General features: G+C 41.8%; 3 protein-coding genes and 1 non-coding gene across 10 annotated transcripts; 2 read left to right on the plus strand and 2 right to left on the minus strand.

Annotated features, from left to right (window-relative positions):
- The first annotated feature begins 343 nt into the window (after positions 1-343).
- On the plus strand, positions 344-88028 carry TPD52L1 (TPD52 like 1). Of its 7 annotated transcripts, none has more exons than XM_066248157.1 (8): positions 344-542; positions 30561-30754; positions 53192-53307; positions 61883-62031; positions 74903-75004; positions 79750-79788; positions 83097-83157; positions 87418-88028. In XM_066248157.1, the coding sequence occupies exons 3-8, from the start codon at positions 53260-53262 to the stop codon at positions 87541-87543; spliced, it is 525 nt and encodes a 174-aa protein (XP_066104254.1). In that variant the 5' UTR covers positions 344-542; positions 30561-30754; positions 53192-53259; the 3' UTR covers positions 87544-88028. The 7 variants fall into 7 exon arrangements, with proteins under 7 accessions (XP_066104254.1, XP_066104253.1, XP_066104250.1 ...); XM_066248156.1 differs by lacking the exon at positions 30561-30754 and adding an exon at positions 84674-84755 and having other exon boundaries at positions 87418-87531; XM_066248153.1 differs by lacking the exon at positions 30561-30754.
- On the minus strand, positions 15151-15226 carry TRNAI-GAU (transfer RNA isoleucine (anticodon GAU)). The gene has a single exon. It is a non-coding gene; the product is annotated as a tRNA-Ile (tRNA).
- Positions 42519-47480, plus strand: LOC136316412 (large ribosomal subunit protein eL15). The gene is made up of 2 exons (XM_066248457.1): positions 42519-42577; positions 46974-47480. Exons 1-2 carry the CDS (start codon positions 42519-42521, stop codon positions 47437-47439), a joined length of 525 nt encoding a protein of 174 aa, XP_066104554.1. The 3' UTR covers positions 47440-47480.
- A 5353-nt stretch (positions 88029-93381) lies between the features above and the next one.
- Positions 93382-115555, minus strand: HDDC2 (HD domain containing 2). Its single transcript, XM_066248152.1, has 6 exons — positions 115397-115555; positions 114148-114269; positions 111679-111781; positions 106228-106296; positions 95874-96012; positions 93382-93745 (listed from the first exon to the last, which is right to left on the minus strand). Exons 1-6 carry the CDS (start codon positions 115478-115480, stop codon positions 93648-93650), a joined length of 615 nt encoding a protein of 204 aa, XP_066104249.1. The 5' UTR covers positions 115481-115555; the 3' UTR covers positions 93382-93647.
- Between the last annotated feature and the right edge of the window lie 28624 nt (positions 115556-144179).

Genomic DNA, 144179 nt, shown 5'->3' on the forward strand with positions numbered 1-144179 from the left:
AGTTAGTGCATTAACCAACAATATATGTTAAGTAAGGTATCTTTAAACAGAAACCCACATAACACCGGCTATACATTGCTCAATTGACAAAAATGTTGGATCCAGAGGGTAACAGAAACCAAACCATTTCCACCAGGTGCAATAACCGTTCAAGCTTTGTAAACCCCTCCCTCCTTCCTCTCTCCCGAGGTAAATTTGCTCTGGTACAACCGAGTTCAGCCCCCGCCCTGAGCCAGAAGGGGGCGCCCTCCGGCCAATGCGCAGAGTAGCCGGCAGGTGGCGCCCAGCGCTGGGCTTTTCCCCCCGCTGTGTGGTCTAGGCCAGGTGGACTGGAAGGGGCGGAGGTAATCAGAAGCGGCCAGTGGTGGCTGCAGGAGGCGCTTCATCTCCTGCACGCAGAGCTCGCGACCCGCGTGCAGAGAGAGGGCGCCGGCGGCTGGGCCACCTGCGTGGGGCATTCGGACAGCGCTGTCCCAACCTCTGCGAGCACGCCCCCGCCACGCTCAGCCCGAAGTCGGCCACCATGGAGGCGCAGGCACAAGGTGAGTGGTCGCCGATCGCCCCGAGGGTCAGCTCCCCCGCGCGCATAAGGGCGCTTTTCCTGCATCATGTAACTTCTCGGACAGAGCAGACCCTTGCCATCGTTACAGGTCCGCAACTGGGCTCCTACGCGCGCCCGCGGGGTAATTCCTGCTCCCCAAACTCAGGGCTTGCTGTGGGGCTGGGGGCAGTGAACGCTACGTTATGGGGAGAGGTGCCTCGGTGAGAAACACGCCCACGGAATCCTCCTCTCGCCCCTTTCCCCAGATAGTCGTCCCCCGCTTCCCGAACGTGGGAATGCCCAGAGGACCTGTTGTGCAGGGTCGGGAATCAGCGTTTCGTTCCCTTTCCCGCGGAGGGTGGGCAGGGAGCGCGACTTCTCGCCCGGAGCGGTGGGCTCGCGTCGCGCAGCTCCCAAGTTCGGGGCTGAGCGCGGGGCGCGGAGGTGCTGGCTCCGCGGAGACCGGTTCCCCGGGTACGCAAGAGGTTGGCCGCGCGGGGACCCGCCTTCCCAGGCGAGAGAGCGGCGCCCGCCCGCGGATGTGCAGCGGCGCGACGTGCGTCCCTGCTTCCCGCGGTCCGGGAGAATCCTCTGGCTCCCCAGGCGCGCGGTCTGGTCGTCCAGATCCCCGTTCTGATCTGAGGATGCCAGCTGGGAGAGCCCGCGGCGGCTTCACGAAGGGCTTCCTTATTTCTGGGCTCACACTCGGATCAGGGTTGGGGAAGCCCGATGGACGCATGTAAAAACGGGAATAAAAGGACAGTGGACAGAAGCGGAGATGGGAGGATGTGGAGCACGGGGCTGGGAGGAAGAAGGCTGATCTGGGGTCTACCCTAGGAGCAGCGCCAGGAAGGGATGCGTTGTGTTCAGCTTTCTTCAGCCTTTAAAACAACCATGGCCCCTTTCCCCGACAGTGTAGGGATGCCAGTGAAAGCGTTCAAGATAAAAAAGAGAGGAGGTCCATGAGCCTATGCACTCGCTCTCTAGGGTCAGAAGCGACCTGAACGAGAGCGGTTTGGCGGGTGCTGAGGCCTGGAGCCATCCAACAGGTTTGCTGCCAGGATGACAGTTGTCTGAACTGCGCGAACCGGCCGTGTTTGTTCCATCAGCCAAGATCCTGCCAATAAAGCTGTCCATTATCTAAATAACAAAGGAGAATTCAACCCTCCTGAGGTTGGTCAATTTCAAAAGCAGAGGTCGGCTAGGAGGACATCCCTCCTGAATTGAAGCAGGTGGGAACAACTCTGGAGCTTTCCAGTTTGACTTGCAAATTAGAATTCTTTGGAGAGTTTTAAATACTGGCTCTGGCTAATCCCAGACCAATCAAACTGGCATCTCTGGGGTCTGGGCATGGGTATATTTGAAAGCTTTCCAGGTCATTCTGTTCCTCAGTGAGTTGAAGAAAAACTAATTCTGAAGACATCGGAAATTGCAGATTGGAACCATGGTGTCATTGGTTTGCTTTACTTGAGGGATTTACTTAGCAAACATTCTAGTGCTTTTCTTTGCTAAACACTGTGCTAGGAAAAGCAAATACAGATTTGATTTCTGCTTTTTGATCTTTACAGTAGAGGAAGATACAGGCATTAATGCGAGAGTTATTTGATAAATATGAAATTGCAGCTGTATTTATAATATTGCCATATAGTGCAGGGAGAGCCTAAAAAATTTGAGGCGTAAGAAGACTGAGGTGATAATCCAAACAGTGACATTTGTTCACTGTGCCCTTGTTTCTGTTCTTTGTGCTTTACATATGTTGACTCATTGGTCCTTCACAACAGTCATAGGAAGGCAGTGTTCTCACTCCCATTCCACAGAACAGGAAGTAAATACACTCCTTGTAGATTAAGCAGGTAATGAGTACCCACCCGGGTTGATGCTTGAGAGCCTCCTGGCTGCTCAAAGCCTATCACTTTGAGGGAGGATAAGCCTAAATCCCCACCTACCCTCCCCCACCCTCCCCACCATTCTTCCCCTTCCCCTCCCCCTCATGCAGGGATGGAACCTGGGTGGGGGGCGGGAGAGGACAAATTAAAAGGCAAATGAAATATTCCTATGGAGACTTGGATTAGGATGATGGTCAGCCAGGAGAAGAAAAGTGAACAGATTTAAAAAAACAGGAAGAAAATCAAAATAACTTTGATTAGCTATGAAGGAGGGTGGTGTCGAGGCTGACCCTGACTTTATACTTTTACAACCTGATGAATGATATTTGCCTCTTAAATCCTTATTTTCCCAGTACTTCAATTTTTTTCTTTTTAAAACGTTTTTTGTCAAGTTTTTGTAAGTTCATTTTTTTAAAAAAGAATGATTTATTGGTTTTAGAGAGAAAGGAAGGAAGAGAGAGAGAGAGAAACATTGATTTGTTGTTCACTCGTTCATGCATTCATTGGTTGATTCTAATATGCACCCTGACTGGGGGTGTAGCCAGTGGGCCGGAGTGTATTGGGACCAAGCTCTAATCCACTGAGCTACCCCAACCAGGGCCTGTCATTTAAGTTCTTTAAGAATAAAGCTGCTCACAAAATGTTCATAGTTTATATTAAAGAGAGAATCTTCTTTCCACCTGGCAATTTTTTCTGGTGAAATGAAGTTGACTCTTAGATTCTAAGAGAGTCCTTAGTGCAAGTTTGTTTCATCAGCACAATTTACTTTAGAATTACCTGGAGTGGGGCGGGTTTATCTTTCTGCCTCCAGATGAGTGAGATTAAGTAGGCAGCTGCTGATTTCATGTTTCCTGTACTTTCCAGGAGACCAGCTGGGTGCTGTGGACATTGTTTGCACATATAATTCAATTAATGTGGGATCAATCCTAGAAACTTTTCCATAAGTGACACTCTGCAAATATGTCCTTTGACTTCGTAAAGGGAAAGATTACTTTCAACAAACCAAGGACACAATCTGAGAAATTTGTAGAACAAAAACTTCAGAAGTAGGATTATGAGCAAAGCGATTCAATGAGGGGGTCTGGGGGACAGTGTAGAATGGGAGCCCACACAATGCCACCATTCCCAGTTGCTTGCCTGGTACTAGAGAATTTTGTTTTAATATAATGGTATATTAGAGGGGAAATTTGGTTAGGAAAGTAGCATTCTCCTGAAACATATTGTAGTCCTTTAAAATACAAAGTTCCTGATCTTTTAAAACTATCTTACAGTATTTCATTTTTCTAGGAAATAACTTGGCTCTTATCTTTCCCAATGTCTTTAATGTTGAAAGAAAATTTTTTTTCCCCACTTAACCCTTGTATGTATTCAGATTAAAAGCTGTCTTAGATTTCTATGACCGCAATAACAAATTACTACACATTTGGTGGTTTAACACAGCAGAGATTTCTTCTCTCTCAGTTCTGAGGCTCGAAGTCCAAAATCTCTATCAGATTAGGGTATCAGCAGGGCTTCCCTTCCTCTGGATGCTGTAAAAGACGATTTATTTCTTGTCTCTTGCAATTTCTGATGGCTGTCAGCCGCATTCATTGGCTGTGCTACTCCATATCTGCCTCTGTGGTTGCATCGCCTTCTCTGCTGTTTCAGATTTCCCTGTGCCTCCAGTTTCTGAGAACACTTATGATTTCATGTAGAGCCCACCTGGATAATCCAAGATCATCTCCCCATTTTAAGATCCTCAACTTAATTACATGTGCAAAGGCCCTTTTCCTATATAAGGTGGCATTTACGGGTCCCAGAGTTTAGGATCTGATAACCTTGGGCGCTGTTATCCAGCCTACTACAGTAACTATATTTTATACTCAGACATTCTAGACAGAGGGTTCTCAGAAGTCTGGGAATGACATAAAGTAATACAAATCAGATTAATCCTGCCTGATTGCAAATTTCATTAAAGTGAAAATGTCGTGGGTACCCTACACTATACTTGGCTCAAAGAACACTTATTTACCCTCATCTTGTTCCAGGAAGAATTTAGGGCAGTTCATAGAGATATATGAAACACAGCAAGATCATGTAAAATAGAAACAGAAGAAATAAAGTAAACAAGGATAAGAACAGAAAATGAAGAAAGAAATAAAGCTCTAGAAAAATAAATAAAATTACATTCTTTTTATTAATATTTCATGGAAAACAAATTCTTGCTTTGCTAACAATGTCATTTTGTTTCAAAACAATAAAATAATCCCCCCCTTCCCTGCCAAATAGCAACAGGCCAGATCTCTTATATTGTAGGGATCGTATTACCCAAAGAAAAAAATTCTTTTGCAAATTTAAGTCAACATAATGATAAACCTCAAACAATGAGAGCTAGGTGTTATACATTTTGATTTATAATTTTTTAAAGTAGGAACTTTTTTTCTGTCTTCAGATCTACCTCCTATTGCTTTATTTGGCCTCTAAATAGATGTTTGAAAGTAAGTAGTGATGTATATGTAAGATGAACTCAGTCATTTAGAACACAACATCTACTATTGTTGCAATGAAAATTCTTATAAAATCAAACCATACCGATGATAGATATTATAGTATATGGGAGTGCCTATTTTGAATTGCCTCCCTAATATACACCTTGTTTTCTTGATATTCTTGGTGCAGAATCTGAGAACTTGCTTTATGAAACTTATGACCAAGAAGGTCTATTTTTATGGCCTATGATAAGATTTGCTACTCAGTGAGCTATAATTGATAATAAGTACTTAAGCAAGTATTGATTTGTCAGTTTGTCAAATATTGCAACAAGTATTTACTGATTACTATAGTAATAGCAAACATTCAACAAGCACTTACTATTGAGAGACAACAGGGGATAGTGGTTAAGATTCCAGAATCAAGGCATACCGCCTGGATTTTAATCCTGTCAGTGTCACCATTAATATGACCCTGAACAAATTCATTTCTCTGGGCCTTGGTTTTTCCGTATGTAAAGTGAGGGTAGTAATAGCACCTAGATCAGGGGTCCCCACACTTTTTACACAGGGCGCCAGTTCACTGTTCCTCAGACCGTTGGAGGGCTGGACTATAAAAAAAAAAACTATGAACAAATCCCTATGCACACTGCATGTATCTTATTTTAAAGTAAAAAAACAAAACAAAAACAGGAACAAATACAATATTTAAAATAAAGAACAAGTAAAAATTTAAATCAATAAACTGACCAGTATTTCAATGGGAACTATGGGCCTGCTTTTGGCTAATGAGATGGTCAATGTGCTCCTCTCACTGACCACCAATGAAAGAGGTGCCCCTTCTGGAAGTGCGGGGGGGGGGGCGGATAAATGGCCTCAGGGGGCCGCATGCGGCCCGCAGACGGTAGTTTGGGGACCCCTGACCTAGATCATAGGGTTGTAATGAAGATTTAATAAGTGGTACAAGCAATTTTCTTTAAACAGTGCCCAGCATGTAGTAAGTACTATATAAATGTTTGCTGTTGCTTTTAGTAGCATATGTCAAGAACTTTAAATGCATTACCTTATTGAATCCTTTTATTAACATCATGGGATAAATACTTTTAACTCATTTATAGACAGGGAAATGGAAAGTCAGAAAAATTAAGTGAGGAAGGCAGCATTCAACTCTAGATCGGTCTGAATCCAGAGTATAACCTCCAGCACTGTTCTCCACTGCCCCTCAGCATGCACAGCACAACATATGCCAACGGAAACAGATGAATTTGACATGATCATCTTCTCAGGGAGGGTAGCAAAGAGAAGTCATCCCGGTGGGTAATGAATGGCACATAGAACTGATAAGATGACTTATTTCCATCCCAGTGGAATCTTTAGATTTCTGAAGTGCTGATTAAAACTAATTCACATTGAAAGTGATAATAATTTAATGTTTAGCATTTCTTTTAAACGGCAGATACTGTACTGTGCACTTAAAAATCACATTACTTAGTAAATACAACAAAGTCAGGAGGAAGGTAATGTTATTCTCATCTAACAGATGAGGATACTGAACGATAGAGTAGTTACACAACTTTCTCCAACTCGAACAGCTGAGACGCGTTGGACCAGGTTTGAAGTCAGCAAACAGATTTTACTCCTGGTTTCTCGTGACTGGGATGTAGAGGAACCCCGCCGAAGGAGGCAGAGCGCAAGAAAGGTGTGTGCTCTGGGTGGCGGAACTTTGAAGATCCTGGTGTCAGTTGCTTAGCAGCGTGCTTAAGATTTCTGAGTATTCTGAAAAACTTCTTATGACAAATGTAGATTTCTGCTCTTGCTATTTTAGATTTTTTTTTTAAAGACACAAACGCTTTTAGTATGATGCATATACGTACATATGTACACTACATATATAAGTGACCCCCATTATTGTCTATTCCGTTTACTCTGCTTTATTTTCCTCCACAGAACTATGTCATTTTACATTATGTATAATTACTTTTTTTTCTTTTTCTCCTAATGAGCATTTGAGCTCCTTGAGCTCAGGGACTTTGACCATTTTCTTTATTGCCATATTGCCAGTGTGTAGAAATGACTCGTTCATGGGGAGCAATCTGTAGATACTTGTGGGGAAAACGATGAATGGCAGAATGAATGGTATTGAGTAGATAGTATCACATATGATCATGGAGTAGGAATATGTCGACATAAAGACAGAACTAAGTTGCTCTTAAGAAAATGAGAGTGAAGAGGATAAGGGAAGTGGAGAGGAAAGCCACGAAGACGGAGTCCTGGAGAGACAAAAAATAGAGCAGGAAAGCTGAGGAGAGAAACTGAGACAAGAGATGCTTCTAATAATGTTTTCCCTAAAAATACTATAGATCTTGGTTTCCCCTATAACATCTTTTATAAACTCTGCAATGCATATTCAAAATTTTTGTGCAAATGTTGTTAATGCAGGACAACTCAAAGGAAAAGTGGTGATGGTATAGTTGACGTATATTTTACAAACAAAGAAATGGGTATTCAATTACTTCCGATCTCCATTCAGCAAATATTGAGCAAATACTTATACTATCAATGTGAGATGGGCGAAGAATCATGGGCTTTGGGTGCCGTGGTTTCCTCGCTGCCCTGGTGCAGAGGTTCCTGCAGGGTGTAGGCGGGCAGAGCAGGAGAGCTGCCGTCCACTGCTGTGACGAAGGGTTTCCCCGGGCAGCTGGCGAGCAGGCAGTTGAAAACCTTGGGTGGGCCTGACCTGTGGTGGCGCAGTGGATAGAGTGTCGACCTGGAAATGCTGAGGTCGCCGGTTCGAAACCCTGGGCTTGCCTGGTCAAGGTACATATGGGAGTTGATGCTTCCAGCTCCTCCCCCTTTCTCTTTCTGTCTGTCTCTCCTGTCTCTCTCTCTCCTCTCTAAAAATGAATAAATAAAATAAAGTTTAAAAAAAAAGAAAAGAAGCAAATTAAAAAGCACAAATTAAAAAAAAAAAAAAGAAAACCTTGGGTGGGTACCACCTGTTTAAATTATTTTAACTGGACAGATGAAAGTCTCATTTATAGAAATAGAAGCTACAATCATTTGATGGAATTTTCTTCTGTAATACACATGTGGCCTGCTCTAATTAACTAGTGCATTGACCTTTATCAGAAAATACATCCATATTTGGGTGTAGCTTAAAAAATGTTACCCTGTATGCTGCAAATGGTTATTGAACTAAACCTGAGAAAAACCCAAGTATTTCCTTCCCTGTGCTGCCTCCCCCAAGTTCTCACTGATCGCCTACTAAGGTTTGCAATATTGATGAAGATGAATGCATTCATCCCCACATTTCACTGACGTTTCAGTGGAGAGTATTTTTAGCTTTATTGACAATTTAGGGCAGAGGAAGTCTTTTGCAGAAATATCAGATTATGTGGGTATTTGTTCAGTTTCAGTGGAACTGAAGGTAGATTCTGTAACGTATCTGAGTCATCATGTAGCCTTATACCAATGACGTAGGATAAGCTTATTAAGTAAACTTTCAAGAGATCACTGTGTAATTTAAAAGGCACCTTCTTCCTGTAAAGTCTAATCTTAGTCTGCATAGGTATGATATTTTTGATAACTAATTGCTTGTTTAGGTCCTAAGTAAATACTGTCATTGGGCTATGAAACGATCTCCAACATCCTAGCAGATAGGGTGAAGGCTGTTACTAATACATTAGTTTTTTGAGCTATGTCATATCATCATGAACACGTTGGTGAAGTGCTCTGTTGTTCACTTCACTTGATGTCTGGCCCACCATTGGACATTTTCTCCAACTCCCCGTTTTCCAAACCCACTTTCTACTTCCCCACGTTTGCTCAGGTGCTTTCGTTCAACTCAAATGCTGTCACCCCTTCTTTCAACTTGTCAGATCACACTGATGAGTTCCCGGTGTTCCCACTGGTGGTAACCCTCCTCTCCTCTCGGCTCCCACAGCATTTCCAATCTGTCTTATGTTCTGAAGAAGTAGCATCATAACTTAGAGTTGAGAGGGACTTAATGAGTGCTCTCACACAGTCTCCGCATTTTGAACATGAAAGCACTCGGATTTGCCCAGGCTAGTTTCTTATCTGTGGGGGCTCTAGGATGTGAGCTTGGTTTTCACTCAGCCTTGCAGCCTTTCGTCTCTATGACACATGGGGGTGATTTGGACGTCTGTCCTGTTGCAAAGACTATTTGGAGGTTTTATTTGCAATTTAAAAATTAACATTTTATTCATTGAAGTCAGATTCAGAAAACCTGCACTTTTAAGTTCAGCTTGCAAATCTTATTCTATTTATAAAATTAACAAACATTAATAATTACTTTCAAAGGAACTCGGAACAGTATGATATTTAAATAGTAGGATATGTAGCTGATATACTCAATTTTATATTTAAGTACTTCAATTTTCTAATTGGTTAATTTCTCCAAATATTTAAATCTAAAAATTCAACGTATTAATAGAGTAAATGTAAAATTCTCTGAAGTGCTGTAATATTACTTGCAAATTTAGTGAGATCTTTTCCTTAAAAATGGCATTTAAATCAGTTACCAAATTAAACATTTAAAATTGTAATTATAAGCCTGATAGTCTCTCAATAGACCAAATTCTTTCAAATATAACATAAAATACCAAATATTCAGATGCCTTCCCACAGATATGCCAGTTCTATAACTTTTGCTTTATTAATTTCTTCATTCAATTCTTTATTCAATAATTATCTAAAATATCTACGTGCCAGACATGGTTCTAAGTTCCAGAAAAACACAAGCAACCAAAATGAAAATTTCTGCCCTCAGGGAAGTGTGTATTTTAGGAAAACCGGCAAATAGTAAATAACATAACTTTAATAAAAGACATAGAATACTAGATGTTGGTAAATGCTAAGGAGAACAATAAACTAATAAAGGAGAACAATAAGCTGTGAAAGGCGGGCGGGTGGAAGGGTTGTGGATGATTGCCCATCTCTCAGGCACCGGGACTGTCCAGAGACTGAGTCAGTTAACTAAGCTCAGCTTCCGGCACGGGTGGCTTTCTGAGCACGCTCGAGGCTACACAAGTACCAGAGCTTTGGATGGGGACGAGATTTCTCTTGGTGACTCAGGTGACTACTTGGAACTTACAATTGCTATGTCTACCATTCTGTGACTTATAAAGGAAAACCTGCAACCGCCCCCCCCCCCACGTCACTTAATTGGAGTTTGTATTTCTTTTGCTCTGACAAAATGAGAACAGACTTTCCACCCAAGTGTAAAGACCTTTGAGGGAAGCCTGAGTTTCTACATATTCTTCAGGTTGCTGCATTTGCACAGACGGAGCTGACTGAAATGCAGGCATCCCTCTAGCTTTCGTCCTGCAGTTTGGTCATGACTTCCCCGGTCACTTTCCTGATCAATGTTAGCTCTCCAGGAGACGGTGAAATTCAAGAGGAAAAACATTGTGCCTTAGCTCGGTTTTGTTTCTCACTTATCAGTGAGTAGTACAGAGCTCAGAGGGTTACCCAGATAGGCCCGCAGTCCGTGCCGGCTAAGGTGGGCCAGTGCAGCCCAAAGACATAGGGTCATCCCACCCGGGCTCCTGATGGCCAGCAGCTGCTCAGAGACTGATCTCTCCAGTGTGAACAAGAGTTGTAAAAGTCCTCATGTGTCTCGGAGCACTGTGTCAACTAAGAACCACTAGACGAATACTAGCTTTCCTTGGTACTAGTAGTTGAATGCTTACTTGAAAAATGTCTTAAAGCGTTTCACAAGCAGATTATTCTTTTCCTTTTCTCTGTAGGGTTCACGGTAATATGAGTTGCACTGCTGTTTTGCTTCTACAATGCCGATAATTTTATTGTACCCGGTATATGCTTAACACACAAATTCCGTTTCCCAGGAGAGCTTCAGGGCAGCAGGACGAGCTTCCGTTTCTCTCCTTTCACTCTGTGGTACTAACTCATGTTCTTTCCCCGTTCCATCAGTGTACTTACTCTGAATACCAGTGACCTTTTCATGGGCCGAAATGCCGAGAAGGCAGCTCTCCTTTAACTGAGTCTCTTCTGTGCTCATGTTTGAGCATTCTGAGAAGAAAGCAGAGATGGCTTTAAGAGGGCCCTGTTGCTCTGAGGAGTCACATCATATGACAGTCTGGCTAAGAGAGGGTGTTTGAATGCCATCAACGAGAAAGTCATTCTCTCCCTCGAGTCAGAGCCCACCTGAACCTGCCACTGGACAGAACTCGGATACCACCCTGACACCAGGGGTTTGTCTCCTTTGCCCGGAGCTCTGTAGTTGCTGTTTCTCAGTTTGTGCTCTGTTGTGCGGGTAACTGGTAACTTATACTCGAGTCTTTGGGAATCGACACGTCTCAGTTTCCCTCTGTCCTTTAAAATAACTGCTACATAAGCGCTACTTTTGTGTAATTATTAGTTCATCATAGTTGCTGTTGTAAGCCAATTCGGCTTTATGGAGAGAAGGCAGGAGGGAGGGAAGGAAGGGAAAGAAAGGCAGGCTTGTGCTATTGCATTTTCAAAGGTAAATTTATTGAAAAGTGAATATTTTTCCAGAATTACAAACCACCTGCTGTGGTTAATTGGCTACAGTTAGTGCCAAACATGGTTTATGATATTTTTTTAATTGAGCAAAATTTTACTTTGAAGGTCCAGTAATTACTGAATTACTGACACATTAATTACAGTTTGCAAATTAAATATGGTACACACACTGTAAATATATAAGTACATATATGTATATGTTGGTGTGTGTATATATTCAGCTGTTTCTTGATCAAAGAACATAGAAAAGAGTGTTAATTACTACCTCATTCTGAAGAATTTAACTTACAGTTGAAAACATGAAGTGGGACTGTTTAACATCAGGATAAAACACTGTTTGCTGGTCCTTCTAATGATACATTCAGGTATCAAGAATGTTTTCTATTTACTTTCTCAGTGTTCTTTTAAATAATCAGAATCACACCAGTTTCCTTCTCTGAGGCCCGAAGAATCACAACCACGTGACGAGCTATTACCATAGCCCTTCATATTTGGTGGAAGCTTTGCAATACATCCAGTTGCGGCTACTCACAGTGCTTTCCGGTGGTGTGAAGGAGGCTGGTGTTCCCCTTGTGCAGATCACAAAGCTAGAACCAGAAGTAGGGGAACATGATGGTTTCAAATAGTCTTAGCCATTGGGTTCAAGACTACAGTTTGCTTTTTTTTCTTTTTGAGATCTAGAAAAGTGAAGACTCAGGTGGCAGCGAACCAAGTGGTGAATATGGTGTCATAATTAATTAATTTATTTATATTTTGTAGTAGTTGATTTGTATCGATTCATTAGCAAACCTGATAATATGTGATTCATGTGATTAGCACACATAACAATGCCAAAAACAGAATTCAAGAGGAGTAAGAGGACAAAATATATTTATAGTAAGATACCTCTTCAGGAAGACTTAGGGTTAAACAAGAGAATTAAATAGCAGATCTATCTGGGAGACTCGAGAAGCATTTCGGCCATGGTACAGCAAAGAACTAATGTAGTTGGGAGTTTAGCAATAGTGTCGAGGCAAACCATTTTATGTACATGCTGTCTGTTTTCTAGAGGAAACCCAACTAAGGCTTAATCAGCATCATGGGATTTAAATATCAGATGGTGACTAGCTAAAAAAGAATTTGGGTGTTTCATACTAGCACTGTGGACAGACCTAGTTAGAAGCATATGTTATTTTTGATAATGTTTATTTCCTGACAGACATTTGGCGAACTACTCTGTATTCTAGGCAGCGTATAGATCCTGGGGATCCGGTGATGAACTGGGACAGATGCTAACATGTGTCAGCACAGGTAACTACGCACATCCAGGCCTTCCCAGTGCGTCTCGGATGGTGTGCGCCAGAGGCTTCCGGGCAGTTTCTCTCTTCTCTCAGGTTGTCAAAGGCAGGGTTTTCCAGGAGAACTGCAGTGAGTCAGTACTGGAGAGTGCACTGAGCTCAGGGTCTTAGGAGTCTCTGGGACTTTAGGGAAATTTTGGGGTGGTTGAGTTTCATTTGAAAAGTTGGCTTTGGACCACTTCTGTCCTGGTGGCTCCTGTCTAAATCACCCCTTTCGGATAACCCTTATTAGAAAGGCATAGCCATGCTCCTTTGCAGCTCTGCTCTGAAGAAACCAGTTAAGCATAATGACCAAGGGTCCCTGGGAAGGCAAGTAAGCTAAAAGCTGAGTCACTGCTAAGTGCCTTTATTAGGTCTATATTTGTCAAAAGTGTCTTAGTTGACTGAGCATTTTACAAACCACTGTGAACAGCACTGTGACTTCTCTAAGGCAGATGTACGAACATCAAGAACACACAGAGGCACAAGGGGAGGTATGTAAACCCTGACCAGCTGCGCCAGGCTGTATCACTTCTGACCACGTGTAAGTACAAGCTACCTTTTTCAGGAGTCATGAGCTGAAGTTGTGAGCAAAGTGTCGTAGGAGTGGCATTTCTGGAGAGAATAGGGTTGAGAGAAGTGTCTCCCTCTGTAACAGTCAGGAGACGATTGCTGAGGGGGTGGTTTTTGAGAACTGGTTGAAAGTAGAAAGGGAGGGAACCTGCGTCTGGATGTGTGATGACAGTCCTCGGGTACAGCGTCCTGAGGTACTCTTGCTTTGGGAGTACCTTGAGAGAAGAGAACATTAAATTACTTTGGCTGAGAGCAGCTGAGGGAGTCGGGATGTTAAGAGCACTGGCTTGGCTGTCAGACATCATCATCCCAACAGTTTCCTTCCTCGGGATCCTGGACAACTGCCGAGTAAACACTGCCATACAGGGTCCCAGTGACTCTTCTCCAAAACACAGCTGTGTCGTAGGTGACAGTGTCTGCATTTCACAGATCAGTACGTGGAGGCTTAGATAATTTAAGTAATCTGTGCACCAAGTACTCAAAGATTACTCTCTGCACTTGTGTGTGTGTTTATATACCATGTATGAAACATACATACATAATGTGGGGATTAAGAATACAGGGAATGTTTTTTTTTAATTGTTTCTTTTGTTTGGTTACTAGAGCAAAAGGCAGAATGTGAGAGAGAGGGAGGAGAGAGATGAGAAGCATCAACTTGTAATTGCTTCACTTTAGTTGTTCATTGATTGCTTCCTCATATGTGCCTTGACCAGGGGTCTCCAGCTGAGCCAATGACTCCTTGCTCAAGCCAGTGACCCTGGGGTCAGGCTGACAAGTCCATACTCAAACCGGTGACCTCAGGGCTTCTGAACTGGGGACCTCTGTGTTCCCAGTTGATGCTCTATCCACTGTGCCACCGGTCGGGCAAAGAATGTTATTTTTGAGATTTTTATGCCAATCACTGTAAGGATAGCCAAAAAGACAAATTCCTCTTTGTTGAGGAGTTTCCAATAGAATCAGTCCCTATACAATAAGTAGGAGTGAAAAATAAAAAAAAGAAGAAAGAGAGAAATGACGGGCATATTCGGAAAGCAGCACTGAAGGTGCATGTTGAGCACTGAAGCACAAGAAGGTGCAGGGCAGCCAGACTGGGGCAGAGCTGGGTGGTGGCACCGCGGGCAGGGGGGGGGGGCTTAGAGCCAGATTTTGTAATTAGAAATGATAAGATATAAATATTTGAAAGAAACATAGGTAGATGAAGAGTGCCTAGAAGGGTGTTGATTTGAAGCACATATTGACGTCACTGATATTTCTCTATATGACCTCAATGGAATTTCTTAAGGGAAGTACTTTTAAACAAAACAACGAACAAAGCATCACTGGTTTGTATGAGAATAAAATTGCAAAACATTTATGAAATCTGTGAGAGGTGACTATAGAACAATAGGTCAGGGATCAAGTTTTAACCGCCCTCTTTCCTGCAAAGCCCATCTCTGGCAACGTGGTTGACACTCAGATGTTATTTTAATGGAAAAAATGATGATAGCAATTAGGAATATGTAATATAAGAGCTACATAAAGATTCTTGATGTAGAAAAGACAGATTAAAAGGGAAACTTTTTTTTTTTGTATTTTTCTGAAGTTGGAAATGGGGAGGCAGTCAGACAGACTCCTGCATGCCCCCGACCGGGATCCACCCGGCACGGGATACTCTGCCCATCTGGGGTGTTGTGCTCTGTTGCAACCAGAGCCATTCTAGCGCCTGAGGCAGAGGCCACAGAGCCATCCTCAGCGCCTGGGCCAACTTTGCTCCAGTGGAGCCTCAGCTGCAGGAGGGGAAGAGAGAGACAGAGAGGAAGGAGAGGGAGAAGGGTGGAGAAGCAGATGGTGCTTCTCCTATGTGCCCTGGCCGGGAATTGAACCCGGGACTCCTGCACATCAGGCTGACGCTCTACCACTGAGCCAACTAGCCAGGGCCTAAAAAGGAAACTTTGTCTAAAACTAAAAGTACTAAACTATTATTATCTCAGTAAAACCTGTGAGTTCTCTACGGAGAAAGGGAGAGTATGAGTCAGGGTCTAATTGCAGAATCCACCCACCTATAATATTTTAAACAGGAAGGAATCTGTTACAGAGCCGTGTTAAATGGCCACAGAGTCATTGTATCACTGAGGCAGTAGACTCTAGACCAGGGGTCTCAAACTCAACTCAGCCTGTGGGCCGCAGAGCAAGATCACAGCCGTTCGGTGGGCCGCACTAGGTCTACAAAAGGCAACTGTTATGCAACACTTTTCTCACTGCAGTTGAAAACAAAAAAAATCAGTACAACAAGCACAATCGTACATGCATTTTACTCAGTGTCACAAAATGACCAGAAACTGTAGTTCGCATCACAACTGCTGTTAACTAAGCTAATATCTAGCTAGGATGCTAGAGAAATGAAAAATACAAGTAGGCCCCTAGGCTTACTTAATTTTATCCAAAATATTTTGAACTTCGTGGATTAGTCTGCAGGCCGCACAGAATTGTTCGGCGGGCCGTGAGTTTGAGACCCCTGCTCTAGACTAAGCTTTCAGGAACAATTTGACAGCTACTCCCCAGAACTGGGGCCCCGTGTTGCTGCTGCCACGGCTACCATTAAGAAGCATTTGGGATCAAGAAGCCACTGCCATTGGGACCTGCCTTGTCACCAAGCTGCTGCTCCTGACATTGGCTGCAGGATTGTGCTACACCTGCTTTTATTTGCAGCAGCTACATGAATGGGTCACACCATGAAGTTGGGTGAGGGGACATAGGGACCTCCACCACAGAAGGCTGATACCTTCAAGACTTAACTTGGCTGCGGGAACCACAGAGGTAACAGAATTGCAGCCTTTAGCTCTGGCAAATCTCCTGCGAAGACTTTGGACTGAGCAAACCAAAGTCATGCGGGGGCCTCTGGCTTCAAGGAGACCAGCTTCTAGGGGTTTGCACTAGGTGCAGGTCTATCCACACAGACAGGGAATGTGGGCGCTCCTCTTGCAGGAGCAAAAGTGGAGGCCGTGTAGGAATAACAGATCTAGAAGGAAGAAATACTTGCTATTTTGTTTGTATAAGATAGGAAACATTTTATTTTTGTCTGAAGACTAGCATTAGGCATTTTGTTTCCAGAAGATTTTAATGCAGGTATTTATGAAGGGAAGGCAACAATTTACAGAATTGAAAAGAGTGGTGAAACTTTAAAATTAACAAGAGGAAAAAAAGGAACGAATCGAAACTCTACCAAGCCAGCAAAACAAGAAAGAGAAAAGGAAGAGGAAACAACAAAGTCCACTACATTGCAAATACGAAATTAAAAAATCAAATATACCATTGTGACATTATAATATGAAAAGTGTATAATACTAAAGGTGTAAATTATAAAAGTCAAAGGAGAAACTGCTGGTATAAAAATAAAAACATCGATGAGCGTTGCTATAAGAAATACACTTATAATCAAGTATTTTTTTAAATGTTGAAGGAAGAGAGAGATAGGCAAAAATATTCAAATCAAAGAGCAAACAAAATAAAACATGAGGAACAGTAATTAAATTATCAAGAAAGCATAAAACAGTAGAAAGAAACCCAGTTTGTGAAGTCATAAAAGTCTTTGTCCAGTTGGCCTGTCAGCCAGAACTCCATACTCAAAATCTATCATCACAATTGTAGGGAGAACTGTCTAATAATTCAGCTTTATACTGGTTCATTCTAGTGAGTAAATAGTAGATAACTGGTAAGTACAGAGTGTTTTGAATGATCCAATTAAATAGAATTAATAGAATATATTATAAAACTTTGTATAGAACGTCATGTTCTTCTCCTAACTTGCTTGATGCTGTGAAACACTTAGAAAAATTAGTGAATTTCTTGGCCCAAAGAATACTTTAAACCATTCAAAAGTGTTTTTATAGACCACATTCTTTAATTATTTTGCCACAATATTAGAAGTAAATATAAAAATATAACCCCCAAATAGTTAAAAACTTGGAAATTAAGAAACATTCTTGGGCCAAAGGTAAAATAAAAATGAAATTCTGAAATATCTAGAAAATTATGGAAGAGAGAACACTTCAAAATCTGAGACACAGAGTAGCTACAAACAATACATTAATATTAAGAAACTAGAAAAAAAGTACACTAAAAGAAGAGAGACTGGAAGCAGAAATTAATAAAATCAGAAATAGCAACAACCAAAGTAGCAAGAAGAATTCAAGAATTAATTTTTGGAAAGATCAAACCCTTTATGAACCTATTTCCACAATAAAAAAAAAAGAAAAGTTAGAAATGAAAAATAAAGTTAACTAAAATGTTGAAGAAATTTTCAAAGCTGGAGAATACCATGTATAACTTTTTAGAAAATAAATTATAAATGTAGAACAGGGACCTGTGTACTTTTTCTATAAAGGGCCATACAGTGAATATGTCAGTCTCTGTCACACTTTATTCTGTTTGTCACTGTGGCACGAAGAACCCAGAGACATGATAAAAACAAATGGGTGGACCTGGCTGGGCAGCTCAGTTGGTTAGAGCGTCCTCCTGAAATAACAGGTTGCAGGTTCAATCCCTGGTTGGGGCACACACGGGAAGCAACCAGTGAATGCACAACCAAATGGAACAAATGCTTCCCTTACCCCACCCCTCTCTCACCTTTCCTCTCTCTGTCTCTCTAAAATTCAATCAATATAAAAAGAAATAATAAAATAAATTAATGCCCTCGCCAGATGCTCGGTTGGAGCGTCATCTCAGAGCATGGAGGTTGCTGGTTCAATTCCCTGGTCAGGGCACATACAGGAGCAGGTCAGTGTTCCTGTCTCTCTCCTCTCTCTCTCTCTCTCTCTCTCTCCCTGCTTCTCTACACACACAAATAAGCATGGCTATGACCCAGTAAAACTTTATTTACAAAAGTAGATGGGACCACATTTGGCCTGTAGGTTGGTTTTCTAACCCCTGAAACCAGAGAAAGTATAGCAAAATATAAACTGTCAGAATTACCCAAGGAGAATGATGAGTTCAATAGATGAGTTAATAACTGTATATAATGTAATTTCCTTTAAAGTCACAAAAAGATATTTTGAAATGTGACAAAACACGTTTAGAGCACCTAAGAGGAATAAGTATGAGACTAGACAAGGCATTATGATAAAGACAGCGGGGTGGGGCAGGCGTTGCCTTACGGACTATTAATATATACTGTACATTCACTTCATCAAAACAGCTTGGCCTTGGCACCATAGATAAGTACCATAAAATGGAGTCCAGAATAGATCTTAGAATATTCTGAAATTTAACATAGGTAATTCAATGAGAAACATGTTTAGTAACAAATGTTAATATCAGAAAAAGTAAAGTTTGATTATTATTTTGTGCCTTATAAAATTAATTTTCTATAAATTAAAACTTTTACAATAATAAATGCAAATATTAAAAGAAAAATGAGATGGCAATGTGCAATGTAATAACTGGGGACTGTTTCAGCTAAGAGGCCAGAAGGTACCAAAGAAACACAACGGACATTTTATTCTATATAAAATTTTCAAATATTTGCATGGCAAAATATGGAATTGATTTCTATAGACAAACAATAGAGGGGAGAAAATTTTATCACATATAGCAGCTAATGGCTTAAAGCAATAAAATATGAAAAAAATCTAATAATTTGGTATATCAAGAAAAATAGGCAAATATTTTGAATAGACAATTTGCAGAAGACAAATTTAGTTGTCCAACAACATATGAAAAGATGTTTAAATTAATTATCTTGGAAAAAAAACAAATTTAAGCAACAATAATATATTGTGTTCTATACCTTGGACAGACAAAAAGTTAAAAGTATGATAACTTCAAATGCTAGGAAGGAAGAAGAAAGCGGAAATTTCCACATGTTGCTGGTAGAAGTGTGAATTATTCCAGTCCTTCTGGAAAACAACTGAGCGACATTGATTAAACTTGAAATTTTTTGGAACCAAAACTACCCTGAGTAATGATATGTGCACAAAGACATTCATTGCAACATTAATTATAGTAGGTACCAGTCCTCCCAGAAGAAAAAGTGAAATAAAATAAATGTCCATCAAAATGGCAATGTTTGAATACTTGCCGTGTTTACTTACCATGAAATATTTAGCCATTATTTAAAAATAAAATGACTTAAAACTGCTGTACCATTTGGCACATATATTTAGTATGAATTCTGAAGTAAGAGTAGCAAGATACAGAGGAGTATTTAAATACGATGGCATTTTTGTCAAACAGTGGCGAAAAGGGCATGTGTTTATATAATTATATATGTACGAGCACACACACACATTGCCAAAAAATAAGCAAAGTCTTATATTATCTTAAATCCAGAAACTGCCGAATGCACTTTCATTTTTATGGTGTTGAAGAACAAAGGGTTGTAGCTGGGGGATAGAGGGAGAAGTAAGGGAAACATTTCACATTTAAGAATAAGTATTGAGGCCCTGGCCGGTTGGCTCAGTGGTAGAGCGTCGGCCTGGCGTGTAGAAGTCCCGGGTTCGATTCCCGGCCAAGGCACACAGGAGAAGCGCCCATTTGCTTCTCCACCCCTTCCCCTCTCCTTCATAGCTGTCTCTCTCTTCCCCTCTGCAGCGGAGACTCCATTGGAGCAAAGATGGTCCAGGCGCTGGGGATGGCTCCTTGGCCTCTGCCCCAGGCGCTAGAGTGGCTCTGGTTGCGGCAGAGCGACGCCCGGGAGGGGCAGAGCATCGCCCCCTGGTGGGCAGAGCATCGCCCCTGGTGGGCGTGCCGGGTGGATCCCGGTCGGGTGCATGCGGGAGTCTGTCTGACTGTCTCTCCCCGTTTCCAGCTTCAGAAAAATATAAACAAACAAACAAACAAAAAAAGAATTGAAGCTTTTGTTTTGTAGGTTTTTATTGAGGTGTCCAGGTTTATGGCATCAGCTATTGAATAAATATCCCACAATTATCCAAACATATTGCACATTTCATCAAGGCCTTCACAGCTCTTTAAGTTTCAAAACAAATTGCCAGAGTTGAGAAAACCAGTGACCCCAGTAGAAAGTTTACCCCCCCAACCCCCGTTAAAATAGTTGCATCATCAACTTGTTATCCAAGTGGAAAGGCACATTTGTATTCCTCTGTGAACCTGTCTCCTTGTGCTGCTGATTCTTCCTCCTACAGCTGTGTTCCGAGGATAGCTGAAAGGGGTTTCATCCTGCTTATATATTGATATATAAAATAATGATGATATCTGAAACAAAAATTCATGGAGCCTTGCTTGCCCTTACTATATGCATTTCTAATCATTCATTTCTACTGTATTCTAGTCTCCTTTTACTTCATTTAAAAAGTGCTGGTCATCGCCCATTAAGTTGACTTAATGACCCATTAAATGGGGTAGTGACCTGTAATTTGAAAAAGTCACTGCATCAAAGGACTCCTATCAAAACTGTACACATGCATTCCCCAGTCTGAAGACTTCCACCGGGCTGGAGAGGCAGTTCCTCGGAGGTCAAACCCAGACCTTGGCATGTTGTTTCTTTTAGTCCATGCCAGTGAGGCCAGCTTATATGGAAGACATACTGACAGCAGGTTCTGTTTTATGTCTACCTTAAGCACTGTGGTACTTTTAGAAAATTAGCTTAAACTGGGAGCAAATACATTTTGACTGCTGGGGTTGATGCCTTAAGTAATGATTTTTCTCCAGCAGTTGGGACTGTCATAAGAAGGCTGATCATGTTGGTATAAACAGAAGACCTCAGTTGATTTCACCTCTTCCCTAAGCATTCTTACATTGTCTTTTCCACTTAGACTTAAAAATGTATACTCAAGTTGGAAAAAGAAGAATTCCCATACCAAACTAAAGAATAATTAATTACTTTATCTATAATACTCTAATTACCCCAGTTGGGCAAACTGCTAAATTAATTTTCCTTAAGACCAGGAAGACCAGTTGGGCGTTTTGTTCTAAATGCAGGATTTGTGGGGGTGGTAAGCAGAGCGGCTGCTGATGTGTAGGCTTTTAAAGTGGAAGTGTTTGAAAACCTACCTTATAGTTTGACCACAAAGAAAAATAATGTGTGCTATGTCTAACTGGATTTGGGAGCAAAGAATTTCAAAGAGAAGGCAGAAAATGGACTCTGCCTATGGCATCCTTTGTAGTTTACCTAATTTAAGATGTGTATGAAAAAACATTTTATATTCTTCCTTAGGGAAGAAAGGCTATTACATCCTGCCATTAACTTTATTTTTTTAATCTAACTTCCCCCCCTGGTGATTAACACTGATGCCTTTGATGTGGGCGTTGTCAAAGATAGTTCATCACATGGGGAAGGAGCCAAGCGGGAGGACTGGCAAGCTCTCTCTTCTTGGTACTTTTCCATAAGACTCTTTGCCAACCTCATGGTTATTTCCGTTTTACTCTGAAGTAGTTCCAAATCTGATCATGTAGGAATTTGATTTTTTTTCCTTACTACATGAGTATTTGAAATAAAGGGAGACTTTTTTTTCTTCCAGGTATTTAATAAGCAGCACAGAGAAAAGAATGTAAAGTAAAAGCAACAGTAACAATAACTTAGAGTCGAAAAAACACCTAACAAGAAGGGCAGGCTGAGATGTAGAAAATCGCATTATAAGTACTCTTAAAATTCACCTTTTTGTTTTCCTTCCCAAACCAAAACTCTCTGCCATCATTCATTACAGTATTGGGAGTTAGGATGGAAAGGAAGTATAGGTAGAGCTTTCTGCTCTGAAGACTTTTGCCCCTTCTTTCTGTGGCTGAAAACAACCTCAAAGTGATCAGGAATGCCAGGGTGGAAGTAGTTCCCGTAAACCACAGTGACCATGATGTGAACTATTTCCATCCGCTGTGACTTTGTGACTGTCAAGAATTGAAATGTCTTTCTTAGTTTGTAAGACTGTCAAAAAATAAAGACAGCAAAGTTGTAACGAGTCCCACATGAAGCCAACTCCGACCTCCGGTGCTCCATTTTCAGAATAAGTCCTAGGCTGTTCTTTCTGAAAACAGTAGTTAGGTAGAAGGCCTGTTGCCGGTGACAGGAAATCAGTGAGATGAAGGACCATCAATGTTACATCATCACGCTTTAGAATTTTTAAGAAGTACTCAATGTATTTCCTTTTGCTATACCAAGGAAATAAGGTGGAATCCTCCACCCTTTTTGTCTCATCTCCACTCTTCCATTTGACTACAGGCATTTGTAGTATAGCGTATAACTCTTTCTTTTATTTTTTAAACTTATTTATTTATTTTAGTGCACATGTGCACGCACAAGACGGGTTGGGGGGGAAAAGACAGGGACAGGCAGACAGGAAGGTAGAGAGATGAGAAGAATCAGCTCATAGTTGTGGCACCTTAGTTGTTCATTGATTGCTTTCTCATATGTGCCTTGACTGGGGGGCTCCAGCCGAGCTAGTGACCCCTTTCTCAAGCCAGTGACCTTGGGCTCAAGCCAGCAACTGTGGAGTCATGTCTATGATCCCACACTCAAGTCTACTCAACGTGGTGGTCCTGCACTCAAGCTGCTGAGCCCGTGCTCAAGCTGGATGAGCTCATGCTCAAGCTGGATGAGCTATGCTCAAGCTAGATGAGCTCATGCTCAAGCCGGATGAGCCCATGCTCAAGCTGGATGAGCTCATGCTCAAGCTGGATGAGCCCATGCTCAAGCTGGATGAGCCCATGCTCAAGCTGGATGAGCCATGCTCAAGCTGGATGAGCTCATGCTCAAGCTGGATGAGCCCATGCTCAAGCTGGATGAGCCCATGCTCAAGCCGGATGAGCTCATGCTCAAGCTGGATGAGCCCATGCTCAAGCTGGATGAGCTCATGCTCAAGCCGGTGACCTCAAGGTTTTGAACCTGGGTCCTCAACATCCCAGGCTGGCACTCTATCCCCTGTGCCATTGCCTAATAGGGCTACTAACATTTTTTTAAAATTAAATAATTTTTCACTGAACTTGGGGTTTTATTTTGTTCTTGGTGTGTGTATGTATTTGGTTATTTTGTTCAAATGATATTTTCTTTTTAAATTAACTGAGAGGCAGGGAGGCAGAAACAGACTGCAGCATGTGCCCTGACTGGGAACCACCAGGCAAGCCCTCTACCAGGCAATGCTCTGCCCATCTGAGCCACTGCTCCATTGCTCAGCAAACTGAGCTATTCTAGCACCTGAAGCAAGGTCATGGAGCCATCCTCAGTGCCCGGGGCCAAATTGCTCAAACCATTTGAACCATGGCTGTGGGAGGGGAAGAAAGAGAGAAAGAGAGATGGGGGAGTGGGGTAAAGAAGCAGATAGTCACTACTCTTGTGTGCCCTGACCAGGAATCGAACCCAGGTCTTCTACACGCCAGGCCGATGCTCTACCGCTGAGCCAACCAGCCAGGGCTGATGATATTTTCTTCATTTCTTTATTTCAATAATATTTCTAGCCTTACTTCCTAGTGGACGACTTTGCAGAGGAACACATTGTCCTTGGACACTTGCTTCTCACCCATTGTCCACTTGCTTGATGTGTTTCTGTAAACACGGGCGGCAGCTTTTCCACACTTCTCTTCTAAATGAAGAAGAGAGACCAAATGTCCTTTGCTAGATTCAGTGAAAATACAGATTTAATTCTTTTTCCTTAATTTCAAAAGGAAAGGGGATAATGATGTATTCAGAATTGGGTGAATGATATTAGTTCCTATAACTGAAACAGTGTAGAGGAGCCTACCCACTGTTAGATATCACCATTGCCGCAGCATAGGTGCCTGACAGCGGCAGTGTTCTCCATTTGTTTGGCTAGTCTCACATGTTGTTTTTCAAAATAGAGAAACAGAGTGCAGCCACTCTGAATATTCAGCTATTCTGACTAAAGACCAAATGTACTCTGAGTGTGTCTCTCTCCCTGTCACCTGAGGAGAGAGAGAGCTCTGGGAAAAAGAAGAAATTAACAACACGGGACATTTCATAGTCCTTGGTGGTCTTCAGATATCTCTGATTTTACTCTTATTCTGTTCACTGGACAACAACATACCTTGTCATGATGAACTGTTATTTTTTTTAAGTAAATTCAAGAAAAATCTAAAAAAGAACCACCCTATGCACAGTGTAATAGCATGTGGACCTGCAATTCTAAGGCAGACTCAAAGTAAAATCATAAAAGATTTGAAAAAAAGTTATCAATAAAGGACCCGACATAGCTACGACATAGCTACAACTTTCCCGATGGCTTCTGTAATGTACTGACGGAGGAGAAATCTGTGTCCCGTCAACCTTGTTCCCCCAGGGCCTCCGTTGTATGAGAATATTGGGGGCAACTGAGGATGGCTTTGATCCAAGTGGAACTTTTTGTTTTTCTGATGAACCTTTCTAGCACTCAGGACACCAACCATTTAGCTCTGGGCATATGACTGTCACCCAATCATATTGACACACCCTTGCTCCCTAAAGTTCTTTGGCTTCATTTATAGAAGTCAAACTATGTTTCTGCATCCAAAAATGGACTTGGCTGGTAACTTGAATAGTAGTCTGATAAGAGGAAGAGAGATGGACATGTAGATGTGATGTGACCCCATTCAAATTTGGTCCCTTTAAGGGAAAAAAACCCTGCTGTGACATCACCCAGTCACCAGGGGACGTGCTGTTGCCAGAGAGCTCTTGTTTCGTCTGCTGGTCTGCTGGGGGGGGGGGGGCGGTGGAGTGAGGACGACAACAAAGAAAGGCCTAGGTTAGTGCGGCAGCACCTGACAGTGAGTTCTCCTGCCACCCCGCTTCATTTCTAAGGAAATAGCATTGATTTCACCCCCGCATCCACCACTGCTTTGTTAGCTTGCTGAGTCCACTTCTCTGAGCATTAATTAAGGGCCCAGAGAGAAAAGAAAATATCAGCTGTGATTGCAAACACCATCCAAGCACTTTGTCACACAGTTTGCTTCCCTGAGGGATCCTGCATCCGCACTGACCCCTGAGCCCGGCAGGGCTGGCCTCCCTCATGCTGTGTACCTGACTCCGACACACACCTGGCTGATGAAGCCAGGCCCACCTGTGGCCACTACAGTGGAACTGGGTCCTTACCAAGAGCCCCAAGGTTTCTTGAAAGACTTTATTAGCCTCTATGCCCTCCTTGGTAAGGATTTAGTTACAAGAGCTCTGACAGTACAGTTCACCTCTGCCCGGCTGGTTGTTTTGAGTAATCATCACTGCCATCTCTGCATTATCCCGATGTGTGAGACATTGTCCCCAAGAGTTTACATAATTTAATCTCAATCCTTCAAACAACTGTTGGAAATAGTTACTATTACTTTTTCTATTGACAGATGGAGAAAGGTGAAACTTAGAGGAGCTAAGTGAGATGGCCAAGATGATTTAGATAATAATTGTGTTGCTGGGACTAGACTCAGGCCGCTCTTACCCCAAAGGCCATATTCTCAGACGATTCTGTGGTTCTCAGTGGACGGGGTGGAGCGTGGCAGAGGACTTAGGGAATTTTTTTTTGACTGCTGTGTTTTTATTCCCCTTTTTCATTTTCCTCCTCCCCTCCTTTTCGCTTTCTGGCTGATTTGATTTCTTAGCTGGGCGGGGTTGGGGGGTAGCCTGTCCTCACCACTGAAGGTCATCGCTACACAGAGTCACTGTTTCTGAGGGGGTGTGCCGGAGCCCTCAGGAGTGCTTTGATAGAAAAGTAGCTGAGGAGCAGTGGGCTGAAGGAAACATAGCTGAGGAGCAGTGGGCTGCAGGAGGGCTGAAAAACCGCCAAGCGATTTTTCTGTGACTTCCTGCGTATGGAGTTTTCTCTTTGGTGGCATGGTGTCATTAGTTGGTATACACAATTGCTAACTGCTGAGGAAGGCTGCAAAATAGCTTCTATTATATATAGAAGTTATATATATTATATACATGTGCGGATATATATACATATATATACATATATATCCGTACATGTATATAAAGACAAGAAATGTACATAAAATGTATGTATATATATTTATATATGGAAAACAGGCATATGCAAAACACATGTACATGAGCAATACACACGTATGTGAGAATAGACCGTAGGCATGTTCATGGTGCAATAGCCTTCCTGAGCCTCACAGAGAACGTGGGGTTTGCTGGAGATAAAGGCTGTGCCAGGTCTTCAAGGTGCTCACAACCCAAAGGGCTTTTGTTTTTCTGGACGATAACACGGAGAGTTCAATGTGTATAGATCAGTTTTTTTTAGATTGTCATGATTTAGATAGCCAGAGAATTCTGTGACAACGTTTTCTGAAAAGTGAAACAAGAAACAAACAAACAGCTAGCACAAGGCCTCAAGCCCTTCAGTCCCTGCGAGCTGACCGGGTCCACCTTTGGATGTCAAGCTGATTTACTCAATGACATTCTAGGATTAAGTGTGACTTGTTAGTTTCCCTTGGCAACTTCTAGTTTAAAATCAATTAGAAACGGCAGTTGACTGCCTGGAAAGATCTGGCAGAAACACCAGCTCTACATTCTCAGCATTTCTGACCTTTTTGTTCAAAGCTGTTTAAAGCCCCTGCAGTCGTCCCTGAAGCACACTATAGCATCAGAGAAGGAGTGTTTGCTTCCTTAAGAACGTCTCTTAGCCTGTCAGTCCTCTGCTCCCAACCCACGCTTCCCCACTGCCTCCATTCTCCTTCCCACCTCCTTTCCAGTTCAAGGCTGGCCCCCAAAGCCTCACCCCACAGAATTGGGCAACTCTTTGTTCTTTTTGCTGTACCTGAACTTCCCTGGTTCTGATACTTTGCCAATGATCTTTCCTACAAGATCTCCACCCCTCTGTCAAACATCTCTTATTTTATAAGTCCAAAATCAAACAACATTTATCTCTATGAAGATCTTCAAGATTTGCTATTGCCATTAAACTTTTCTAATTTGTACTAATAGTACCTGGTTTAGACCTTGAATACAGCGTTTAATATGATACATTCTTTCTTGATTTGTGGTTAGGACCTCTACTCTGATCTTTGAGGGTAAGAAATATGTCCTGCATTTTTGTATCACCCTTCAACTAGAGAAAGATTTTGTATGAAATGTGTAATTTTGAAACAATTTAAGTAAACGTTAGTGTCTATGGGAAAGGCACTAGCATAGAATTCTTTGATAATACTGGGCAAACAGCATTGTCACCTGGAGTGGCTCTTGTTAACACCCAAAGCATCTTTTGATCCTTTGATGTAGGAGACAGGTTTTAGCCTAGAGCTTTTGAACTAGCTATTGTTACCTTTCCTTGGAAATCTCTTTTCTTTTGGAGCTTGACATGGCAACTCCTTCTTGAGGCTAGCACACCTGACCCATCTTAGAGAGTCTTTCTCTCAACCCTCGAACTATTGGAGCCGCGTGTCCGGTCCCTCTGTCTTGTGTCCTGCTGTGCCGGGGCATCACCACAGCCAGATAGTGTTGGCTTGTCTGCTCAGCTCGTCACTTAAGCTTCATGAGAGCAGAGGCCCTGACTGTTCTAAGAATCATTGTATTCCCAGACCTGCAACAAATCCTCCAATAGCTGGGTCCCAACAGAAAGTATTGTTGATATCTGCTGATATTGTGACAAGAATGGCTGTGACACTGGAAGCTGTCCCTCCTAGCAAGATAGTGGCACAAGTCTGCTAATGGCGAGTGCAGGCATGGGGCAGAAGAAGCAGATGCCACTATCACTATGGGGTTGCTGATCTTTCTTGGGCAGGCTGGTGACAGTGGTATGGAAGGGTCGACCTCTTTTTGTTTCTGTGAGGCAATGGGCTTAGGCCTGGTCACACTGGTATCCCTGACTCAGGCTATTATTGTCTTGGGTGTTGCCAGGAAACACTGGACGGCTTCCCACCCTGCGATGGACCCTGTGTCTGCTTCCCAATCTAATAAATGAAAGTGAAATAGATATAATTTTATATCTGTATATAAATTTTATATATGTATATAAATAGATATAAGTTTTATATATGTATATAAATATTATATATGTATATAAATAGATATAATTATATATATATGATATAAATGGCTCACAGTGGTGTCAGTTACACCATATTATATTATTTAAAATCAGTGGTTTTCAATATTAGCTGCCATTCAGTGTCACCTGGTCACCTGTGAGGATTAAAAAAACACAAACATGTGAGGTTGACCTCAAAGCCTCCAACTCAGCTAGCCTGGAACAATGCTCTTAAACTTAACTCTGTGACTCATCAAAGGGTCCGGGAAACAAGGAAAGAAGCTTCCAGAGCTCCCAGAATTGTGGTTGTTTATAAGACTTCTTATATTCTATTTTAAATCCTCATCTGATAGCCTTAATCCTTGTGACTGTCACAGAGAGGTAATAATAAGATTAGACATGAGCTTAGATTAGCCACAAAACCTCTGGGGATATTCCAGAGTTTTAATTAGCGTTTCTGTCATGTGAGAACTTAATTGCAGTTTTAATGTATAAACAAGTTCTAGTGTGTTGCCCTACATAGAAAGGAAGCATAAATAATTATGGACCCGCCTTCTGTCTCAGTGCATGACCAACAATCACCAAATTATTTTTAAGAAACCTACTACATACTAAATGGCTAGCTTATATAAAGTACATGATAGTAAATAAATTGGAATAAATACTTATTTTATCCATAATATATATATATATATATATCTTTGGTGATTATCCAATTTCACTTAAATCGTACCACAGATTTCCATGAAAATTGCACTTTCTTTTTTCCCTCATATTTGTGTATTTGATCAGCTTTTTTTCTTAAAGTCTCACCTCCCTCATCACCATGATATCTAAACAGATTTCTAAGTATGACATGCTGTCCCCCTCACTAGGTATGAGGCACAGAGGTGAGAATGAATGAGAACCCTACTCAGAGCCACTTACCCAGGTACTGGCAGACCCAGCATTAGAATTCATCCCACTGGATATCAAAGCTATAGTCCTATTTCGAAATCATTAGACAGGAAAACAAAAAACAACAACCTTTAAACTATACTGCTCACAAAAATTAGGGGATATTTTATAGCTTCATATTCATTTTGAAATATCTCCTAATATTTGTGAGCAGTATTCCTCAGAGATATCTGGTTGAGCCTGTGCTTTTCATCAGCATAATCATGTGGTGAGCCTCCCCACGGAGAGGATCTCCAGAAAGGATTTCTCAACCTTTTTCTAGACCATGAGGGGCTCATTTAAATTTAGCATATGAAAATATTTCCTAACACGAACTCCAGATCAGGCTTGCTGCAGTGTCTCATCCTTCTTACTGCTGCTGAGGGAGGGGCTGGTGCCCTTCCTAACGACACACCCTCCCGATGTGAAGTCCTTCGATATGTCCCTTTCCAGAACCAGTCTGTTTTTAACGTATTACCTCTTTGACCTTCCAAACCCTGGAATCATTTCCGTTTTTCATCTAGGTAGATCTGTAGATCTGTTCCCTTTATAATCTCTAATCAAATTGATCTAAACCATAGGTGTCCACCAATCAATCTCGTTCCGGCTGGAGCTGGTACAAATCAAGTTCACAGGCTCAGAAATGCAAGAAATGTAACTTTCCCTCTTTTCTTTTCTTTTCTTTTCTTTTCTTTTCTTTTTTTTTTTTTTGTTTTGTTTTTTTCTGAAGCTGGAAATGGGGAGAGACAGTCAGACAGACTCCCGCATGCCCCCGACCGGGATCCACCCGGCACGCCCACCAGGGGCGATGCTCTGCCCACCAGGGACGATGCTCTGCCCCTCCAGGGCGTCGCTCTGCCCCTCCAGGGCATCGCTCTGCCGCGACCAGAGCCACTCTAGCGCCTGGGGCAGAGGCCAAGGAGCCATCCCCAGCGCCCGGGCCATCTTTGCTCCAATGGAGCCTCGGCTGGGGGAGGGGAAGAGAGAGACAGAGAGGAAGGAGGGATGGGGGATGGAGAAACAAATGGGCGCCTCTCCTATGTGCCCTGGCCGGGAATCGAACCCGGGTCCTCCGCACGCCAGGCAGACGCTGTACCGCTGAGCCAACCGGCCAGGGCCACTTTCCCTCTTTTCTGACAGCTCATTTTCATGTCCATTTTGAGTTCTTTTCTACCAGGGAGGATTTTAGAGAAACACTAGTCCCTGGGAGCAGGAGACACTCCCCTCTTTCTCCCTATGAGGCCCCAAGTCAAGACTTTTTCAAGTGGAAAAGTATAAGGTTCAGAATTCTCAAGAGGCGGAGTAGTTGAAAGGATTCTTTTTAAAAAGCGAAGTAGAATATAATTAAATTACTAATCAAGTGAAATAAAGTACAAGCAAGTGAAAACTTGCTATTTTTTAAAATAACATCTAATTTCATATTTTCTTGACGTTAGGTCACACTTCAGGGACAAGAGTGCCTCTCACATAAGATGGACCCCAAAAGATCAAAGCCACTCGCCAAGTTGCTTGCTCTTCCTTTCATTTAAGTGCTTAAGATTCAGATGAGCGACAAGAACTAAGCAAGCACAAGTGTACCTATTAGAAGTGGAAGAATCCAAAGGGAGTTGAAGCTCACTAAACCTCAGAGGCGAGGGGTTGCATCATCTATTTTCAAAGGGTTTTTAAAAAGACATTGGAATGTCCAGTACCTAAAACAGCAGAGTCACTAGTGACTCCAGAGAAAGGGAAATGAAAGGAGGTAGGGACGTGGCAACAGGGTGTGGTGAACAGCAGCTCACTTTTGGAGTCCACATATGGACGGCTGGGCCAGCGCCTCTGGTCAAGGTGATTAGTTAACCTGGGGGACTCTGAGTGAGGCTGAGGCTCCAATGAAAGAGGCAGAGGCTAGAAGGTCAGCACTGTCAGAGCCCTCCCAGGAACTAGAACTATATACCCTGGGCTTCGAGTTAAGACCCTGGCTCTCGGACTACTTGAGTGTAATCTTGAACTCTGGCTCTCTGAGCGGAGGAGCCCAAGGTCTCTCTGCCTTCAGGGATAGATCTGTGGGTCATTTCCAGGGGATCCTGGTTAGAGCAGGGGCAACTCAGAAGGCTCTCAGCCACCATGAGGCTCTTCCAGTGCTTTAAAGCCTGTAGGCAATTTGAGTCTTCTGTACCTGCTGTGTTGCCAGCTGCCTTGGGGAGTATTGAACACCTATACTGGCAGGGTGAAATGATTCTTCACCTATTCATGGGAGATGGGAAAATTACCAAGTTCCCCTCCTTTACTTTCTGTCTCTATGTTCTTGCAGTGGCTGCTCCAATTGTATCCTTAACACCCGTGCTTCCATGCATGGGGAAAGGAGAATCTGTTTACAAACACATGACCAGGTTCCAAACTGGGAGGTCCAGGGACACACTGAGGTGACAGATCACCTGAATATAGAAAAGCAAGGGAACCCCGATTGCCACTTTCTCTTCGTGAACACCAACTTTCTCATCTATAAAGTAGGAAGAATGATACCTTTCTGTAGGAATTAATGCACATAAAACTCCTGGCCTAGTGCCTCACGCATTGTGAACACAGGTGTCAGCTTGTACCAGAGCCGTAATTGTGGCTGTGGCGCTGTTTCTACCAGAGCAGAGCTTTATCAATGGTTCTCAACTGGGCATCGTTTTTGTCCTATAGGTAACATTGGACAATGTTTGGAAACATTTTTAATAGTCACACTGGAAGTTAGGGTACAAATGGCATGTTGCCTTTAGAGGCCATGTGTACTACTAAACATCCTGCAATGCAAGAACATAACAGAGAATCCTCAAAATGTCAATGGGCTGCGAGACCCATGCAGCTAAAGAGTCATATCATAAAGGACAAGGCTGGTTTTCCTTCAGGCTGAGGAAGAAGAATGTGTTAAACCTTGTTAACATTCTAATATTGCTGACCTCACATGGCACCAAAGGAGACAAAGAGCCCCTAGAATCTGGACACGGCTATGAAACTAACTCCAGTTCTGGTGAAAGAGGACTTTTCCTTGATTATAAAGAGAAACTAAAGGATTTAAAAATTTTAAATAAGCAGTTCTCACTATTGCACTGTGGATTATAGGATCTAAGACTGGATTTTGCTGATTTTTAATCTTTACCAATAATGCTGCCTAAAATTTTTTAATAGATTTGTATGACTTATTAAATAATTGCTGATATTTGCGTGACACCAAGAAAAGGTCACTTGTTAAATTCTGCATATAGAGTATTATTTCAAGTCAAATGAAACTCGAAAGGAATAAAAGGATATTTAAGTTTATCTTGTCTTAAATATAGTTGAGTACTGATATTACAAAATATTGGAAGTCAGATGTTGATAACGTTTTTTAAATGACAATGCATACAAACACTTTGGAGTCACTGGGCAGTTTTTAAAGCTCAGATTCTACTACATTTCCACATTGTTCCATTGTTAAGTGAAGTCTCCCTGTAGGTGGGTCACCAGAAAGCTGGCTGGGCAGGGTTCCCTGGGACAAATGAGAGAGCCAGCAGTCACTGCTGTGTTCTACTGTTGCTAGTCTGTGTTCAACTTCTGACACTTTTTAAAAAGGAAAATACAATTTTATTTTATTTATTTATCTACTTATTTTTTTCAGTGAGAGGAGGGAATGCAGAGGCAGACTCCTGCATGCACCCCGACTGAGATCCACCCAGAAAGCCCACTAGGGGGTGATGCTCTGCCCATCTGGGGTGTTGCTCCATTGCTCAGCAAATGAGCTCTTCTTTGTGCCTGAGGTGAAGGCCATGGAGCCATCTTCAGGGCCCAAGGCCAAGTCATTCCAATTGAGCCATGACTGCAGGAGAGGAAGAAAGAGAGAGAGAAAGAGAGAGAGAGAGAGAGAGAGAGAGAGAAAAGTGAGAGGGGGAGGGGTGGAGAAGCAAATGGGCACTTCTCTTGTCTTGTGTGCCCTGACCGGGAATTGAACCTGGGACTTCCACACGCTACGCTGAGGCTCTACAACTGAACCAACTGGCCAGGTTCAGAACATACATTTTTAAAACCTATGATTACTGTCTACGACCATACCACCCTGAACGCGCCCAATCTCGTCTGATCTTGGAAGCTAAGCAGGGTCGGGCCTGGTTAGTACTTAGATGGGAAACCTATGTTTACTATTAAACCCCTTCTTTCCGTCATCTCATTTGCAGATTTGGATTTTTTTAGTTTTATTTACTAACAAGGAAGGATTTTAAAAGAGAACTTGGGCCTCTTCCTGCTTCTATGTTTAGCATGCCATAAATTTTATCAATAAATTCTCAAGGTAGTTTGATCTTTTATTTAAAAACAAATGATTCTTTATTTCAGTCATTAGTTAAAAAGGTTTTGAAAATTGACTAGCAACAGATTTAAGTATATATTTTCTTGGAAAAAAAATTTTCATCCAAAATATTATATTAGGAATATTTTTAGAATATAGAGACAAATTTGTACACAATTTCTCAATAATTTGACTTAATTTTTAAATGTGGTTCTGCAAATGTGGGATACTCCATTAGCTGCTGGTGACTTCTTATTACAGGTTCATAGACGGCCATCTTTGTGCTGTGTCTTCCAATGTTGGAAGGGGTACAAGTGCTCTCTGGGGCTTCTTTTAATAAATTTTTTCTTTATTTTTTATTTATTCATTTTAGAGAGGAGAGGGAGAGACAGAGAGAGAGGAGAGACAGAAAGAAAGAAGGGGGGAGGAGCTGGAAGCATCAACTCCCATATGTGCCTTGACCAGGCAAGCCCAGGGTTTCGAACCGGCGACCTCAGCATTTCCAGGTCGACACTTTATCCACTGCGCCACCACAGGTCAGGCTGGGGCTTCTTTTATAAGGGCACTAATCCCATTCATGACAGCTACAGCCTCATGACCTAATCACCTCCCAAAGACCCCACCTCCTAATAGCATCACATTGAAGATTATGATTGTAACATAGGAATGTGGGGGTGGAGTCACAAAGATTCAGTCCTTTGCACATGTTTATTGTAACCAGCAAGTATTACGGAAGTATGCCAAATAGAATTAACCTTCTTTTCTTTATCCGGTCTCACCCTTTTTCAGTAACCAGCGTTTACAATTGGGTATGTATCTTTCCTCACTTTTCTCAGTGCTCGTACAAACACATGGACATTCCCATTCACATATTAGATATTTTTGTTAGGCAGAGCACTGTGTATTGGTCATCAACCCCAAGAGAGCAGAACACTGTGTATCAGTCCCAGGGGAGGAATCCAAACACTGCTGTCTGTTGCATCTTGGTATTAGAGTCACAAAGGAAAACACAGTCAAATCCTGGATGGCACAGCCCTTTACTTACATAGAGAAAGAACAGAGCAAGATCGACTTCAATAGTGTGCATCAGTCTCTGGTGGCAAGTCTCCCCTACTTTACTTGCAGCTGATGGGGCAGTTGGCCAGTGTACACCCCTCTCCTTTCTACCACTATCAACAGTTAAGGGAAGGACTTCAGCCCTTCTCCAAGTCTATCTGGGGATGTGCCTGAGGGTATTGGAACCCCATACTTATGCAGAACAAAAGAGCCCATACTGAGCCTGAGACAGGGAAATTCCCTCAGAAGGTGGTAAGCTGGGCACAGGCTGTAAGGCTCTGTATCTCTGTAGGAAAGGTTACATTCCAAAGAGCCATTCTCATTTGGTGAAGTGGGGGTCCAAAGGCTGCATGCACGAGGCTTCCTTTCCCAACAATTTCTATAACTCTCCCTAAATGGATTATGTGCAAACACTAGTCAGCAACTTGTTTTTCACATTTGACATATATACAATGACCATACCCTCTGGTCATTTTTTTTTTTTTTCTGAAGCTGGAAATGGGGAGGCAGTCAGACAGACTCCCACATGCCCCTGACTGGGATCCACCCGGCACACCCACCAGGGGGCGATGCTCTGCCCATCCGGTGCGTTGCTCTGTTGCGACCAGAGCCACTTTAGCGCCTGGGGCAGAGGCCAAGGAGCCATCCCCAGCGCCCAGGCCATCTTTTGCTCCAATGGAGCCTCTGCTGTGGGAGGGGAAGAAAGAGACAGAGAGGAAGGAGAGGGGGAGGGGTGAGGAAGCAGATGGGCGCCTCTCCTGTGTGCCCTGGCCGGGAATTGAACCCGGGACTTCCGCACGCCAGGCCGACGCTCTACCACTGAGCCAACCGGTCAGGGCCTGGTCATTATTTTTAATAACTCAAATATAGTACAGTGGGTACTGAACAAGCACTGAACTTGTTTCATTTGCTCCCCTACTGATGGACATCCAGGTTTTGATAGTTTTCTACCACTGTCAAAAATCCTACAGTAATATATACAACTTATCTCCTTAGGTTGTATTCTTTTATTCTATATGATTGATTCTCAAGCGTGGGATGACCAGCTCAGTCTCTAGATTGACTCATTGTCCAGAAGCCAGCAATACTTTAAAGAACCTATTTCTCTACAATATTGCTAACACAGGCTATCATCCAACTTCTACATTTTTGTTTCTTTCTTAGATGAAAAAATGGTATATATCTTTGTGATTTTAATTTGTATTTCCTTTATTACTAGTAGGTTGTCTTTTCAAGTTTTGTTTATTGCATTTTCTTGTGTATGATTTATCTTAAACTTCTCTAATTCTCGCATATTTTATTTTTGCTGAACATATAACAATTCAGAAACACACATTTTCTCCTGGACATTGTCAATACCAGTTATGTGAAATACTAAAGATCTGATAAGCGGAACTGGAGAATACGAATGTGACTGAACTGATTCCTTAAAGTAAAGGGAAGATTGTTTATACCTCTCCTCAACGCTCTTTAAAGGATCAGGCCTCTGAGTCTGGCGGCAGTATCAAAAAGATGTTATGTAAGGACTTGAAAACTTTAAAGAGTTCAGGCCTGCCTGAAGAAGTCTTTTGTACTATCTACCCTGTTCTTTAAATATGCCTTGGAGGTATTTTGTCCTGCTTCAAGTTCATAGTGGATGGCTTCTATTGCAAAAAGAATGGCTTTATGATTTTCCTGAACTTGCCCTAAGGGATGGGCCAGCATTTTATAAAGCCCAAGAAATGACTGAGGATGGGAACATAGTCTGTCCAGTAGAGCTGACTGCAGACACAGCTGTGTCTATCTCACTCCCTCGGGGTGATGGAGGAGGTAGAAACTGGTCCGAGTTCTGGGCTGTAGCTTGGGTATCTCAGGACAGCTCACCAAATGAACGAATGCAAAATCTAGTTCTCAAATCTATTTCTGTGTTTAAGAAAGAGAAGGGGGGAGGAGAGAAACAGAAGGGATTACTTTTGGCTTAAAACAGTGTTACCTTTTGTTAATAAATTTGAATTTATTAATTTGGAGTTTTCTTAGTAATATAAATGAGACTGTCTCCCTTCTTGCTAAACACAAAAAAATCTAAGGCTAGATGTTAAATTCTGTGGTTTATCTTTTATCATATTTGGCTTCCTTTTCCAAGTTCCAGGAGAGCTAAATTTGAATATATGTGGGGGTGTGTGACATGAGGGGGGGGATGCAGGAAAAGCAATGCGTTAAGGGTTAAAATAGTCTACCTATTTTTGGTTTGTCTGTACACATTCCTGTAATAGTTTTATTTTTTCTCATGCTATGTGGGTGTTTATTCAGAAAAGGAAATTCCTAGAGTCCATCCACCAGGAACATGAACTATTTTTGGTTTTTCATAACTATTTGTTTGGGGGGGGGGGTTATTCACAAATTTGTGGCCGCCATGTTTTTATGTCTTTGTTCTTACGTTGTTTTGATCTGAGTGGCTGTTTTATCCAGTGTGCATCTATTTTGTATGTGTGTCAAACTGTACCTTTTAAGAGTTGCAGATAGTGATTTGAAATGGAAAGAATATGCCAGATACCTAAAATCTTCTATTTCAAGTTGAGGAGATTTGTGGTAAATATTTTACATCTTTCCATTCAAAATTGACCTCTGTGGTTTTGAGTGTAGTCACTGAAATGCTCATAATTAGCAGAAGCCATTGGTGAAGATCAAGTCATGTGACCTCCTGTACAGAATAAAAGCTCAGGTCTGAGCAGCTAATTGTTTGGTTGTGATTGAAGTGGGTCCCACTGCCGTGAAGCTCGGAAGCAGCCCCTGGAGGAACACGTTTATCTGTAAGGAACTTAAGCTTCTCTATTTCTGGCTTTCATTCCAAAAAACCTACGTCTTCTATACTTGTTCCCTTGCCCTACTTTTAAAACAATTAAAAAAATTTTTCTGCAGTATTAACAGTTAACTAAAGTTTTCCTTTATCGATGATACATTCTAAACAACATGATTTAACATGGAGGTTGGACAGTGTAGTACAGCTCTGTCCTGGTGACATGAAGAGACACCTTTCTATCACAGAGAGCCCCAGGTGTACATTAGTTTTCAACTTATCAGGATGTGGCATGAGATCCTGCTGTAGGTGTCTTTTATTATCAAAAGCAATTAACATTCTAGGGCCACCCTTCATGTCGTGAAGATCCTAATTCATCTTAACCTTTCTCACTTTACTTACTTGTAGCCTTTCCAAGAAAATAGAGGCTTAGTATTTGTTTTATCTGAGAATGTAAAGATTGAATGAAAGTAGCTCCTGGCTTACTATAGTCCTTGAAGGGACCAGAAGCAGCAACACTAAAGAAGTGCTGTGACCAGTATAGCTGATATACTGATGTGTGCTGATTTTCTCTTCTCTGTCACATATTACTTGCTGTTTCTTTCAATGGCCATTGCATGGGTTTAAGTCTTAGTTATTTTATCTTCAATACTTCAGAATGGAGATGCTCCATTGACTGAGTATATAATATTTATAAGCATTTAAATATTACATATGTAAGGTCATGATAACTAATTAAATTATTCCCAACTTATTTATTGAGCAACTAGTATTAAAATTGAATAAAACACCTTATAATCTAAAGCAGTGGTTCCCAACCTTTTTTGGGCCACAGACCGGTTTAATGTCAGAAAATATTTTCTCGGACCGGCCTTTAGGGTGGGACGAATAAATGTATCATGTGACCTAGACAAGCATCAAGAGTGAGTCTTAGACAGATGTAACAGAGGGAATCTGGTCATTTAAAAAAAATAAAACATTGTTCAGACTTAAATATAAATAAAACGGAAATAATGTAAGTTATTTATTCTTTTCTCTGTGGACTGGTACCAAATGGCCCATGGACTGGTACTGGTCCGTGGCTTGGGGTTTGGGGACCACTGATCTAAAGGATAAAGACAATGGATCATGCAGTTAAAATGCAATATAAGGTCTATAGTAATCTTGAAGTCATCTGACACCCTTTAGTCTTCCCAGTACTTACCAATAATCTTTTTGCTCTTCATTTGGTTGCTCAGGTAGATTTTATTCTGAGGATGCAAAAAGCATAGAATATGTTATAATATATTTGGTCTCCTTGGCAAGTCAGTCTCCCAGGAGATTTGTTAGTGGAAACTGTCATCTAAGAACAAATCACTGCAGTATGAACAGGTGAAATAACATTTCTGGACCTAACAAACCGCAGAAAATGATATGAACTGAAGTTTCATGTATGATAGTTTAGAATATAATCTCTCACCAATATGCAACCAATCTGGGGAAGCCAGCCTGAATGGCCAGCTGGTCTCACACAGTAATCAAAGCCGTATATTAATGCAATGGTAGTGTCTATAGTTAGCCCTGTAAATTGATGTCATGAAGCAAGCCACTCCCATAGCCCTGAGCAGTGCCACCCTAGCGTTCAGACAAGCAGGTCTTAGCCATCACCCTAAATTCCTACAGCTGTCAAAGCCTTCAGGAGCACCCTAGAGCCATGGGTTGGGCATGAAACCAGGTAAGTCTTGGGTACTTGGGGCCTGTTCAGGCTCTCTAGGATTATTATTTCTGGGGCTGAATAAGAGTTCTGGTCAGACCTTAGCCACAGAAATGGTAATTTAGGGTTTTGTGCATCCCTAATTGATTTGATCTTTCTAATGGCCACATGGTACAGGTTTTAACTATTGGGTACCATATATTTTCTGCTATCTATAGTATTCTAGTGAATATTGGTGACTTCAGCAATGCACAATGAACTTAAGAATTTATCAAATCTAAATTCTTATCTTGGAGTCAGAAGACAGTCACTTTGATCATATATGTGAATGAGATATATTTGTTGATCTCTATCTCATAGCATGTCACTTCCTTCATTAGCCAAAAGTTGGGTTTGAGCCACTCACAAATTTTTCAGTAGACATTAAAGTAAATTTTAATTGGCATATATTTGGATTGTCACCTAAACAGCATAACTTTTTTTAAAAAGCTGAAATGTGGATTATAAGATTTTAGTTATTTAATTATAAAAAATTAATCTAACCTACTACAACCTCAGAAGCAGCTTCTGATGAAATACTTAGTAAAAAGTGTAAAGTTTTTCTTTATTCACCTGATTAGTACACACTCAAGTTGAGTATTACAGATATGAGTTCTTTTTTTAGCTGCATATTTAAATGAAACCAAAGCTTTAGAAAACAATGCTATTAATAGTGGTGACTGGTGACTCATGTATTCATGTTTTAAGAAGGACAAGAAACTTCTACAGGAGAGTGTCTGAAATTTTTTTTAATAAAATTATTTAACTATAATTGCAATAGTTTATAGTATTTGCCTTAATGCAATATATAATGCAAGTCATCATGTAGCTCATACTATATATAGTATTTAGGAATAATATATAGTAATATGGATAGAAAGCAAAAAAGTCAACACTTTAGATCAATTTAAGGCACACAACATGTTATTTATTATTCTAGTATTGTTGGCAACCTGGTAGGATTCTTAGAAGGGAGACTGGGGAGAAAGAGGTGAGAGGCTTTGGGGCGTGATGAAAGGGTACAAAAGCATGGGATTGAATAGACCGTGACTGAGGGACACTGCATATGGCAACCTGGCTGGTTTCAAGGCTCGGTGGGAAAATCCTAGGCAGGCTAACTGGAATCATCGCTTGTATGCTTATATAATGATTTAGGCTGGGCCTGACCAGGTGGTGGCGCAGTGGAAAGAGTGTCGGACTGGGATGCAGAGGACCCAGGTTCAAGACCCTGAGGTCGCCAGCTTGAGCGTGGGTTCATCTGGTTTGAGCAAAGCTCACCAGTTTGAACCCAAGGTCGCTGGCTTGAGTAAGAGGTTACTCGGTCAGCTGTAGCCCTACAGTCAAGGCACATATGAGAAAGCAATCAATGATCAACTAAGGTGTCACAACGAAAAACTGATGATTGATGCTTCTTATCTCTCTCTCTGTTCCTACCTGTCTGTTCCTGTCTATCCCTCTCTCTGACTCTCTCTCTCTGTCTCTGAAAAAAAAAAAAAAAAAAAAAAGGCTGGAAGCAATTCCATCCATTGAATGTTTTTGAACTGAGTTTTGACATGATGAAAGTAATGTGTTCAAAATATTGATTTGAGTGTTGTGTAGGCTGGGTGGTGGGGAGATTGCAATCAACGAGACAAAATTTAGCTAAGATTTCAGTATGAGTGTGTAATGATAAAATCTATACTATTGGCACACCAATGAAAATTAAAAGGGGTATAAAGGTTAGACAAATATAACAGATAATGAAAAAATTGATAGTTTGATTTTCTATCCTAAGGGATTAACTCATCAAACATTAGTTGAGCAATTCCTATTTGAGAGGGTTTAGGGATGTGAGCCGATCCTGAACTCTTTAGGATGCTCAACAGTGGAGAGGCTACAGATCTTAAAGTTACAGATCTTGACCCTCAGTAAGCCTCAGCCTTGCTGAGGAGAGGGTTTTCTGGGGTGGGATAAAGAGACATTTTAGTTCCTGTTCAATCTCCGCAGGAGAATTGTGGTCACGTTGAAAAAACATGATCTCTGAAATGTAATAGACTTAACATTCAGCGCTTAAGTCCATCACTTACTAACCATGTGAGGTTGGGTAAGTTATTTTACATTTTGAGCTATTGTTTCTTCATTTGCAAAATGAGAAACCACCTATAGAAGATGACTCTTAAAAAAAAAAAGATGATCTCTTGCATTTTTTCCCCATTTTGCATGCAGAGACACTGACAGCCTTTTTTCTGGAAGATCCTTTCAAAGATGTTTATAGGGAACAGCCTTGGAAAATAGTGTCAATCTCTGGAGAAGAAGTTAGGTTTGCTTACTGTCCAGTACAATAATGATGATGTCTCCCCCCAGGATAAAGGTCAGGCAGGTGTGCTTCCTACCTATTAAAAGCAATCAGAGGCCCTGGCCGGTTGGCTCAGCGGTAGAGCGTCGGCCTAGCGTGCGGAGGACCCGGGTTCGATTCCTGGCCAGGGCACACAGGAGAAGCGCCCATTTGCTTCTCCACCCCTCCGCCGCGCTTTCCTCTCTGTCTCTCTCTTCCCCTCCCGCAGCCAAGGCTCCATTGGAGCAGAGATGGCCCGGGCGCTGGGCATGGCTCTGTGGCCTCTGCCTCAGGCGCTAGAGTGGCTCTGGTCGCAATATGGCGACGCCCAGGATGCGCAGAGCATCGCGTTTTGGGGGGCAGAGCACCGCCCCTGGTGGGCGTGCCGGGTGGATCCCGGTCGGGCGCATGCGGGAGTCTGTCTGACTGTCTCTCCCTGTTTCCAGCTTCAGAAAAATGAAAAAAAAAAAAAAAAAAAAAAAAAAAAAGCAATCAGATGCCCTGAGCGTGGGTTTCTTCAGCTGTGATGAATCCCACTGTGTGAGCATATCCCATCTAGATCCCTCCATATTACCCTTCCGCGGAGCTTAGTGGCAAAGGGAACCTGAATGTGATGTGATGTGATGTGATGTGATGTGCATGCTGCTAGCTGTGCCAAGAGTCTTGGGTCTTCTGGCAGCAAGCACGAAACTGTGGCAGACTAACTTGTTGCTCGCAAGCTGGGTAACATCTGAAATCCTTTATCGTGATGCCACCTGCCTAATGTGTTTCTGGGAAGAAACATTATGAAATCAGTTGGAGACCTTCGGTATCGTCTGGCTTCAGATGAGGTGAAAAAAAGATGAATGGAGAAATTTGAAAAGAAAAGATCAAGTTACAGTGTGATGTGATCTTATTTATATAGATATATCTAAATATATACATATGTTATATATATATTAATTTTTAAATATATTTATATAATAGATATTTTAAAGCTACAGTGCCAAAGATTTTAAGATAGCCATTGTTTTATACACTACTATAAGAAAGAAAAATGCTGTCAATTCATTGTAAGACACTATCGGTTGCAAGAGGCATCCCAATTTCAGAGACGTGAAGTGAAAACAAATATGTGTGCAATACACAGGAAAAGATCTGGAGAGACGTACATGAAGGTTTTATAATGGTGACCTCTGGGAGCTGGGATTACGATTCGTCTTTAATTATTTCTTATCTGAATATGCAAATGTCTTCCATTGCTCTTTCTACCTACTTCACTCTTTACCCCACTCTCAAAGGCTGGAGGTAGGTGACCCTCAGCCCTGTCAGAACCCATTTTCAAATCTTCCAGTGTGTCATGCATTAGGGTTCAAGCCTTGGCTCAAGGATACACGAGCGGTAAGCTCCTACCATTTGTTCTTAGCACTTGAAGCTTCTGCAAAAACACCAGGACAACAGGGAAAAACACATTAAAGCCCTATCAATTTGCATGTATCCAATAATAGACTAGATATAAGTTACTGATAAACAAATGAAAAGCAGTTCAATAATAGAGGTCCATGAGAAATAATATTTAAGTTTTTGTGGTAGGTTTAGTAAATGTGTAGAAAGGATTTTAATAAAGAAATTTGTTTTATATCTTTAATTTCCACCTTCCTGGAATTAACATGTATAAAATATTTGTGCACTTAAAGATAAATCCAGCGTTAATGAGATTAGCTCAATAGTTTTCCCTTTGAGGAATAAATGGAGATTGTCTGAAATTTTCTGTTTGCGTGAGGTTATTTTTACGAAGCATCATGAAGAAAATATAATTAGGTAATAAATATTACAACCTTACATTTATTATTTAAAACATGATAAATTTTCATTGAAGCTACTTTATTGCATCCTCTCTTTTATGAAGTCCTGGGATAATTTTGTACTCTTTTTAAAAATGTATGCTTTTCTTTGTTTGGTTATACAGATGGATTTATTTGTTAATTTTTAAATATAGTTCTTTTACACATACATGGAAGATTATTTTGCTATTTAAAAGAAATTCTGTAACTTTCATATATTGTCCCACCGTGAAGAATGTGGCATTCATCTGAAAGCACAGTTTGGAACCACTGTAACTCACAGGTGCCCGCCCGCACTGTTTCAACCGTGTGCATGAGGCCATGGCCTAAGCCGCTGGAGTGCTTGACAGGATGCACTAAAAGTGTGTGTGCCAATGGGTGATTTTGTTTCAAAGCGGAAGGAGGCACTTTGATCCAAAAGTCACTTTTTGATTTGTACTTCCCAACCATTTTTTGTTTGCCATTCTTCAAATAGTTATAAGACAGGGAAGGGTATAAGCTTTGAAGTCAGACTGGTCTAAGTCAGAGCCCAACAACTTTTGACTGAGCCAGACCCTGAACCCGGGTCCCACGAGAGAAGGTCCTTGGCTGCGAAGCTGGGACCAGCCCCAGTGACTTCTCAGTTGACTCTGGTTCAGTTGGTTGTGTCATCTAGCTCCGCAGAGAGGACTTAACTGAGTCGTCACTGGCCAATTGTAGGCCTAGCGAAAGCAGGAAAATGGTAGCATGACAAGTACTCTAAGACAGACCTGCCTCCAAAAACGGTGACAAAAGATGTCACCTGGTCGGTGAAGAAGCACAATTCCTGCATTAGAGTCAGACCTGCGGATATTTGTCACCTTATCAAAACAGAGCTATATGTTGCATTGCTTATATATGAAAGCAAAATGGCTGTCTTCAAGCGCGATTTGCTCCTATTGCGGGACTGCAGAGCTTGTTTACACGAACATCTTTGTGTACGCACATGCGCTCCGTTTTCTTAAAACATGTACCCGATCTGGCTATGGGCCCTTGGGCTTTGCTTAGTGGGGAAAATATAGGTTTAGTCCATTCCAATGCAATAATTTTTAAAACTCCTTCAAATAAGATCTATTTTCTCAGTAAAAGTACCCCCGAGCTCAGACGTCTCCTTTGCCAGCTTCTGCTTCCCCTCGCCCTGGCCAAGGCCAGATCTGGCAGATGGAAGCAGGAAGGGCCCCCGTAGCCTTGTATTCTCCGCTGGCTCTTGGGGCAGCTGGGACTGTGAGATCTTTGGATGCTGACATTTCTGTGGACTGGACTCCTGATCTTGTCTTCTTCTGCTGAGTTTGGGCCCAACAGCCCTTCCAAGCTGATTCAGCCTCACTTTGGCTCTCTTTGGTGGGAGAGTTTCTCCACCAGCTCTAATCAGACCTCTGGCCAGAGCCCGTAGCCCCCACGTCTGCTGCAGGGTCACCAACCTCCTGAGCACTGTGGGAAGTCCTGGGTCCCATGCAAGTGCACTGGCTACAGAGGTGTCAGGTGGGGAGCTAACATCAGGGACCGGTCTTTGCAACCACTCAGCACCTGCCCGGTTTACAGGCACGTGGCCGTGCTCCGGTTGGGTGGAGAATAGCCTGAAAAAATATTTTTTTCTAGAATTCAACAAGAAAATTGGGGCAGCCTTCCTGTAGCAGTCAGAGACCAGGGCAGAAACAGATGGATGGCATTCTCCAAAGGGGTGCCTGGCCCTGGCCGGTTGGCTCAGCGGTAGAGCGTTGGCCTGGCGTGTGGGGGAACCCGGGTTCGATTCCCGGCCAGGGCACATAGGAGAAGCGCCCATTTGCTTCTCCACCCCCCCCCCTCCTTCCTCTCTGTCTCTCTGTCTCTCTCTTCCCCTCCCGCAGCCAAGGCTCCATTGGAGCAAAGATGGCCCGGGCGCTGGGGATGGCTCTTTGGCCTCTGCCCCAGGCACTAGAGTGGCTCTGGTCGCGGCAGAGCGACACCCTGGAGGGGCAGAGCATCGCCCCCTGGTAGGCAGAGCGTCGCCCCTGGTGGGCGTGCCGGGTGGATCCCGGTCGGGCGCATGCGGGAGTCTGACTGTCTCTCCCCGTTTCCAGCTTCAGAAAAATACAAAATTACAAAAAAAAAAAAAAAAAGGGTGCCTGATTCAAGAGAGCTCAATGAAGGGCCTATTAGAAAGATGGGAGAGTTAAGAGAAACCAGGAGGGGATGTGGAAGCGCCTCAGAACCATAGCAGCAGGAAGTCAGTACAGACCCCGGCCAGAGGTGAGAGGGTCGCGTTCTTGAACTTGACAGGAGCTGAGCTATAGAAGAGGGCTTCCTAATAGTTGCTGTGGCCTTTGGAAGTGGAAGACTGATGTGCACAGTGCAGCCTGGCAGGGAGGGAGGCCGCATGAGGTGAACATGGCCCGCCCCTCTGTTCTGCCCCTTGTGTCCCCCTGGGGCCCATCACTGGCCAGTGCAGAAAGGCAGCAGAAGGGTCAGGGAATCGTACCATAATCCTTACATCAGTCTCCCAGGGCACAAAGCAGAGTGGAGGCAGGTAGATGGCCGGTCTGCCGAGGTGGACAGAATCTCACAGATTCCTCTTTTAGGGTCCAGGCCAAAGGGAAGGATTGGACACACATCTCCCAGCTTCTCTCTCCTGTCTCCCTTCTCTCGTCCCACTGTCCCCTGGTGATAGGACAGCAGGCACGTCCATCCTGGGTCAGTGCTGGTGCACTGTGTACCTAAGAAGAACTTCCATAACTGGGTGTGCTAGGGTTGGCTTTTGGTACACAAAGAGGGAAATCAAGTTCGGACGACATTCCCTTCTAAGAAAACTGCTTATTTTGCAAGGCTGTCTCTCTTCCTGGCAAGTCCAATTTCAAATGCCAAAAAATCTGAATATTAATTTCTTCTTTGTGTTTCTTTCGCTTCTCTGCCCTCCTCAACAGATGGATGTCTCACACCAGCTAGGAAAATACGACATTCTTGGGGAGGCAAAAGAGAGTATAGCTAATTAATATTCTTGAAAACTAATACCCTCAGTTTCGGCAATATGCTGCTATAGCTTGTATGGAAATTAAACTGTTCACGTATCTGCTTCAATGTCATTGAAGCAGGACCTCCTCATACCCACCGTAGTGGCCTTTGTTCTGTACCAGCCAAACGGGGCAGGGCTTGAGCATTTGGAAAAGAGAACCAAATTCATGAGTGTGTTGCACCTGCTTGTAATGTACGGCGCCGGCTAAAAATTGTGCTTCCTGAGCAGTTTCGCCTGTTATTTTTATTAAAAACATGTTTTTAATCTCGTCTAATATCCGCTTCCCTGGTAACTAGGTCATTTCATATTCATTTTGCTGCCATTCTCCTATTATCATCCGCCACTTGGCTTCTCTTACAACTTGCTTTTTTATTTTCCTGGTTCTCATTTACTTTTGCTGGTTAATCACGTTTTGAACCAACTCCTCTTTTCACCTGCTCTGATTCTGGAATTAGCCTTCGACCTCCTGATTTGGTTTCTGCTTCCCTAGCGCAGTGAGTGGAGCCCATTCCGGTGAGAGCAGCGGGCCTTGGTTTCACCCTGTTTGTGTGTACACGGCCCCTGTGCTGAACTACTTCACTCAGAGAACTCCCCCTGGAAGGGGGTGTCGCAGGGAAGTAGATATGTAAGCAAAAAAGGAAATGGGGAACTGTCATTTAATTTTAAGGATGGGAATGCAGAAGGTAACTGGTCTAATTAGATGTGAACTAGCTAGCAACCAGACCTCCTGACAGATATCCCGAGTGGCTGGTGTCTGGGAGTGGGACTTTGAAAGATTCATAACATCTGAAGAGCAGGACATGTGACAGATCAGAGCTGAAGGCCAGTGCAGAATATCTCACTTTATATGCAGGCTGGGCTACAAGGCCAAGCAAGGTTATATCATATATCGGATTCGTGTGCGCCGTGATGGCCGCAAACGCCCTGTTCCTAAGGGCGCCACCTATGGCAAGCCTGTCCACCATGGTGTCAGCCAGCTCAAGTTCGCTCAGAGCTTTCAGTCTGTTGCCGAGGAGCGAGCTGGACGCCACTGTGGGGCTCTGAGAGTCCTGAATTCTTACTGGGTTGGTGAAGATTCCACATACAGATTCTTTGAGGTTATCCTCATTGATCCATTCCCTAAGGCTATCAGAAGGAATCCTGACACCCAGTGGATCGCCAGACCTGTCCACAAGCACAGGGAGACGCGAGGGCTGACTTCTGCAGGCCGCAGGAGCCATGGCCTGGGGAAGGGCCACAAGTTCCACCACACTATTGGTGGCTCTTGCCGTGCAGCCTGGAGAAGGCGCAATACTCTCCAGCTCCACCGTGACCGCTAATATAAGCCATGTTTGTAAAAATCTTGCCTAATAAACAATTTAGGACAAAAAAAATAATATCTCACTTTATAAAGTTTATGTAATCTTCCCCCTGAAAAGCAGAAGCTTCCCCCTGGCTGGTTGGCTCAGTGGTAGAGCGTCGGCCTGGCGTGCAGAAGTCCTGGGTTCAATTCCCGGCCAGGGCACACAGGAGAAGCGCCCATCTGCTTCTCCACCCCTCCCCCTCCCTTCCTCTCTGTCTCTCTCTTCCCCTCCCGCAGCCAAGGCTCCATTGGAGCAAAGATGGCCCGGGCGCTGGGGATGGCTCCTTGGCCTCTGCTCCAGGCGCTAGAGTGGCTCTGGTCGCGATAGAGTGAGGCCCGGAGGGGCAGAGCATCGCCCCCTGGTGGGCGTGCCGGGTGGATCCCGGTCGGGCACATGCGGGAGTCTGTCTGACTGTCTCTCCCCGTTTCCAGCTTCAGAAAAAAAAAAAAGCAGAAGCTTCCTGCTGCATGTGGGGGGCTATCTTATCCTAAATTCACTAGAAGTTTCCCAATTCCTGTATGATCATTTAAGATGGATTTCAAATTTTCTTCCTAGAATGTATGAAGATACAAAAGACGTTCGATGTCTTGAAAAACCTAAGTACCTGGAACTATTATTGTCTTTTCTCTCCTGGCACATGTCTGCTCACACAGTCAAGAGAGGGGACGTTTGCGAATTTGAACACCAGCTAAATTTGAGCAATATCTCTTAAGTCCTGGGGGCAGGCTGAGTTGGGGAGAAGACCAGAGTGTCAAAAAGGTTCCTACCATACTGTTTCCTACCCCCAGTGCCGGGCAGCTTACCTTCTGGGCCCTTGGGTGCTTGGAATTGCTGCTGATTCCTGATTTAGATGTTTCTCCTAGAACACTGACTAAAAATACTTTGGCCACATGTAAACATAAATATTTACTAGCAGAAATAAGTGACCACCATGTTTTTCCCTCTTTAAGTAACTTATTTACATTGTTGTACTGAGAGTCTAGAGATGTTCTCCTGGGTTGCTCTTGTTTACATGAAACTGGCCCAGCCTCTCTGGTGAATAATTAGGCAGTGGATTTCAAAACCATGCCTTTTCTTAGTTAGTACAATGTACAAGAGATCATCAAGATTTTGTCTAATGACTTGGCGAAGAGATGTTCCCAATAATCAAGATAAATTACCATATGAGACCAAGTTGGGCAGCTGTGTTAGGCTTGCTCACTGGTGTACCAGCTGCGAACACTTGGCTTGATTAGTGTGTGAGCACGTAGCAGAGGCACGTGTGTGTAGCCTATATAAGGCTATGGGTGCTTGCGCTCAGGAGGGATTAGAGATAGGGGATTGCAGATGCATGGATGGCCTGCCCGCCACTGTGAGGGGCAGTTTCCCCTACCTGTGTGCTTGTCCACAGTTGTGAGACTTTATTAAACAAAATGGCCCAATGCTTTTCTGACTCTGCAATTTTTCTACCGTCTGCCCAAATCCAGTGTGGACCTGCTGGGCTTTGGCCAGCAGCATTATTACAACAACCATCAGAAATATATACATGTAAATATATAGTTTTAGACATAAAGGATTTTCATGCTACCCTATTGAATGAATAAATAAATCAAGTTCACAACAGTAAATGCATATATAAAAATATGCATATATGCATAGAAGAAGTATCAGCATGGACGGACCGAAAGGATCATTATTTCTGGGTGGTATGAATAATTGTGATTTTTAATTAAAAATAGATAATTCTTTTTTCCTGTCTTCTACAAGAAACAGGTGTTATTCATGATAAAGAACATTACTGAGCACGGACACTGGCCTCTGGAGTACACAGAGGGGACAGGGATATGATGAAGTTGGGTCAGCAAGATGCCGTGTTCACTGACGTGTGTTAGGGTTCAGCAGTAATAATACAAGTGCTGATGGTCCACTGTTGATTCAGACAAGAAGATATGGGTTCCATAGCCTCAAGAGTGAGGCTACCTTCACAAGAATTTTGCAAATTGGAGCCCTGGCTGGTTGGCTCAGCGGTAGAGCGTCGGCCTGGCGTGCGGGGGACCCGGGTTCGATTCCCGGCCAGGGCACATAGGAGAAGCGCCCATTTGCTTCTCCACCTCCCCCCCCCCTCCTTCCTCTCTGTCTCTCTCTTCCCCTCCCGCAGCCAAGGCTCCATTGGAGCAAAGATGGCCCGGGCGCTGGGGATGGCTCCTTGGCCTCTGCCCCAGGCGCTAGAGTGGCTCTGGTCGCGGCACAGCGACGCCCCGGAGGGGCAGAGCATCGCCCCTGGTGGGCGTGCCGGGTGGATCCCGGTCGGGCGCATGCGGGAGTCTGTCTGACTGTCTCTCCCCGTTTCCAGCTTCAGAAAAATACAAAAAAAAAAAAAAAAAAAAATTAAAAAAAAAAGAATTTTGCAAATTGGGCCGTCTTTAACTAGAATGCTCTGATTTTGTAGGATAATCCTGCTCTTTTGACTTTTGGAAAAAAAATATTTTTAATTATTGTATTGAATAGTAATACTGAATATACAAAAGAATATTTACAAAATATATTTAAAATGCTGAAGATACTCTTGCGCAGGAATTCAGTGTCCCAGAAATGGAGCGCTACCATTAACCCTACAGGGATATCCTGTAGGTCCCCCCTCCCCCGTTCCCATCTCCCTCATCCCCACCCCCAGCTCAGCACCAACCATTGTTTTATCATTGCTTTGCTTTGCTTTAAAATCTATTATTAAACAATATTTTATTGAGTTTTACAGGTTTCGGGACTTCATATAAGTGGAAACATACTTTGTGTGCGTCTACAACTTGTGTTTTTCCCTCAGTATCTTGTTCCGAGTTTATCCATGCAGTGTGTGTGGTTGTAGTTCACTCGTTTCACTGTTGCCCAACCTTCCTTGTGTAAATATACCACAGCATTCTCTCTTTTTTTATAAGCATTTTTTTTTATTCAGTGAGAGGAGGGGAGGCAGAGACAGACTCCCATATGTGCCCAGACCAGGATCCACCCAGCAAGCCCACTAGGGGGCAATGCTCTGCCCATCTGGGGTGATGCTTTGTTTCTCAGCAACTAAGCTCTTTTTAACACCTGAGGTGGAGGCCATGGAGCCATTCTCAGAGCCTGGGGCCACCCGCTCCAAATGAGCCATGGCTGTGGGAGGAGAAGAGAGAGAGTAAGAGAAGTGAGAGGGGGAAGGGGTGGAGAAGCAGATGGGTACTTCTCCTGTGTGCCCTCACCAGAATTTGAATCCAGGACTTTCGTATACCGGGCCGACACCCTATCACTGAGCCAACTGGCCAGGGCACCACAGTATTCTCATGGGTTGTCCTGTTTATGGACTTGTGCAAGACTTACAATTTTTTGCTACCATGAAAGTTCTTATTAATGACCTCTGATGTTCATGCATAAATGTCTCAGGTACATACATGGGTATAGGATTGCTGGATTGTAGGGTGTTTTAATGTTCAACTTTATTAGATAATGTTCATTGTTTTTCATGTTATTTGTATCTAGCTATTTCTATTCTTGCCATCAGTGTTGAGGCTTTCCAACCTCTGCACAGCGACCACCTTTCAATAATGTCAGACTATTAACTTCTTGTTAATCGAGTGCATATGAAATGATTTAATGTTTAGTTTAATGAACATCAGTGAGGTTGATCTTGTTTTTTTGTGATTTCTCCTTACAAAGAATCTGTTGGGTCTTTTAGGCTATATTTCTAACAGGTTATTGACATTTTAAAAATTGTTTTGTAGAGATCCAGTATAATCTGGGAGCTAATTTTTTTATAGTTCCCAGATTATTGGGAGTTATTTTCTACATAATGTATTTGATGAAGAGACATTTTTAATCTTATTCATCTTTTATTTTGTAGTTACCCTTTTTTTGTATTATTTAAGAAATCCCTTCCCACCTGACCCGGTGGTGGTGCAGTGGATAGAGCATCGGACTGGGACGCGGACTACTCAGGTTCAAAACCCCGAAGTTGCCGGCTTGAGTGTGGGCTCATCTGGTTTGAGCAAGGTTCACCAGCTTGAGCCCCAGGTTGCTGGCTTAAGCAAGGGGTCACTTGGTCTACTGTAGCCCCCTGGTCAAGGCACATATGAGAAAGCAATCAATGAGCAACTAAGGTGCCACAACAAAGAAATGATGCTTCTCATCTCTCTCCCTTCCTATCTGTCTGTCCCTATCTGTCCTTCTCTCTGTGTCTCTCTGTCTCTGTCACACACACACACAAAAAAATCCCTTTCTACCTAGAGGTTCATAAATATAAATTACTATATTGTCTCCTATAATGTTTATAGTTTGATTTTTTTTGAATAGGAAACGTGTTTAATTTTATTTTTCTACTTGGATAGCTATTTGGTCCAAGACCACTTATTACCAAACCTTTCTGTCCACACAGATGTATCAATGCCAGCTCTATCATAACTCATGTCACAAATGAAGCTTCCATGTATGAGTGGGCTGTTTCCTGGGCATTTGAGTTGGCCAGATGCCAAAAGACTCCACTAGGAAACTTATTTATTTATTTATTTTAATAATAAGGCATGGCTCTCAAATGTCATGTTAGGAGTTGAACTATGCCGGATTGGTCTGTGGCACAGTGATGTCGTAAAGGACTCAGGCACTACTCGTTTCCCTCTGCCAGGATTAATATGTCTGCAGTGTTTCCTCACAGCTGCAGCTGCTCCAGATTCCATAGCTGCATATCACCACATCCAAACTGCATAAAGGGATAATAGTTTGAATTCTTATCGTGGGGTTACTTTGGACCACACCAACGGGCATTCACGTTGCAAGCGCACATGCAGTCCCACTCAGGGCTATGAGTTCTCAGGGGAGGATCTTTCAGTCTGTCCATTCAGTGCTGAGTGTCTAGGCAGGGAGTCTGCCTTGCGGGTCCCTGTGGGCACCAGAGGTATTTATTTCCAGTTCACCTCACTCTCACCTTAAACTCCTCTCCTTGGGTGGCCCTGGAGTTTATGCTCTGTCCCCTGGACCCCAGGAGACAGTGCAAACTGAAGCTGGACTTCATCTTGGTTGCAGATGGAAAACTAAGGAAAGCGTGTTTTGTTTACATCTCTGCCTTCCCCCTGTCACTTAGATTTTTTTTGCCTTCTTAGTATTGTTTCCTTTCTTGGAAGCTCATGACACATTTAGAAAGATTTTTTTTCCTGAAATTTTTAGGGTTTTTGCTTTTTTAGTTTTTTTTTTTTAGTAGGAGTGTCAATGTATCTAGTCCTTCAAACCGACAATACAAGTTGGCTAAATCCATTTACAATATTTTTTAAATTTTTTAATCTTTTTCAATTACAGTTGACATATTAGTTTCAGGTGTACAGCATAGTGGTTAGACAATTACATAATTTACAAAGTGACCCCCTAATATATAATTCTAGCACCCACCTGGCACCGTACCAAGTTATTATAATATTCTTGACTATATATTTCCTATATTGTACTTTAAACTTTTTTTATTCAAGTATAGTTGGCATATAATGTTATATTATTTTTTCTTAGTTTCAGGTATGCAATATAGTGATTGGGCATTTTTATTCCTCACAATGGGATCGCACCAGCAAACTTATCACAACATTACTGAATCTATTCCCCTTTCCTTTTTCCACCCACCCCTTTTTCCCTCCCCTCAGGCAACCATCTCTTTGGTCTCCTTTCTCTGAGTTGGTTTTTGTTTTATTTGTTCATTCAGCTTAAAAACTGCATTACGCTGTCTTGCTCTTGCCTGAAGGTTTGCTGGAGACGGAGCCATTGCAAGGGAGGGATGACGACGCAGTAGCCAGTGCTGACTACGCTAGCATGCTCTCCGAGGAGGAGAAAGAAGAGTTAAAGGCAGAATTAGTTCAGGTATGTTTAGGAATCTGACTATTGTTATGTCTCTCTCTGGGTCTTGAGAGTTACTATTACTTTAATATAAATCTCAAGCTGTAATATTTGTATTTCATTCAATAAAATTTAATAAGTGATATATATATATATTGCGTGACAATTTTTTTCAGGGTATTTTGTCATGCTCATTGTCCCTTATTTGTTGCTTACAGCATGAAAATGGATGGTTATGTTGCTTAAGCAGCAGTGATAAGTAGCTTTAAACATGCATCTCTTATTCTTTTTAGTATCACAATACTTTGGGAATGGTAATCACTTACAAACCTGGTGGGATTCCTTCGAGACCTTGGTGCAAGTACAAGCTGCTTTTTAAGAGCCGTTCTTGTTTTAGGTCAGCAACTTAGATCAACAAATACTTTGAAATTATTTAGTTTCAAAATGAAAAAGTCAGTTGTGTGCTCTTTTGCAAAAGAATAAAGCTCTGGGGATAGAGAGGAAAGCTGGGATGAATGCAGGCTTCATTCGGTCTTAGGTAGTTGTTGGGGCATCTGGACTGAGAGACGAGGAGGATGCCTGGCTCATTGTGAATACAGCTCTTTGTTAAAGCCTTTTGTTTGTAGCATCTACTAACCCTAAAACGCTTTTCTAAGGAGTGGTTTTTTGGACACACGGAGCTTCTCAAGTAGAATAAGCAGCAGGGCAAACGAGGTGAAGTCAGCATCCCCTCCGCATTCTGAATCCCTGGCTCAGAGAACAGGAAGCTCCTGGTCCATCTGGAAACACCGTACTTCACAGGCCTGCCTATTAGATTTGCCTCCTCTGCAGGCTGGGGACAGAGCTGTGCGTCCCGCCTTACCCTCCCCCTCTGTCCACTCCAGACTCCTCAAGCTCTAATCTTCTGATTGTGTGTGCTCCTGACAGTTCATAATAATATTGAAGATTTTTCAAGTGCTTTCACAAGGCACACCCTAAAATAACCTCATTATAAAATAAAAGAGCAGCTTGTTCCTCTGGTACAGGAGAAATTATTTTAGCAAGCACAATACCTCAAATCAAATCGCCTGCTTCTTTAGCTGGATTTGTCTGGGGCCACTCATCCAGAACCACTCAGATCACTTCAGATTGGCCACACATTCCAGAGTGCACTGACCAAAGTCAGCCTTACCTGGGAATGTACCAGCTCTGCATTTACTTAAAGCCTGGAATTCTGGTTCATGACCTGTGCATGTCAATTGTCGTGTCCAAAAGTTACATTTGGTAGTAAGCTAACTGGTGTAAGCTAATTGAATCTATGGTAAAATTTAACTCCTTCGTATAAGGAGTACAAGTTTAAGTTCAAATACAACCTCCATAACAGACCAACTTTTATCAAATGACTTGACTTTTCTGGGTTTTGGGATTACTGCATTACACATACATACATACATACATACATATATCAATGTATTTTTTGTACATTCTATATTTTCTAAATGTTCAACAGTGAGCATGTATTACTTTTTTAAAAAATTTTATTTTGACAGTTAATTTTAACAGGGTGACATTGATCAACTAGAGTACATAGATTCAGAGAACACATCTCCAGATCATTTTGACATTTGATTATGTTGTATACCTATCACCCAAAGTCAAATTGCCCTCCGTCACCTACTATTTGGTTTTCTCTATCATGTATTACTTTTATAACCAAGAGCGAGTAAGCCTGGGTTCTAAGTGGAGACCCCATGAATATAAATATCCAGCATTGTTTTCAGAAATTCCTCTTATTTTGCCCCATTAACAGCCTTCCAGAGCGTCTCGTTCCTAACACTTTTTGAGCCTGACTTCTGAAAATAACAGCAGACTCCTGTCACTGTGGTCAGGTCACCAGGATTCATGTTTTCATCCCTCAGAAAGCGTTAGCCTCTATTCTTGCTGTCTCTTTCTCCTGGATTCCTCAGAGAGGAGGAAAGATTGCATCCTGGCCAAGTTAGCATCGTGAATAGCAAAGCAAGCGTCTCTTTGCTGCTTTTCCTCTTCACATTTCCATTCCTGCTCCTTTCACCTCAGGCCCCCTCTGCTTTGCTCACTCTTTTCTTAAATATGTTTCCCCTGCCCATCTCCAAGTACTGGTTAGCACACACGTCCATGCACGCATGCACGTGCGCTCATTCAGATGCTAGGATTTAATTATAACAAGGACACAGAGAACCCCTCAACAGTCCCACACGGGCCCTGTGAGGGAAACCGAGATCTCTTTTACACAGCTCTGCTTCTCTGCCTCAACTCTCTAGACCTGGTTTCTGGGCCTCTGATTGCAAGCGACCCCTCTCTGTGTCTGAAGGAAGACCCTGCTGGGTCTGTTAGCCACTTGGGTAGCAGAACTCCTCACCGGTCTGCCTATTAGATTGCCTTTGAGTCAGGCCATCAGCTGTGGCTGTGGTCTAAAGCTAGGCCTGTGTGTACAAGACTTCTTATCTCTGGCTGCTTTGCTTAAAAGGGGTCTTGCGATGAGCCATGAGTCCACTCTGCTCTTCCATCCACTCCTCACCCTGTCTTCCTGTCTCCTGCTGTCTCTGGCTCTGCTGCATCTCCCCCCACTGCTTCGTCCTGCACTGTTCTCTGTTTAGATTGCTAGGAGGATCCCCATAGACTTCTGGGAAACTCCTGGTTTCGTTCACCCACACCGCCAGCATATTGTTGTATGCTTACCAAGTGCAGGCAATAGGAAGACCTTGGGCTGGGAGACATTAAAGAAAGCCGATTTGTCCAAAAGGCTACAGCTTAGACAAAGTCAGCATTTTAAAAGACAAATCTGTTGTTAACACAATTTAGTCTTTAGTTTATGATTGTAGCTATGCGATATGTGTGTTTTTAAAAGTTCCTTCAGTGTGGGGCCAGCATCACCTGTGACCTGGTGCAGTGGCTTGTGCAGAGCAAGTGTGCAGGAAAGACAGATTAACCTGAATTATTTTATAGCTTCAACGAGTATTTATGTTTGGAAACACCACAGGTAGTCCATGCCTTTTTATAAGCTTATCAATATATTAAAACTATTATATTATGTCAGAGATTTGTTCTCGTTTGTCATATTACCTGTTGCTCCTGACACCTCTGAGGTCTTTGCACATCTATTCCATGAGGTTTTTCCTTTTGTCACCATTTTTAAATAAACTGCTCAGTATTTCTGTGCTTCCAACAGCCTCCTTCCACTCTCATTTCTAAGCTGCATTTTATGCCGAGTGTTCCATAATGCAACTTGGCTTTTGATAAGGATGAAGTGTTGGCATTAGTCCCATACGTTTGTGTTATATAACAATCAAAAACTGCCAATGTCCCCTCAATAAAATGACTCAAGAGAAATGGGCATTAATAGGACTGGGAAAAACACCAGACAGCATTATCAAGTAGGCAGGGCCTGCCTCAGGCTCCCTCCATCCCCTCGCGGCTCTCCTCCCTTCCTTGGGTGTGGGGTTCCCCAGGAAGAACAGGCAGTGCCCTTGATCTCCCATCTCTTAGACTTAGACTCAGTTCCTTCCTTCAAAACCTTTAGTCTTTTTGGACTGGGCTAGTGAGCAACTAAGCGTCCACAAGCAATAGTGTCTTATTGTAACATTTTCTTGTATTAGCCAGGGTTCTCCAGAGAAACAGAGCCAATAAATTGTGTCTGTATATGGAAAGAGATTTATTATAAGGAATTGGCTGATGTGATTAGGGAGGCCGACAGGTTCTAAGATCTCTAGTCAGCAAGCAACCCCGGGGGAACCTGTGGTGTGGCCCCAGCCTGAAAGCCAGCAGGCTCAAGGCCCAGGAAGAGCTGATGTTGCCATTTGAATCCAAAGGCAGAAAAAAACCCCCATGATATCCCAGCTCAAACACAGTCAGGCAGGAAGAGTTCCCTTTTACTTGAGGAAGGGTCAGTTTTTGGTTTCTATTATGTAGGCCTTCAACTGATTGAATGAGGCCCACCAGCTTTAGAAGGGTGATCTGTTCAACTCATTCTGCCAATTCAAACGTTAATCTCATGCAGAAACACCCCCACGGACATACCTGGAATAATGTTTGGCCAAATGTCTGGACAACCCACGTGCTTCAGTTAGGTTGACACATAAAATTAAGCATTGAACCTTCCCTGATAGTATCTGCATTTTAATTTTAGTTTTTCTGGACTCTTAGCTCACGGGCAGAAGTAGTCAGGAGAAGAAGCAGGCCTTGAAGCACTGTGTGTAAGAGAACAATTACTCAATTAATAGTTTACTAAAGTACTTTTTTTGGATTTAAGTTAGATATTTTATGTAATCTAGAAAACATTATAGAAAAATAAGTTTTCACTCTTCTCATAAATTTCATATTGAAGCCAATTATTAATTACGATTAGTTAATTTATGTTTTATTGAGGTAAATTGCTATAATATAAAAATAACTATTTTAAAGTGAACACTTTAATGGCATTTAGGACACTTACAATGCTGTGTAACCACCCCTCTATCTAGTTCCAAACATTTCTATTACCCTAAAAGAAAACACCATACTTGTTAAGCAGTTGCTCATTTCCCTTCTTCCCTGAAACCACCAATCTACATTGTGTCTCTATGGGTTTACCTATTCTGGATAAATTCATGTATATTGAGTCATTTTGTGTTGGCTTTTTTCTTTAATGTTTTTTGAGATTCATAGTATGTTGTAGTATGTCCCAATATTTTATTTCTCTATATGAATGAATAATATTCTACTATATATTGTATATATATTATATATACTGCCATTTGTTTATCTATTCTTCCTTTGGTGAGTATTTAGGCTGTTTTCACCTTTTGGCTAATGCAAATAATTTTGTTACGAGCATGCATATACAGGTATTTGTGAGTACCTGCTCTCAATTCTTCGGGATATGCCTACAAATGTGTACTTGCTGGGTAATATGGTAATTCTGTGTTTAACTTTTTCAGATGCTGCCAGATATTTTACAATCCCACCAACAATGTACAAGAGTTCCGATTTTTGCACATCTTCACCAATACTTATGTTCCTGTTAATTCATATTTAAATAATCAAGTTTAAATATCTAATCATGAGCATATATGTTTATCCTACAAGGAGATATTCTATGGAGTTAAAAAACCAAATAAGTTTTTTAAGGAAGACATGACTAATTTAAAATTAAAGGGAAAAGGATATATTAAATACTTTAATTTACGATTTACCTGCCCTCCACCTCAGTTCAAAAAGAATTTGATATATTTTACAGGGTACTTATAATATAGTGTTTCCATTCTACCTGCATCAGAAAGACTATCTGGGGATACCTGTTAAACAATGTATAGCATCCAGCCCTACCAAATATAACACATCAGAATCTCAGGGCATTAAAAAGGGCATACATCTGTAACCTGCTTTTAAAATGTGCTCTCTGAGTGACTTTTATGTAAACTGAAGTTGAGAACCACTGGTGTAATTAGGCCAAAAAGTCTCCTTAGTCCAATGAGGGATTAATTCTCCTCATGATCTCCATTTGAAGCAGTTGTGATGAACTGTTATGGCATGACTCTTTGCTTTCTAGAAAGAGAAGTGGTTGGCTAGTTTTAATCTTATAAATTAATATATTTTAAAGTTATATGTTTTTTCACTTCTGGGATCTGCTTAATAGATTGTTGGCATTTATTGAGATAACCGATGAATATACTAAAAGCCTTATGAAGTATGAGTCTTACATTTTATTGAAATTGAGAGAATTTTATTATAGAACCTTAGAATAGACTCAGCAGAATAACTGAGTTAAGGTCTCCATCATTAGAAGTTTCTTTCCTACAAATGCCTTTGAACTATGCTTTGATTTTTTTAAAAAAATTATTAGTTGTGGGACTTTATTTTTTTTCTTTAGGGTGATTTTTGGAAAATTTGTCACTGCAATGTTTCTCACTATTTTAGGATCAGTGAATTCATTAGAAAATCATGAATCCTTTACTCACTCCCTTCCAAATAACTAATAAATATTCTACTATCCCCCCCCCCCATTTAGAATAAATTTCTGGGATTCCATAGATATGAGATTAAGAATATCAAGATGGTTAAACCTCTTTCTTCTTCTCTACATTTATAATTTCTTTCAAGTTAAATGTTCCCATTATTTTTATTACACAGTGGAAATTTGTAGTAATCCTTGATTTATCAAAAAACAAACAAACAAACAAAAAAACTCCCAGTATTATCAGTCACTCAAAACATACTATTCATCCAAAAGAAAGCAGGAAAGTCTTTCTAATACAGAATAAATAAAAGGTTGACTGTAGCCGAAGCTTTTTTCTTTAGTAAGAGCTGGAGAATCAATGTGGAGAATTATTAGGCAGATTAAATGCAAGAAGACACACTGACAAAGATGAAATGGGGAATACAGCATGCTAGCAAAAGAATAAAAGGGTTTAAATTTTACAATAACAGTATGTTCTCATTCAGTGGAAATACTGAAAGCATTATCTCCTTTGGTGATCTCTGAGCATAACCTTTTCTCAGTAATAAGTACAGTGGTACCTTGAGATACAAACAGACCAACATGAATTTTTAAGATACTAGCTGCAACTCGGTCCATATTTTTGTTCGAGATCCAAGTGAAATTCCGAGATATAAGTCGTGATTCAAGAAGCTGCCGCTAGTTGGCGCATTGGTGCGCGGGTCCAGTATTGGCAGTTTGATAATACAAGTTTACTTAGGAGCTCAGTTATAGAACGAATTAAATTCGTATCTCAAGGTACCACTGTATACGTTTGCATACTAAAGACTCTTGTTCGTCGAGAAAAGACAGGGTTCCATTGCATAACGTATTTATGGAAAATATAATTCATTTTAGTATGTTTTGTGAGCATAAAAATCAGTGTTCTAGGTAAAAAAATGAATAATGTTAAATTATCATGACATTTTGCTGATATTAAAAACCTAAGATATTGTTCTTTTCTACTGTAGTATTTAGGATGCTTCGGATTCAATATTATTGCCTGTTTCGCTTAAGTTATTATTTGTGTGAATGAATGTTCACAACACTATTCTTGCCTGTTCAGCACCGGGGCAAACATTTTTTTGCACTAGTAAAAAGATAAAGTTTTGCAAAGTTAGATATCTTTCTTGAGGTGCTTTTCTAGCAGCTATGTCTCTGGTGACCCAAGGAACACATTTGCAAGATGACTGACAGGGTTAGTGATGCACTTTGTGGTCAGATGTAGGGTGATACTTTGAATATAAATGAGACACAGCTGCTCCAGTTTTTTAAAATAAGAAAAATAGTGAAGTGGTAGGCTTTTATTACCTCCATGCATGTCAGATACTAAGGATTTCTAATGATTCCTTTTTGGCTTTGCAAAGAAAGTCACAAGTATTTATACTTTTCAAAAAACAAATATGTAAAATATCAGCAATACTATCAAGGCAATGCATTATAACATACGACAGCCAATTAGAATTAAAGACTTTGTGAAGGTTGAAATTTATTTTCATGGGATATAGCAACACTCTCTAAAATTTGGGTGTTTTACAAAACTATCTCTTAGAAATTACATTTGCAAGAGCAATTTTATAATGCTGAAAGAGAAAATGCGTCTATACAAAACTTTGTACATGAATGTCCATAACAGCTTTATTTGCATTAGCCAAACCCAAATGTCCTTCAGAAGTGAATAGACAAAAAGCTGGAATATCCAGACAAATGAACACTGCTCTGCCATTAAAAGGGAAGAACCATTGATAACATAGCAACACGGATGAATCTCAAATAATCCCAATTAGGTTGCGTGAAAAAAGCCAGGCAGGCATGAGTCTGTCCTGTAAGATTCAATGTATATAAAATTCTAAAAAACGCAAAATAAACTCGAGTGAAAGAGAGAGCGGTGGCTGCCTGGGGGCGAAGGAAGAAGGAGGAAGAAATTACAGAGAGGACCTAGAAAGCTTTTGAAGATGATGAACTGGTATGTTCACTATAATCAATGGTGGTGATGACTTCACAGGAGTATCCATATGTCGAAACCTACATTTTCTACACTTTAAATGTGTGCAGTGTATTGTATGATAATTCCATGTTAATAAAATTGTTAAAAAGAAAAAGCGGCACAAAGCTCCCCCTTGCATACATTTTATCCTCCCTTCTTAACAAAACAGTCTGGCAAAATCGCAGTGTCTGCTAGATCCGTGCCTGCACTACCCCAGCTGCGTGTCGTGAGCCAAAACATTGGACACTTGAAAAAAAGGTGGTTTATAGATTAAGTTTACAGCACACAAAAAAAAAACACCAAGTTTTTTGTTATTTAAAAATTATATCGCTGTACAATTATAGAAAAATCTGAGGAAGATTAGAAACCAAAAAAAATTAAGTGATGACTGTTTCCCAGTAGATGACAAGTGAAAAGTTTTATTTTCTTGTTTATATTTTGCTATACAAATAAATTTCTCACAGAGAGCAGTGATTCCTTTTATAATCGTTAAAACTAAAAAACCTATTTTTATTTCTAAATATTAAACGATCACCTCCACAGGATGTGTCTGCTATAGCCTACTGTGGGCTGGGTAAACTAGAGGTGGGCATTGCAGCTGATCTGACATCTTTCCCCACTATTTTCCCTCCTGCCTGTAGCTGGAAGATGAAATTACAACATTAAGACAAGTTTTATCAGCGAAAGAAAGGCATCTGGTTGAGATAAAACAAAAGCTCGGCATGAACCTGATGAACGAACTGAAACAGAACTTCAGCAGAAGCTGGCATGACATGCAGACCACTACCGCGTGAGTATAGTAACAGAAGACGAGCAAGTTACTTAGCCTGCTGTCGCGCCACTCTTTTTCTTTTTTTCTACAAGGCTGATTTGGTACTGTGACTAGAAAAAAAATATTTATTTTCTCTAAAAGTAGAAAGAGAAAACCTCCACAAGTAATCATTAACTGTGTGGCATGCAAAGCAGACTCCATAAAGTAGCTTTATAAAATTTAGACTTTGCTGCCTGAGCAGGCAGTGGTACAGTGGATAGAGCGTAGGACTAGGACGCGGAGGACCCAAGTTCGAGACCCCAAGGTCATCAGCTTGAGCGCGGGCTTATCTGGTTTGAGCAAGAGCTTGAGCCCAAGGTCACTGGCTTGAGCAAGGGGTCACTCGGTCTGCTGTAGTCCTCCCCCCCACCCCCGCCCCGGTCAGGGCACATATGAGAAAGAAATCAGTGAACTACTAAGGAGCCGCAACGAAGAATTGATGTTTCTCATCTCTCTCCCTTCCTGTCTGTTTGTCCCTCTCTGCCCCTCTCTCTGTCTCTGCCACAAAAAAGAAAAAAAAGAAAGAAAGGAGACTTTGCTCTGTAAAATTCTGTTTTCACTAAGACCACTCTTATGGGGTTGTATATTTACATTTTTTTCTCTTTATTATCTATTTTTAAGCATTTGTTAAATGTGTATTTTTTTCTCTATGTTTTTTCATAAAATTGTGGATGGCATTAAGAAGCCGTGGTAGTAGGAAGAAGTGTACCCGTGATGAATGGCAGTTACTGTAGCTTTGCTGCGGGCCACCTTTGCCTGCTGTCTCCTGAGACTCAGGTCTGAGACCCTGATCCTGTGTAAAGGTGCCCTTTTTTGAGGAATTGGGTCTAAATGGCATCCGCTATTTCCCCTCTGCAGTTCCTTTAGTTTCCGTGGGAAAGAAAAATGTCTTCTGCTGCACTGTAACTGCCTAGCAACCCTATAGGTCTCTATGCTGTGCATGCCGACTGGGTCAGGGCACAGCCCAGGGTGGAGCAGGATGGGGCCAGCAGCCTGGCAGTTCATCCGCAGAGGCTAACCAACCTTCCCCAACCTGCTGAGGACAAGAATAGAAGAGATACGACACCACACATTGATGTTCACACATATAAAACACATATGAATAATATCATGAACGATCTCCTGAAAAGCCTAGCTGGATTTTAGGCATTAAATTAAATGAGCTGATCTGTCAGTAGTTTGGTCTATGTCTTTGCACTTGGGTGGCCTATCCTTATTAACGGTCTGACAGCATGAGGCAGGACAATCTCCAGTTCCTTGGGTCTGGTCACCTCTGTATCCAATCCAGGTCTGGAGGCTTCCTGTCACCCCGATCTGAACTTCCTTCTGGTGTAAGAACCAGGCTGGATCGTTCTGCTTGGCCTTTCTAACCACAGGGCAGGGAAACGCTACCCAAATGGAGGGCCCGGGGGATTCTGGCTATTCTGTTTCTGAAGGGGGGGTAGGGAGATGGGCAGAGAGCGCCTCAAGTTCGCCCGAGGTGTAATGGGGCAGGCCTCTGAGATGGGACCTGGAGCAGGCGAGCTCTAGGAAGGCTTTCAGCTTCTTCATACAGGGGGAGAGTACGAAGTTTGTATTTTTCCCATGTTTGAAAAATGAATTGGTTTTATAGTCAGGCATCCTACTTATTATCAAGTATGTGTTGAATGAATAGAATAGATTTATTTTCTGGGGAATAGAGTTTATAGCAGGGGTCCCCAAACTACGGCCCGCAGGCCACATGCGGCCCCCTGAGGCCATTTATCCAGCCCCCGCTGCACTTCCGGAAGGGGCACCTCTTTCATTGGTGGTCAATGAAAGGAGCACATTGACCATCTCATTAGCCAAAAGCAGGCCCATAGTTCCCATTGAAATACTGGTCAGTTTCTTGATTTAAATTTACTTGTTTTTTATTTTAAATATTGTATTTGTTCCCATTTTGTTTTTTACTTTAAAATAAGATATGTGCAGTGTGCATAGGGATTTGTTCATGGTTTTTTTTATAGTCCGGCCCTCCAACAGTCTGAGGGACAGTGAACTGGCCCCCTATGTATAAAGTTTGGGGACCCCTGGTTTATAGTCTGGTTAGGATTTTTGTTTATCTTATGTTATTACAAATCACCAGTTAAAAGATAAGTGTGAAATACAGGGTGTTGTCTGGTTGGAAAGCAGATCAAACCTTGCTGGGGTCTCAGGGGAGGCTTCCCAAGAGACGTTTCAGCAGCTCTCCAAAGGGTGAGTGGGAGCTTTCAGGCCACACAGGCAGCAGGAGCCGCTTGGGGCTGGCACAGCCTGGGGAGTGAGGCGCCTTCCTAGGGGAAGTGGTCCAGTTCCTTCGTGTTGGGATGCAGCAGGGAGAAGTGGCCTTGTGGCATCTGTTAGTAAAGTTATTCTTTATCCACAGGTAATAGAAAATCATTAAAGGAGTCATGACAGTACATTTATTCACTCCTTTAACGAGTGCCTACTCTTAGGCATTATTACCCAGAAACTAATCTAATCCCACAAGATTAAGGTTCAAAAAGATGGACAAAGTTTCTTCTCTCTTTGTAAATTGGAGAGGAAAAGAGCAAGAAGCAAGTGACATAGTAAACAAATAAGGAGCTATCAGGAAGTGCTGTGATGAAAATAGCAGGGGGTGCTGTTCTAGCGGGTGACTTGCAGGAGAAGGGAGAACCTGCACTGTTTGGGTCCCAGTCAGAGAGATCCTGTCCTGGGAGGTTTCTGAGCTCAGACCTGAAGGATGAGGTAGATCCTCGTGATGATCTGAGGGAGAGCTCTCAGGCAGAGGCAAAACTTTCTGCAGAGACCCTGCGGCCAGCACTAGTTTTATAGGTGTCGGGAGCCCAGAGAAAGTGCTGTGTCCGGAGAGTGGTGAAAGGAGAGGAGGTCAGTGCCCCTGGGGCCTCCCAGGCCACGGGATGAATGGGGATTTTCCTCCAAGGGCTCTGGATCCAGATGGAGAGTTTGAAGCAGGAAGTGAAACCTGTTCTGATTCAGCTCCCAGAAAGATCATTCCGGTCACTTTGTGCAATGTAGGTTGTGGAGAGACAGGAGTGAAAACTAGAAAATCATTTATGAGACGATTGCAGAAGTCCAAGTGGTGATGGTGGTGAGAGGGAGTAGTGGACTGGGAGGGGACAGGATTTGCCAGTGAGACTTGCCAGTGGTTGGGAGGTTGGGGGTAAGAGAAATAGAAGGATCAAATGTGACTCTTAGGTCTTTGCCATGGGCTGCTGGCTGAGTATGGGCACTCTTTACTGCAATGGGAGAATAGCACTGTGGTAGCCCATGGGCTGTGCACTCCAAAGGCTTGAATTCACATCTAGCCTCCCTGCATCTGTGAAATGAGATCCTATTACTACCAATTTCATAGGCAGTAAGGATTCAGTGAGTTGATATTTGTACAGCATGTAGGACTATGTCTGACGCTTTGTAGGCATATTCACTGCTCTAGGAAAGACTGAGACAGACCTGGTAGGGAGACCCAAGAATTGTGTTGACTCTGTGAAGTCTGAAATGCCCAGGAGACAAATAAGTTTTAATACCAAGAGGGCAATTTGGAGAAAATGTCAAGGACAGAGGTGGACATTCAGGAGCCACTTGCATCTGCATACTGATGTCTTGAAAGCTGTAGAACTAGATAACATTTTCTCAGAGGTTATTTAATAATCACAGATGAGTGTGGATTCACTAACCTTTAGAAGGTGATGTGAACTTTCTTTTGTAGGAAAGAATCAATCTTTTTCTTCAGAGGAAGGCATGTGCCTATCAACAACATAATTTTGGGACAGCATCTTTCTCCCACACATTTTTCTTGGCTGCTGAAGGAAGGAAAAAAGTCTTAATCACATGTTGGTGTGTGTGGGGGGGTGACAGAATCTATTTTCTATATTAATTAGTTAATTAAATCCCTGCTGTTAGTGTCCATGATACCCACTGCAAGACAAGTGCTATACCTCATACAATGAAAATTTTGATGTGAGGGAATTGGGGTGAGGTTAGGTTTGGTAGAATTAAATTTTTGAGCACTAAAAGGAATTTTAGCTGTCAGAGAATTTCTGGTGATGCCCAGAAGCAACACTTTGCATACTGATTAGGCAACCATGACCTATTTAGTTTGATTTATAATGAAAAGAAAAGCTGTGGTATGGTAATGAAAGATCTTGGCATATTGTAGTGTGTGGTAGGATTCAACTTGGAATGGAACTGGGTGAGTAGGAATAATTACACAGCAGACTGAAATGATCTTCTTTTTGGAAAGATAACCATACAATAGCAGGTCAAGAGGTTTGTGGTTGCTGTTGTTTTTGTTACAGTTTTTTACATGCCTGGATTTAAGAGAGTCTAAGCAGATATAAAATATCCCCTTCCCCCATCCTTTATTTTAATGATCTCTGCTGCTTTTTTTGTGTTGTCTTTTGGCTTCAGAGATGCACAGGGGATGTGAGTGGCTTTGGGGTCTAGCTGTGGGGAGACACTGGGGAAAATATTGAGTCTCCTCTGTAGGTAGAAGGAGTAGGGATACAGAAATGCAGCATGTGGTGGGCCACTTCACCTGATACACTTCACTGTAGTATGTATTCGGGCTTGCTACCCCGTGAGATTCTCCTGCTTATAAACCCGTCTGTGGCCCTGGCCGGTTGGCTCAGCGGTAGAGCGTCGGCCTAGCGTGCGGAGGACCCGGGCTCGATTCCCGGCCAGGGCACATAGGAGAAGCGCCCATTTGCTTCTCCACCCTCCGCCGCGCCTTCCTCTCTGTCTTTCTCTTCCCCTCCCGCAGCCAAGGCTCCATTGGAGCAAAGATGGCCCGGGCGCTGGGGATGGCTCTATGGCCTCTGCCTCAGGCGCTAGAGTGGCTCTGGTCGCAACATGGCGACGCCCAGGATGGGCAGAGCATCGCCCCCTGGTGGGCAGAGCGTCGCCCCTGGTGGGCGTGCCGGGTGGATCCTGGTCGGGAGCATGCGGGAGTCTGTCTGACTGTCTCTCCCTGTTTCCAGCTTCAGAAAAAAAAAAAAAATGCAAAAAAAAAAAAAAAAAAAAAAAAAGCAATAAAACAAACAAACAAACAAAAAATCCGTCTGTGTTGTACCACAGACCAAATGATAGGTCTACCAAAGGGAGAGGTTTTGGAAAGGAATTCCAACCATATAATCTCTTTGGAAAGCTGCCTGTATAGTTTATGCAGAAGAGCAAAACTCTAACATTCAGCATTAAAAAAAAACTGCGCAGTCTGAAAATTGCAGTATATAGCTTATGATTTATTTACTCTTTGATTTTGTACTTCTAAGACTTTCAGGCTATTATGGTCAGTAATGATTATTATCTCTTCCTACGAGGAGCCTGCGGGAGCCCTGCTGAGTTCAGGAGTGCCAGTGAAGATTAAAGGCCTAATTTTAAAAGATGCACATAGCCAGTCTCTCACAGTTCATTCTTCTTACCTTTCAGCTTTCATTTCATCACGAAAGGCAGAAAGCAGATTCTGTTTTTCTAGATTCAAGAGGTAAATCTATGTTTTGGTAACATATTTAGAGAACCTTCAGACAAAATAAAATAAGCCTAAATGCTTTTTGTATCTATTAAAGTAATGCTCTCTTTTAAATCTCATAATTAAAAATATATTTTATGCTGTAAAGTAATTTCTTGCAAAAAGATTGTTGAATTTTTCTATTTGTGTGTAAAAAAATGCTTCAAGGAAAAACATTTTAGAAGACGACATGCTTTTCCCTTTTGATTATGCTTTGAACTCTGACTTTTAAGTTAATAAGATGTGACAAGAGGAGTCTACATGAAAAGTCAATAGAACGCCTTTTTTTTGGCCTGCCAAGAACCTTACCCACATGCTAAAGATTCGCTTTAATGTGTGCAGGCCACCTTCCCTGGCCCCTAGATGCTGTTCATCCTTAAAGCGGAGGCAGTGCATGTATACAGTGGAATAGTCTTCAGCCAGGAGAAGGAAGGAAATCCTGCCATCGTGACAACGTGGTTGAACCTTGAGGGCATTATGCTCAGTGATATAAGTCAGATAGAAAGACAGAAACTGCATGGTATAATTTTTATGTGGAATCTAAAAAAAGGCAGACCCTGGAAACAGAGTGGAAGGGTGGTTGCTAGGGAGTGCAGGGGGAGAGATTGGTAAAAGAGTACAAACTCTCAGTGATAAGGAGAATATAGTCTGAGGATTTAATGTATAATATGGTGACTATAATTGATAACACTGTATTGTATAATTGAAATTTGCTGAGAGAACCTAAATTTTGTATTATATATATACATTTTGTGTGTGTGTGTGTGTGTGTGTAGAATCAGGTAATAAGATGGGAGGAATCCTTTCACAGTATATTTATGTATATAAAATCATCACATGTACACTTTAAATATCTTACAATATCATTTTCCTCAGTAAAGCAGAAAAAATGCTATCCTTTCCAACCCAACTGAATCTTTTAAGCCTGTTGACTTAACTTAAGTCTATTTTCCTGTTGACTTTTATTGATGCTTAGAAAGTTTCTTGTACTCAAAACAAAAAATATCTCCCAGTAAGCCTTTTTCTGGGAGTTAACGCATATAAAGTGCTCAGTAAATGTGAGCTGCTGTTCTGACAGTTAAATCTTCGCCCGAGAAAGGCTCAGTGCTAGGCGAGGTTCAAGCCTTGCTGGGCGCGGGGCCCTGCAAAGCTGGTGTCTGCCGGAACTGCTTCTGAGCCCGCCAGGACGAATTTCCCTTCACTCTCCCCGCGGCTCCCCTTGCCCTCCTCCAGAGGTGGACACTTCCACTGGAAAGCCCTTACTCTGCACCCCTGGCTGACATCTGGGACTCAAACTGGACTCAACTTTCTTCCTTTGGCCTCACGTGGCTCTTGCTCTGGTTTATTCCAGCACTGGGGATACAGTGATGAGAAACAAGATGTGGGCCCTGCCCTCAGGAAGTTCACACAGGGCATTAAGACAGATTTGAGCCCTGGCCGGTTGGCTCAGCGGTAGAGCGTTGGCCTAGCGTGCGGAGGACCCGGGTTCGATTCCCGGCCAGGGCATACAGGAGAAGCGCCCATTTGCTTCTCCACCCCTCCGCCGCGCTTTCCTCTCTGTCTCTCCCTTCCCCTCCCGCAGCCAAGGCTCCATTGGAGCAAAGATGGCCCGGGCGCTGGGGATGGCTCTGTGGCCTCTGCCTCAGGCGCTAGAGTGGCTCTGGTCGCAACATGGCCACGCCCAGGATGGGCAGAGCATCGCCCCCTGGTGGACAGAGCGTCGCCCCATGGTGGGCGTGCCGGGTGGATCCCGGTCGGGCGCATGCGGGAGTCTGTCTGACTGTCTCTCCCTGTTTCCAGCTTCAGAAAAATGAAAAAAAAAAAAAGACAGATTTGAAACCGTAATTGCAACACAATGGGAAGATTTGGAAAGAGCTGTGCAAAGGGGGTGATGGGAACACGGAGGAGAGGCACGTAACACAGTCTTGTTGCAACCCATACTCCCAAGTTTTCTGCCTCTCAACGCACAATTGGTAGCAGACTGTGGATATTTTAACATTTTGAGTTTTACTTAAAGAAAATCTTTTAGTCCCACCCTGGCCAGATGGCTCAGTTTGTTAGAGCATCTTTTCAAAGCACAAAGGTTGCTGGTTCGATCCCCGGTCAGGGCACATGAAAGAGCAGATCAGAGTTCCTGTCTCTTGTCTCTCTCTCTCTCCCTCTTCCTCTTCCTCTTTCTCTTTCTCTTTCTCTCTCTAAAATCAATAAAATAAACATTTAAGAAAAAAAAGATAAGAAAAATCTATGAGTCCCCTACTTTATCAGTTATGTAAGTTAACAATGGTGTAACTTATATTTAGCTTAAAATAAAAGACACTAGTAATCTAAAATGGTAAATATCTTTTTCATTTAAATTACATTATCAATCAGAAGGTTGGTATTTATTTTTCATTATTTGACTATTATTGAACATAAGTGTATATGATAGAGTTGAAAACAGTTTTAACTATTAGGGGTACAAACTATGTATCAAATTTCATGGGAATAAAATGCAAATTCACCAACATCCTTGGGAGTTATCAGTGGCTTGACAGGAGGGTCTTTAATCAAGGTCAGGCTCCTAGCCTCTAGATGGCGGTATGCATTACTTACTCAACACTAAGATCAAGCCATTTAGGATGCAACATGAGGTTATAGGTTCTGGTACACAACTCCACAAGGACTCTTCACTTAGACTGTGATGTAAGTGTGCTTTAGAGTTTTTAAGCTATCTGGGTCCAATGGCCTCTTTCTCATGGGGTCCCTGGTTATTTGGAAACGATGTCCTCATATATAATCCTCTCTCGTTACCTAGCCCCTTGAAATCGCCTTCCATTATTGGTCTCTAAGTAACGTATGTAAAATGACTACTAATCGTTATCAAGAATAGTAATGGTTAGCCTAGAGAAGAGGTGTAAACATGTGGGGGGAATGTACATCTTCGAATTCTTGAAATGCAATATTCTTTTTCTCCACAAACACTGGGGCTAAAGAAAGCTAACCTCACTCACCTTCAAAGGTCTGTTGTGTCCAAGGCAACAAGACACTCTGATGGAAGGCAAGGACACTGGACTTGGTCTTCACCCTACCTGTCATTAAAGAGTCACAGAACTCTTCTGGGCCTCAGTCTCATCATCTGTAGTCGGAAGGGATTGGGCTCTAGTGCTTTTCAAATTTAATATCATATAGTCCTCTGAAGTTAATATTTAGCAGTCTTAAAAATCTCTTTTAACACTCCACTGAATTCTATATGCTTGACATGTAGCTTTAAAATTTCACATGGATATAGAGCTGCATTTTTCATGACGAGGACATAAATGTCACTGATACTTCACAGATGCTCGTGTACACCCACCTCACGTTGTTATATAAAAGTATTTAAAACACAATTTAGCCTATACTTATTACTTACTATATGCATTTGCTTACTGCATGTACTTCTCTCTAGCTAGCTATTTTTTAATTAAGCCACAAATTCAGAATATTATACAAAAGTCACTTCTTACCTCGAAGTGCAAAACAGTCTCAAATATATAAAATTCGGCTACATGGAACAGTTTGCAAGAAAATTAAATATTTGCTCTAACCACAAGAAGTTCCTGAAGAAACAGAGGACCAATTCTCTAACTAGTATCCACGTCCGACCTCATGCAAAGACAACAGATACTGCAAAATATTCCTCTGCTCTTTAAGTCACCTTTCAGGCCTTACAGAGTCCATACTAGGTGGATGCCCAGAAGACTTTCTTCCCTTGGCGTTCCTCAATTCCCTTTTCTACTCCATGTTCCCTTTCCCTCCAGATCTCAGCTCTATGCTGTGGACACCCTGTTGGCCAAAGTTTCAGGGACCTTTGGCCCTGATTGGACAGAAAGAGGTGGCTTTCACAGTATTTCTAAAGGTACATGTTTAGGTCTTTTTAATCCTTCAAAGTGGGGCATTTGCAATACAACAAAATACTTTCCTTGCCAGATTTAATGGCATTGCATAGCAGAACAGCTAGAGCAGAGGTCTGAGGCAGGGTGGGGCCTGGGATGTTTGGGGCATGATGAGGAGGCCATGGCACCAGCAGAGTGAAGAAGTAGGAAGAGGAGATGCGAGAAGTGCTAGGGACCCACTGTTTAGGCTCCTCGTCAGGCCTGTTGTATGGACTTTGGGTTTCACTCTGAGTGAAATAAGGAGCCAGTGTGAGGTTGTGTCAGAGAAGCAAAGTGCTCTGACAGTGTTTTAATGGGTCCCTCTGGCTGTTGTGTCGAGAGGGGACTATACGGAGTGAAGGAGAGAAGTAGGGAGACTAGTTAAGAGGCTACTGTAATAGCCCAGGAGAGTGATGATGGCAGGTTGAACTAAGGGGGAGAACAGTGGAAGTGGTGAGACAGTAGGCAGATTCTAGATCTGTTTTGAAGGCCTAACAGGGTCTTTTGATAAATTGGACATAAAGCATAGAAGTAATAGAAAGGGAAAAGATGACACTGCCTCCTATATAGGGTATTAAATAGAATTACTCTATTTCCCCACCAATATATGTGAAAGACCGTTACATGGAAAAAAAGAGTTTTTCTTGCTATTTTTCAGAATGCTAATGTGAGTAGAGAGGCCTGGGTTGAGCCTAATTCTAAATCCCAGTCCCTGGTGCAAGAACAGTTTATTTCCATATAATATTGTGCTTCCAATATGTGTAGATTCCATTTTTAACTGCATCTTCCATAGCCTGGTTTCATAACCCAATTACAACTTTGTGAAAACTTTGTTGCCTCCTGAATAGAATGAGGAGGAATTCCAATTTTTTCTTTCTTTGTAAATAAATGCTTTTGTTTTAGAGGTTGAAACCACTATCTTTAAGTCTTCCGCTTAAAGACTACTTTTATGCCCACTGAATCCACTGGTTCAGAACCCCTCTTTGGGAACCTAGTCAGTAACCTGTTTCTCCTGGAGAATTCTCAGCTGTGTCATTTCAAGGTGGCACGTCACCAAAGGCTTGTAGTAGTGACTGATGTTTTTATTTCTAATCATTAACATTTGGCACTATTTTAACTGCCTTATCCCTAATAACAAGTTGAATGTTAATATTTTTTTTCAGATGTAAACTGCCTGAAATTCTATGGTTTTATATAACCAAAAAAAAAACCAAAAACACCTCATAATTAAACCCCAAAGTCATGTAGTAAAATGTAAAAATATAGTTGTAATTTGAATAAGCTGATATCTTAGTACCCTTACCGAAAACAAACTAGAGAAACATCCCCCAAAATACTTCTTTCTTCCATTGTCTCACCTCTCATTTGCATCTCATAGCACACATGAACTAATTACTAAAATTTTATTTTTGCCAATCTGACCAAAAAATAAGTATAATTTTAATTCATTCACTCTGGACGGCTTTGTTGTGTTGGCTGTTGTCATTTTTTATTTGACAGTCTCAGGGAAAAGAGGTCCGCGCCCCCAACTAAGTAGTCAGGTACTGCAGGTTTTAAACATTCTTGCAGCACACCAGTGTGCCAGGACATAGCAGTTGAAAATTGCTGATCTAGATAATATGATTTTTACACTTCCTGAAAAAAAGGCATTGTGTAAATAAATAACATATGGTGCTGTAATGTTGTAAACTCATTCCTCCTTGCTAACAAAAAGACAGTAATAGAATATCATATTAATAAAGTGATTTTAGTCCTGAGGAAGATTGAGGGGCATGTTTCAAAACATTTCCTTAAAGTCTGATGGCACATTTAGGATGCATGACTTATGGGAGACGGAAGGGGTAAAGGGGTAAGGGTAAAGTTCTACACAACTGATTTTATATAATCTAAAGTCTTCTCAGAGGTACCAAATAATGCAAGTGTTCTAGACTAAGCCGGAAGCTTTGGGGATACTTACCTGGGAGCAGCATATGTTGGAAGAAGATGTTACAGGCATTGTAAGAATTCGTTTTTTAAAAATCTACATAAAACATTTCTGTTTTGCTTTATTTTAATTTTCACTGAGATATAATTGGCATACCGCACTGTGTAAGTTTAAAGTATATGGCATAATGACCTGGCTTATCTGGTGAAGTGATGTACAACACTTTGTTGATTTCTTTTTATTCCCTCAGGTTAGGTGTCCTTTGTTTCTCAGACCTATGGCTACAGCACTGCTCTGCCTGTCGCTATGCTCAAAACCCCAGGCCTATCTCTTCATCTTGTTCTATTTATCATTTATAACCTCTTGTCACAGCTGTGCATTCTGTCTCTGGGATCCACCACACTCCTCTCTGTTCTTACTGCCACGACTCCCCGTTCAGAGCCACGGAGGAGTCTCCTCTTTCATCATCCATTCATTCATTGAGTATTTACTGAGTTTCTCCTGTAACCCTCTGCCAGATACTGGGCACACAAAGAAGAATGGCTTCCTTCACCTAAAGGAGTCCGTCTAGTGAGGATGTAGACTAAGAACAGATAGATCATTGTAATACTGTATTCCTAAAACTGTTTTTGAAAAAGTCACTGTTATCTTAAATTATGTGCCTTTCTTATTCTCAGATGTAAGTATTATAAAAGAAAGTTAAATACTAGTTATATGTTTTTCTTTTTATGGTGACAGTAAAAGCTTAAATTTCCCTTTAAAATTTTTGTGTTGCCCTGGCCGGTTGGCTCAGCGGTAGAGCATCAGGCCTGGCGTGCGGGGGACCCGGGTTCGATTCCCTGCCAGGGCACATAGGAGAAGCGCCCATTTGCTTCTCCACCCCTCCCCTCCTTCCTCTCTGTCTCTCTCTTCCCCTCCCGCAGCCAAGGCTCCATTGGAGCAAAGATGGCCCGGGCGCTGGGGATAGCTCCTTGGCCTCTGCCCCAGGCGCTAGAGTGGCTCTGGTCTCGGCAGAGCGACGCCCTGGAGGGGCAGAGCATCGCCCCCTGGTGGGCAGAGCGTTGCCCCTGGTGGGCGTGCCGGGTGGATCCCGGTCGGGCGCATGCGGGAGTCTGTCTGTCTCTCCCCGTTCGTTTCCAGCTTCAGAAAAATACAAAATTTTTGTGTTACTTTTGATGGCTAGAGCTTTCATTGACAAGTGTCCCTTCAAAGGGTTAATGACCTCTACTTTTAAGAATGACTCTACTCTCAGAACAGTTCCACTCTTGTGATTGAGATCTGCACATTCAGATCTGTACCTGGCTAGATCTATTTTTCCTGAATTCAGATTTAATGGTCTGACTTTCCCTCTGATGAGTGTCAGCAACCCATCATTTCCAAACAGTGACTAGAAACAATCACTTCTGTGGCTCCTCTTCTTCCTAAATCTGTTTAGGAAAGGGAATTTGCAAAGTAAGGAGAGAGATGGACAATGAATGTTTCATAGGCGATCATGATATATAACCTATCGCTCTATCTTACTTCTAGGTACAAGAAGACACATGAAACCCTGAGTCACGCAGGGCAGAAGGCAACTGCTGCTTTCAGCAATGTTGGGACGGCCATCAGCAAGAAGTTTGGCGACATGAGGTACTGTGGGAGAACTGTGGGAATGGTGCAAAGCCCTTGGGTTTCTGAGAGAGGGGGAGCATGGCCTATTGGCTGGTCTTCCTAACATATCCTTTTTTAATTGGATTAAAATATTATATAGCAGACAGTGATTGGTAACTGATAAGTTTTTTATGTTAGGACATTTTCTGACTGAAGGTCAGCTTAGTGGCAAGGCTGGTTCCAAAGATGCCCTTTCTACTAGTACCCAACCTAGTAAAAACAGAAGATAGAGGTTGCCTTTAATTACTAGTCATGAGGGGAGATTTCAGAAGGATGCACACACACCCAATTTTAACTATTGTAATTAAAATAAGTTAGAATATGCACACATACATCTAGTATTTTTTTCTATGCTAAATACTTAACATATGTATTATTTTATTCCAAAAAAGTAAAAGTACCATATGGTATATATTTCTGGTAGTTTTCTTTCTTCACTTTAGCAATATTGTAAATATGTCAATAAATGTCTACTACACCTTCATTTTTAATGGCTGTAGTAACTTCCGTCGCATAGCTGTAGCAAAACTTCTGAACACATCACCTTGCACATTTTGGTTACTTTCAGTATTTCACTAAAATATAAAATTAGAGTGAACATCAGGATTTTGAACTAAGAACCAAATGCCCTCACTGTAGTCATCAGAAAACATCGTAGTAGTAACCATTATTTTTATATTATGGGCTAAAAATTATCTTATCTAGAATTGTTATTTTTATGTTTTTTACTTGTTTACATACCTATCATAGTGTATTTTAAATTTAGTTGATATGCTTATAAAATTTTTCTTTATAAATAAATTTCATTTTTCTCTAGAAATCAAATTCATTCTTTAAGAACTTTAATGTATGTTTTTAATTTTTGCTTTTCAAAAGACCTGTGTATATTATTTCACTGGATTCTTAAACTATTAATTTTTTATTACCCTGCAGCTTTGTCTAATATTTATTTATTTATTTATTTTGTGTGTGTGTGTGTGTGAGAGAGACACAGAGAGGGACAGATAGGGACAGACAGATAAGAAGGGAAAGAGATGAGAAGCATCAATTCTTCGTTGCAGCACCTTAGTTGTTCACTGATTGCTTTCTCATATGTGCCTTGACCGGGAGGCTACAGCAGATCAAGTGACCCCTTGGTCACGCCAGTGACCTTGACCTCAAGCTGGTGAGTCATGCTCAAACCAGATGTGCCCATGCTCAAGCTGGCGACTTCGGGGTTTTGAACCTGGGTCTTCCGCATCCCAGTTTGATGCTCTATCAACTGCGCCACCACCTGGTCAGGCTAGAGACAAATATTTATATTTTTGTGTTTGAGTTACTTTTGGCTTCAAATATTGCTAGACTGTACCTAATATTAATATAACATCTTAACAACTTGCCATTCATGAGGTTAGAGTTAAGTATGCACATGTATATTAATCTGAGTAATTTTACTAATAATGCAGTAAGGAAAGCCATTAAAATATTTTCACAGGCAGCATGTGATTAACAGGAAGCCATTCTGGATTATTAATTAACCTTAATATTACTAGAAATAAAATTTGCAATTATTTCAATGGCTTTAAAACAGTCATCTAAACTAATTAAATAATGAATTGTTTAGGAAAGACCTTATTACCTTATATCCAAGAAAATAGATTTTTCCATGTGTATAAAATTTATTCTCCACATATTTAATTGAAACCTTCCACTTGAACACTGGGATCTCAGTGTTTCTCCATCTCCAGGGGACCTTATAAACACCTGTGACCCTTGTTTAAAATACATACTGTGTCTCAGTAGGTCTTGGCTGGAGTCGGGGAATCTGCATTAGTAACAAGTTTCCAGGTGATCTGACTTCAAGTAGTCAGGTTATGAGGAAGCCAGGTGTAACAGGGTTTTGCCTGAACCCGGGTTTTGTCGGTTATGAAATGGGAATAAGAGTAGCAACATCCCTGAGTTCTTTCAAAAGTAGTAGAAGAGAGCCTGTCATGCATTTAGCACTCAATAAATGCTAGTTTTCATCTTTACTAAGTGACCATCTCAGTTACCAGAGGGCCCTATATGATAGAAATTAGAAAGAATCCGTTAACAGGAACACACGGTATTTCATAAAGGCTCTGCTCATTTTTCTAAGTAGTAAGGAACAAACACTGTATTTTATATATGCAGTATGTTGACATATTAATGCTTGTACACTAATTGGGCACAATAGCAAGGTCGTGTTGACTGCCTTTTCTCCTCTTTCTGTGTGGCTTTGTTTTAGTGTATGGATAACCTATTTCCCAGAAGTCCTTAGCTTTTTATTAAGTATTGTCCCATATAGAAGATACATTTTCATTATGAACTGTGGCTGAACATATTGGGGAATGTAGCCTATGTTACTGGAGATGCCAATAATGGTCCTATAAATTTTGTAGACCTACATTTTCATAGCTATATTTCTCTCTAACTATAATATATAACACTTTATTTAATGAGGATAAGTCCATATGAGAGCAGCAAGTTTTGCATAGAATTTTTAGTTTTAAATTATGCTAAAAGAAGTAATATAAGTAAAAGTCACATTTGAAAATTGCTTGTTTAATAAATATTCTTACATGACAAAAAATTAGTAAGTTTTTATATTTTGTTCAAATTAATTTGTCAGTTTATAACATGATAGTGAGGAAAATTTTAACTTTAATCACAAACATATTGCTTTGCATCCCTTTTTGGTTTAAAACTATGTTATTCTATATTTCTATCACTTACATAACAAAATTCATTTGTATATTCTGAGATCAAATTCCTGAACTTGTTCAAAAAGATTGACAACAAAATTCAGAGACCTAGAAAGATAAACAGTACCTCTAGTTTTTCTTTAAAATTATTCCAAGTTAATTTGTACAGATCTTGAAAACATAGAATTTGTGCATTTTAAATACTGAATGAAAAGCCCTATGTCAGAATTTAATATATATGTTTTGTAAAAATAAATAGTATTTCCCAAGCTAAGATTCTCATTCTAACCCGATTGCCATTTAATAAGGTCTCCTAGCCCAGTCACGGAATCGCTCAGTCTCCTTCTCCATCCGTAAAATAACATTGGTAAAAGCTACCAAACCAAAATACTTCCTGTGAAATTAAAGTGAGGTCACATGTATGAAAGTACTCTGAAGAAATGCAAACTGTTGAGACAATTTGTATAATATTGGCATCTTCCTGGAACTGCTCAGTAAATTCGTTGAAACAGTGTGTGATCTAGTGCAGGCAAAATCTTTGGAAGGGACACATAATTTTCTTAGAGAGTTTGACCATCGTTATATATCCATGAGAGTAAGAGAAGTACAACTTATAACACATTGGTAAAATAGGACATTAAAAAGTCAGGAGACTCAGAAAGTGTCGTGAATGGAATTATTGTTTGCTTTGAGGCTCTTGAAAGAGGGGCCAGTGGCCAGTGTGGTGTTTCTCGGCCTCCTGTTGTGCTAACCCTGCTCCTGCTCTTCTCTCCCATGCTGCCCGGCTGCAGGTCGCACTCCATTGGGTAAGCGCTGCCGCTGGGGCCCCGCCGGCTCCCTTCCAGCCCCCTCCTTCCCAGAGCTCAGGGTTCTTTTCACTGTGGGTGTACCTTAGCCAAAAACCATGTCTCTTCAGAAAATGAAGTCTTTCTTTTCTGACCAGGAAGATACAGAGCGTAGAGCACCTAATCTATTTGGATTTATTGAAGCGCAGATTAATCTCATTTATGCCGAAGTTGAGGAGGAGAAAAGTTACTGGAGAACCACATATGACCAGGAAGTGTGCAGACGTCAGTCCAGGCCTCTGAGTTAACTTTATTTTTAAGCTCGAATCTCATATACTTTTTTTTGGAATTTATTTTTCTAAGAAAACTGTTTATAGTTAAGACTAATAGATTAATAATGCTATTGAGTTTATTTTAGTCATTCTTTTTTACTGTAATGTCTGAGGAAGTATTTTGCCTATAGTTTCCAAATGGTGCTGGGGAGGGTGATGCTTCGATGCCTTTCCTCTGAGGTTCCTGGGAGGCGGGGAGGCAGGAGAGCTGTAGGAACGTGTGGCGGGGAGCACCAGCCCAGGAAAATGGGCCTCGTTTGGCTTCCTTCCTCCCCCCAGCCTGATGTCTGTGTGGAACTCACGTAGACTTGGCAGGCAATCTACCAGAAGGAAAATGAGTTCGCTGTTGTTAGATTAATAGGGTAGGAAGGCCGAAAGTCCTAGAGTTCTCAGAAATGTTGATATTTGTACCATGTAGAATGGATGCAGAAGTCCCTGCTCCCATGTTTGACTGTTTGAATTGTGTTTGGTGTGTTTCCTTGAATGTCTCCTGTTAACTACGTATACTCCTCTGGGAAGTTCCCTTACAAGCTCTACTTCCTGGATAAGCCCTTCCTGTCCTCTTGACCAGGATAAGGGAGTGGAGGCAGAGCTGGATGGACCTTGAGAGGATGCCCAGGGGCTACTGAGCTAACCTGGAGCAAAGCAGACATTCCCCTCAGATTTCCTGGCCTGCAGGGAACCTAATGGAAGTAAAATAATATGCAACTAGGAACCGCCTACTCTTCTTTTATACTCATGCTACCCAATGAAAATAAATGTCATCTTGGTGGAGTGGGCAGAAAATAAATCAGCAGTTGAGATTGCTGCTTTAGAACTATCAATAGGGAGTTTCTCATATACTTACCTTATGCTATCTTCTTTTGTCTTTCTTTTCTTCCCTTTAACCTGCTTTTGCCCTGAAGCTACTCCATTCGCCATTCCATAAGTATGCCTGCCATGAGGTAAATGTGTGTAAATTATCTTACATATGTTAATGCAGAATATGTATGATGTGTTCCTTTATTGTTATTTACTGTGTGGGGTTTTCTTCTCCTCCTTCTTTAGATGAAAGGAAGTGCCATGACCTACTTTATTCTCTTTTCTGATTGCCCTTGGGAGAGAAGGCTGACAGTTCCGTGAAAGTATTGTAGGTGCATGAACTTGAGCTTTTGACCAGACACATCAGCTTAAAATATCCTCTCCTGATTTGTGAGACCTGAGACAAATTACTTAACTTACTTCAATCTTCACTCTCTTAACTGTACACTGGGAGAAGTAAAACCTGCTTCATATAGTTGTAGTGAGATGCAAACAAAGTAACCCGTGGAAAGCACTTAGTACCTAGAACATTCTGAGCACTTGCAAAGGTGGAACTATGTTTCTTGTTTCCCCAGGTTTCAGTGTAAGCTGGAAGAAAGTTGAAATGAAAGGATAGGACACTGAGAGTGCTACATTTTTAGAAAGGACATTATTAGGATTTCTGAAGGTATATATTGAGCTGAGGTATCTGTTGAACAATAAAGATTTGTCATAAAAATTACTGGCTTGATGGAAACTGAGAAAGATACTCTTTACTTCCAGTTTGCTTGACTTTGCAATGGAGTCAGATAAAATCAAGCATATAGTAATAGCCTATAGAGAAATGAATGTTAGCTTGGGAATCAGAGAATACAGGCCTGCAGCCCAACTCCACCAAGAGTGAACTATGTAGCCTTGGTAAACTCACCTCGGTGATATCTATTTCATCATGTCTATAGTTAGAGGCTAGAACCAGATTCACTGCTCTTCCCATGGCGATTGCCTTGAGTTGCCATGGTGATGGTAGGGGGTGAAATTAAGCCCTTGGGACACTCCTGTCCTTCAGTTAGAACTGTGCGTCTTCTCTCTGCTTTATATCATATACAGTGTTGTGGTGTGGGTACATTATAGAGGAGGGTCAATTACTTTAGTTTGAGAGCACTGAAGCCAAGTTCTTTCTGGAGTCGTGTGCAGTGCTAAAGGTTGTGGTTGTATATAATATGATTAAAACTGAGTAAAAGATTCTCTCTGTTTTCCAGCAGGTATTCTACTGTAATTTAATTAGAGGAATGTCTGTTTTATTATGTTTGATGTTGTCTCTTCTACATTGGAGTTGTTTCATTATTTTGGGAGTTTAATCACAGTGTTCAATTGTCCTAATTTGGTGGTAGAGAGCAAAGATTCAGGATTGTTTAGTTTATATATTGGAACAACTGGCTCCCCCTAACATAAAAACACCCAAACTAACCTGTGGCTCTCAGCTCCTTTACTTGTCAAATTTTAACTCTGAAGCTTGCAAAAAATTAACATGATCTTGCTCTGTGAACCAGGAATTCATCTAATGACTTATGGGTCAAATTCAATCCTCACAAAATTTGCCTGAAATTATCTTTAAAAAGATGATTTTACTCGCTTAATATATACCCATGGACCATTAGGCAAACTGTCTGCCCACTGTGGTCTGATGTAACTGACAGATGACAGCAGTCATGTGAGCAACTTTGGCCAAAGAGAATTTACAGTGGAAGTCAGATGCCAATTAGTGTCTACTTTTGAGACATTCAATATAATTTCACTAATATTTCCTCATGAAACAGAGGTATTACAGAGGATTACTCATAAGAATTTGACCATGTTTGAATCAAATGCGAAATGTGCTGTCACGATCGGGCCTTCTGATCTCACCATGGTTAATTCATGCTGCCAGACTGCAGATGCATTTCTGATCATCTGGAGCATCATTCTTGGGAGATAATCCCTAAAAAGCCAAATTCATTAAAAAACATGTCCTTTACACTATTTTCCCCTTGATAGTATTAGAGTCATGCCTCATCCCACATCATACAATGAAGCCCTCCACTTTTTTTGAAAGAGAGAAAGAGAGAGAGAGGTAGGGAGAGAGAGACAGGAACATAGAGCTGCCCCTGTATGTGCCCCGACGAAGGAGTCAAACTGGCAACCTCCACACTCTTGGACGATGCTCCAACCAACCAAGCTATCCAGCCAGGGATTTTTGTTTTCTTGTTTTAGAAGTGAGAGAGAGGGGAGGGAGAAGGGAAGCGCCCATCTATTGTCCCACTCGGTCATGTATTCCTTGGTTGTTTCCCGTATGTGCCCTGACCGGGGATCAAACCCACAACCTTGTTGTTTGGGGATGATGCTCTTAACCAACTGAGCTAACCCACCAGGGCCAAAACCCATATTTTATCGTTATTCTTTCTTCTGAAGTTTCTCCAGGCCATTCTTCTTATTTTATTTCTTCTGCACTCAAGAGAGAATCATCAGTGGCTTCTCAACTGAATTATTTGATTTGAAAATGATGGCAGTCATTGTTATTGAATGCTAACATGGATACAGGATTTAAGATACAGTTTTCGTTCAGTTCTTGTTTCTTTAGTTGGACTTGGTAATACCGGTTTTAATGGTAATATTGTCACTAAATCATGTCATGTGGCATAGGAAAGCAAAAGCACCAAATGGAGTATTTAATGTGTATAATTACAAATGGTATAGAGATTATTTAACACAATGATGAGTCACAAATAAAATGTCAACATCCTGTGAAGGTTCTCTCTTGTAAGAGAAAAAATAACTATATCTTCTTTAGAAGAAAAAATATCACATTAATAACATTTTGACCAAGCATTAGTCAAGTAATATTTCAACTTATAATAATCAAAGCACTGACTTTAGAAATACTACTTTATGGAAGCTGACCAAGTGATTACTTTTAATGGATTAAAAAAAAACCCAAAACTTATAAACCTTATTTTTCCTTGAGTTTTTTTGTCTTCTCATAATCACTGAAATAAATAACTTTAAAATTCCAAGTGGGAAACTCAAACATGTCATTCTTTAGATAGATTTTGCATGTTTACAAAAAAAAAAAAAAGAGTTGGCAAAAGAGTGCTGTGATAGAAACAATTAATAAATGACAAATTAAGCTATCACTCCTTTGACTCATTGATAATGACTCATGGTGCACCATGGAATTATTACATTTGTACCATTGCCAAATGACATATGATTTTACAGTTGAGTATCTGACTATTTTACTTAGAAAAATTCCATGTCAAGTTGTGGTTTCCAGATCTAACCTAGCAGAAGGGAAATATATCTTAAAACATGGGTGGTGTAGGTGGCAAATCGACAGCTAGCTCTGGTGCAGAAGTAATGTTTATAAGAGCGGAAGCCAGACCCCACTAAAACAGGTAGGTCTTTGGAGCTGACCTCTCTTTTTTTGTTATTTTAGGAATTCTCCTACTTTCAAATCATTTGAGGAGAGGGTTGAGACAACTGTCACAAGTCTTAAGGTACAGATGAAGTGAATTTTGTGTCCTTGGGGCCATTGAATCAGGACAGCGTAGTCACTGCTGCGGCTAGTTCCTAAGGTGGGGCTGCCAGCGTGTGGTGTGGTCAAGAAGGCAGCCTGGCACAGTCAGTCTTCATGTGTGAATCTATAAATAAAACCAGGATTGAATAGTGTTACTGTATTCTTACAAAGTTGTTCTTATAAAACCACTAGGCATGAAATATTCACTAAAGTGAATTAGGGTTTATGTTCCTCCCTTGACTGATTAGCTGAGAGAGGATGTGGATAAGAACAAAGGATCTGTGAATTCTGCATTTAGGGTGTAAGTTCAATAACAGCTCAAAGCAGCACTGGTCTGGACACGCACTAACAAATACAAACCTGGCCCCGTGTTATAGTGCCATCCACTATTTGTTTACTTAATTCACATGGTAAGCGCAGCCCAGTTTGGTTATCATGCAGGAAAATAGAGCTGAGTCATAGAATGCCTTATTTTGTCATAGTGCACGTGATCCCAGGAACAAACTAATTATATGTCTGTGGCATACATAGTAAGAGCTTAAAAAAAAAAAGGTATTGATTTTATTGTTTGAGCATAGATAAGTTACTCTACAGAGGGGAAAAGAAGGCAAAATTAAACTCAGTCTAATTTTAAAAATGTATAGAACTTTTAAAGCAGGAAAAAAATCATTGAAACTACTAAGATTATTTTTTTAAATGTCACCTAAACAATGACATAACTATATCTTGATAGCATTCTCACTGTTTTATAGACAATCCGTTTCTAAAAATTAAAATACATATGATCTTTAACTAGATCAAAAGCAGATATTTGCACATGCTAATATCCAGCTGCTTCTTAAATGCCCTCTTCTCATACTACTCTCTGAGAGGGCGTAAGTTATTCCTTACTAGAGGTCCTAGATATTATTGGGTTTTGACCTGGGCCGTGAGGGCATAAATTACTCCTTAATAGAGGTCCTAGAATGTTATTGGTTTTTGACGTGGGTCTGTGAGGGCGTAAATTACTCTTTACTAGAGGTCCTAGATGTTCTTATTGGTTTTTGACCTGGAAGGTTTTTACCCTTAGAGGAGGGTCTTTAACATAGTCTTCTTCTCCTCCTTTAATAGGCCTTTGATTAGGTGTTTAAAGCCCAAGAGTGACATTATTACTCAGCATCATATCATGCCTTTATTGGTTTCATTCATCAGCAGTTTCTAGTTTTGCAGTTTCATGCTTCTGCTTGTCAACCCCATCACTTGAGTAACTGGTAGGAGCCATTAAATTGCCCCCATTTGTAGGGAAAACTTTTGGTAGGGAAGGACATTAATATCTTGGACATTTCCTTGCTAGAATGTCTAGTTTCAAAGCAAAAGGCTCAAAAAAAAAAAAAAAAAAAAAAACCCCCAAGGAGCCAATTTCTCAACATTTGATTCTCAACCTAAGACATTCCAAAGAGGATGAATTCTGTTGCCTGTTAGACAAGTTCTGACATAGGAGAAGTTGTGCTTTTTAGGTTTTCTTTAGAAGAAGGAGCTATGAAGAAGCAAAAGAAGAATAAAGAGCAACCTATTTACATTTGCTTTTAGGAAACTCTGGTAAGCTGACAGCTCACGTGTGATTTGATGATTTAAGTGTTTGACCCACAGTCTGAGCTTCTCACTTTCTTACCTCACTGGGATGGAAGGTATTGAGCCTGCCTCTTCTTTCAAACACACACAAAACTGACTCAGCCAACTGGATACTAGCCTGTGTCAAGACTTCCTGAAAGTGGATTCTGTGTCTGCATGATTGTCCATGGGTTTAACAAGACTCACCTCCCACCCGCTTCTAATACCACGGTCAACGCCTACTTCTTTTTCTTCCCACCCGGGCAACGGAGAATGGCTAATAATCACGCTTTATGTAAAACCTCCCACTTCCTCAGTCATTACAAATTTCTCATTTCTTTTTTCCCCCAGACTAAATAATAAATGTTTAACTCTTCTTTATATAGCTTACTTTCTGCAAAATTTACATTTGTGTCCTAAATCTTTTACAAAATTGCTGTCATTTTCTTTGATTGTGAACCCTGAGGGGATATTTTTATTGTTTCGTATTCATTTTGAAATAGCCCCTAATTTTTGTGACCAGTGTATTTCTTGCTGAGGAAATGACTAGAGAATCAGTAAGGATGAGTGAAATTCTTTGCAGGTCTAGATGTGCATTTCTGTTCTAACATACTGCTCTAAGCTTGCTTTTTAAATGAAAAGGCAAGATGCTTATTGTTTCTTTGTGTCTTTTTAACCAGTTTTTTTTATTATGAGAGATTAGGAAGCCCAATTCATTAATTCAAGTAATTTTTTTTTTTTTTTTTTTTTTTTTTTTGCAGAGAACAGTTATAATTTTGGGGACAAAGTGACAAACTCTTGGATAAAAATCCACTATGAAGGGAAGGGTCCAGGAGGGGTTATTGTTCACATCTTTGCTTAAGCAGGTCCTTGCCTAAAGCATTGCAGTGTGCAGTCCTTAAATCCACATGGTTGGGAAATTCCTTTATTTCACTCCTCTTTACCAAATTGCTTTATTTCAAAGCAGTTCCCTCCTTCTTTATTTTTCTATTTTGGTGTGAGAAAATCAAGAAGTAGGAGAGAAGAATGAAACAAAGCCCAGAAGAAATCAGTAATTTGTATCAATCTGATTCAATACTGTGTGCAACTTCTATTGCAAAAAAGAATGTGAATAAAAGAAAGAAAACAATGGGAACTATTAATAGAGTAAAACTACATTGACTTAATCTTGTTCCTCTCAGGAAAGATACAAGCAAATAGTGAAAAAAATCACATAATTGAAAGCAACTCTCTTCTTCTTGGTGCTAAAATAACACCAATCAGAGTATAATCAACGCTCTGTGCCAGAGGTCTGTAAACTAAGGCTTGCGGGCCAAAGCTAGCTGGTCACACATTTTTTGAATGGCTTGTAAGCTAAGAATGATTTTTACACTTCTTTAATGGCTGTGGGAAAGAAAAAGAAAAATAATATTTGTGACGTGTGAAAATTAAATTCCAAGAAATTCACACTTCAGTGTTGACACAGGCTTTTTGGAACACAGCTGCGCTCCTGCGCTTGTGCGCTGGCCCCTGCTGCCTTCTTCACTGGCTCCTTTGGGTAGCTGTGACTCCCAAGACTCAAATATTTATCTGTCACTTTCCAGAACAAATTTCTCAACCTCCAGCAGATGGAAAAACTCAACTCCGTAATTTAATTTAAAGAGGTAGAGAGGGATTTTAGTGACAATTGGAGAAAAGTGTGTGTTTGTTTTGTGACGATTGAACTACTTTTAAACCCCAGTTAAGGTTTTAAAATGGCTGGCCAGGCAGTAGGCAGATAGATACATTTGTTCCCCAGTGTGGTTTATCTTCCTCTGTATGATCACTCTGGTGACAGGTAGGCGACAGCAGTTTGAAAATAACAACCTTTTTCTCAGAGTGCTTTTTCATATTGTTAATGGTCAAGGAAAGGCCAATGTGACTATTACTAAGATTTTCATTAAGCATTCTAGAGGATTATCCTTTTGAAGAACATTTTAATAAGGGATTTTTCAAAATACTTAACCATATTTCTTAATTTTAAATTGATTTCTTCCTGAGTCTGTTTTATTAGTCAATAACAAGTACAAAAAAAAGAGCCTTGTAAAGCATAATAACTTTGCATTTTAAGGAACATTCTTCTTATAGAGGCAACTGCCTAGAAAGATGTGACCTGACCAGTGCTTAAGACTTAATTCATCACCAACTCTCAAAGCAGAGACCGGAAATCAGGTTGGGTTGAGCAACTCTGCCTGTTCGAGGCATTTGTCAGAGATGCAGATCGCCTTAAATCTCAAGTAAAAAACCTGAAGTCAGTTAAAAATGTCCATACACTCATAAAATTGAAATATATCTAAAATCCACTTCTGTTTTTATTAATTAAATCGGTTCTTTGGGTGAGCGACTAAATAGTGCGAATCCACAGATCTGGTTATGCTCGTGAAGGGACTGAGAACCTTAAACGTAGAAGAGATAAAGAGCGTTACTAAAATTGTACAAAATGGAAGTTTCTATTCCAATCCCAGAACCCAATATGAATGACATCCTAGCGCTCTGCTAAAGGAAGCTAACCTCAACTTTACACACCCGCTCAAGGGGAAAAAAATATTTCTGAACTTGAAGGTAATCAACGTTATAAAAACAGCACTGAAAGAATGAACTAATTGCACTTTCGCTTCTCTGCCCCTTTCAGACGAAAGTAGGCGGGACGAACCCCGGGGGAGGCAGCTTTGAAGAGGTGCTCAGCTCCACGGCCCACGCCAGCGCGCAGAGCTCGGCGAGCGGCCCCCGGCGGGCGGAGGAGGAACTGCAGTGCTAGGGCTGCTGCCGCCGCCGCCTGCGGAGGCCCAGCACCCCGCGCACCCTGGATATGAAGACCAAAATCCCACCACCGGGAAAACCCAATTCTCGACCTTCAAATGGCCTCTCTAAAAAAATCTAATAAAATGATTTCCATTTATTTGTGTTGATAATGACCCACCTCACAGATCATCATCTTTTAAAATGTCCTGATTTGAGCAGGTACACAATTGGTTGTGACCCTTCCCTTTGTGTAAGGCAAACATATTTTCCAAACAAACTATTAATTATTTGCTTCCATTTTTGCTTGGATGTCGTTACAATATGCATGTCTGAAGGCTGAGTGAGCACCGCCTTCCGGTTTAGTCAATCCACTAGATGGAGCTCTTTCTGGCTTCAGCAATGGGATGATACTGCAAATTTCATCGAACTGCTTGTGGTCCCCCTCACCTACATTAATTACATGTTTATTTAAGCAATTAAAATAATTGATTTTAACGACAACTTTGAGTTCTTAATTTCTTTAAGTCTTCAGGGATATTGATGACCTTAAAAGAGTAACTACAATTCTAATCTGGTGAACATAGGAGAGGCTATGTAAGTAACCTCAGCTACCACAGGATGCTGAGAGTCTTCAATTCTAAAATTCTCTCTACATAGAATACTAGGTAAACAGCTAAATAGGTAAGGATATCTAAAAAGAGAATAGTGTAGCTAGAAAATGGGAGAAACTAAGCCTGGAAGCCCTTCAAGTTTGCAAAATTTATTCACATGAATGAAAAAAGCATCATGCTAATACAATCAGATTTCTCCAGTAATTTTTGCCTTCCACATTACAGGCTCCTCTTTTCTTCTAAATGGGGACATACATTTGTTACTAGGTAGCAGAGATACATCCTATAGATCCTTTTTTTTTTTTTCTTTTCTTTTCTGAAGCTGGAAATGGAGACAGTCAGACAGACTCCTGCATGCGCCCGACCGGGATCCACCCGGCACGCCCACCAGGAGGTGACGCTCTGCCCACCAGGGGGCGATGCTCTGCCCCTCCGGGGCGTCGCTCTGCCGAGACCAGAGCCACTCTAGCGCCTGGGGCAGAGGCCAAGGAGCCATCCCCAGCGCCCGGGCCATCTTTGCTCCAATGGAGCCTTGGCTGCGGGAGGGGAAGAGAGAGACAGAGAGGAAGGGGGGGGGGTGGAGAAGCAAATGGGTGCTTCTCCTATGTGCCCTGGCTGGGAATCGAACCAGGGTCCCCCCGCACGCCAGGCCGACGCTCTACCGCTGAGCCAACCGGCCAGGGCCTTAGATCCATTTTATTAAGTGCACACAGACTAGAGCTACTAGAGAAAATCAAAATTTATATATTTAAATATATGTAACATATATAATCGATGTAAAATATGCAGCCTATATATAGTATGTCAAACTGTTCATTTTTTACATTCATTTTTAAGGAGAAGTGGACAGAGTAAAATAAAGCCAATCTGAAAATGTCTATTCTAGTTAATGGAGCAGGACAATCTGTATACCTAACAGAATCAAGCTGGTTCAGGGCCACATAACCTCTGAAGCCTGGACTCTTTGCAGATATAGGTGTGGGTCTATAAAGAACCAGGTGGACAAACAAACCCGTCCAGTGGTAGCAGTGGTGTTCTCCCTAATTTATCCTTCTAGCCTGTTGGTTGAAGCCAAACTCTGCCCCGCTGGCCCGTCCTCACGTTGCTCGTGAGCTGCTGCATGTGGGTACTCCTCTCTGTGCCCAGTCTGCACTTCCCTGGTGTGTTCGAAATGGTCATGTTTTGTCAACTCTCTGCCACCTTCTTTTGACCACATTCTGTACCCCACATTATATTATAGAAAAAAGCAGTTGCAATGCTATAAATAAATATATTCATTCATCAAGTAATTTCCTCACACAGTAACCCCAGCCTTCCAATCTGAAAACAGTATCAAAATTGGATAGGAAAATAATCAGGAAAGTTAATGTTGATGCCTCACAACTGCAAATATAGTTAGCTGTTTAAACCATTCTTCATTTGATCAGTTTTGTAAAAGCTGTATTCATGTCACCTCTATTAATTAGAAAGTTTTTTTTTTTAATTATTCACTCGGATCTGGGAGTGATATAATGGCCATGACATGAGTAATCTTTTTTTTTTTCCATTTTTTCATAGGATGTGTGTCAACAAGCCACGTCATTGATTAGCATAATCAAAGCAGTTGCTGGTAGGTGGGTAGTCTCAGGCTTGCAGTTCCACTTCCTCACTGCCTGGTCACAGGGGCCGCCTGCTTCCCCTCGCTTTGCATGATGTGCAAGTTCACGTGCCAAAGTCGCAAGTGTTCCCCAAGTGCTAAGGCATCGGCACACAATGGATGTAATTTTTTACTAACAAATCAAAACGAATTCTTGTCAGGACCATGTATACAAAATGATACCACAACAAAAAATGTACAGTAGCTCCCCTTATCCAGTTTCCCTTTCTGCAATTTCAGTTACCTGTGGTCAACCTCGATCTGAAAGTACTAAAAGGAAAATTTCAGAAATAAGCAATTCAGAACTTTTAAATTGCGCATCATTCTAAGTAGCACCACAAAATCTCGGGCCATCCCTTTCATCCCGCCACAGACGTGAATCGTCCATTTGTCTAACATCTCCACACTGTATGCCAGACCCATCAGTCCACCCGTTAGTCACTTAAGACTGCCTTGGTATTGCAGTGCTTGTGTTCAAGTAGCCCTTATTTTACGTAATAATGGCCCCAAAAGGCAAGGATAGTGATATTGGCAATTCGGATATGCAAAGAGGAGCGGTAAACCAGATATACCTGTAGGAAAAGAAAAAGTATACATAGGGGTACTATTCACAGTATCTGGCATCCACTGTGGGTCTTTGAACATGTTTCCTATGGAGGAGGGGGACTACCATACTCAATCGTCAAAAATTCCAATGTGAATTGTGGTTACAAAATTGACTAGCTTTTATGAAAAGTAAGCTATCTGTAAATTAATTTCACTTTATAAATACTGTTGCAACTTTATCTTAAATTGGATAAATTTTATCAAATTTTTATCTGATTATATCACAGTCAGTCCTTGATTCTCATATCAAAAGGACTGACTGTTGGTAGGTCATGTCAGCAAAGCAATCTGCATTTTACTCAAAATTACACAATTTCTTAGAAGTCTGCGGTTGAACCTAGAAAACCAAACCCACGTGCTTTATTATGGAATGTCTTGATATGCCAGCCATTCAGTGGTCAACATGAAGAGGACACCAGAGTCTTAAGTTCTGCAATAGTATGTTGTTCCAAAATTACCTGTCAACTTGAAATTTGTTGAACTTGATTATAAAATGGTACCAAAGATTGCAAACTTCAACCTCAACACTCTCCTCTCACTTGTTATCAAAGTGTGGGTGGGTGTGATAAAGAAAGATGATGATAAGGTTAAAAAGTGATTTAAATATAAAAATGTAAAGCAACTTTAAACCTGGTGTTCAAATATCATTTCAAACTGTAATGTTTGGCAAAATCTTTGTTTCATCTTTAAGAATGATGCAATCCTTTATTCTACATTCTTGACTTAATTTATATTATAAATACTATGTATTAAGGCAAACCAAAAATAATCCTAAATCTCACTTTGGACATGAAGACTAAAAAATTACTTAAGTCTCAGTACAGAGGACGCTTTTTCACAAGGCACTTCATTGGTCAGTTATCCCAGAGCATGTATTACAAGACTTTCAGATAAACAGGTGGGACATGCTGTCAGAATCAATACTTCCTCAAACACAAGGGCACTGGGAATTATGTAACAGCGAATGAAACGCTAGCCCACAAAGAAAAGACAAGGGACTGGACAGAGAGAACTGGCCTGAGGTGTACCCCCTGCTCCTTTTGCGTGGGGTCGTTTCTCTTCCTCGTTACAGGGAAGTAACAAGGAATGGTTTTTGTTGAGTTCATGCTGGAGGTCAGCAAGAGGACATGACTACCAGTTGACTTGTAAGCAGGACCTGGGCAGTGAGAGGCTTCTCACACACACCCCTGTCCTTGGGATCTGTGTTCTGCCCACGGGTCCCCTCCTAGGAGCTGTTTCAAGGACACGGCCTTAAAAGAGTAATGCCTTGCTGAGACCACCTGCATGGTACACGCACCTGGATGCAGTGATGGTCTCTGTATACACTTAAGATTTTGGAGTGCAAAAAAAAAGGTCGGAGTGCAGGTGTGGAGATGAACTCATCCTGTGGCTTCCCCAGACAAGTCACATATGCAAGTTCCCTTGTTTATTAAAACTGCCGCCTATCAATCTGAAGTGGTCAGCACCTTTCTTCAATCTCTCCCTGCTCTCGATATAACCAAATGTAAGCCAGTTTGTGAACCAACAGTTCAACCAGAGAATGATTACTCTGCATCATAATTATAAGCTTTGTTACTCAGAAAACCTATTCCAGGCAAGTAGCAGGTTTCTTACAAGAAAAACACATTCTTATGTGTTAATGCTCAAATATTTGTAAACATTGGCTGAATTCAATAGCTATCTTTTTTGATCTGCATTTCAATCTTACACTATTTTATTTATAACACCATTACATTTTCACTGTTTTTAAATCTATTACCTCAGTAAGGAAGGCTTGGGCCTGTATGAACCCTCACCTGGTAGGTAAATGGAAGCTGAGATATGACTAAGTGACAGTAGTAAGTCTGACCTAGTAGAGGGTTCCGAAACCTCTCCATGAATTTATGAAAAATACAGTAGGCCTAACATTCCCAATAAAACTCCAGGGCCACAGGAAACCTTGTGGTTACAAATATTTGAATCTTATCCTGAGTTATTTTGTGTGCAGGTTTTCATGCCAGGAGAAAAAAACTACCAAATGCTGATACTGATACTGATAGATCTAGTTCTGTTTTCTTACTAACTGTATCTCCAATAACAACCACACCGCTGCTTTTCAGTCACTTATCACCTTTTCAATGCTGTTGCTATGATGCAGCAGCATTTGGATACAAAACAGATTGCTCTTTTCAAGGCAGAGCAGCTAGTTCTATGTGCACGTGTGCTGCTTCTGAAGAGATCATGCACCTTGCTTCCTGCAGACTGGGTATCCATGGAGACTGCTGTTTCCAAAGAAACGCTGCCTAGAATTCTCATCATGCCAGCCTGAAAGGCTTTCTTCAAATGGAAACTGACATTTGAATTAAAGGGACAGGCATCATGTTCCACACCAATATCTATCAGTGCAAAATACCGAGCAGGTTTCTACCAATAACCTTCCCTTCCTCGCCATTCAATGGTTGAGCATCATTTAAAGGCCAGCAGGCGGATTACTTATTGTATGAAAGAGAACTGAGGGCAAGAAACCAAGTCTGAAGTGTTTCCTACATAAGGTCCAGCGACCCACCCCAGCAATACTCTCATCACTCAGTATTTCTCCCCTGCTGCTCAACGTTCATATAATCAAGGTCTGAACATCTGTAAATCAGACAGGGAAAAGTACAGAGGAGACAAGTAACATTTGAAATTGCATGCCCCAATTTACATATCCAGATGACAAATAGAATTTGGAGAAGAGGCGAAACCTGTTAGCAGGTTTGCAAGTCCATGATCAGAGGCCTAAACCAGGTGAAATTAAAATTCTGGCTCCAGAGAGTGATCATCTGAGTAATGCATTTCATCTGAGAAGAGACTGCACTCATTATAATGAATTCTTTTTCTTGGGTCTTTATCATGAAGTCAGCTGAAAAATCTGTTCTTAAAAGAAATCATAATTAAATTATCAGTCATTCAATGACTCTGGTCCTTGGGAATGAAGGATATAAATTCAACAGATTTAAAATCTCTAACAAATATCCCAACGTTTAAGGTTTTACAAAAGTATTTATTTAGTTCATAAAACGACACCCCACCCCTAAGCCTTCATCCATGCATTTTCATGACCACATCCTGTTCTGTGGCTTCTTTTATGGCCCAAATCGTATCATGTTTCTTGCTGGAGTTGATGCAACTGAAAATAAACAAAATCACAACTGGGCAGGTCAACAGACCACCCCAATACCAAACACAATACCATCCAATGGACAAATAAAATGTTGGTTACAGAAGTGCAACAACAGAGAGAACGTCTCAGGAGCACGGCTCACTGGTGGCGGCGGCTATGTTAGCATTTCTTTCTGCCTCGAGTTCAGAAACCAGCTGGACTATCTCAGGGTGACTGAATTTTCCTGCAAGGCAAGAAGACAAAAAAAAAAAGATAAGGACGAGAGAATACATCAGTTTCTCCAGCCTGACCCCAGGCCTTGTCAGGGGTTCAGTTCTGTGATCTGACCTGTGCTTTTCCTCCAGTGCAAGACACAATTCCAGATCCTTCTTTCTGATTCGGAGAGGGGCCTCAGAAGACCACCTGCAGCTTGTTCTCATCACCCCAGATGCCACTGAGCATAGAGATGAGAATGGGGCAAAGAGCTGCCAATTAGATGGAACCAGCAGAAACCTGGCCAGGCAGCCTCTGATGAAGGAACTACAGGGAAACTCGGAACACTCAGTGCAGTGAATTTTAATCTCAACTCAGGGACAGGAAGTCACTCTCTCCTTCCAGGTCCAAGTTGCTTCAGTAAAATGTGGAGTTTCAACTAGATGACCCTTTCCAGCGCCCACAGTTTTTATTTTCCTAGTACTTTCACGGTTTTGTTTTTTTCATTGAGAATGTGTCAAAATAGAAGGTAAGCATGTTAAAATGCAGAATACCACATACATAACCTGTATTTTAGTTACATTATTGGTGGAAAATGCTGTCTTAGGACGCAACCATTGCTTATAATATGATTGGCAAACCTTTTCTGTAAGACTCAAATACTTTAGGCGTTGTGAACTTCTGTCTCTGCTGCAAATTACTAAACTCTGTTGTTGTAGCACAAAAGTAGTACAGAAAATACATAAAGAATGAGTGTGGTTGTTTCAACAGAACTTTATCTACACAGCACAGCAGCCAGTTTGGCCCATGGGCCATAGTTTGCTGAGCCCCAGTTTACAACACAATTCTATTTAACTGAAGTCAAACATTTTTCAGCATCACCTGTATCAAAGACAGATGAGACTGAGCTGGTCTTGGCCCTCAAACAGCTTATTAAAAGACGGGGTGAGCAAGTGAGGGTCTGGGAAGCGAACCGAGGAGGAGCGTCATTAAGGAGAACACGTGTCAGCCTGTGACACACTCTGGCGCGCTCCCCTCCAGGGAGCCAGGAACCCCGGCCACTGCCCCAGCCGTCACCAGCACAGGGTGCTCAGCTCCCCACCCTGGAAACTGCACCGAAACGAAGACAGCCAAGGCTTATTGCCAGGTATGATTCTAAGCACTTCACACGAATTAACCACTTTATCCTCAACCCTATAAAGTAGATTCTGCAATTATCCGCATTTTTTAAAAATAAGTAAACTAAGGCCCTGGCCAGTTGGCTCAGTGGTAGAGCTTGGGCCCGGCATATGGAAGTCCTGGGTTCGATTCCCAGTCAGGGCACAAAGGAGAAGCGCCCATCTGTTTCTCCACCCCTCCCCCTCTCCTTCCTCTCTATCTCTCTCTTCCCCTCCAGCAGCCAAGGCTTCATTGGAGCAAAGTTGGCCTGGGTGCTGAGGATGGCTCCATGGCCTCTGCCTCAGGCACTAGAATGGCTTAGATTGCAGTGGAGCAACACCACAGATGGGCAGAGCATTGCCCCCTAGTGGGCATGCCAGTGGATCCCCTTGGGGCACATAAGGGAGTCTGTGTCTTTGCCTCCCCGCTTCTCACTTCAAAAAATACAAAAGTAAGTAAGTAAATAAATAAATACAAAGGAAACTAAGCCCAGAGTCAGGGTAAGTAATTTATTGGAGGTCACCAAGATTTTATGTGACAAAACCAGATTCAAACCCATGCAGTCTGACCCCAGGTCTGTGCTATGAAGTGCTACAATGACAACGGTATGGTGACTTCAGTTATTTGGGGTTTTCAGTTATAATGGATCTTTCCACATCAAACGGATGCTTTCACATCCGTTATCTCTTGTGAATCTCAAAACCAAGCTCTCACTTAAATAGGGTATTATATTTTCCATTTCTCGGAAAGGACACAGAGAAGTCAGGAGACTGTCCAGGGCCGCAGCTCGTGGGTGCGACTGTGAACCTGGTGCTCAAACTCCAGAGCAGCAGTGCGCTCCTGCACCAGACCACTTGCCCACGAACCCCACCATTTTCTATTTAGACACTCCATGTGGAACCACCAGAGGAGGGTCAGAACAGTGGATTCACTAACATGACGCTATTTCCTATACTGGAGGAAGCCGAACTAGAACGATGCCTCCTGAAAACGCAGAGCACCTGCTGTGGAATCATAGAAGTCCTGCAGCCTCCCGGGTCTGCTCTCCAGGGCTTCGTACTCAGACGCCTGAAGAATCATCTCACATTGGTCCAGCTGCTTCACGAATTTGGCTTCTGCAGTAGACTGGGTCTCATACTCCTATGTAAAGGGACAATTGCAGCAGCATGATTAGGGCCTCATGATAGGGTAATCCAGGAAAATTCAGGTTCTGGTACCTGAAACCAGAGTCACAGCTAAAAGGACATTCTGAATTGGCCACATTTCCACACTGTGTACAAACCCTCTCCAGAGAGGCTTCACCTGCCATTTCACTCCATGTGACAGGGCTGTGCTCTCAATCCCACATCCCACTTTCAAGTGAATTTCTAGTTTTCTCGTTTAATGTTGGTTCCACTCACACGTGGGATCTCTGCCCTTACTTTCTAGCCAGGGAAGCCTTCAGTCCCTCTGGGGTGAGGCTCTGGAGGACACAGGATCTGTGACTCCCCATGCTGTGATGTGTGTGTGATTGTTGGTGGCAGGGAGGTGGTGAAGGTAGGGACAGGGAACAGAGTTATCAGTCCCTCCCGCCTCAGTGCAGACCTGAAACAAAAAGCTGCAGGAGGGTCTTTTTCTTTTTTAATTTTATTTACTGACTTCAGTGAGAGAGGAAGGAAGAGAAAGAGCAAGAGAGACAGGAACATCGAGCTGTCCCTCTATGTGCCCTGACTGGGGATCGAACCGGCAACCTCTGCACTTCAGGCCAACGCTCTAACCAACCAAGCAATCCAGCAGGGCAGGAAGTTTGTTTCTCAGAGCATGACATATGTCACACAACCACAAGTCCCAATTAATACAATACAGAATCATTCTCCTATTAAACTCATAGTGTTCCCAACTGGTTTTCCTGCAAAGTTCCCATTTGTAATTCTACCCCAGGTGTGTTCAGATAATTAACCTGTCATGCTTCCTTGTCAGGATAACATGATGTGAATTGCTAAAAATTTCTTGGTTTTTATTAAATGCCTTATTCTTATAAAAGCAGCTATTTTAGTTTTGATAGAGCTTTAAATTGTGCAGGGAAATCATTTTAATACAAAGCCAAATACATTTTGTTTTATTTCAAAGGCACTTAGGAATAAGTACATTTACATGTTAATTTATATTTATACTTATATATTTATATTTAATAAATTTAAATTCATCATTTAACAAAAATAAATAGAATACTCTAAGTACAGCAGTCAAGTATCAACTACAGTTACCTGTAGAACTAAGATTAAATGAGGTTTACAAAGCGAGGGGTTACAGTATGTCTTGGTTAAATGTTTGTAGATATGGAACAACTATAAAAAAAATAGGAGGAGAATGGAGATAGCAAAGACGAACAATTTTTTGAACTGTTCTTAACGATCAGAATTGATCGTGGTAGTACATACAATTGTTATTCTGAGATGGGTGCTGGGCAATGAGATAAAGGCTACATAACCAGGATCCCTGGTGAAGAAGAAAGGATATGCACCAGAATAATACAAGACACTAAGTACAAATTGTGCAGTACTGAATTGGAATTGGAGATATCACTATGAACTCACAGGTATTTTATAAGTACATACATATCCCAGCTCGGTCCATTAAGAAGCACAGAAATTATAATGAACTCAGTAGCAATGAGCATCCCTAGTGCCCATTATATGGTGTTGAAACAACATTTCTTCATTTTAAAACAGAGAAAAAAAACAAAACAGGTGGTCTAGCCAGACCATGTTCAAGATGGATGAGGCTGGAACACCCTGCCATTCCTGCTACCAAGAAGGCAATCAGGGTCCAGTGTTTTTACCACACCTTTACTGCATGACCTGCAACCAGAGAGTAGATGAGGGAGAAGCTACAAAATGAAAATGAAATAAAAACATTAGATTACCATTCTGCAACCCCAGAGCATTAAGGGATATAAAAGCATCAAGAAAACCCGGATATATGTGTCACGTGATAAAAGAATCCAACACCACCTATAGTTTTGCCAAAGGATCCAATCTGAATTTGATCCAACCTCTGGATGCAGCTGCCAGGCTGCAGAAAATGAGGAACACAATCTGCATCATGAGTGAGCAACTGGCAAAAGTCCAAACGATGAGAATCTCGACTATAGGCCAAATGGGAGTCTTCAACAAAAACTTGTAACAAAGAGAAAGGGGGAGTGGGAATTGTAGATTAAAGGATATTTAAACATATTTATCTTTTTTTTTTTTTTTTTTGTATTTTTCTGAAGTTTGAAACGGGGAGGCAGATAGACTCCCACATGCGCCCAACCGGGATCCACCCGACATGCCCACCAGGGGGCGATTATCTGCCCATCTGGGGCGTCGCTCTGTTGCAACCAGGACCATTCTAGCGCCTGAGGCAGAGGCCACAGAGCCATCCTCAGCGCCCGGGCCATCTTTGCTCCAATGGAGCCTCGGCTGCAGGAGGGGAAGAGAGAGACATAGAGGAAGGAGAAGGGGAGGGGTGGAGAAGCAGATGGGTGCTTCTGTGTGCCCTGGCCGGGAATCGAACCCGGGACTCCTGCATGCCAGGCCAATGCTCTACCACTGAGCCAACCAGCCAGGGCCTACTTTTTTTTTAATGAGACATATTAAACTAAAATATCTATGGATGAACATCTTTGTGAGAAAACCATAAAGAAATTCAAGTGACCACTATGAAAATTAGGGGTCATGTTGGTTCCAGGTAGAAAAAGAGGTTTCTGCGGAAAATGGTCAAGTCCCAAATCGTGACGTGGATGGCAGTTACAGGGAAGCTATCCTTCTAATAACTCCCTATGCTATACATTGGTTTTTGTGTAGTTTTCTGTATTTAATAAGAAGAGTTTTTAAATAGTAAGAATAGCCACGGACAATGAGTAGGGCCTTGCTGAGCTGAGGATTCTATGGATACTTAGGTGAGGCTGGCCAGTAGGCTGCTGGGTTTGAGTCGGGAGCTTAGGAGGAAGACTGTTGAGAATATAGGGAACAGTCAGCCGTGGTCACTGAACCCGGAAGTGTGAAGAGAAGACGCCAAGGACAGAGGCCCTGAGAGGGGACACAGAACCTGGAGTTTCTGCAGAGATGGGCCAAAGAGGAGTACTTGAAGAAACACAGACAGAACAGCCAGAAGGGTGTAGAGAAAATCAGGAGGGAGCAGTGTCACAGAGCAGAGGGGTGCGAGAACTTCAGCAACAAGTGGCAGCATCTCCTATGCAGCCAGCATGCTGCGTGGCACAGGGACAGGGAAGGTGGCCGGGAGCCACACAGAGGCAGTCTGAGTCCTCAGCGAGAGCAGCGCAGGGGGAGCTGTGAGCAGACAGCAAGGCCGTAAACAACGCCTTACCTATTTGGTCACGAAGGGAAGTAGGAAAATGTGGCATCCAAAGAGACTTATTTCAACATAGGGTTGTATGAATAGATTTACAAGGCTTATCAGAGCTCGAAAAGTTCCCATCGGACTATTTCCGTTTTCTTGATAAAAGAGGAAAGATTATTTACTATAAAGCTGAAGGAGAATGGCAAAGCAGGTGGTTAAAGAAAGTGATGGACAGCTGATGTGGGTCCAGAGACAGGGAGGTGATGACAGGGAGGTGACGGGGCCCACTGAGCAGTGCCAGCAGCGCCGAGGCTCAGCCAAGTCTGAAGACCTGGACGCGTGGTGACTCCGTTCCTCAGGCAGGGATGAGGGGTCCCCCCATCAGCACTCCGCAGCTTTCAGGGACAGGGGAAGACAACGACTGAAACGGCTCAGGCTGGGGTGTGTGGAGCAACAGAAAAACTGGGGGCCCGAGCAGGGAAGAGGCCCAGGTTCTAGGCCCAGAAGATGGAGGACTGACGGGAAGAGGAGGGAAGAAAAGGAGAGGAAGATGAAAGTTCTTCCCTCTCCACTGGGGAAGGCTGGCCCTGCGGAAGTGTGGATCTCTGTGAAGTCTGTCCCTGCATCTTCCATCTGCCACCTCCGAGTGACACGCACTCCAGGATCCAGGATTCCTGTGCTGCTCCGTATCTACTCCCCAACAACATACTGTACCCACACTTCAAAGGACAGAACAGGGAGACCTTTACAAAGAGTACTGCTAACCCACTATCTCCAGCTGACTGAACTCCAGACAAAGTGTTAAGGAAACGCAGGGTGGGAACAATCCAAGGGCAGGCGGCGGTGCTCGGGGCTGGGGGCAGTTCCCGCACTGACTGGGGTTCAAAGGGATATTTCTGCAAAGCAAATGCAGGCAGTGGGGTTGGCCTCTTTCTGTGATACTTTGAGAGAGAAAAAAGAACATGTTTTCTCTTGACTTGCTGAAATCTGATTTCCTATTTCTATGGTGAAAGATAAATTATAATCAAGGATGTTTAGTTGCTTTAAACAGATGTGGCTTTCAGGGCTAGCAGCTATTTATAGTGGGAACCAGTTGTGAATAATATTGCAGAAAGCAACTAGCTGCATTTTCTATTAGTACCATTCTAAGTTCCCTGGCTACAGAATGACCATATTTTCTTAATTCCAAATCAGAACATATGGACTGGAGATAAAAGAAAAATAGAGCTTGCTATATATCAGGCAGTATTCCAATGCTTCACATATATTAATAAACTTGATTGCATATGACCCTATAAGATAGGTAAACTATTATTATTGCCATTTTATAAATGAGGCAATTACTGCACAGAAAGTTTCAGTAAGTGTCCAAGACCACAAAGCTACTAAACATAGAAACCAGTATTTGATCCTTGAAATCTGTACTAATGCACTAATAACCATGTACTAATAACATTGGGCATGAAGTATAAAAATAATTAAGTTAATAAGAGAGTTTGGCCTGACCAGGCGATGGCACAGTGGATAGAGCGTTGGACTGGGACTCAGAGGACCCAGGTTCGAGACCCCGAGGATGCCAGCTTGAGCGCGGGCTCATCTGGTTTGAGCAAGGCTCACCAGCTTGAGCCCAAGGTCGCTGGTTCGAGCAAGGGATCACTTGGTCTGTTTAAGACCCCCTAGTCAAGGCACATATGAGAAATCAATCAATGAACAACTAAGGTATCACAACGAAAAACTGATGATTGATGCTTCTCATCTCTCTCTGTTCCTGTCTGTCCCTATCTGTTCTTCTAACTCTCTCTGTCTCTGCCATTAAAAAAAAAAGTTTGTATACCAGGTTGAGTAGTATTCCCCAAAAATACATGTTTATCTGATATTTATGTATGCAATCTCATTTGGAAACAGGGTATTTGCAGATGTAATCTAATTAAGATAAATGCATAGTGGATAAGGATGGATCCTAATCCAATGACGGGTGTCCTTATAAGAGGGAGAAATTTGGGTTCAGATACAGACACAGGGAGACACCATCTGACTACGGAGGCAGAGACCGGAGCAGTGTGTCTACATGGCAGGGAAATGCCAAAGCTAGAAGAGGCATTCACCAGAAGCTGGGAGAGCCGAGGAAGGACCGTCCACCCCCAGAGCCTTCAGAGAGCATCGTCCTGCTGATACTTTGGTTTTGGACTTCTAGCCTGCAGAACTAGGACACAATAAATTTTTGTTGTTGAAGCCATCCAAGTTTGTGGTAACTTGTTATGGCAGCCCAAGGAAACTAAGAGAGTCTCTTACTTACAATAATAACTGACATGGTCCATGAATACACTAGAACTATAAACGCTTGTTCAATTAATTAACCAACATAAGCATAATGCCATAATGAAAATGCTGAACCAGGACGTGGGCCTGTGGTCTAGTTTTGTCACCCAATACCTGAGAAGCTTTGGACAAAGTAAGGCTCTTCAGCCCTTAGTCTTCTTACCCATAAAATGAGGGAGATGGAAATGGGTTTTGGTTCAGTTTTGACTTTACAATATTCTAACAATACAGTAAAAAGCCAGAGACAGAACGTAGAGGTAATTTTAAATATAGGTAAGAATACAATAAAGTAGCCACTGCACAGTATCATGTATCAGAGAGAAAGAAAGAGAATTAGTTTCCTAGGGCTGTTGTAAAAAATACCACAAACTGGGGGCATAAGCAACAGAAATGTATTGTCTCATAGTTCTGTGGCCAGGCTGGCCCCTTGTGAGGGCTGTGAGGGAAAGATCCGCTCCTTGGCTCACCGATGGCCTTCTACACGTCACACGGCATTCTCCCAGTCTGTGCGTCTGAGTCCACATTCCCCTTTGTATAGGGACACCGGTCATTTAAAGTTGATTACCTCTATAAAGGAGCCAAATAAGGTCTTACTTGAAGGTACGTATGAATTTTAGGGGACACAGTTCAACCCATACCCGAGAGAGAGAAAAAGAGTACTGCAGTGTCTTCTTTGGTGCCTCTAACAGGGCTAGGATGGTTTTCTCAGAAGACATTACAGGCTCTGCAAAGCATGAGTCCTGTCTAGAAAGAGTGATGCCCTCTATAGCAGGCTTTAACAGACACAGGGTGAGGAGAAATGGTCAAAGGAATTAGAGATAATTCTAATGTCTGAAATGTTCTTTACAAAATACTAGAATCTATGTAAACACAATAAATTAAAATAAAAAAAATATTATCAAGTATAGGTGTGTACATTTTCCCCCTTTAGTTTAATGATTTTCAGGTAATCTTAAACATCCATGTGCCCACCAGAGTGTGCACACACACACACTCACACTCTTCACTGATAAACTAATACACACTGATTCTTAACTCGTAGGCTCAGTCTGCACCTCTGGGGTCCCTCTGACCCACCCAACTGACTAACGCAGATTTCAGTCACGGGGCATGCCACTCGGTTAAGGACAGCTTAAGAGCCTGGAATAATATTTTCTATAAATAAATTTCCATAATTCTGTCTGAAAAAATGTGTTGCTACTTATTCACAGGGTCTTCATTTTCCCCCGCTGGTCCTTGATAAACTTTCCCTTTCATAGCATGTAAAGATGAAGTTCGTGTCAGAAAGCAAAAAAGCTGACAACTTTCCCCCCCATCTCAGTCATCGACATCCCACAGTATCACCAGTGAAGAAATGTAACCTTTAGGCTGTTGGCTGGCCTGGCAGCAATGATTCTAAAGGAGGAATGTCACAGTCCAGGGGGCCACTGTAACTGTCCTGAGATCTTCTTCCATCAGCTTCACCGATTCAGCCATTGACTTTTACACGGTCATACAACTGTTACCTATTTGGGGGTCACAGAGTTAATGTTCTGTGCTTTATATTTTTTCAAATACAAAGTCTTTCTAAGTGAGTGTTGTACCGTTTTTTATTTGTAAAATACTGTTGTAATTCAGTAAATTTGGCAGTAAGCTTTACTCTGCCAGTGTTGATGGCTAAGAAAATAACAGACACTGTCATCGTATCCACAGGAATTAGGCCGCCATACTTTCCATAATTAGGAGTCACAAGAGTACAAATTTTTATAAAAGCTTTTCAGGTTATGACTGTTTTTTCCAAAGAAAGCTGGTTACACCTAGTAACAGATACCATCCGAGCCAGGCTCTGGTCAGACAGCACATACTTTCGCCAGATTTAAGTTTCACAATTCTTTGACAAGGTAAGTATCAAAGACCTACAACTTCTCATCTTAAATCCTGACACCAGGACTGTTTCAGTTTTCCGTTTTTGTTTTTTTTTTTTTTAATTTTAGAAAATAATATGGCACATACAGTATCTGTTACAGAAAACCTGTAGCAGGGTGTAGGGCAGACTTGGTTGACAAACGGATTAATATTTCTACATCAAAGCATATTACTGCCTGACCAGGCAGTGGCGCAGTGGATAGAGTATCAGACTGGGATGCGGAGGACCCAGGTTCAAGACCCAAGGTCGCCAGCTTGAGTGAGGGCTCATCTGGTTTGAGCAAAAGCTCACCAGCTTGAGCCCAAGGTCGCTGGCTCGAGCAAAGGGTTACTTGGTCTGCTGAAGGCCCGCGGTCAAGGCACGTATGAAAAAGCAATCAATGAACAACTAAGGTGTTGCAATGAAAAACTAATGATTGATGCTTCTCATCTCTCTCCATTCCTGTCTGTTTGTCCTTGTCCCTGTCTATCCCTCTCTCTGACTCTGTCTCTGTAAAAAAAAAAAGCAAGCATATTACTTTCTCACCAAGGGGCTGAGTGGGGCCTCTAAACTGCCTCTGGTTGACTCAGGTAAGGTTTTGCTGCTGACCCCCATGTTCACCGCAGCATTACTCATAGTGGCCAAGACATGGAAACAGCCAAAGTGTCCCTCGACAAAGAACTGGATAAAGAAGATGCACATAATATATATATAATGGAATACTACTTGGCCATAAGAAATGGATGATATAGTGACATTTACAACAACATGGATGGACCTTGAGAACATTATACTGAGTGAAATAAGTAAATGAGAGAAAGTTAAGAACTGTATGATTTCACAAACACGTGGGGTATAAAACTGAGGCTCATGGACATAGATACCAGGGTAAGGGGGTGTGGGGAGCGGAATGGGGGAAGAGGAGGGGGAAGGGTATAAAGAGGGACAAATATAAGGTGGCAGAAAATGATTTGACTTCGGGTGATACAACATAATCAACAGTTCAAATGCTATAGAAATGTTTACCTGAAACCTATACTCTTATTGATCAATGTCAGCCTATTAAAGTTAATTTTCTAAATTAAAAAAAAAAGGATTTTGCTGCTGAATGAGTTCAAGTTGGGTCAGGATTTTGTTTTGTTTTTAACTGGCTCTCTGAACTTTGTGGAGCTGTAATTATTCTCATTTTCTGGAGGAGAATTAGGTAGAATAAAGCCAGGTAACTCCTGGAAGCGCAGGTAGCCAGGAGGTGAGATTCATCCACATCTCCCAGGCCACAAGCTCCCCTCAACAGCACATCCTACTGCCTTCAAAGGCTTACAGGTCTTGATCGACTTATGACCTATGCAACTTACGACCATTCAACTTTACAACCATAATCGCTAGCCACGACTGCTCCGCGTCTGGCAGCGCAAGCGTTGCCCAGCTGGGCGTAAGACAGTGCTGGCCAATAAAATGTTTTGTACATGTTTATATATTTTGATATGTTTTGCAATTGGGAAAATGTTTCCTATGGTATTTTTTACACCTGTATTTTGTAATTTTGTATGTTTTGTAAATATTAAACCAGTTGTACTGGTAATGCAGTAAAATAAGAAACAAAATGGTGTAGAGATGATACAAATGGCATAAAATGAACAAAGAAAATTATGATATGTAACAATGAAAGAAAATTATCATAAAATATGACTTAAAGATTTTTATAACATCATTTCACAGTACTGTACATATAGCCTACTCAACTTATGACCAAATCATGTTACGACTGGTCTGTCGGAACCAATCGTGGTCGTAAGTCGAGCACCAACTGTATTTCATCCCATAATGCAGCTCAATCATAGAAACAACAGCACACTGCAGACCCTCAGCACTGAGGGAAACGGCGTTTTAGGAGAAATGTCTGCTCAGGGTTTCGATCTGGGTACTTCCCATTTGTTCCCTCTTGCCAAGTCAAGGAAAGACAGAACCCAGCACACAAGTGGGAGGACTCTGGGGGGGGGGGGGGGACAGCTCCAGCAGCTTTGAGGCTCAGGCAGAGCAAAGCAAGGTGGGCCTGAGGGTGTGAAAGAAAAGATGAAGATCAGGCTCTGGGGCAGGAGGAGGGAGGAGGCTCTGATGAAACGTGAGAAGCGAGAGTGGGAGGCAGAGCGTCCCGGGTCAGAGTGGGGCTGGGGCTCCAGCAGGAACGCCCACTGGGTGGGGTGGGCGGGAAGTGAGGGCTGCAGTAGACAGGGTTTGTTTCCTTTTCTCTTCACAAATGAGAAACAGCACTGGGAGGGGCAATGGGCACACTGGTGTCCTGTGCCCCCTGCCTTCAGCCAGCTGCCTGCAGTCGGGCCCTCAGCAGCGCTGGGAAGGGAACGAACGCCGAGAGCCCATTCTGTGCCGGGCATCATGGTGGTACTGCACCTTGACCTCACGTGGCCCTAACAACCCGTCACCGGTTCATAGACGCGCACGTGTCCAAGGTCACTAAGCCGGGGAGTGGTGAGGGGTAAGTCAACCCAGTTCTCAACCACCCAGAGCCCACGTTGCTTTCAAGGACCCAAGGTGGGTGGGGTGGGCATGGGGTGGGGCTGACAGCAATGTATCAGGAAACCCAGGCGGTGGGTCAGGATCAGTGCCAGGAACTATGGTGACAAGGGAAACTGGAGGGAAGAAAAAATATATTAGCCATGAGAAATGCCTGTAGTAGCTGAGAGGTAAGAAACAGGCACGAACCAGAGAGTTAGAGACAGCTTATTAAGATAATACAATTTAACGAAAATGGTGATGAAGCATATAAATTCAATCACAATAACTAAAAGCAACCCATCATATATACTTACTTCCCACAGTTCATAGAGCTCCTTGCCGAGATCCTTTGAGAGAAGCTGGGTTAGCTGCTTCATAGCTTCCTGAAATATCAAACCATTATTTTAATCACATTCACATTTAAACTCATTTACAAAAGTTAAGCACTGGGCTCAAACTCTTACAAATAACTTCCAAAGGAGCAGCAGAATATTGGACAGTACTCATGGCTTACAACTAGAGCAGCTGTATACATCAAATAAGAAAGCACATTTATTTATATAAGCACCACTAAGGACTTATTTTGTGGCCTGCAGCACACCACACTCAAAAATGGACAACGAGGAGGGTGTGAGATGCTTATAGAATATCGAACGGGAGGCCAAAGGTTTTATATCCTGTGCATGAACCTAACTCACGATGCCCATATCCATTTCACTTGTAAACATTCTAGAATCTAACACAAACCTGTGAGTGGGAAGAACAGGAAAGTAACACTGAATCAAAAATCTCAAAGAAATGTTTGTACACTATTATATCAGTTTTCTATTAAAGTTTTTATTGCAAAATATCAAACACTACACAAAAATATGCAGTTAGTGTCACTAACCGAGGAAATGACATGTTAGCATCTTGTAGGCTAATAGACTGATAGGCTGAAAGGGATCTTGGAGGGTAGTCAGCCAAACTGTCAACGACAAGTGTGTGAAGCCTTCAACATCGTCACTGAACACTTCTTGTCCTCCCTCCATAAACATGCCCGGCGGGGGGCCTCAAGAGGTGGGACCTGAGCAGCACTAACAGAAAGTACTTTGTCTGGCTGAAACTGTCCCTGCAGTTCTTCCACTGTGCCTCCGTCTCCTCCAACTCTCCTCCCTCTCCCAAGCACAACGTCACACAGGTGGCCAGTGATCCTGCTGGGTCCAGGAATGGCCATGTTAAGTCAAACCAGTCACTCGCGGTTCACCTGCATGATTTGTCCAGCAGAGGGTGGGGGAGGGAAGCCACAAACAGAAGCCCAAGAGAGTCAAAATCCAAAGAAAAGTGGAGATAAGAGATTGAGAGAACAGAAAGTGGTCAGTAGTCATTTTTAGTTTCTGAAATCCCAGGATTCACCCTCATTCCCACTGCTTCCTTCACTTCTGTGTTGCTCCAGTGTCCTTCTAAAATATCCCGTTTGGGGAGCATAAGGTCTGCAAGTTACTCTCAAATGGCTTCAAATTCCTTGACCATCTTCATCCTATACCTCTTAATCTGCTTCAGTTCTAACCAGAGGTTGGGCGCCTTGAAAAGAATATGATTCTAAGAACCACTTTTGGCAAATGGTTACATAAAAGTGGCAGAAGTCTTATATAAAATCAAAAAATGAATTAGGGAAAAGCTGTGAAAATAAATATGGACATCTGTGTGTATATTTATTTATTACTGGGAGGAAAAATGATGTTATAGAATACAGCCTCTTCTAGAGCAAAACATATCTGCCAGTGTCAACAATCTGTCCCTGTACATAGTAACATCATTATCTTTATTTTTTTTAGTTTTTATTTACTCAGCTTGAGAGAGAGAGAGAGAGAGAGAGAAGGGGAGAGGAACAAGAAGCATCAACTCCCATATGTGTCCTGACCAGGCAAGTGCAGGGTTTCGAAACGGTGACCTCAGCATTCTAGGTCGACACTTGATCCACTGTGCCACCACAGGTCAGAACGGCTATCTTGAACGGCTTGTAGCATCATACCACCCTTAAGAGACATGAAATTTAGATTATTTTACACCTGCACTATCCTTTGTTTGTTTTTCATAAATCTTGGCAAAATACTTGAGAAAATATTTTACATTTTCAAAAATTAAAGGTCTCTTTATAAACAGTTCATCTTTCCACTATTCTAGACACACAAGTTTGCCTATTGCTTTTGTTTGAAAGAATGAACTGAGTAACATATATGTACAGGTATATCAAAAGCTGAATTTTTAGAATACAAACATAAAAGTCCTGCTTTGACAGATGATTTTATTCCATTTAAGATTATGCACCCAGCATGACCGGGCGGTGGCGCAGTGGATAGAGAGTCGGACTGGGATGTGGAGGACCCAGGTTCAAGACCCCTAGGTTGTCAGCTTGAGCGTGGGCTCACCTGGTTTGAGCCACCAGCTTGAGCCCAAGGTCGCTGGCTTGAGCAAGGGGTCACTCAGTCTGCTATAGCCCCTCCCCCCCCATCAAGGCACATATGAGAAATCAATCAATGAACAACTAAGGAACCGCAACAAAGAATTGATGTTTCTCACCTCTCTCCCTTCCTGTCTGTCTGTCCCTATCTGCCCTTCTGACTCTCTGTCTCTGACACACAAAAAAAATTAATTAAAAAAAAGATTATGTACCTAGCACTCCACGTAGTTACTGGTGTGTCACCTGACCAGGTGGAACAGAATGCAGCCACTAGCCTCCGTATGCTAGACACTATACATCTATACATGCAGCTTAGGACTGAAATCCAAATACCGACTCATTAATAAACTTCCTGTTGATTGAAATCATCACGCCCATTAAAAAATGTAACAGATAAACAAGTATATTGTTACTCTCTTCCTGAAACTGAGCAACAATTTTATGGATCTAAAGTCACGGAAAGCGTTTGTTATTACGCATTCAGAACTGCATTTTGAGACCTCTTAGGTCATCAATATTCCTTGTTTGGCAGCATAAGCCACACAATCATGCCAACCTTTCTAAATCAACTCTCGGAAATCAACACCACAAAGGTCCAGGGTACGTGGCCGAAGATGCTAGATTTTCCCTTCCTGATGGTGAGCTTGGCCACCCCCACTGCCATATTTTTTTGCCTCGTTCACACATAGATTTAGTAGAGAGATAATCTCTCTAGCTTCTTCCTGTTAGCAAAGTGTGTCAAGAATCTGCCTAAAGTTCTGAGCTGAATGACGCTTTCAGCAAATATCTTGTGTCAGTTTTGCGAAAAGCACTCAGAAAGCATTATTCACCATTCACACACCATTAGTGAGGCTGAAGAGCGAACTATCAGTTCAGATGGGTTTGAAACCGACTGGCCAATTACTAGCTGTGGAACCCCGAGCAAGTTACTTAACCTCTTCGTCCTCCAGGCTTCTCACCTGTGAAATGAGGTTAATAATAAAACCTACCTGAAGGCTTGTGTGTGGATTAAACAGTCTAAATATAGAAAGTGTTTATTCGCTGGCACATATTAATTACTCTACAAACTGTCCACCATATTTCTCACTGTTTTCCATTTTGCCAAGTGCACTCCCATAATAGTTTGGTTCTTCTCCTCTTAACCTCTTAGTTCTTTAGCAACTTTCACCCATGCAGATCCACGTACTGTGACTCTGCTGTCCTAAAGGTTTTCCTTTTACAAAGGAACATAACCTGCCAGTGCTGCACTCCGGCCTCAGGTTCCATCCCACTGGCTCTGATGATCCCTACCAGGCGTCCTCCACTGACTTGGGTTATAACAGAAAGTGTATTATACCCTGCTTAGGAAGGGGTCAGACTACAAGTATTGCCTTGACCCCTAAATTTTCTCTTGTACACCCTCATCCTCCCTTTCCTCCAAACACTGCTCTCCTCCAAAACAATCAGCCTCCCAGGCTTACCAAATAATTTTCCTCCCTCCTTCTGTTTAAAGCCTTCCTGATGCAGTTGGCAAATGAGACTCCCTGCTTCTCATTATGTGCCTTCCACCTCGAGCCAAGAAACCCTCATTAATTATCTGAATGCATGGTTCAGACATCCACGTCTTATTCATAAACACCATCTGCATAAAGAGCCCAGCTCCTTCTCTGTTCCCAAATCCTACCCAGCAACGGGAAGAGGCAATGGGATATCGGCGCTCTCCAAGCCTTTGGTTTCTTGTCCAAGAACTTGTGGTTCTTTAAGATATTTCCCTGTCCCTTCTGATTATATTTACTCTCCTGTGGACCAGGAGTGGGGAGCAGTGAGGAGGCTTAATGAGGCTGGAAAGGTGTTTCATCACTGCCGGGATACAGAGACAGGAAGACAGCCACACTCTGTCTGCTGGTTCAGGTCTGCTCCAGGCCCCCCATGGAGGTCCGGACCCAGCTCCTATCAGGACAGCAGCAGGTCTTCTCTCATCTCCAGGAGCTGGGGACCCTTCCCAGGGACTGCTCTCCTTCTGCAGAAGGTTATGGAGTGAGCCTCAGAGTCACTGTACCTGCACAGGGACAGTTTGTCCTCTCTTCTTCCCATGTCGCTTTATGGTCTTTGATTATCCTCTAGTATTTCAGTACACGATTTCTTGTCCACAATGCCTGCATGCACCCTTGAAAAAACTATCATATATCCTGAAATAAGCTGTATAATTAAGGAAGTTTTCCCCATTCTTTTTTCTTTTTTTTTTTTTTTTTTTTTTTTTTTTCATTTTTCTGAAGCTGGAAACAGGGAGAGACAGTCAGACAGACTCCCGCATGCGCCCGACCGGGATCCACCCGGCACGCCCACCAGGGGGCGACGCTCTGCCCACCAGGGGGCGTTGCTCTGCCCATCCTGGGCGTCGCCATGTTGCGACCAGAGCCACTCTAGCGCCTAGGGCAGAGGCCACAGAGCCATCCCCAGCGCCCGGGCCATCTTTGCTCCAATGGAGCCTTGGCTGCCGGAGAGGAAGAGAGAGACAGAGAGGGAAAGCGTGGCGGAGGGGTGGAGAAGCAAATGGGCGCTTCTCCTGTGTGCCCTGGCCGGGAATCGAACCCGGGTCCTCCGCACGCTAGGCCGACGCTCTACCGCTGAGCCAACCGGCCAGGGCTCCCATTCTTTTTTCTATGTCTTAAGTCAATTAACATCGTCTGGTTTAGGGCTAATTCTTTTCTGTAACTCAGTATTTTCAGCTAATTTGTTTCTTTTCATTTATTTATTTATTTGTTTATTTTAGCGAGAGAGAAAGAGAAAGAGAGAGAGAATTCCTCCACGTTCTGGCTATTTTCACTGTTTTAATAAAAGCCATGCTATCCATGCCTATGCTAATTAGAATTGAAACCAACATAGTTTTCTGTCCCTATGTTAAACAAGGCCAACAACAGACATACTTTCCAGTTCTTGTGTTAAACAAGGTTGAGAACAACAAAAACCAGTTGGCTCTTACTCCAGGGAAATACTTGCATCTGGAAGCTTAGACTGTAAACCACTCGACACAGAGCAAACACTAACAGCTTACTCTTCAAGACTGTCTTTAAGATTCTACCTCAGCAGTTACACCAATGGAAGGTTACTGTGTCCTAAGCTCTGTGCTCTCTCAAATAGCTGCCTATCTTGTAAGATCTACTTAAACATCCTCTAGCCCGGGCTCTAAATGTCCTCCCCTGACATTCCCTTCCCTTCTGGAAACACGAAGACACCATCCCGGGGGTGCACTCCCTAACGCTAATAGGTCTAACAAACTTAGCTTGGCTTCAGCAGCAGGTTTTCCTGGTGGTCTCTTGTGGAGTCGATAGTCAACACTGACCTCTTCCCGCCTATGCTTTTCTTCTTTGGGGATGTTATCTGCTGGTGCTATGTCCCCAACGATGCACTCTGCCATATCGTGAACCAGGGCCAGGCGTACACATCTGACCAGGCAAGAAATAGTGAATAATTATACAGAATTATACTCACTACAAACTCCTTCTCTACACTATTTTGAAGTTACATAATTTATTTTTCTTTCACCACCCTCAGAGTATTTTAATACCGTATTTTCTAAAGTAACTATATTATGCCAACCATCAATAGTTCTGAATCATTAATATTCAACACAATACATGAGAATACAGAGGAAATTGTTAGCCTGTATTTTTACAAAATGGCTCGTTTCTCAAATATCACTTTAAAAGATTGAAACTTCAGATTACAAAGCCAGGAAAGATGATGTGGTTATAGCATTATTTACAAACACAAAATTCAGAAAGAGGCATTTCCCCATATACTAGTTGAGATGTCAAAATGAGGCCCTCTATGGAAAAATAAATAGAGTTGGATAGACCTGGGTTCAAATCCAGCAACCAACATTTATTAGCTGTGTGACCTGTGCCACGTTACTTAATTTCTTTAAATGCTAAAGTTTGATCAGCCTTTATTTTATCATCTGTAAAAAAAAGATAATACTTCATAAGGTTGGCATGAAAATTAAATTTGATAATTTATGTTCTTGGCACATGTTGATCATATAACAAATGGCTAGAATTATTAGTGATAATGAATAGTGTTTAGGATAATCAAGTCAAAACAATGAAGTTAAGTCATGAGATAAATGCCCAAAGGGCCAGTGTTTCAGATTCCTACTATTAGCAAGGCAGCACAAGGCCTGACCAACTCCTAGTAGGTGCCCTGCCCCGCCTGCAGTCTCTCCTGCATCCAGTTAAAATACCAAACTGGCCCTGGCTGGTTGGCTCAGCGGTAGAGCATCGGCCTGGCGTGCGGGGGACCCGGGTTCGATTCCTGGCCAGGGCACACAGGAGAAGCGCCCATTTGCTTCTCCACTCCCCCCCCCCTCCTTCCTCTCTGTCTCTCTCTTCTCCTCCCGCAGCCAAGGCTCCATTGGAGCAAAGATGGCCCGGGCGCTGGGGATGGCTCCTTGGCCTCTGCCCCAGGTGCTAGAGTGGCTCTGGTCACAGCAGAGCGACGCCCCGGAGGGGCAGAGCATCGCCCCTGGTGGGCATGCCGGGTGAATCCTGGTCGGGCGCATGCGGGAGTCTGTCTGACTGTCTCTGCCCGTTTCCAGCTTCAAGAAAGATAAAAAAACAAACAAACAAAAAAAAAAACCAACTGCTCTTAGGTTCATCTCTCTTCGACACCATGTTCATCCCCCAGTTTGTCAAAAAACTCAGTTCCACCCATCTACAGAACAGCAGGGCTCCTCAGACTCCCTAATGAAACTCTGCTGAAATTAAATTCATTTACTCATCATTTCCAAAGTAAACCTTCACTTTCCTGCCATCAGGGCTTGTTTCTATGCCCTTCCCTCTGCGAGTTGAGCCTTGTACTTCTCCACCTACTCAACCCTTCAGACTCATCCCAGATTCTACCCCCTCCATTAAAATCACCCAAGGGCAGGTGCTCTCTCCTGTAGGAGTATGGTGAGAATTTTCTAGCATAACTTATTTTTGAAGCCACTTTGGGTCTGTGTACTTCATTGAATATTTATTAAATGTCTTACATTGCCAGGAAAGTTTGTCCTGTTCTCAAAGAAGTAAACACTGTTGATCGCCTACAAGAAGAGGGAATATTTCCTTCTGGGTTTTATCTTGTACATACCACTCCGAAAAGACACCCCGCTAAAAGGGGCTAGATAAATGTACATAGTGCGGCCCTGGCCAGTTAGCTCAGCCAGTTAAGAGTATCATCCCAAAACAATAAGGTTGCGGGTTCGATCCCCAGTCGGGGCATACATGGCAAGCAACCAAAAAATGTACAAATAAGTGGAACAACAAATGTTTCTTTAAAACAATAAAAATTAAGTTGACCAGTTGGTTGGAGTGTTCCCCCAGAACAAAGAGGTTGCCGGGTTCAATTTCCCGGTCAGGGCACACACTGGAGCAGCTCGATGTTCCTGTCTCTCTCTCTCCCTGCCTCTCTCAAAAAAGAAAAAGAAAAAGAGATAAATAAAAAATTTTTAAAGTAACATAGTATACTAATACAATGATAGAATGGACATAACACACTCACTTCAAAGGCCCTGGAAACCCTAAAACCACACTTAGGTTTCCCTGAGACCAAGGTGGGCTCTTCCACCTTCCCAAGAGAAAGCCCAGAGTGCAATTAACAACTGAAGCAATCAACACGCACAGTTCCCCTTCCTACATCCTGAAATCTCAAATAATTTTTCTTTACGTATCAACAAACCTACAAGAATCTGACACAGGCCTCAGTCATGAAAAGTGGTGCATAGTCATGGAGCAGAGAACCTACGTACCAAGCAGCCAAGTTCACAGCTTACCGGTCTTTGTCAAGATGATCATCTTTGGTCACCAGAGCCATAATCGCCATCCTGTACATGTGATCTGATACACTCTCTGGCTTCTCGACATTTCTGTATACCCAGCCAGTTCGTGGGACTCTCTGATGCAAATGAAGAAGAGAAAGAAGTGTATAAAAAGAAATATTTTAACTATAACTCTCTGCCATGCTCTTCAAAAGTTCAAGGAATAAGGCACAGAAAAAGGGTAATGATTCCAGGCTATATTAAAAAAAAATTAACCAAAATGATGGACTTCTGGAATCAAATAAACCAGAGAGGTTAGAAAATGAGAAGGGGTCCAGGAATAATCCACAGTATACAATACAAAAGTCTGACAGTCAAATCAATCTGTGCTGTGTAAATTTCAGGCCAAGTACAAATCCCTTAGAAATAAACACAAAAGTGTAAAGTAGCTTATTTTTCCTAACTACAGGGCTTAGGAAGTTGTGCCTTCCAACAACCCTATTAGACAGACACAAGTATAAAACACTTGGTGAGAGGTCTGAACTTGAACAAGTGTCAGCCTTCCAAATTCTGAAGCGGAAGGGATAAGGGCATTTCTAATGACTTTTATTAACAACATGGTGAGATCTTGTGAGATTGCACTTCCTCCTCAGAAGTCTGTACGTCTTAAGAATCTTATGAAAAGCAGTAATAGTGGCAGGAAACAGATTATCTTGGAGATTGAATTCGGAGAAATGCAGCAAAATCACTAACGGAGCGGCGGCGGGGGAGGGGCCCTGAACGTGACGTCACTCCAGGGTGTCCTACCTAAAATCCTGTTAGAAACAGAAAGGCTCGTCATTTCCGCAAGCAACTGTGGGACAGACTTGGGGCGCTCCACTCAACACCTGCCGGACCCACGGCTGCTCGGGAGCCCACCCACTCGCCCAGTCGGGGGGCCGTTTGCCCCAAATGTGCAAGTCCTCGGCACAGGCGCGGGCCAGGCCGAGGGTCGCGCGGGTCGTCGCGCCGGCCGCTCCGCCGAAACCTCCGGCGGCCCCTGGCTGCCCTGGGCCGAGCCTCCCGACACCGGTACTCCGCGGTAGGGACGCCCCCGGCCAGCTCGGCCGAGCCTAGCAGCCCTGGCGCGCCGCACCCGCCGGCTCGCCTCCCGTCCGCCAGCGCCGCGCCAGTCGGAGGGTGTTTCCCTCCCCGAAGCCGCGAGCGGCAGGGCGGATGGAGCCGAGGGAGCCGCCCGGCGCGCAGCCCCGCCGCGCGCGCTCACCTTGAGCTGCCCCACCAGCCGCAGGAACTGCAGCAGGCTCCGGGCCCCGCGGCCGGGCAGGGCCACAGAGGAGGCCGAAGCCATGCGGGCCCAGACCGCGACCGGCCAAGCGGCGGCGTGGCAGCGCCTGGAGCTCCGCCCCTTTCTCTCGGGCCCTCCTCTTTCCCCGCCCCTCCCTGCCCTTTCTTCTCCCGTTTCCTTCTCTTCTTCTTCCTCCTTCTCCGCTTGCTCAGGCAGGTTTTCCCAGACCCTCCTGTCCTGTCTCCCACCTTACTGTGCTTGGTGACTGTCCCTTGGGCATGGCACTATCCATGCCAGACGCAGACAAGTCTTGGCACGAACCAGGCACTCATTATTTGTTTGCTAAACTCCATCAAACTTTTCAAAGGATCGCAATTCCCCAGGGGGAGGGCGGGGGTGTGTTTGGAGAAGGAGGAGAAATTCAGCGTCTGGTTGAGGTCAAGACTAGGAACTCTACTGAGTAAAGATGGGCAAACTGTAAATATTTGAATAGAGGTACAAGGAAAGTACTTTGAAGGGGAGAAATTAATTAGGAATGACAAAAGTGCCGGTAGGAATTTGGGGTAAATCATAGCTATGGACTTTGGAGACAGAGGTAAATGGGCCTGAGAGTGAAAACAGTCCCAGGATGAAACCGTGACTTCCCTTAACACCTCAAGTGCTGAGGAACCCCCTGCCCCTCAAGAGTTGGTCAGGGTGTGTCTCAACCATCTGTCCTAATTCCTTCAACAGTCATTGGACAAGCATACTGAAGGACTCAGAGAGAGAGGGTAATGTTGAGAATAGACTGTATGAGGCAGGGAGAAATTGGGGAGACCAATTATGAGACTATTGAAACAATGCTTTTGGAGAGATAGTTTTGGTTTGGTCCAGGGTGACAATAGTGGAGTGTCGGAAGCTGATCAGCAGCTGCTGGTTGACATAGTCACAGCAAAGAAGATCAACAACTGCTGGTTGACACAGTCATAGAAGGAAGAGGTGCAACGATACTTCCCCCTTTAACTTTTTGAATTAATTTGGTTTTTTATTCCCCCTTGTCTGGGTGTTTGTGCTATCATTTATGGCAGAGGGATAACAGCACCGTGCTTTCCCTGCAGATTCGTGGTAATTTCTTTGGAAATGAGACAGAGGGTGTGAGTTCCACAGAAAAGCCTATAAAGCCCCTTAACCTGGGCTCATAGACATAGGAGGCTAGCTATGATATCCCCCGAAAAGGGTTAAGTCTGTAGGAAAATTCCCTCCTATAAATCATGTTAGAAAAAATAGATTGTGACTTATGAATAGGTAGGAAACAGTAACTATACACAAAAGCACCTTTCAGCCTTCACTTAATCCATTACTTTACCTCCCTAGTCTTTTCATGTGGTAGAGTAGAGACACTTTCCTTTCTTCTTGCATACCTGACCTGCAGGTGGTGGAACACTCTGAAAAAAATAAAGTTAGAACTTAATTAGTATATGAATATAGTGGATAAATAAAATTTGACTAGACAATAGGACATTAGGTAAGGTAGAGTTATTAATCAGTACTGACCTTTTAGAAGCTTGTGCCAATATTGTTATTGCTGCTCAAGTTATTATGGAACTGTACTTAGAATGACTTACCACCTGATTTATAGCTTATAGAAATGTATTAACCATTGCCGAGAAATATGTAACCATAGTGAAACAAAAACAATTATTAATCAATGTATTCTGAATACCATGTGATTGTAACTTAGTGTGTGTATAAAAATAAAGCTAGACTAGCCATTGGCGGAGATGCCTGGCAGTGAATGCTAAAGAATTCCGCTCTCTCACTCATTTCGTGCCAACACCGTCTCTTCCTGTGGGATCCCTGGATTCCTCCCGGGTCTGGACCCCGGCAGGGGAGGTGCTGAGATGTTGTTGAATTTTGGATACAACTTAAAGGTGAAACTAAGGATTTGTAATAGATTAGATATAGGGTATGACAAAGAGAGGAGTCAAGGATGAATCCACAAATTTTGGCCTGACCCACTGGAAGGATGGAGTTGCTATTTACTGAGCTGGAGAAGAGGGCAAGAAAAGTAGGTTGTAAGGAAGGGTAAGAACTAGAGTTTAGAAGTTGTTGAGATGCCTATTAGAGGTCCTAATAAAGATGATCTGGAAGTCAGGAGAAAGGTAAAAATTTTGTGTCATCAACTTATGAGATGCTTTATAAAACCATGAACCTGGAAGATACCACCTGTTGAGAAAGTATAGATGAAGAAGAAAAGCAATCTAAGGCCTATGCCCTGGGTCAACCCAATATTTAGAGTTCAGGTGATCCAAGAATAAGCAGCCAGTGAGGTAGGAAGACTAAGACAGAGTTATTTCCTGGAAATCAAATGAAGAAAATATCTCAAAAGGAAGGAATATGGTCAACCAAGTCCTATACGACAAGGATTGAGATTTTGACTACCAGACTTAGGAAATTCAATGTTATTTATTTATTTAAGGTGAGAGGAGAGGAGGTAGTGAGGCAGACTCCTGCATGCACCCTGACTGGGATACCCCTGGCATCCCAGTCTAGGGCTGATGCTTGAGTTCTGAGCTATTTTTAGCACCTGAGGCTTAATTACTGGGACCAACTGAGCCATCCTCAGCACCTGGGGCCACTCTCAAACCAATAGATCTGATTTCAGAAGGGAGAGAGGGAGAGAAGGGAAAGGGAGCGGAGGAGAAGCAGATGGTCGCTTCTTCTGTGTACTTTGACTAGGAATCGAACCCTGGTCATTCATATGCCAGGTCAATGCTCTATCCACTGAGACACCAGCCACGGTCTCAACTTCAATGTTATTGGTGACCTTGACAAGTGAAGATTGTGCTATAGTGGGGCAATCAGAACCCCAAATGGTTCCAGAGAGAATGGGAATAAGTATTGCAACCCATTTAAAATGGATAGGACTTTTCTTCTATCTTTTTTTAAGACAGGAAATAGTATAGTATATATTTTTTACTGATAGAGCGATCTATTAGAGAGGGAAGAATTGATGATTAAGAGACAGAAGAGAAAAATGCTGAAATGATAGCTTTGCGTAGATAAAAGAGGATACAATCTAGTATACAAGATGAAAGATTGGCCTTAAGAATATGGAGAATTCAGCCATAATACAGAAGAAAGGAAAAGTATATGGTGATTAATTAATGGCATATGTGGTCAGGGGAGCTTGTAGATTTCTCTTCTGATTGCTTCAATTTTCTCACTGAAATAGGAAGCCAAGTCTAGATTAGGTTATGTTCTAGCGGCTAGCAACATCTCTATCTCAGCAGCTTAACACATCAAAGGTTAAATGTCTGTAGCTGGTTAGCTAGGGTGCTCCTCTAACCTCATCCGGAGAACTAGGTGGCTCTTTGTTCTCCTCTATTGCTGAAACTGAAAAGAGAGAGAGAGAGAGAGAGAGAGAGAGAACAGTGGCACCCTGCCCCTTTAAACCTATCTCTGGAAATGATATTTGGTCCTTGATATATTTGATATTGGCCAAAATAAGGAATACCATCACATCTAACTTCAAAATGGAGCTGAGCATGAATCTTACCACACTTCTAGGAGGAGAGGAGACCAGAATATTTGTGACTGGAAGAGCAGGCATTGGAGGGTTAGAGAGAGAGAAGAAGAGTTGTTTTGGAGAGTGGGGCAGCAACAGGATTAAAAATGATTAAGCACCAAATGAATACCAAGGACAGTGGACAAATGTGGGTTTATTTTTTATTTTATTTATTCATTTTTAGAGAGGAGAGAGAGAGGGAGAGAGAGAGAGAGAGAGAGAAGGGGGGAGGAGCTGGAAGCATCAACTCCCATATGTGCCTTGACCAGGCAAGCCCAGGGTTTTGAACCGGCGACCTCAGCATTTCCAGGTTGATGCTTTATCCACTGCGCCACCACAGGTCAGGGGACAGTGGAACATGTATTAAAAACTATTAGGATAGTGGACAGAAGCTATTTTTATGATGGTAGGTGGTACTAAATAAAAGAAGAATCAGAGACAAATAGTCAGGTCCCCTGGAGAAAGCAAACAAAAGATTCAACAGAATAAGAAAGATGAGGGCATTTGACTTTCAGAAGAATATAATGAGGAGCATTCTAGAGATGAGTGCTAGGAAGCCAGGGACTGCAAGCCAGATGGTGAATGAGCATGCAGTACCATTTGTTATGTGTCCTTCTGAGTGTCCTTGTCTCTTTCTTTTGCCAACAATCCTTGAGTTCCTTTGAACTTTTTCTCAATCATGCAGGCTCCGTTTAATCTTCATGGGTAACTCTAGTTGTTATTTTTCAACTTTTTTTGCAAAATACACGTGAATTCTCTTAACTTTGTATAATGAACTAAAAAGAATTTCTCCAGTTGCCTAAGTTATTAGGCATTAAAAGACATTAAGTTGCTGAGAAATTATGAATTGGGTATATGTAAGTTTTAAAGATAATATGGATTTTTAAGAGGATATTATTATCCAAAATTACATGGTTATAATGACAATTCAAAAAATACTGCCGACTTGTTGCTTTTCTAAACTGTAAATGTTCATCAGTGCTTGTAACAAGGCTTATTCCTTGCTTGTCATCAACAATACCAAAAAGAAGGTGGCTATAGTATATAGAATAATGGCCTCCCAAAGGTGTCCCATGTGCTATCTTCAGATCCTGTGAGAATATTATATTATATGACAAAGGGAAATGGTAGCAAGTGGAATTAAATTTGCTAATCAGCTGAATTTAAAATAGGATTATCTTGGATTACCCAGATGAGCCCAATGTAATCACAAAAGCCTTTGAAGGTAGAACAGGGAGACAGAAGAGTTAAGTATCAGAGTGATGCTATGTGTCAGAGAAACTGGCCTTTGCTGGCTTTGAAGATGGAAGGGGTCATGAGCCAAGAATGCTGACAGACTCTAGACCTGGGGTAGCCAACCTTTTTATACCTACCGCCCACCTTTGTATCTCTGTTAGTAGTAAAATTTTCTAACTGCCCACCAGTTCCACAGTAATGGTGATTTATAGAGTAAGGAAGTAACTGTACTTTATAAAATTTATAAAGCAGAGTTACAGCAAGTTAAAGCATATAATAATAATTACTTACCAAGTACTTTATGTTGGATTTTCGCTAAGTTTGGCAGAATAAATCTTTATAAAACAACTTACTAGCCCTGGCCGGTTGGCTCAGCGGTAGAGCGTCGGCCTGGCGTGCGGGGAACCCGGGTTCGATTCCCGGCCAGGGCACATAGGAGAAGCGCCCATTTGCTTCTCCACCCCCACCCCCTCCTTCCTCTCTGTCTCTCTCTTCCCCTCCCGCAGCAAAGGCTCCATTGGAGCAAAGATGGCCCGGGCGCTGGGGATGGCTCCTTGGCCGCTGCCCCAGGCGCTGGAGTGGCTCTGGTCGAGGCAGAGCGACGCCCCGGAGGGGCAGAGCATCGCCCCCTGGTGGGCAGAGCCTCGCCCCTGGTGGGCGTGCCGGGTGGATCCTGGTTGGGCGCATGCGGGAGTCTGTCGGACTGTCTCTCCTCATTTCCAGCTTCAGAAAAAATACACATACAAAAAAACCTTACTATACTTAAATCTGTCTTTTTATTTATACTTTGGTTGCTCCGCTACCGCCCACCATGGAAGCTGGAACACCCACTAGTGGGCGGTAGGGACCAGGTTGACTACCACTGCTCTAGAAGGTAAGCAAGGCAAGAGAATTAGATTCCCCCTCAGTCCTCCAGAAAGAAATGCAGCCTGGCCAACACCTCAAGATTAGCCAGTGAGACCCATTTTGGATGTCTGACCTCCAGAACTGTAAGATAATAAATTTGTGCTGTATTAAGCTACTAAGTTTGTGGTGATGTGTTTTATAATGGCCATAGGAAACTAACAGTGACTACTCTTATATTAGATCACCTTAACCCTTTTTTGCCAATTACCCTTCTTCACCCTTTTTCCTCTGAAAGATGGAAATTGATAAGAATCTTTGCATTCTACCAACCAAGGACTTATTGCAAGGACCTGTTGACCAACTACTGGCATCAAAGAAATAAGAATCAACTTTATTCTGCAGAAGGGGATGCCAGTTTAAAGCAATGGGTAAGAAAAACAATCGGGCACCACTTACTTGAGCCCATTGGAAGAAAAGATGAAATGAGAAGGTTCTCATTAGAGGGATTCTTCACTTGGGCTCAAAATACACTTCAGGTGTGCCTGTAATATTCTAAAATTGTCTACAAATTGTGTTAGTTATGAGTATTTTTCTGTTTACTAGATCTTTGAAGAGGTCTCTGGTCAGATAAGGGATAAAACTTCCTACTATTGGCTAAGTTGCTTCAATATGCACCTGTAGTCTAGTTCACAAAACTTTGGTCTTTGTACTGTAAACAAACAAAAATATAACTTCATGAGCTTCTGCTGGTATTGCTACATATTTTGCCTCATTTTAATTATCCTACCATCCCTCTAACATATTAATAATCCCACATTTCAGATGAGAAAACTGAGTTGCCCAGAAGCTGAAGAACTGGCCTATGCTTTTGCAGTTGGTGAACATTGGTGCCAGAATTGAAGCTCTGTCCTGTATTCATCCAGATCTTTCTTTCCATGATACCCTGTTGCTTCCCAGCCAATTGGCTATTAGCACCCACTTCTCATCATTGTGAAATTAAGTGAAATAGATTCTGTAAACTGTTATATGTAAAGAATTGGGTGAGAGAATATATAGCAATGCATTGATCTGAGAAAGTTGGCCCAGAAAACATTCATGAGTATGCTTAGGGAACTAATTAACCAGTAAAGTTCCAGTCTGACTAAAATCAAAGTTCTTTTTCTTCCCCTTTTAAGACATCTCAGGAAGAAGTAGTCTGCTTGCCAAATCTTCAAAGATGAAAAGGCTCATAGTTGCTCTGCATCAGGGATTCTCAAACTCAGGTGATTTTGCCTGAAAGGAACATGTAGCAATATTTGGGGACATTTATGGTTGTCACATAGAGGTGTATATGTGTGCACTTAGTGGGCAGGGCCAGTGCTGCTACTGGAAGTCCTTCCAAGCACATGACAACCTCGCATGACAAAATTATCTGGTGCAAAGAGTTACCAGTGCTGAGCTTAAGAAGTCACAGCCTGGCCCTGGCCGGTTGGCTCAGCGGTAGAGCGTCGGCCTAGCGTGCGGAGGACCCGGGTTCGATTCCCGGCCAGGGCACATAGGAGAAGCGCCCATTTGCTTCTCCACCCCTCCGCTGCGCCTTCCTCTCTGTCTCTCTCTTCCCCTCCCGCAGCCAAGGCTCCATTGGAGCAAAGATGGCCCGGGCGCTGGGGATGGCTCTGTGGCCTCTGCCCCAGGTGCTAGAGTGGCTCTGGTCGCAACATGGCGACACCCAGGAGGGTCGCAACATGGCGACGCCCAGGATGGGCAGAGCGTCGCCCCCTGGTGGGCGTGCCGGGTGGATCCCGGTCGGGCGCATGCGGGAGTCTGTCTGACTGTCTCTCCCTGTTTCCAGCTTCAGAAAAATGCAAAAAAAAAAAAAAAAAAAAAAAAAAAAAAAAAAAAAAGAAGTCACAGCCTATTTGTACAAACAACAACAACAACAAAAAGCTTACAATTAAATTTCTTACATTGTTGATGAATTGTAACCAACAGAATATTGATGCTATGTTTATATTAAAATGAGAGGGGTAGAAATTTGTAAACAAATTTTTACATGGTTATCTTTTTGCTCTAATGGAGATTCTGCAAAGATGAAGGGAATTCAAGAGGGCTCTGAGCATTTGTGTAACTAGGTTAAAACAGAGCGATTCAGCTCAGAGAAGAGAATCATATTTTAGAGCTTGAAAGGGAATAATTGAGCAGAAATCTTATATATGAAATGCTTCTCTTGCAGCCTAACTTGTTCATAGAGCCGGGATCATTCTATAACAAAACCTAACATGGCAGTCGAGGTTAAAACACAAATATCACAAAAACATGTTAGGTAAATATAGCATCATCTATAAAAGAAGGAGCTGGACCATCTATATAAAGTACATCTCACTTTATGTGGAATATATATTATAAAATACTATGTGAAGTATCTCTAGGGATACTTCAGGTTCTGTGTGTGTCTTTGGTTCATACTAAGTGAAATGGCACTGGAGTTAGGTTGTTTCCTTCCTGACGGCTGCTCCTTTCTTTTCACAGGAGTTTTGTTGTTGGTGGTGGTGGTTATTTTTGTTTTTTTCTTTTTTACCTTGGAAGGTAAAAGAAAACAAATGGTCAACTCTGAAGCTATAGAAGCATTCTTTTTTGGAAGTACATTTCGGAGCTCATGGGATATTGAGTTTTATCATGATGGTGGCACTCAATAGAAAGATGCTTTGGAGTAGACACTGTGTCTAGTCCATCTTTTTTCCTCAGAACCAAGAAATTTGCAAGATATTCGTCCGAACATGGTGATGAGAAAATGTTGATGGGGGTGTGGGTTGGACATTTAGAAAAAGACTCATTTTAAGAAGAGAATTACCTTTCCCAAAGCAAAGGGGTGTGAACCATTAGGATGTTTGAAGAGTGGCACAAATCAGGAGCTCAAAAATTTTAATTTAATGAACAAAACCAGTCTATTTGGAAGATATTTCCCAACTTGTACTGAAGACATGCTATTGGCCCATGGGCCATGGCATTTCTGTAAAGCAAAGGTGCTCAGGATTGGGACATACATGTTCCCCTCTTCTCCTGAGCCCAGGTGAGGCTGGGGTAGGTGGAGGTGGGGAGGGTGCCAGGATGGTCCTTCTTGTCTCTGGGGCTGGGACCCATCCCACCTCCTGAGCCACAGTGGCAGCAATATCGGTTCTGTTCTTTCTGTTTTTCCCTTTTTCTTCATCTGAGCTTTTAAACTGCCTTTAAAACAGGAGCAGCAATGGGCCTGAATGTACCTTCAGCTTCTAATTCCCTGCCAGGCCATTCTTTCCCAGTAAATGACACATGGTAGAAGGTTTACAGGCTAACTTGTAAATAGAGCCAGATCATTCTGTAACAGAACCTAACATGGCAATCGAGGTTAAAACCCAAACATCACAAAAATATGAGTTAGGTAAATATAGGGTCATCTATAAAGAAGGAGGTGGGCCATCTAATTTTTAAAGTCCCTTCTAATTCTAAAATTCTAATCTTTAAAGCAAGATTTCCTCAGAGTTGGAGACTATGCTACTTTATACTTGGCTATTGCATTTTTCTACTATTGGCAACATTAATTTTTTTCACAGATTCTACTATAAATGAATGAATGAATAATATATGAATAATCAAATCTGCTAAATTTAAGAAATGTTTATTTTGTTGACTAGAGAGAAAGAGAGAGAGAGAGAGAGAAAACAACTTTTACCTGTTCCAGTATGTGCTCTCATGTGGAATCAAACCAGCTACCTCTGCACTGTGGGATTGTGCTCTACCAACTGAGCTACCTGGCCAGGGCAAATCTGCTATGTTCTCTTCCTGGAGATTAGGACTGAAGGTCTGTAGAGCTCTGTAGGCCCCCTCACTTAACATCATTGTGTTGAAAAGCTAATTGTCAGTAAGTAATGGCAAGATACACTATCATAAAACATTCTTTTTTACTTTCATAATTAAATTTTCTCCTGTCTTCTCAGGTGGGGAAAAGATTCTGAATGGAGATTAAGGCCAACGTTTAACTTGCAAATGTCAAAGAGGATCTCATCAACTTTTGTTACTTTTGACTGATTAATATGTTAGTTAATTGCTGACTCTTTGCAGCTGAGCTAAGTTATAAGCACAGAGAAGCTCTAACTATTCATATAGAAGTAACAACCAAACCAATAAAGTGATGCTGGGTAAGACAGGAGTGTGCTGTCCACACCCCTGCTCAGGATGGAGACAGAGAGCAAGCAGTGCATTCCCCCACCTTCCTGATAAAGACCAGAATTGAAGGTTCCTTTGGCAGTTATTTTCCCACCATTTACGGAGAAGCTGCCTGTAATACTAAGAGACTACCACTAAGTGGCACCATCTCATCAGTGTTTTCTTTCATCAGCTAGGTGAAGCCTGTTGGGCCTTCACGTCTGGACCACAGAATTTATTCTGCGTTTGCCGATTTGAGCTTAGCAACAGCATTCTGCTCTCATCATGCTTCCTTGGATATTTCTATCTTTATTCTTGCCAGTGGTTTCTTTAGTTCTTGGGAAGCTAGGCCAATACCTAGGGATAAGCATAGAGACAGTGTCCATCATGGTGGTAATAATCACAAGAGACAACTTAAGGAGAGAAATACTGATAGTTTTATTGTATACCTGTTATGGGCTACGGACTTTCCAGGTATAGCTTTCAAGACCTCTTGGAACTCTGAAAGGTTGCCTTCATTTTCTTGTTTTATTTTATTGATTGATTTTAGAGAGAAAGAGAGCAAGGGAGACAGCGAGAGAGAAGCACTCATTTGTTGTTTCACTTATTAATAGTTGTGCATGTGTTGGCCACCTCCTGTATGTACTCTATTTAGGAAAAACTATGTGATCATCATGTAATACACACAGGTATGTATTTTAAGTCACTTAAAACTCCCTACAAGGGAAGAATATAAAAAAATAAACTACTTTTTAAAAAAAATTACATAAATGATTGTAGAAACATATGTGGTGAGAGACAAAAATATACGGTGACAGAGAATGATCTGACTTTGGGTGGTGGGCACACAACACAATCAACAGTTCAAATACTATAGAGATGTTTACCTGAAACCTATGTATGCTTAATGATCAATGTCACCCCAGTAAATTTAATTTCTAAATTTAAAAAAAAGAAAAAAAAATCATATGCAGTGAATTACATAACTCTATTTAGAATAAACGTTTTTGTATTATGAATAGAGAGACTTGGATTTTATTATGCACAGCAGAACATAATAAACATTCTTGTTTTATGAATAGAGAGACATATTTTATTATGCACAAGCAGAACATAATAAAAATAAAAAGGTAAAAGCTCTACTCAGATACAGCCTAAGATATCACAATGAGTTTTCATACAGTCCCAATCTTTCCAGTACCCTCTATACTGCACAAGTCAGGGAGGAGTAGGCCACAGGCTAGGTCGGGCCGGAGAGGACTAGTCAGAGGTGTAGTCAGTGAGGGAGGCGTAGGACATCGCTGTGCCACTCTGGACACCAAGGTTTCTCACCTGTAACAGGAAGAGCCTAGAAGACTTTGGAGATCCTTAACATGCTAGAGAATAATTCTTAACCTGAATAAAGTTCAGAAACATGTTTTATGCAGTAGAAGATCCAACATTTTTAAGAATGGTCCAGACTGAGAAGAAGATGAAGCATTTACCATTACTCTCTTCTAAAATTAAGTTCACAGTGAAAGAAATATTGACATGGAAAAGTAAAATGTTATTTTCAGGGCTCAGAGCCGCCCACCTCTGTGTGCTTGCACTGGAACAGGCATAATGTACAAGCGCACTCGGCCACTGTGGAGGAAAAGGTGGCTGCTGTGCAAAGAAAAAATACCAGTGACGGGAGATTCGCCCCTCCTCTGGCTGTCTCGGGCCCAGAGAAGCCACGTTGGCTAACTGGTGAGAGGTGGCGCTCTTTGCCAAAAGATCATCCCAGTAACCCGGTGGTTGGGCCTGGGTCTTACTACTTTATTTCTTCCTTAAATGGGCCACAGATGTTCAGGATAAATTAATGTGGAATGCATGGATATCAAAGAAGTGATTATCAAGTACCATATACCTGGGATGAGAAACTTCTTTTAGAATTAAAAGAAGAAGGAGGAGCAGAAAGAGGAGAAGGAAAAAAGGGAACAGGAGGAGGAGGAGATGGAGAAAATTCTAAAAGACTTCCAAAGTTTCCGAAAATGTTGGAATTCTCCTATGGACTGTCCTTAAACTAATGTGGAAATTTGGGCTACAAAGAGGTAGGCATAGCCTTTGGTTCTGCAAATAAAACAAATGGGGTTTTCAGGATCTAGAAGCCACAGCTCTGGGCTAATATGTACCAGCATTTATATAGAGAAGAAGAACATGTTCTTGGAGACTTTCAAAGATATTAAAATATATACCAAAGTATTATACATAGGAATTAAAATTTTAAGATTTAATTGTGGTTCAGATTTAACACATACATTCCAGAAAAGCAGGGTTTTAAAGTGATGCTCTTGCAGGTTGCATCATTTTACACCCTTCAAGAGACTCGAGTAATGAACCTCTCTGTGGTCATGAAGTAGAAAGTGTTGGAACCTTTCCTTGGGCCTAGAGCCAAATTGGCTGCCACTCTGTTAGCCTCATAGATCTGGTCAAGTCTCCAGCATGTACAACAGGGTCCTCAGATTATGCTGGAACTCCTCCAAGGATGAAGAGCTCACTGTCTCTCATGGCAGCCCACCTGGGACAGTGCTTCTGACTAGGTCATCCTACTTATATAAAAATAAAATGTACTTCCCTGAAGTTTGTTTTTCTTTAAGACATCAACAAAACAGTACTTCAAGGAGTATTTTTGAGCCTCTGCCACATGTCAGGCCCTGTTAGGCCTTAGGAATAAAAAGATGAGGAAGTTATATATGCTCTGTTGATCTTGTGGAATTTATAGTCCAATTTGATAGCTCTCTCAATATTTTCTATTCTAACACGTCTGAGAAATAGGTCACACTCCATAGATAGCAGTGGTACTCTACTGTAGCTCTATTAGCATCTCAGCAGAGAAAGGGGTTGTTCCCTAAAGTTCTCAACCAAAACTACTTACCACCACACCCCCTTTTAGAAATCACTGCTAACATGGGTCTATAGTTTTATAGCTGTCTAATCCTACTTTAATAGGATAATAGTTCAAATATCTGAAGACGACTGTTCTATATCCTTCAGCCCACCTTAAACATTTGTTCTTTAGGCTAAACATGACTAAATTCAGAATTCAAACTATCATTACTGTATTCTTGAAGGAAAAAGTGGCTCAGGAAAACTGTTGACAGCAGCTATAAATGCGTGTCCATCTGTAGTGAGGGGAACTGATTCCATCAGGCCAAAGCAATAGCTGAGGACGAGCAAGGAGAAGGCTGAGCTACACACAGTGTCCTGTGTCCAGAAAGAAGTCTGTGAAGATCAACCCAAAGTGTGAGGACCGTGGAGAAGGAGGGGAAGAGGGGTACTATACTTACTGCCCCATTTTCTTGTCTTTCTTCTAAGGCACAACAGATTGTTCCTTGATCAGAGTTAGAAAGGAGGTATAAGAAAGCATATTTTGGGCCCTGGCTGGCTGGCTCAGTGGTAAAGTGTCGGCCTGGTGTGTGGAAGTCCTGGGTTTGATTCCCAACCAGGGCACACAGGCGAAGCACCCATCTGCTTCTCCACCCCTCCCGCTCTCCTTCCTTTCTATCTCTCTTTTTCCCTCCTGCAGCCAGGGCTCCACTGGAGCAAAGTTGGCCCTGACACTGAGAATGGCTCCATGGCCTCCACCTCAGGTGCTAGAATGGCTCCCATTGCAGCAGAGCAGCACCCTAGATGGGCAGAGCATTGCCCCCTGGTGGGCATGTTGGGTGGATCCTGGTCAGGCACATGCAAGAGTTTGTCTCTCTGCCTCCCAGAAAAAAAAGCATATTCTGTACCGATTGGCAAAAGTTAAAATTTAAAGGGCATGGGTTGGGAGAAAAGAAACAGAGAGACAGGAAGACAGAGACAGAGAGGAAGAAGAAAGACAAGCTGAGATAAAAATCATTCTAGTTTATATAGCTGGAATGTTTATGATGTAAAGAGACAGCTGCATTAAAGGATTAGACCCCGCTGCCTGATTAACATCACTTGATCTTTTGCTATTGAAAAGACCCTGTGTATTTTCAAAGGCAATGAACTTCTTAAATAAAACCAGGAGTCTGGGTTATAATAAAGCTGTTAGAAAACAACTCATTTTTTGTTGAGTAATCGTTTGTCTTACCTGCTTCATAACCTTCGGTTTCCTTCTCTCTATTACTGGGACTGCATCTAAATCTGACAGTTGGAGTTCTGGTAAATTTTATGTGACAAAAACAAACATCAAAACAATTGTGACCTAAATTGCTTTGATCAGATTTTCCCCATAAATATCATCATAGAGGAGCTTCTTTTTCTGTTTGGTTATTTTTTAATCCTTTACTTTTACCCCCAACAACCACCATGCAATTTCAGTAGAGAGATTAGCACAACATTACACCATAGCATTTTCACGATTTATTTTCTATCTTGTTTATCCGCTTTCTTTGTGCAAGTTTCAAGTGAGATTGGTACTCCTACTGAATTAGATTGATCGTCAGGAAGTCAAAATTTTCCATTAGCCAACTGGGTGCAGCAGATTGAGTGGAGGAATCTGAGCATCTCCACATCCACGCTGTCATCTGAGGGTGGCCGGGCAATGAGGTGGGGAGGGCTCTTGTGGCTCAAGAGGACCCAGCGGTCGTCATAACTAGTTCAGTCTCTGTGGCCCATTCAGCTCTTGGCATTGCTGCCAAGCCAACCAACAAAGGGGCATTGTAATCCTGACAGTTTCCCAGCATTGACTGTACGGGCGCAGACCACCAACCAGCTCCTTTTGCTTCAACTGTTCACAAGTGAAACCATGAATGGAAAAAAGTCAGTGGCAAAAATCCCACATCCTGCTGAATTTGGTGGGAGGATGCTGTTCTAGCAAGTGAGTCTCTCTTTAAGCTGGTAATCCTCACACCTGTTTTTCTTTTTTGTTTGTTTGTTTTTAAATACAACGAGCTTGAGTGATAATGCATAATCCTCATTGAGGCCTGCCAAAATATTAGATTTGAGTTTTGAAAAAACAAACATATGGCATGCAGTACTTAGAGAATGAAAAGTGTAATGAAAATGAAACATCATAAACGTAAAAAGATAAATTGAGATAAGCTTCCAAGATGAGAAGCAATAATTTCAGCCAGTAGAGGAGGCCACTCTGGTTCTTAAGAAGTTGAATTGGGAGGTAGGAGGATAGGGTTTCTAGGTATAAAATGGAATCATTTTAAGTCAGTTTCAAATTTTAGATATGCAACCAAAAGTCTGCCCTTTCTGTGGATCAAATGAAGGACATTTCCAACTCTGATTTTAAAAATAGCAATAAGTGAAAGAAAATGTTTAAGAACAAAGTAAACTCAGAGTTAGTTCTCATGCTTTTTCATTGATTGAAAGTTAGGAAATATTTTAACAATCAGATAAAATGATCTTTTAATGTATTTCAATGGGAAATATGGCATAATTTGGTTTATTTAAATTGCTTTCTTTATAAGTATAAATTACAATAATAAGATGCCATATTAACTTATCAGTTATCAAATAAACAAATGGCAGTGCTCTGTGATGGTGGGAAGTGGAATGAGAATGTGGTATTTAAACAGGATTCAGCTTTGGAAAGAAACTTAGAACCTTAGTAACAGTCTGCCCCTTTGACCTAGTTATCCTCTTGCACAGATATTTAATGTATGCATATATTCTAATATTTTAATACTATATTAAAGGCAAAATAAGAAAATAAATACAATATTATGCATCAAGACAAATGTGAAAGCAAAAAAACAAACAATGGGAGAAAACAAAGCTGTCCCCCAAACCCCAAATAAGAATAATTGAATTAATTGGTAAGTACATAGTTAACCCAAAGTAAATGTATATGATGGGATACCACGTAGCTATTAAAGTTGATGGATGTACCCAGAGATTCTTAATAATATGAGAGAATGTCTATTTAAATCTTAGGTATAAAGAGGAGCTATAATTGAATAACGGGTAATGATTTTAGTATGCCTAAGTACAATAAAATGCTAATGGTTGTTGTCTTGGCAGGTGGGATTTATGGTTTATTTTCAGTGTGCATTTCTACGTTTTCAAAATTATTCCCCAAGAGCCCGTGTGATTTTTTTGTAATCAGAAAAGAAAAAAATTATTTAGAAAACTTTTTACTTCTGTTGTAAAAAGACTCTAAATTTCCACCTCCGTTGAGGTAACTTGACCTAAGGACAATACACAGATGGATGAACACCTTACCCTGTTACCGGGAGGTGTTGCTGGAACAACTTTTTATGCCTATTGGATTGACTTTCAGTTCCTTTAACTTTCTTCTTGATCTGCCCCTAAAAGTATACAACAGGCTGTGCAATGTAACCGGGGACTCTTCTCCTGTACTCTTCTCCTGTTAACGAGCACCAGCTCTGGGCTTGTTTGAGATGGATTGTCATGGATAGAGTGCTGCGCCCTGGGAAACAGGGCCTTCCTGATAGCTAAGGCACACGGTGCTCCTCACAGAAAGTCAAACCAAATGTCACAGCTAGGAAAACTTGCGGCAATCAGAGCTCTTATGCTTCTTTAGCCCAGCATTTTTTCAAGTTTTCCCCATAGATAATATACAAATCTTCTTCTGTAAAATTCCAAGAGGTCAGATACGAAATCTCCATTTAATCACTCATCAGCCAGCAGTTTTTGCAGGCCTGTGGTGTTCTAATGAAGCTATTTTGTTTAGTGGTTAAGAGAATAGCTTTGGAGATAACCCAGGTTGATAGCACCAGCTTCAGACTAAGGCAGGAGGTGGATAGATCCATGGGGACCTGCCTGGGCTCCGCATTTTAGAAATCTTTGCCCTGGCCTCTGCGCCCAGCATTGAGGAGAATGCAGCAGGGTCAAGGGGCACACTTCCATGGAGCCTGTGCCCCCTGCACCCACCATCCAGCTATCAGGGAGCCTGGCATTTTCTGCGCAACAGTCCAAGCCTATTTTCAGTCTGCTCAGGGCTCTTCCAAGGTCTGCTCTTCTGAAAATGCCATTACTGGGGATCACTTATAGGCCCAAGAGGAAGTCGGGGAAGGCATTCTGAAGGACATGGAGGGTGTTTGGCTGTACAGGTTGGCACAGAAGCATTGTAAAGACTGAGAATGTTTAACACGGTGCATAGCATGCAGTGGGTGCTTGGCAAATGTTATTTCTGATATATTTTCTTAGCATCTTATCACATATTTTCTGCTTTGAGAGAGAGAGAGAGAGAGAGAGAGAGAAAGAAAGAAAGAAAGAAAGAAAGAAAGAAAGAAAGAAAGAAAGAAAGAAAGAAAAAAAAGTACCATGAGAATACAAGTTTTTACTGGGGGACACTATTTTAATTTTTGGTATCCAAATGGAATTTTTTTTTCAGTAACTTGGCTATTGTCTTGGCCCAATTTCAATCCTCTGTATTCAAGCTAATTATATTCCTCCCCCACTGGATAAATTATTCTTCGCTTCCCCCATAAAAACCATCATGTTGTACTTGGGAAACAAAATGCTTCTATGTTCTACCACATGTGCAAACAAATGGTCATATTTCAATATTTTGCGTATTTCTCTGTGTGAATGATTTCACGGCTGCATTGGAGGTTATTACAGTAAGATGTGAGTTTAATTAAATGATGTGTCTGAATAATGACAAGTTTTCTATCGAGGGAGCACAATCACAAGATACATTCTCCCGGTGATGTAATGTGCAACAGTCTTTTAAAGCACTATTTGGGTAGAGAGTAAGCAGAAGTGAACTATTGAGCTTAGTTCTAAGTCACTGAGACCCTAAGCGAGTTATTCACCCCATCACTCTGACTTTTTTAATGTTAGAGGCCTGGGCATTCATGGTATTCTACAGCCATCCTGAATAATTAAGAGATGTGATTTTAAGATAAAGCTGATAAATCTGGAGAGAAAAATATTGAAGATTTTAAGAAGTCTCTCCCTTTATTCTCTCCCTTTTGTTGAGCTTAGCAGCACCTAGGTCTAAAATTTCTTTTTGGTGATTGATTTAAGAATGTGCGTTTCCTTTCTTGAGATCACAAAGCTTGGAATAATAGTGGCTAAATAATAGTGACAAATTTTTCTTGAGGGAATAGCAGCTGAAGGCCACGTCATGGCAAAGAACACAAGGAACTCTCATTTGAGAGATACTCCAAGAAATGTCATCTCTAAATTCGAACTATCCTAAATCCTTGGGTTTTAAAGACTTCATACAAGAGACAACCTTCGGGAAGAGTTACTCTTTCCTGCACTGCATGTTTAGAAAGGACCTTGTTACCAAGAGTCAGGAGTTCAGGAGTTCAGTCCCCCAGCCTGGTGTGTGCAGCCGCAATGTGGCATGGCCCAGCTGTTTCCCACGCTGGGCTCTGTGTAGTGCAGAACAGTGGTCCCCACTTCTGCTCTGTGTGAGGACTTATTGCATTATAGTAAGTCCTCACTTAATGATGTGGATAGGTCCTTGGAAACTGTGACTTTATGTAAAATGACATAAAACAAAAAACCAATTTTCCTTAGGCTAAGTGACATAAACAAGAGTGAAGTTTCCCTGACCAGGCTGTGGTGCAGTGGATAGAGCATCGGACTGGGATGCAGAACACCCAGGTTCAAAACCTTGAGGTCTCTGGCTTGAGCATGGCTCACCAGCTTGAGTGTAGGGTCACCGGCTTGAGCGTGGGATCATAAACATGACCCCATGGTCGCTGGTTTGAGCCCAAAGGTTGCTGGCTTGAGCAAGGGGTCACTCGCTCTGCTATAGCCCCCCAGTCAAGGCACATATGAGAAAGCAATCAATGGGCCCTGGCCGGTTGGCTCAGTGGTAGAGCGTCGGCCTGGCATGTAGAAGTCCCGGGTTCGATTCCCGGCCAAGGCACACAGGAGAAGTGCCCATTTGCTTCTCCACCCCCCCCCTTCCTCTCTGTCTCTCTCTTCCCCTCCCGCAGCCAAGGCTCCATTGGAGAAAAGATGGCCCAGGCGCTGGGGATGGCTCCTTGGCCTCTGCCCCAGGTGCTAGAGTGGCTCTGGTTGCAGCAGAGCGACGCCCCGGAGGGGCAGAACATCGCCCCCTGGTGGGCAGAGCATCACCCCCTGGTGGGCGTGCCGGGTGGATCCCGGTCGGGTGCATGCGGGAGTCTGTCTGACTGTCTCTCCTGGTTTCTAGCTTCAGAAAAATACAAAAAAAAAAAAAAAGAAAAAGAAAAAGAAAGCAATCAATGAAAACTAAGGAGATGCAACAAAGAATTGATGCTTCTCATCTCTCTCCCTTCCTATCTGTCCTTATCTGTCTCTGTCACACACACACACACACACACACACACACACACACGATTTAAGTTCTCATACCATATTTCCAGTCACAAAAAGCATCATCAAATTTTATAATCAAAACTCAAAACACATCTAATATTAAACATTGTAATACATGTGAACTATACATACATACATCTAAGTAAGATCATTATTTTCAACCCACTTATTCCAGTTCAGGGCCATAAGTGACTGGAACCTCTCCCAGAAGCTCAGGGTGCGAGGTGGGAACCAAACCAGGACAGGACACCCTTTCATCGCAAGGCACACTCACACACACTCACTCAGATTGGGACAATGCAGACACATTCACGTGCACATCTTTGGGATGTGGGAGAAACTGAACGTCTAGGAGAAAGCTAACGCAGGCATGGAGAGAACGTGCCAACCCCACACAGATAGTGGCCCGAACCAGGAACCTAAGGGTGGAATCACTCTGAGCATAAGCAAATTTGACTAAGATCATTGGATCTATAATTTTCATACAACATCAGGATGGTTACTCTTTCACAAACCTGTGTGCGATTTCTGGCCGACTGGTCTGTGGCCCACAGTTGAAAAACAAGACTCTAACCTGAGCCACTATCCCAGATGGCTGTGGAGCCTCCTGTGAGAGCTTGTTGGGGTTATCCTATTTTTTAGGGCTGCCAGATGCCCTGCTGACTCTCCTGTGCTTCCTCCTGTGCTCCAGATGATTGCATACAAGTCTCGTAACTACGGGTTCTCTGGCTCCTTATATTTTGGGCTTTATGGGGGGATACTTTGTGCCCTCGTTTGCTGCACATGCTGCCTGTGGGTGTTTGGGTTTGCTCCCTTAGTTACTCTGCCTGGTCTCTATGAGATAATTCAATAGCATGCCTCTCCCACTGCCGTCTTCCCAGAAACGTTATAAGCCATTTAAAGTCCTTTCTGATGTAAGGCAGATTATAAAACAAGTGAATACATAAAGCTTAAAGTTCTCCTTTATAAGCCTCTATGTTATATGTAAATAATTCGTATACACTGATATACTCTAGTCAAAAGGGAAATATAGTACGCTTTTGCATATTCTGAGAAGCTGCCTGCTTATTAGATCTTTATAAAGTCAGCACTTTGGTTTCTGTTCCCTCCTATTTCTAGGAAAGACTAGTGCCAACGTTTTAGAAAGATGAAAATCTGATACAATCTCAAACCAGAGAGGCCGCTTTCATTGCTTATCTGTTTCCTTTATCCATGTGCTTTTCCCTACCTGTGCGTCCCTTGGTTTGGGTTCATGCTGTAAATATAACCGGAGGCCATTGGACACTTTTTTTCCAAGAGATTTAATAATCTTAAAATCACAAATGCACATATATCTGTGACATTTCTCTAAGTGTCAATGTTTCCTTCAATGAGTATATCCCAACTGAATAGTGTATAGATAATACCGTGATGATAAGCATGTAATTATTCTTGGTCATTTCTGTTTAAGGAAGAAAGAGAAGGAAGGTAGGAAGGTAGGAAGGGAAAGAGGGAGGAAGGGAAGAAGGAAAGGAAGGAGGGAGAGAGGGAAGGAGGGAGGGAAGGAGGGAGGGAGGGAGGGAGGGATAAAGGGAGGAAGGAAGGAAGAAAGGAAGGAAGGAAAGAGAAGAAGGGAAGGAAAGAGGAAAGAAAGGAAGGGAAGGAAGGAAGAAAGAAGAGAAGAAACTGTTATTTACCGGTATGTAGATAGTTCTTGCAAAGTGGCCTTAAGAAAAATAAATAAGACTTTATTTATTTTAGTCGTTTGCAGTAGAGTGCTAAGTGAAGGTACACAATATTTCACTACACAAACTACTTCAGAGCGATTCATGTTATAAAAACAAATGCAAACTCAGCAAATATTCCTCTATTGTAGGGGGTAAATATGGAGAAAACCAGATTTTTTAAAAAAAGAAAGCTCAAGGGTTAAAATTTTGCTTTTGTAGACTATTATGTTTTTAGATTAAAAGTAAACATTGATGGTAATATTTTATGAAGTGCTTCTTTACACCACATCATTTATTATTTCCTTTTAAGTGGATTATACAGATGTTCCTAAAGCTAACACATCATCAATTTTTATAAAGTTCTCTAGAGTTTTTTTTATTTTATGAATTCCCTGGTATTCTTTTACTTTATAGCTCATCTTTGATGCTAAATTAAACTGTAATTGCTGTGGCACATGAAAATTTATCCTTGTCAAAAAAAAAAAAACTAAATCAAAGATAACGTTGTTGTTTTTAATGACTTTAGTTTATTAAGATTAGAGCAACACAGTCAAATCTTATGATAATGGCTTATTTTTACAAGAATGTGGATACACTAAAAATCAAAGAATTTTATTTGATAAATTGATTTCATAAATTAGAAATTTTTTTTTTAATTAGAAAATTTGTGTAGGTTTTTATCCCCAACATGAGCATTATCATAAGGTACCAGTATCAATATATGTGCATGTATTTAAGTTTTTCAAAATGAAGAGTTTAAATATAACCTACCTTGTGCATTTTTTTTTTTTTTTTTTTTTGTATTTTTCTGAAGCTGGAAACGGGGAGAGACAGTCAGACAGACTCCCGCATGCGCCCCACCGGGATCCACCCGGCATGCCCACCAGGGGTAACGCTCTGTCCACCAGGGGGCGATGCTCTGCCCCTCCAGGGCGTCGCTCTGCCGCGACCAGAGCCACTCTAGCGCCTGGGGCAGAGGCCAAGGAGCCATCCCCAGCGCCCAGGCCATCTTTGCTCCAATGGAGCCTTGGCTGCGGGAGGGGAAGAGAGAGACAGAGAGGAAGGGGGGGGGTGGAGAAGCAAATGGGCGCTTCTCCTGTGTGCCTTGGCCAGGAATCGAACCTGGGACTTCTACATGCCAGGCCGACACTCTACCACTGAGCCAACCGGCCAGGGCTAACCTTGTGCATTTTTAACTTGCTGTTATATCACTTATTCCTAATTTTCTTGTCACATGGCTTAATCATTGACTTTCAGTACTACACAGCACACTGAATATTCAGCTCTGTGTGCTTCCTTGCCACATGTGGTGATTTTACAAGTATTTTAGACAATCCTAAGTACTGCAGGTGACACATATATGGGTTTCTAGTGCACTTGTATAGATCTCCATCATAGCTTCTTTTTTATTGGGCTTTAAATGTGGTGACTGGTTTGTCTCTTGCCTCTTTGGGGCCAGTGACCAGTTTGTCTGTTTCTGTTTCTCTTAGCCGAGAAGTCTTCCTGGCCAAGGGAAGGCACTCAATAAATGTTTATCAAATAAAATAAAATTTACACTTTATGGGACACTCTAGAAGTTTTCTTCAGTACTGACCTTGGTTCTCATTATTTTATAAATTATGAATAGTGTTCCCTTTCTTCTGAATGATTGAAGACACTAAATTTAGTGGTGGCATTCAGCCAGTTTGCACCAGTTCGGAAGAACCGCTATACCTAATTTTTTGTTGAGTTCAGCGAACTGATTTGTTAAAAATATACTCGTAATCAGAATTCTCTCTAGGGTGGGTGCCAGGGCAGCCACCCAATGTCGAAATCACAAATTTACATTCCTTACTCTTTTTCAACATTCATCTGTGCAACAGCATATTCTAAATGCCTGTAGTATTGTTCATTCCGTCCACAGATGCAAAACGTTGTAAGAACACCAATCAAGAAGCAATATGGAAATATCTTAAATAACAGTTTTATTGTTTTTTGTAAGATATTATTTAGTATTTTATTAATATTTTAAAACTCTTATAATCTAGTTGTGTGCACCTCTTTTATTGTTCTTATTTAAGTATTAAATGCATGAAATAATAGACTACCTTTCAATATGTCATTTTATTATACTTAAAAGAGTCATTAGGGAAGAGAACCAGTTGTGAAATTACTTGAATCCCACCACTGACTAATTTATAATAAAAATATTCGGGTGAAAGAAAACATTAATGACTATTGGTGGAGACATTATTTGATAGTCTTTGTCCAGTGTACTCTTTGCAAATTGGCATGCAGCATTTTTCATCAGTGTGCATCTTATGCACTGACAAGTTACTGTGATGACATTAAGAATGTGATAGGGCTAGAAAATGACTCAACAATGAAACACAGACATTGCTATGATGGGTATTTATCAAGTGACTCTAGAGCAGCAATTTTCAACCAGTGTTCCTCAAGAATTTTTAAAACATGCAATACCTGACTCTTTAGTCAGTGGCACTGACCTCTTTTCCCTCGGGTTGTTAAATTAAAAAATCACAACAGCCAACACAACAATAGTCATCTGGTGTGAATGAATCAAAATGATACCTATTTATTTTTTGTCAGATTGACAAAAGATATATTTTTTTAGTGTGCCACAGAAGTTTAATAATTAGCTTATGTGTGCCATGAAATGAAAAATGTTGAAAATAACAGCTGTATAGAAAATCACAAATAGATGAAATTATTGCTTTTATCAGGTAGAGTTTACAATGGTTTAATAATGTGTTAGACTTGAATTATTATATACTTTGTGATCATAAACAGGGTGATCAAATTCACATCTGATCCTCTGGATATTTTTGTTTGGTTATATACCTAATGGTAAAACTACAGTATTTATTTCAGTCATTTTCATTTTGAAATTTGGTTTTAGACACTTGAAGAGTGAGAAGTAATTTAACAATCTTAAGAGGTATAGCTGTCCATATTGTAATGGATTTGTTGTGCAATATGAACGTATTCTCATCAAACATTAAACAATAATGTGTCCAGTTTTCTCTGGTCAGGGGCACAAAGAAACACATATTGGGCTTTTAATTTTTCTATAAATTAAGTTTTAGTAATGAAATTCTATGCAATTTTCTTCATCCCAGAAGTAATAAAAAATGTGCTATATACAGTTTAACCTAGAAATTCCACCATTGGGAATCTCTTCTACAGATAGAAACATGCCTGTGTATAAAGGCTCATGATTAAGGAAGCCTCCTGGAGCATTGCTTATACTAACAACAAACTGCAAATATCTTGACTTAGAGCAGTGTTTGAATAAGGTATGGCATACCACTGCTATAGATCTCTACATTTATAGACAAAATTAAAAATAACAATAAACTCATACTGTTCTTTTTAATTTAAAATGTATCATGGGCATCCCTCCAGGTTAATACATATAGCTGTTTATTATTATTTAACATGATGTACCATATTTTATTAGTTCATGAGGATAAGATTAGAAGAAAAAAAGAGGGTAGAGATTATTTTTTCCTTATCCACTTCTTTAACTTGTTATAATAAGCATGTATCACTTTTCCCCTGTTTTTAAAATTTTTTATTTTTCAGTTACAATGGATATTTAACATTATTTTGCATTAGTTTCAGGTGTACAGCATAGTGGTTAGGATGTCATATACTTTAAATGTAATGCCCCCATAATTTCAAATACCAGGCATGTATTACTTTCACCATTAAGAATATCTAAAAAGTTAAAATTGTGATAATAATTGTTCATTCAAAGAGGGTAGCTTAAAGCCAAAGATATTTAAAATTAACCCTCTGAATATAATGAGTATTCAAGATGATTAAACAGTTTGGTGACAAATTTAAGTTGTAAACACAAAATGAGTATGCTTTTTGTTTTCACAAATTAATTTCAAAGGTGTTTCTAAAAGGGCAGTTCTATAGGCTTTTTAGTAAATACAGTAGCATTAGAATAACCACATACTTCCAGAACTAAGAAAAATAATAATTTGGCTATTTAAGTTCTGGCATTTAAAAAAGGTCAGTCTCAGCCCTGGCCAGTTTGCTCAGTGGTTGGCATAGGCCCAGCTTGTGGATGTCCCAGGTTCAGTTTTGGTCATGGCACAGAGGAGAAGCAACCATCTGCTTTCCCACCCCTCCTCTTTCCCTCTTCTCTCTCTCTGCCTCTCTCTCCTTCTTCCCCTCCCTCAGCCATGGCTAGATGGGTTCGAGAGCATTGGCCCTGGGCGCTTAGAGCATGACTCTGTGCAGCTCCCACCTGAGGTGCTAAAAATAGCTCAGTTGTGATCAATGTCCCAGACGGGCAGAGCATTTGCCCCAGAAGGGGGTCACTCAGTGGATCCAAGTCAGGACACATTCAGGAGTCTATCTCCCCTCCTATCACTTCGAAAAAGAAAAAAAATATCAGTCTCAAAAATTTATGGTCACATTTACGATGTATTTGTATAGTATGCATATATATGTAGACAGTTGAGCAGTTGAGCAGTAGAAAAAGTAGAACGGAATCCAAGCACGGCATCCTGACCAATAACACCCACCACTGAGCAAAATTCATTCTAACTTATACTGTTCTCTTCCACCCCTTATTCCATTATATTAATACATCCAGTCAGCTCATTGTTATTTATTACTTGGGTTAGTCTTGTGATTTTTCACTATTCAGATGTCATTTAAAAAAATCATATTGATATACTGTCTCTTGTCATGCTGCCCTTGTGAGATAAGCATTTTAAGTGTTACAAGGAGGTGCTGTTACTAGTACAAAGGTTATTATAAGAAGGATGAAAGGACTTTGCTGAGAACAGTAGCCCCATACATGACAAAAAAATGTTACACAGTTCCAGAGGCATTGTAACAAGAGTGTAGGGAACATAGATGGTCTTAGGTCACCAGATAATAAAAGGAAGCATGTGAACCCAAGTTCCCTGTATGGATATAAACTGGGAAATGCAGAGGAATCTGCAGCATGGTGTACTAGGAGTAGAACAGTGTGCAAATGTATCCTGTGACCCGGTTATCTACAGAACATTGGGACTGGGTCCAACTACTTTGATCCTCTAGAGAAGCAAGACGGCTTCCTCGTGTAAAGCTAATTTGGTAGAGTTCATTGGGAGTACAGATTTGAGTCCTAAAGCAGGCTGTCCAAGTGACCTCATTGCAGGGCACACAAGAGCTTGGGTGCCTGCCATTCTCCTGCCTAATCAGAAATCCTTGCTATTGCTTGTATGGCGTTGTTTCATCCTGAGATGCAATTTCTTCACTCCCAGAACAATTCTAAGGCTAATAATACTAATAATACATGGAGTTCTGATAATTTAGGGAGTTCTGTTGCTGTTTATGATTTCAGGATATAAGTAACAGTCCTTATTCAAACAGTAGTCCTCTGTCCCACCCAGCAGATGGTACTGTGGTTAGAAATCTTTACAGCATTCCAGTGGAACCATTGTGCCTTTGATGCGTCATCATGCCGAGACCCAGGAGCTATGGAACATATTACCTTACCAAGAAAAACCTGCCTTACACTGGTTTGGCACTTGCAAAAATGATCTTCACACTGAGGGTCCCAGAGTGTAACTTACAGAGTAATAAATTTCTTTACCAACAGTCGTTATGACCTCAGTGAGAGATGCATGCCGCCAAGAGCAGCTACATGTTACTGACAGTTAATTAGTGTTGGTATTCATTAAAGGTGGGAGTAAGAACCTGGAAATGATCCATTACTCGTTGTGAGTGGAGTCAAGGGGCTGAAAAAAAGCTACCCAAGCTGTCTAAAAGCAAGAACCAGGAAGCAGGATAGCGATCAATGAACAAATCGGTTACTTGGTTATAGTTCTTTACTAGGTGAGTACACACTCACACAAGCACACGCACTCACATGCTGAGGCCTCACTTGCACATTTCAAACATGCATTTTCATTAGCTCCTGTAGTTCATGCTAATAAATTGAACTGTGTCCCTTCCAAAAAAGACATGTAGAAGTCTTAACTACCAATACCTGTGTAAGTGAACTTATTTGAAAATAGGATCTTTGCAGGTATAAGTTAAGGTGAGATGATACTCGATTTGAGTGGGCCCTCATCCAGTGTGACTGGTGTCATTAGAAAGAAAAAACAGAGACACAGGCAGGGAAATTTCATGTAAAGACGCATGGACAAACAGACACAGAAGGAGATGGTCCTCTAATGGGGAAGCAGACATTAGAGTCACCTGCCACAAACCAAGGAATGCCTGGGGCTACAAGAGATAAGAAAGGGTCCTTCCCTAGTGGATGTGAAGACCTTGGCTTGGCTCAGCAGACTCCTTGATTTCAGACTTCTAGCCTCATGAACCGTGAGACAATAAATGTCTGTTGTTTGTGATGACAACCCTAGGAAGTTGATAAGTTCACTTTTTTTGAAATGGACACTGTACGACATCACAGACACCTGGCCCATGCAGGCTCACATTTGATTTGGACAGACAGTAATGAAACAATGAAGCCAAGAACTGGTGGGCCATTAGCTTTAATCCTAGCTTGCACCTGGCAGGCAAGAAATACACATAGTGGGAAAACACTTCCCTTTCCATTCAGGGCTCCCAAAGCCACTGACTCATCTGAGTTTCCTAGAATCAAAGGTTTGTACCTCACCAGCCTTATTCACCTCTGCTCCCCATCTCCTTCTCTCTGCACAAACTCTGCCTAAACTGGCTTCTCCTTCAGCACTCAGCCGTTTTGGCTGCTTCTCCTCTTCTCCACGGGGCCTTTCTCTGCTCTCCTCCTGCATGGGCTTCTCTGCCCCATTTTATAGTATAGAAATAAAAACCTTTAATCCAGTATAAAACAAGGAAGTCTCTGATACACAGTCACTTATTTGAGGCATAAATGGAATTCCTCATGAGAGTGCACCACCCCCTGTCATACAACAGTCAAGGGTGTGGAGAAAAGCTTAGTTTTAAAACTAAGTCTCAGGCTAAAAGGACCCTGCCTGCTTACAGCCTGTCCCCCACACCCGACGCAAACTATAAGCGAGCAAACATATATATCATATTTACAAACTTATTTGACCAACAGACACTCTCACACTTACGGCACTTCTTGTGTGTATCTGATACACTATCATATTCTTGTTCATGTTTCATTTAAAATAATTCAAATTTGAACCCAATAAGCTTATGCACTCCTACTCCAATCAATTAATGTCAGGCTGTTTTGTTTTGAATAAAAGGATTCAAAACCGATTTGCAAGGTGGGAAACTCCTACTTTGTATACAGCTTCGGAAGTAAGGAAAAATGTACCCCTTTCATGATCCTTCAACCCAGAAAACTGTTGTGATAGAATTACAGTACAAATATTGACTTAGCCCATACATGTCTATTACTAACCTAGTTCTGGAACTACAGGGAACTTGCCCATAAAGAAAATAGTCTTTTGGGGAGTTTTAAATGTGGTCATTTTTAACCCACTTGAAATTTTGGTGAAAAAAAAAGTTGCGATTGTTCATAGCAAACTTAAAATATATTATTTTTTTTGTCATTAAATTTTTTAAACTATGTGTTTAAAAACTTTCCAAATGAGTATTTATTTTACTTCTTTAAAAATCTGTAAAATTTGCCTTCATATCATATTTACTCCTTGTAATGGTCATAGTAGTACATATGTGTGTGTTAGACTTGATGGCAAGTATAAAGGATATAAAGTGATTCTTGTCCTCAAAAGTGCTCATAGGCTGTAACCAGTGTTCCCCAACTTATAACCCCTGCCTACTATTTTTCTCTGAGCTCCCTACTTTTGAATCCAACTGTCTACTTTCACATCTCCACTTTAAGATTAAAGGCATTCAGACTTAATGTACAGAAAGCCAAGCTTTTGACTTTTTCTCTCTAATTCTCTTTCATGTTCCCTTTGATGCCCCCATCTTTCCACATAGGCATGCAAGTCAAAAAACTGAACTTCAGGCACGATATCTCCATCTCTTCCCACCCTTCATCAATCCACCTTTATCTAATTTAACACCACTATTTATTTTACCTCCTAGATATCTTTGGAATCTGTTC

The sequence above is a fragment of the Saccopteryx bilineata genome, chromosome 12 (genome assembly GCF_036850765.1).
Source record: "Saccopteryx bilineata isolate mSacBil1 chromosome 12, mSacBil1_pri_phased_curated, whole genome shotgun sequence".
Classification (NCBI taxonomy): domain Eukaryota; kingdom Metazoa; phylum Chordata; class Mammalia; order Chiroptera; family Emballonuridae; genus Saccopteryx; species Saccopteryx bilineata.

Excerpts from the sequence above, each read along its gene's own strand:
- HDDC2 (XM_066248152.1), bottom strand. The coding sequence starts at position 115,480 with ATGGCTTCGGCCTCCTCTGTGGCCCTGCCCGGCCGCGGGGCCCGGAGC. Across the intron at positions 96,013-106,227 it reads AGCTCTATGAACTGTGGGAA|GAGTATGAGACCCAGTCTAC; the intron begins GTAAGTATATAT and ends CCCTTTACATAG. Across the intron at positions 93,746-95,873 it reads CTTCTATGATTCCACAGCAG|GAAAATTCAGTCACCCTGAG; the intron begins GTGCTCTGCGTT and ends CTTGCCTTGCAG.
- TPD52L1 (XM_066248153.1), top strand. Across the intron at positions 75,005-79,749 it reads AAGAAGTTTGGCGACATGAG|CTACTCCATTCGCCATTCCA; the intron begins GTACTGTGGGAG and ends TTTGCCCTGAAG. Across the intron at positions 79,789-83,096 it reads ATAAGTATGCCTGCCATGAG|GAATTCTCCTACTTTCAAAT; the intron begins GTAAATGTGTGT and ends TTGTTATTTTAG.
- LOC136316412 (XM_066248457.1), top strand. The coding sequence starts at position 42,519 with ATGTCTTCCATTGCTCTTTCTACCTACTTCACTCTTTACCCCACTCTC. Across the intron at positions 42,578-46,973 it reads CCCACTCTCAAAGGCTGGAG|GCTGGGCTACAAGGCCAAGC; the intron begins GTAGGTGACCCT and ends CTTTATATGCAG.